The sequence below is a fragment of the Anopheles arabiensis genome, chromosome 2 (assembly GCF_016920715.1).
Source record: "Anopheles arabiensis isolate DONGOLA chromosome 2, AaraD3, whole genome shotgun sequence".
In the NCBI taxonomy this organism is placed as follows: domain Eukaryota; kingdom Metazoa; phylum Arthropoda; class Insecta; order Diptera; family Culicidae; genus Anopheles; species Anopheles arabiensis.
This window is the reverse complement of record NC_053517.1, coordinates 62,179,266-62,301,161: the sequence shown is the minus strand read 5'-3', so window position 1 is coordinate 62,301,161 and position 121,896 is coordinate 62,179,266. Positions and strand designations below refer to the sequence as shown.

Sequence of the window (121,896 nt, the reverse complement as noted above, 5' to 3'; positions counted from 1 at the left end):
TTACAGCAGTGTACGTGCTGAAATCAAAGGCGGAAGTTTTCGACGCTTTTCTTAAGTACACAGCGATGGCAACAGCTCACTTTGATCGTCGAATATCCCGAGTGAGATGCGATAATGGCCGTGAATATATCAACTCAAATTTTACTCATTTTTGTGAGGAAAAGGGCATTGTAATGGAACCAACCGTTCCATATACACCGCAGCAAAATAGAGTTGCTGAACGTATGAACAGGACGATTATGGAACGTGCACGAGCTATTTTGGACGATTCGAAATTCAAACGATCGATGTGGAATGAAGCGGTTTTGACGGCAGTACATCTGATCAATCCAAGTCCGTCCTCATCTTTAAGTATGAGCAAAACTCCATACGAATTGTGGTTCGGGCACAAGTCAAATGTGTCTCGTTTCAGAATATTCGGAAGCAAGGTATTTTGTCACATACCGAAAGAGAAGCGAACGAAGCTTGATGTCAAGAGTCAAGTAGGATTTCTTGTTGGCTACGGAATCAATGGCTATCGTGTGTGGGATCCTGTACATCGGAAGATTATCGTTGCTCGTGATGTTGTAGTCGAAGAATTAATGTCGAATCGTTGTTTGGAAGAATCCACTTTTGACCAAGAAAGGATGCTACCAGAACAGGTTAGTGAAACAAATCGTAATATTGAATTTACTGTTCGACATCTGGAAGATTTTGGCGATTATTTGAACACATCGACTGAGGGCATTAAAAACGTGAAAAATACAAATATTGAAACTACGAATGATCTATTGGAAACGGCTGATATTGTTGGAAATTCGGATGAAACATGTCATGAAAACTCGAATGATACGCCTGATGTTATTGACAACACAGAATATAACGAAGTAGCAGTTCGTCGTAGTGAAAGGCTTCGAAATCCACCTGTGCGCTTTAGTGATTATGAAGCTAATGTCGCATTTGCACTGCACGCGGACAATTACGTGGAAGATTTACCCGATACGATTGATGCACTTCGGAAGCGTGACGATTGGCCTGAATGGAAACAAGCGATTAATGAGGAGATGCAAGCGCTCGAGAAAAATGAAACATGGGATCTAGTAGAACTTCCTATTGGCGCGAGAGCAGTTCCTTGTAAATGGGTATTCAAAATCAAATACTCGGAGAATGGTACTGTGAACAGATACAAGGCGCGGCTCGTTGCTAAAGGATGTTCTCAACGTCAAGGATATGACTATCAAGAAACGTATGCTCCAGTAGTCCGAATAACAACAGTGAGGACCCTACTGGCAGTAGCAGTGCAGAAGAAGTTCTATCTTCATCAGATGGATGTGCGGACCGCCTTTCTGAACGGAAACCTTTCAGAAACAGTATACATGCTACAACCACCAGGATTTGAGAGGGGGAAGAAGGTATGTAAACTGAACAAATCCTTGTATGGTTTAAAACAGGCGCCGCGGAGCTGGAATGAAATGTTCCACAATTATATGTTGACACTGGAATTTGTACGGTCAGCATATGACAGTTGTTTGTACACTCGGAAATCTACGAAAGCTGAGATGTATCTAATCCTATACGTCGATGATATAGTTTTGGCATCAAACTCTTTGGAGGAAATTCGGTTGGTAAAGGAACAATTAAAAAGGAAATTCGAAATGGACGATATGCAAGAAATAAGCAACTTCCTTGGAATGAAAATTGATTACGACATGGCTCGAAGTTCGTTAAAAATTAATCAATCAAAGTACGTGAAGGACTTGTTAAAAAGATTTGGTATGGAAGATTGCAAACCATCGTTAGTACCCCTAGAAACCAATTTGAAGTTAACACGCAACCATAACATGGAGAGAACAACACAGCATCCGTACCGTGAACTTGTAGGATGTTTAACCTATTTGATGATTACGTCTCGTCCAGACATTAGTATTGCAGTTAATTATCTTAGTCGCTTTCAGAGTGGTGCAACAGATGAACATTGGACACATCTAAAACATGTACTAAGGTATTTACAAGGCACAAAGGATTATTTCCTAGAATATCGACATAATCAAGAGGAGCCAATTGTAGGATTTGCTGATGCAGATTGGGGTAGCGACATGGAAAGTCGTCATTCCACAAGTAGCTACATATTTCAAATTTTTGGAAACACTGTTCTATGAACCACAATAAAGCAAGAAACCATAGCATTGTCATCAACAGAAGCGGAATATGTTGCGTTAAGCCAATCATCCTGCGAAGCAATGTGGTTAAGAAATCTGTTTACCGAATTTGGTGTGCATTTGAATAGTCCGTTAATTATATACGAAGACAACCAGTCGTGTATGTATATTGCCGAAGAGCCTCGCGAACAAAAACGGATGAAACATTTAAACATCAGATACAACTTCATACGAGAATGTATCCAGAACGGAAGAATCCAACTGAAGCATATTCCAAGCGAAAACCAACTTGCGGATATGTTTACGAAAGGGCTTTCTTCAGCAGTTTTTACGAAACATCGATTTGCGATAGGTCTAAGAGGGGGTGTTGGAAAAACAAAGTAGACCATAGCATATACGACGGGTATAAAAGAAGCAGCTTGCTTCAGTTATGTAGTAGCTTAGTATAATAAACTGTAGAGACACATTCTAAACTCATTAAAAATAAATTTTGATTAATCAGTGAGAAAAGACAGCTATTTAATTTAACCCTTACACAGTCATCGCGGGCTGCATTAAAGGCTCTTGAGGGACGCAAGCGGCCCGCTGGCCGTAGTTTGAAGACCCCTGCTCTAGAAGCTCGCGCCCTCGATCACGCTTTGCAGGACGTTATGGGAAATCGCCAAACGTTCGGTGATAAGGTGGTGCTGTTATGTGGCTACTTCCGACAGTTACCAATGTCTAGGTTCTGCAGCAGTGTATCCGGCAGAACATGCTGTGGGGCAAATTTAGGGTATTGCGTTTGCAGGAAAAAAATTGCTGGTCTGGACTTTGCAAAAGTTATTCTGTTTGACGAAACGACCTACACCAGCAGAGATATATTCTACTATATTCTCGAGTAATGTCATCAAACAAGATTGTACCGAGAAATTAACAACTATTGAAAATTAACACATAACATAATACTTAGCATAGAGGCATCGTTTACTATTCAATTGGGATAAGAATAATATCCATGCGATTATATGATGAGGATGTCACTTATTTATGTATGATTGTGTACATTAAACAATAGAAGCATAATTGTAAGCACTAATTGTAGCTTCTGTTTAGTCGTGAAGACTCTGCCCTTATCCAGCATCATCCTAATCTTCACTTGTACTTATAGAATAACGCCATATGAACTAAACTTCTATGGCAGTCGTAAAATATAGTTCTGAGAGGATTTTTGCATTTTGCAATTACTATGCTGTTCGTTTTTGTTCTACAAAGACAATTTAATGTTAATTAGACACAGATTCACAATTCATCTATCCTTTGTATGTTTCATTGTTTCTATTTCATATATTGATGTTTTGTAAAAAATATTTATACTCTTATTTCTTGGTTGAAACTACAGATTCCGATTTACTAATGTTTATTGATTTTATAACATTATTTTATACATAAAATATTGATTTATGCCTTTTAGTGTACCTCCACCTAAAGCACGTGACTTACTACTTGTAAGATTAGTTATACGCAAATGCTGCCCATGTTTGCCACACAAATGGTTTAAAATGTTACAGTTATACGTCACATATCTCTTGCGTCTGATTAGTCCATATTACTTGCCTTCATTGAGATCATTCGTCATTGCATATAACATTATTTAAGATACATAAATTTTTCTACAAGTATACTAATGGTCAACTATACATAGTGATTTTTTGCAAGTGCTACATTAGTGAAATATTTTATACGATGTTATCTTTACATAAAATGTTTGTGTTTGTTTATTAGTTTCGGTTCAACATTAAATCCTCACACTACTGTGATTACAAACTAGAAGAATCAAACCAAATGCTTCATATCCGATGTACATTGAACACGGTATAACCAAACGTATATATTTCGTGTGAAAGTCATTTTTTGCCATTAATTGTAATCCATAATATGTATCAAACAAATAAAAATGAATCATAACATCATTCGCCTGCTTGAAGAATTAGCTACAACAAATGCAATGCAATATAATAAAATGAATAAATCATCAAACAAGAATAAGTAGATACATTTTTTCCAGGCTCAAAATCAAATCCACGTCTTACAAAATTTTAGAAGATTCCTGTTTCATTTACTTAAACTAATAAATACGTATCTGTTTTGCGCATTAATTTTCCTAGCCAAAGCTCATACAACGGGCATGAGTACAGATTTAATATACATGATGGAGTTTATGATTATTGCATATTTTGTTGTGTGTTACGTTTAGATTGTATTATCTTTAAAAAGTACTGTACAATGCTACACATGTCACATTCGATACATTTGGAATATACTGTGTTATTACTCGAATGGTATGCAATATTTTTGAAATGCTTCACCATATCGTGTATACCTTAACGGAAATGAAGGAAATATTGCAGTATTGTTCATTTTATTTAAAACAAAATACTTTATAAATCTTTTGTGTGTACTTCTCAATTTTACACGCATGCTTTGTTGATTGCGATTGCAAACAGAATATTGATTCTGTTATGCTGTAATTTCTATTTCTTTCGCATCTACCATTTTTTATCTTTGTTGTGATTTTTTCAAAACTAGCAAACATAAATTTTGTTATCGCGGAAATTATTATGAGCGGCTTATGGTCGATTAAGTAGGACTTAATACCTAAGAATATACAGTGTTGCTTTATTCGAAGTAAAATTAATAGTTCATTTTAGTATACATAATACATTTTGCTTTTTCATGATACCATTTACTATCATTCGAAATCATAGTCATATATCACGTCTCGGTTATGTAATCCGTGAGTAATCCGATATTGGTGAGGAGAAGAAACTATTAAAATCGTTCTTCAACGTATATTTTTGCATGCTACTGTAACATATTCTTGGCTTTATAATAACTTCTGATAATTAATGCATCTTTTATATTTTGATTTAGACAGTCATTGACATGTTGATAAACATCAAAACATTGTTACTATCACACATTATGTCTACTTTACCGTGAGTCAAATTGCAGTGTATAATACGTAACTGAACATATGAGGACATACTTACTATACTATACTTCTCTAATTAGCTATCAATTTTTTTTCTTTTACTTTTTACGATTGTTCGTGAATTTTCGACTATCATGTTTTCCTTTAGCATGTGCCAACATCGTTACGAGCTTCTTATGTGAATCGCCCATTATCCAACCATGCTGCTGCAATTGTTCGTTGCTGGTAGTAGATGTTTCTTCTACTATTTGCATAGGAATTTTCTGTACTAACAATGAGTTGTCATTTTCAACTTTTGTCAGTAGCTGCTTTTTGCAGCCTGTCTTGCTTGCTGACATTAATGTTAATGGCTTTGATCTTTCAACAGTGGCCAAAGAACGCATTTCTTTGCTTGGCGAGCTTACCTGCATTTTTTTCAATACAGTTTCATCATTTTGGGCGCTAGTAGCATCATCACTGGCATTACCTACATTCGATATTGATTTTGGGCTTTCACATTGTTTCTTTTACGACCACGTTTGTTCCCTAACGAAGAATTAATGGTCACAGATTTACAATGGCGGCGACGACCATATTTTTTTTTAATGTCGTCATATTCTTTCGCTCCACCAACAAGATTTTTTCCTTCTACATGTAACTCTTCGTCGCTGCTAGATGACCAATAGTACAACATATCTCCAGCATTTCGCTTACGGCGAGACGTCGTTAACAAAATGCCATTATCATCAGAATTCAACAACGTTGATTGAAGCTGTTCTATTTTCAAGTTAGCTTCAATATCATTTTCCAATAATTTACTTTTTACCTTTTTACACTTGATGCTCTGCTCATAGTCACTATCCGGGTCGTAAGCAATGTTTTTCATTTTTTTTTGAGTGGCTTTGCGTTGTTTTCCAGCTGACATCGAAGAAATTTTACTGATGCTCTCTTTTTTTGTAGTTTTTGGTTTTCTCTTACTCTTATTTACTTTCAGTGTTTTTGAAGCTAGTTTATTACCTTTGCTATCATTATTGTTATTGGTGTTATTATTGTTATTATTATTATTTACAGTGAGTGATTTGATGTTTGAATCGTGGAGAGCATCAGCTGTATAATACGATTCGTTTATCAGGTGGTTTAGCTCTTTTGAATTGTGATCTTTATCCTTCTCACCAGATGAAATTTGCGGTTCAGATTCTCTTGGATTATGATGCAATGATGAATTTAGTTTTTGCTTGAACTTGCTTGTTATCGTTTTTGAAGATATTACTACGCTGGATTCTAAAGTATGCTCTTCTAGAGATGTTAATTCTAAGGCTAATGAAACATCTTCTGTAGACACGTTTGGCGTTTGACAGTTATGGACACTGTTATCATTATTACATGTAAGTTGAAGTGGCTTATCATTCAACTCTATACTGTGAGTAGTGCCAATGGCTACAATGGGCTTTCGTTTGGTTATATTACAACTTTTACCCATTGTTTCTAATATGACACTTTCCATAACCTTCCGAATAGTGTCATCCGTAACCGCAGTGTCTAATTTGGAAGTTTTTTTTTCATTGAGGGATTGCATTCCCGTTTCAAACCACTATGCTTTTCGGAGATGTTTTCTGTATTTCGCAGCTGCCTTTCATTTTGACATATGTCCCTTATAAGTGATGACTGAGTAACGATGGCTTGTTCGGCTAACCGAGAAACAGGACCCTTTATCTTAGATGATATATGGTCATTTACTTCATTATCTTCAGTTATGTTGATTAATTTTATGATGTCATCAGTTTGAAAGTCTTCAAACTCCTCAGAATCCCACGTTTCCGTTAGATTTTTTTGATGAGCTGCTCTTTGGCGACGTAATCTATCTGGTCCGTATTTTTTCGATTCGTGCTTGTGTTGCACCACGCGATACTGCTGCCGTGTATTAACATCTTGTTTGGATACTTTGACCTCGATATTATTATCAGAAGTTTCAAATAATTCCGCACAAAACGAATCTTTGGGCAGATTATCATACTCGCTAGCGGATTCATTACTGTTATGTTCACATGATGGATCAGCTGCATTTTTTAATGTGTCAAATAGCTTATCAAAGTCTTTTGCTGGGGTCTTGACTGTTGATGACGATTTTGAACTGTTTGCTGCTGTTCCTGCATCCTTTGCCGGCTCGATTACAATATTTCCTGGAACGCTGGTTGATTTTTTTCTCACCCCTGAATCACTTACAAGCTTATCTTTTGCTCCACCCTTTTAAAGATACGACCCATAATAAGACTTTTTTCTGAACATCAGCAGTTGTTAATTTTTAGGCGTGGTTTGTTCACTACTGCTGATGCTACTGTTTTTATCGTCCTCTTCTTCTTCTTCTTCTTCTTCTTCTTCTTCTTCTTCTTCTTCTTCTTCTTCTTCTTCTTCTTTTTTCTTCTTCTTTTCTTCTTCTTCTTCTTCACTCATCGTATTTGTACCATAGACAAAATCATCACGATCAGAAAAACTCAAACTTGACATCTGACTATCTTCGTGATCTTCCAACGTTGGTGCTTGAATAGTAGATGAATTGTGCTTTAGGTTTAGCTTAGAGCCCTCTTCCTTTTTCATCAAATTTTGATTCTGTATGGATGTAATAATTTTCTTAGATGAGTAGGACGAAGGTGAAACGCCGTCACATGGAGAGTCTTGAAAAGCATACACATCTTCTTCATCATCGGCAACTGTGTTGAGAGGAGGATTATTTTTATACATTCTTCTTCGATATGGCCCTGTAGCCCATCTGGAGGAAGTTTTTTTTGCCGATTTTATAGTGTATTCCCGGTTCTTTAAAAGCCAGTCTTATTTAATTTCACAGATTTTGACATACTAATGCCTGTACGCCTTGCTGTGATTTTGTTAATTTTCATTTCAATATTGCGTTCGGTTTTAATCGGTTCTAATAATCTTGGAGATGATGCATGTACTTGATCGTTTGTCATTGAAACCGTTTCAATCAGGGGAAACCTAAGACGCGCTTCAGGGCATGCGTTTACATTATCTTTAACTGAAGTAGAGATGATTTCTTCGCTTTGTTCTACAATGCCAAATTCTTTGGGGATATCACCACACAACGCAACATCGGCTAGAGTATCCAAGCGTGACTCTTTGCCAATACTGATACAGTTGTTTGTTGCGTTAGCTGACATCACGGTTAAGCCCGACATTGGTATTGATACCTTGAAATTGTCATATCCTTTCAGTGCTCCTTTAGTTTTAATTTTTGCATTACTGCCATTGTTATTACTACCACCACTAGTACCACTAACCATCGAGGTATGCATCGAGATTTGTGCTGAATCATTTCCTAACTGGTTGGGTATAACATACGCATGTGTCATAAAATGTACGTTCCCATCTAACTCTCTTTGTTTCTTTTGATTAATTGGTTCTTCTTGAGTAAGAGTGACCTCATTGTGAGTAGTTTCAAATTCGTCCATCACACTACATTTAACGGTCGATAAACGCATCGGATTCTGCTCCATGGATGATGCTAAATTAGTAGAAAGAACAGGAGTTGATGTATTATTTACTTCATTTATGTGAATTATGCTTGACATATCCGAAAGATTCGCTTCATTTGATTTCAAGGACATGGTGGTTACACTTTTTAACTTATCATTTTCATTCGAATTAGACTCCTTTAGCATTGAACAACATTCGTAGAACAGTTTTTCTTCTTGACTGAGTTCTTTTACAGGTTTTTCAGTGTGATCTTTGATTTTCTCTATCAATGTTTTTGCTAATGAAGGCATTGTTGATAAAGTTGTGGGGGCAGCCGTCGGCACCGCAGGGATTTCCAATAGTTTTTCATTTAATTCAATTGTTTCTTTTGTAATAAGGTTTCCTTGGTTTGTTTTTGGGTCGTGCAGCAAATTATCGTTGGCCAGGTGCAAAGAATGATCTGGTCCCTGATTTTGTTGAGCCACTAGATATTCTTGTTCTGATAGCTTTGCGATGTGTGACAACGTCATGCGGTGTTTATTATATGCGTCTTGTTTTTTGAATACTTTTCGGCAAAGTTCACAATTGAAAGATTGATTTGGTTTGCTATTTTGCATTTGTGACTTTACTTGTTGGCGTTTAATCTTGCTAGTTGAATGTTTTTGTGACTTTCGCCGTTTGCTTCTTACACCACGATTGCCCAATCTTGATGTGTTAGTTACTGTGGGAATTTCAGTAGAAACACTCATGATGTCTTCATCAAAGGCTTCAGTATTCGTTGTACTTTCATCATCGGCTATCACTGACGTAGCACGTCCTGTAATACACAGCTGTATACTTTTTGAAGGTTTAGCAAACATATCAGTCGATGGATGTTGAACAGCATTACTACGAGCCGCAAAGCAAGCAAGAGACATGTTATCATCATCAGAGTAATCAGTTGAACCGCTTGATGAGTTTGTCGTGTTGATGATTGTATTTTCCACTATCTTCTTTATACCTTTTGGTGATTCGTCCTTATCATTGGAAAATGAAGATGATTTTGTTGGCTTCTGAGTTGATGGTACTGCTGAAGTATCATACAAAGACATTGTTTCGCTCTTTTGATTTTCGAATGCGTTAAAATTTGTCCTATCTATTGTCTTTTGGCATGATTCCTGGTTTGAAGAAATTATTGATGTATTGTTAGAGGGTACTGTTGAAGGATTTACTTTTCTAGGTTTCCGCCTAGAACTGTCTATTAACATAATTTCCTCCTGAATGTTAAAAAGTTTTGAAACAGTTTCTGCGATCTGACTATTTTTCGTTGTTCTTCGTTTTGGAGTGCTGGATTCAATACTGGGTGCGAACTGCAGTAAGGATTCAATTAGCGGTTCCGAGGTGCCATTTAACGGGAGCTGATTGCGACGCTTCCAATCTGTTGGTACTGGAGTTTTAGAGCGGCGGTTGCTGGATTTATTCGATGAAATATCTTTTTTCTTCAAAGTATTTTCCTCCCTGTGCAATGTCGATTTTCGAGGGTTCAGTTCCTCCGAGTTACCCAATCCATGTTCTTGGAATTCATTTGGTATCTGATAAATTGAAGCTCGACGTTTGTAAATACGTTTTACTTCATTTCCGATATCATGCAGGTGCTCGTCTTCCTTAGATGTTACTTCCACCGGAGGGCGACTATACTATACTTTTCTTGAGAACTTATCAAACTCATGGTTGATCGTACACATAAAGAAGCCCTCCGAGCACTGATTCTTCGCAAAGGAGCATTTTTTTCTATTACTTCAGCTACTGGAGTCTGCTTTTTGTCAATATCTTTTGGTATGACATCGACAGCACCATATTCGTCTGTTAATTTAACCATGTTTTCTTCTTGCTCCGTAATATTTTTTCCAGCAATTTTCACTTGTTTGGGTATGCTTAGTTTTGTTCCATCGGATTTAACCGGACAAAAATCTTCCTCGCGACGTTGCTGTAAAATCCGTCTACGAGGATCACGTGGTTTCATTGTTGCTTCAACGAAGCTCTGCACTAAATCTAGACCCAACTGGCCTTGGCTACGTGTACCTGGCCGAGATGTCAACATAATATCATCTTTAATAGACGAGTTGCTTGATTTTGTTTTGTTTTTCCACTCTTCTTTCTCAACGTACTGAGACAAGTCGCAGTCAACAAAAATCGATTTCCGACGAGACATAATTCTTTTTGGGTCATTTGCCATTACATTTGTAGTACTGGTATCTAAATTGTCTTTAAGAAGGCTGTTGTTGTCTCCAGCACGAGCTTTTCCAATTACTGAATCAATTGGTTTATGATATTTTGGTGTTGTTGTTTTACAACCTTGGATGTTGATTTTCTCTGTTTTTTTATTTTGTAAGCAAGCTGCGACCGTTTTCGTCGAATTACATGAATATTGTGTTTTTGACCGGGTTGTCTTACTACCTGCCAACTGTTCGGCCAATGTGTTTTTTTCGATGTTGAATTGTGCACAACGTTCATTTGTCGTATTTTTTTCGTTTGCTTTCGAGCTTAAGTTTGCCAAACACTTTATATCAGTAGAGGAATATTTTAAAGATTCATAATTGTTTGCGATTAAGTCTGGACTTCCTTCTTTTGTCTGGGTGCCTTTAACCTTACTGGATGAGGTTGTAATGCTGGTAGATATTTCATTCGTGGATTTATTATTCGCTTCTTTTACAGATAATTCTGATCTCGTTAGTTCTTTGTCTTTAGTCAGTCGTTTAGAAGAGCAAACTTTCTTTGGTGCAGTGCTTGATGAAGTTACTGTTTTCGATGAATCATGAATTAACAAGTCTGGCATTCGGGGGTTTGATTTACGCTTAGCTAATTGGGGGATTTGTTCAAGAGAAAATTTCACATCTGGCGTTTCGCAGGTTAAATCATGCAACAGCTTAAGATCATCCAATCTCGATTTATCAACTTCTTTAAAGCTTTCCAACAACTGGTCTGAGAGTATTGATGCTAGTTCATTTTTTCGACGTTTTCGTATAATTTTGGTCGGAGATGCTTTTACCTGGCTGACAAATGCATCAACAGAACTCTCTTCCTGCGTTTCTTTGACCCCGTCAATAGACCTAATGTTGCTAGCATCCTTTATCGATGGTGTAAGAACAGCTGGTTCTATCTCATTAGTCAATAATACGCATTGCTCTTTGTCAACAGTTGGTTGCGAATGTTTTAACGTACAGCCAGATTGTATCGACGAGTTCTGTTTTTCTTGTTCTATGTGGTTAGTTTGTTGATTGTAGTCTATGTGTGTGTTTTGGGGCATTTTAGTTATTTCTTTTCGTTCTTCCTGTACCATTGTTGGTGTAATAACTGTACTACTCTGCAGCTGATGATAAATCTCGATACTCTGATTCGCTATTGTTTTGCAATGTTTTACCGGTGCAATAACATTTGTTTTTGATAAAATATCGTTTTCGAGCGAGCATGCTTCTTTTATAGTTTGGTTCTCCTTTTTTTTGGGATTTGACCCGCTAGCAGAGTTGGAAGGATTGTTTAGATTAATCTGTGGAATTGTAGTACTTTCACCGATTGTAAGGTTAATTTGTTCATCTAAAATTTTCAAATTATTTGATTTTTCTATCACAGTACCAATTGGAGCATTTTGCATTTTAACTTCTTCCTGTTCATTTTCTTTTTCATTTACAAATCGTGTGTCTTTTTCATGCATCATTTTATCCAAAATTGACTGATTCCAAATTTGTTCCATCAGCGCTTTTCTTTGCAAATCAGCTACAGACGCTCTACGTTTCATTATGCGACCACCGCTTTTACTCATTCCAGACGAAGCATTTGATTTAATAGCCATATTTGATGATCTTGTTTCTTCAGTTCTCATACATAATGCAGTGTTTGTTTTGGACACTTGTTCAAACTGTTTTGACAAGCCATTTATGTTTGAATTTGTAGGCATTGGAAAAGAAATAAAATTCGAATTTTCCTCGACAGTTTTGTTGTAATCTTTTGTATGCATTGGAGAAGGTTGTAAGGATAACTGTTTCGTATTCACACACTGTGAATCTTTTTTCAACTCTAGTCCAGTTGATAATACTTCACTGTGTGTAGGTTGAAAAATTTTTTCCAACAAAGCTGTAGAGGATGCTGCCGTATCTGGTATTTTCAACGGCGGTATCACTGGAGGTTGAAGATGAGCTGGAAGTTTAATAGAAGCAAGTCGCTGCGCATTGAAAGGCTCTAACATTGATGTTGTCGTTACTGGCAATAAACCAGGCGTAACAAAGGATAACGACATAGACGATAACAAATTAGCGTTATTGGATATTGCTGATGAGGCTGCAGTAATTGAAGATGGATGTGAATGGATCAAATATTTAGTCATACCATCGCGTTTAGGTTCTACGGATGGTACAGGCAATGGTACAAACACGCTTTTACGACGAGCGCGCTTTGTCGGATGTGCTGCCTGACTAAGCGATGGCATAGGGACTTGCGGTATAATTAGTGTTGGAACAGGCTGAGTTATTTTTTCCACTGATCCAACCATATGCCCGATTCCGCTAATTGATGTTGTATGCAGCGGTGATAGTGCAATTGATGATGATTTACAAGGTGGATTTGGTGATTTGGTCGTCAAATTTATCAATGCTTTGCGTGAAGGCAAACAACCTGATGAAACCACTTGATTATGATCAGGACTCAAATCAACGGTTTGTTGCAGATTTGCAGTATCAGAAATTCGCTCATGATAAGGTGTATTCGATTCAGTAATAGTAACAGATATATGATTTTCTCCGCATCCTCCACCGGATATCGAATCTGAGGTGTTACAAGTCGGCACTAAATGGTCTTTAGTTAATTCAGACCGTCGTGGAATAATATTTGCAACAGTATATTTACCTGTCACTTTCAAGTGATTTGAATCAGATTTATATTGAACAAATGAACTACGGTTGGGCAAAGGCTTTGTAAAATGAGTGAGATTGCTGGAGGTGGTATTGAAATTTGAACCTTGCGTTACAGATTTCAAAGGTTCGATTGTTAAATCAGTAGCACTATTTTCCGACATCATCGGTTGAACCGGTACCGTACGTTGACGTGCTACAATTGTCACAGATGGAGCTTCCTTAGTGATGATTGGACGTGATTGTTTATATTCCACTCTCTCGATTATTAGCCCTGGTGGTAGTTTTAACGATGGTATATTACCACTACCTACATTAGATGGTATGGTATTGACGGTATCTAACATTGTAGGTGGCACCACCTTTAATTTACTCACATTTTGTGGATACATATTTGCCGTAATTTCAATCGAGCGATTTGTATTTTGGGAACACGATGCAATTACTTGTTTTAAATGATTACTTTGGAGTGCTGTCGAAGTAGAATTTGATGAAATCAAAGATTCATGTTCAGACTGCGGCACTGTCATATTCAAAATATTACTATAATCTTTTGTATGTGCCTTATTCACCTGTTCAACAAGACCGTATTTGGACAAATTTAAGGGTTCGTCAGATATGTGTTCTTCTGCTAAATTCAACACAGACTGTTCCAGTGACATCGCTGGGGGTAGCATATGCGATAGGGATCCCACATCATCATATTTTACATGGTTATGATGATTTTTTGAGTGTAATGAAATCATGGCTGGGATATTACTGTTAGACAACATTGGAGAATTATTGGTAATATCATTTGCAGCCACTGGAAGCGATGAGCATATTGAAGAATATTGTGTCTTTGTCTGGAAACTTTCAGTCCCCTTCGGTTTGTTTACGAATTCATCAGAAGCTATTGTAGAAGTATTTGATTTGATTGGTTGGACAAGATTTAAAAGAGAAAAAAGAATCCTTCAGTTTGTTTTGCGGTGTTTCAACGCTATTAATAACATCGTTTTCATTGTTGAAAAAATCGACTCCCTAACCGTTCTGAAAGTTTTCCCGTAAGCATCGCAATACAATCGTTTAATTTTTTCTTCTTGCTTTTGCATGCCAATGGTTGATTACCTAATTGTGTAGTCAATGGTTTGCTAGGTTCTAAAACTGTTGCAACTGAGGACAACGTCTCTGGGATTATGATTTGTGAAAAGGTATTGATGTCATTATTTTTAATGGGTGTGGATGGAGGATCTTTCAAGTGTTGGGGTTTAATCGGTTGAGTTGGCGTTACTTGCAATGGATTGCATGGAATATTCAAAGAGTTTTCATATTCAATCGTTTCAACAGTTGGAACTCGTTCGTTAATTTTAATAGACTGGTCTACTTTTTTGTCTATATCATTGTTCTGATTAGAGGATCTATTTTTTTCTATTGAAGCTTTTTTTGACATTGTTTCCATGTTATTAAAAATATTTTTTTCAGTACTATTTTTGCATACTTTTGCTTCTTTTCCTGGATCATCTAAAATTACAAATCCATTTTCATCCAATGCTTCGTCTTTACTTTTCAACGAATTTTCATTCAAAATGCTGTTTTTGTTAATCTCGTTATTCGTCCTGCCTAATCGCAAGGAATTCTCACGATTGCATATTGATATCGATACCGGTAGCAAACGTTTCCCAGTACTACGCAGTATTCGATGGTGGCCGTTGGAAGTGGTTAATCTAATAATTTGACGCTGGCTTTGCTTCCACAACATCATTCTATTCTTATTGATTAGCCCTACACGATTAACCTTTTCCATTTTTTTTCCTTTCAATTTAACTGAATTTTCTTCGCGATTTGAAAAATGTTTTGAATTTCTTTTATGATTCGCTACACCTAAAGTAGGTTGAAACATAGTATTATTTTTTTTGCGCATACTTTGTTGTGTTTGTTTAGTCGAGACATGAATTGTGTTGTTCATAGAAGGCAGTACAGCCGCACTTTGCTTAGATCTCAATTTTGTAGAGACTTTTTCCCGTTTTGATAAAGAAATTGAAGATGTTATTTTTTTAATGCCACCAATACTATTACCATTCGTGACTGCAACATTTTTCAATGCAGTAGATTGAACAGCTACATGCTCACCACAAACTTCTGATGGATGTTTTACTACAGCATCATTTTTCTCAAGTTTGCCTTGGCCTTTTACCTTTGGAGTTACTACCATTGCTTCAGAACAAAACTTTTTTGCTGGTGTCATAGATCGTTTGCTGATTTGTTTTGTTGTTTGCAAATTTATCTGTCGGGAAATCCGTTTTGCTGGAAGATTTGCAAGTAGCCTTTTCACTATGTCACCTGGAAGAATTGAAAAATATATCAGTTTTTTACAATAACACGTGATATTCTGAAAATCCTTGCATAACGTGCAATGGTAGCAAAAAAACAATATTTTTTAACTACTTACTATCGTTTTCTTTTCGTTTAGGTGACTTGTTATATTTTTGTGATCCATTCGATGTGGAAATTTCATTATCGATCACGGAACCAACACTGCTAATGCTACTGGTACTTGTATTGCTGTTCTTATAACTGCTACCGCTGATACTACAACTGCTACTAGAGCAGCTGTCTTTACTGCCGATGATGATAGTTCTAGATACTGCACCTACGCTCAAAATACTCTTTTCATCCACTAAAGAAGGTAGCGGAGCGACTACTGCTGATTCCTCTTTTCCCACAGCATTCTGATGATGTTGGGCTATTCGCGGCACTGTTAACATAGACGATGCACAATTTCCGCCGCTTCTATTGCCACCTCTTCTCCGTTTAGCACGACGATATTTCATCCGTTTTTTCGCTTGTAGCCAAACGTAATCATTGGAACAGTGGAGTATATGTGCATACAACACTATTTGATTCTGACATTCCTTTTGACATTTACTGCAAGTCGCTGAGCGAATACCGATTCCTTCATTTTCAAGAACATCATGATTTGCCAAATCGTTAAATTTTGTAAGCGTATTCGTACCGTTCGAACAATTATCCATCAGAGTGACCACTGAACTATTCGTTGAGTAACGATATGAAGAAGACGATGCGATTGTTGATGTGGAAAACGAGGTAGCTTCATTCGACGAGGAATCTTCGTTCTTAATTTCGGCAGGATTGTTTATTCTATACTCCCCTTTGTGTTGAGAATTCGAGCCGAACATAGAACTATTCAAAAATAATTCGCTATTGCTCAGTCGCACAAAGTATAAATGATGCATGGCCAGTGCCATAAAAGGAACGAAAAATGCTTGTACAATCTCTTTTCAATGAGTTCTCTTCCGACTATCTCATAAAAGGTGGAATGTACATGAGGATGTCGAAAAATACGATGCTCTTCTACTTGTTTAAGAGAATTAAACTTTGCACCACAACCATAACAAATGTAACATCTTGGTCGAGCCCATTCTCCACTTAACACGACACGTGTTTGTAGATCATTACTGTTAAGCTGCATGAGCTGCAGATTTTGCATAAAATCCAAACTTTTGGATTCTTCACTGGAGTTTTTCTTATCCGTCCAAGGTACAAGCGATGAACTTTCTTCTCGCGATACAGTGTCATTAGGAAGTTGATCGTCTACAAAACAAGTTTCTTCTGTCGTTTTGTCTTGATCTATTGGTTCAATTTTTATTATTCGCTGTTCATTCTGTTCTAAATCTATTTGCGGTAATAATCGTGCATCCAATAGGCAATCCAATTGTTCGACCATTGCTCTTTTTTCGTCCCGCAAAATAGCCCCAACATCCGCTACTGTTATCGAATGTCCTTCGTCAGATATCCCAAATTTTGTTTTCGATAATTGAAACTGATTTCGACTATCACTCGATCGTTGATGCTGAAATAGCTCATGTTTCGTACGCATGGTCAATTGAGTCCACATGTCAAGCTTTGAGAGATCGCGCAATCCTATTGTAGGCTGCTTGATTTTTTTTACGATTCGCCCGTTTTCATTGACGTAGGTGTATTTCTTAACAAAGTCCCATTTCCACTTCCAGGAATTCTTTGTGACTGGTTTCTTTGTTTTCACTGACGAAGCCGACGATAAAGATATTATGGATGAGTTAGTCGTCGTTTGTCTCGGTTCCGGACCATACTGTTCTGCCGTTAACAAAGTAGGAAACATGGCTGAGATAGCCGGTAGGTTTGTTGCCTCATGAATTTTACTATCGCTTGATACTGGACTCTTGACAACTGTTGATCTCACAGTTGGTATAACAGCAACTGGACTCGTCGGGCAAGGCGCATTGGGAGTTAGAGCTTCTAATTTACCATCTAAATGGCAACAAAGATTATTTTTCACATTTCGGGTAACATTATCGTAGAAATCTTCGTCAAAAACGCCACTATTGTTGACTTGCAATAAGTTGTTCCCGTTACACGAATTACTTCCTGTGCTTGCTGTAATGTTTCCCCAATCATTATTGCTCACAAAAACACTACTATTTGTACCACGGGTAAAAATTCCAACCGACACATCACTAGATGATCCGGTGTTTAAAACAACAATATTCGCGAGGGCTGCAACATCTGATCCCTTTGCTAATGTCTTATTCGTTTCCGTAGTTTCAGTCAGCGAAGGATCGCAAACTACGGAATTGGCGGTCAACGAGGAACGAATCGTTTTCAATTTTATTATTTTATTGTAGCAATTCTGGAACGACTGTCCTTCTTCATTTGCCGTTCCCAGACTCTTTTTTTTTGTTGCAAATTTTGCACATGCTGGAACTGTTGTAGAATGTATTGATTGTGTCGTAGATGTTGATGAAGTAGCAGATGATAAAAGTGTGACATTGGCAGACGATGAGGCTGCAGCCATAAGACGACGGCTTTGGCGTGGTAATCTATGCTGTGTGATACCCAATCGAGAAAGAAGCATGGGTTCAGAATTTCGTCTTAGTAAACGTTCCGACTTTTTGAAGGCCTTTGTCTTTGATTTGTTACTATCGGTAACCTTTTGTGGTGAAGAAGCCGTAGAATTACGTAGCGAAGATCGCAGACAAATGTTTTGAGCTGCTAATTCTGATTTAATGTTGCTGTTTGACAGGCTACTGGATACTGATTGACGAACCGAGTTAAACTCGACCTGATCATTAATTTCACTGTACACACCTGTTTTATGCATTTTAATGTTAAGAGCATTCGTGACAAGTTGTTGTGAATGTTGAGAAGTACTGTTTTGGGTATGACTGAAAGCTTTAAGAGCAGCTTTTGATTTTGGACGCCTAGTGGTGGAAGATGGATGGAAAGCATCCATGTGAGCGTCTCGTGCAGCATCATTCGGAAAACGCATAGTACAACGCTCACACGCAAAATAGCGGTCTGAATGAGCTGATATTAGATGTTTAAATAATGTTTGTAGATCGTCTGATATCAGGTTTAACGCCTTACTTTTATGGCAAAAATTGCAACAAGTCGAAACGTCTGATCCATTCGCTAATGTTGATAGTACACGGGCACTACTTCGTCGTTCTTTTGCTATTCGATGAATCCGGTCCGTGTGCTTGATCATCAGTTTATGGTTACTAAAACTTCGATCACAATACAAGCATAACACTTTGTACGCGATATTGTTCGTAGATGGCACATCCTTTACATTGTCCATACCTACTGCAAAGCTATTGATTTGATCCGGTTCTTCTGGAATCGAGTCTATATCTATCAAAGTAGTAGCCATATGATCAGATCTTTTTTCCATATTTTTTAACGATCCTATTATTGACTCTAATCGGTTCAACGGCAAGCGACAAATGATACTAGTATTAGAAGAGTCTTTTACTGCCGACATTCTTCTTTCACTGCTCTCAAAACCGTGCATATCCCGTCGATTGATCAAACGTGGGAGGTTGTAGCATCAACAATATCAGAACGATTTGTAGACAAAAGACGGTGCGAGGTCCTTCGTTCACTTTGGATATCTGGAACTTTCAGTGCATAACTTTTAGCTGGTGATGCTGGTCGTTTGCTGTTAGAAGTAGAAACATTTTCTCGTAGACTGCATAAGGACTGCACCTTGGTAATCTCTCGCAGATTGCTGTGTTCAGCCATTACATCCGACTGTCCGTGTTCATCATTGAGGAAGCGTATCATTTTTTCTGTAGAAAAAAACAGTACATAGTATATATAAATAAACACATAAATACATAAATACATAAATAAATAAATAAATAATAAATATATATATATATATATATATATATATATATATATATATATATATATATATATATATATATATATATATATATATATATATATATATATATATATATATATATATATATATATATATGTATATATATATATATATATATATATATATATATATATATATACATTTACATTTACATTTACATTTACATTTACATTATATATCTATAGATATAATTATATATTTAAATATATACAAGATGTAATCTTCATATATTACCGTCGTAAATTATTTCGACAGTTTCCAAAAAATTCCCGAATATTGAAAACTTAAACTATATTTAAAAGGTAATCATCTATTACAAAAAAAAGGTGTAGTTTTGGTCATAACTATCACTGGTATGCTGTTTGTTTAAATATATGTACGGTAATCTAATGACAGCCGTAACACTAGAAAACACACATATATCCGTTTGCTCGATCAACATCAATTTACGAGTGAAACAATTTGTTTTCACTGATCTTTAATTAAAAAAAACACACACACACTCACACGCACGCGCGCACATACACATATACACAGAAAGATATACCCTTTATCGCAATTTGTTCACTTCATTTCACAATCCTTATTTAGGAAGACTACCAAAATTCAACAGTGACAATTTACAACAAGAATGAATTCCAATAGCACAACCTATGCGGAATATGAAATAACATCCTTCAAATTACGCATATACATACATATTATCATGCATTATGAACTTATCGTCACTTACAACTTCACATGTAGGTAATGTTTGGTTTTACTTTTAAGCTATTTTCTGTACTGCCACAAACATTTCGTAGCAATATTTTTCCAAGTCCATTCACTGCCAATTCTTTTCGTATAACTTTGCTTTTACTCGAATGAATATTATGAAATTTTAAAGTTGATAAAACAAAAGCAATTATGGTGTGTTAGATTTGGTCAAACACGAAGATTACTTCCTTCCGTATTGGTTACGGTAGCAGCAAAGATAAAGTTTTTAATAGAGGTTACAACATGTTCTTCATCTTTAAATGAACTTCACTTTTTTCACAAATGTATCTAACAAAGTGTTAAGTGACTTTTCTTTAAAAGCAACAAAACACAATTTTTTCTCCAACTCTTGTCTATCTTCTTGTTTAATTATTTCACGATGAGCAAAGCAGGGGCCATCTTGGTTTTCTTTTGTAATACTCGACTGTGGTATGTGTACCAGTTTCGATGCAGAACACAGTGGTAACATAGGACATTTACTAGAACTTATATGACATAATTGTTAAACTTACCGTGCAAATAGACGTAGAGGAGAAATTCCCTCCGTAAAATTTTACAAAAGTAACTCAATTTTGCAAACAGAGCTATTCGCATCAGGCTGGAAATAGACGAACCGAGATCGTCGCGGTACCGCGAAATTCGCGCCTTGTTTATAACAGTTGTAGAACAGTAGCTGTCAAATCTTCCGCGCCTCCAATCGCGCCTGCTGTTTCGCAGAGATACCCAACTTCGGTATTGCTGAGATTTTCGCGGTAGCGCGAACCGATTATTTTTTTTCTGGCAGATTTGTGAAAACTCGTGTCGAGAAGCGAGTTTTGTGCATACACTATGTGAAATAAATAATTTGATTCGCAAATTGATAGAAAAATATTTCTTCTTGGCACATTCAATCGTCACCAGACCTCGGATGGTTCCATACACGAACCGCGATTATCTCGCCTATCTGTCAGATGTTATAACAGAATTTACAGCTCAAGTCATACGTGATTTTCGCGGTACCGCGATGATCTCGGTTCGTCTATTTCCTGCCTAAGGCTGGAACCATCCGAGGTCTGGTGACGATTGAATGTGCCAAGAAGAAATATTTTTCTATCAATTTGCGAATCAAATTATTTATTTCACATAGTGTATGCAAAATAAAATACAAAACTCGCTTCTCGACACGAGTTTTCATACAAATCCGCCAGAAAAAGTAAAAATAATCGGTTCGCGCTACCGCGAAAATCTCAGCAATACCGAGGTTGGGTATCTCTGCGAAACAGCAGGCGCGATTGGAGGCGCGGAAGATTTGACAGCTCTACTGTTATACAACTGTTATAAACAAGGCGCGAATTTCGCGGTACCGCGACGATCTCGGTTCGTCTATTTCCAGCCTAAGATTCCGGATGTTTCATGTTTTGACATTCATGTGTTTTTCAACTGAGAATCGCTCCAGTTAGCGAACTTTTTGTTCAAAAAAAACTCCACTGGTGCGGTCAAACGTCTGATGCCATGATGAACCCTGCTGCACAAGTTAGATAAGTTAATTGAAGGAGGAATATTGAGTGAAGTGATTGTGATTGTATAGTATATTGTGTGGCATTTTGTATAATTCCTGAATATTAAAGATTTAAAAATATACACATGTACACAAACAATACAAATCCTATTGTTTATTTAATCGATGACGCTTGCTTGAAAATAAAACACAAAGAAAAAAAAAACCCGAGCCCCCTGGCATAGGGAAGCTGCTTAGGCGTTATTTAGAAGGACAAGCTGAAAATTTGATGCTGTTTTTCTACTACAAAAGGTGATTTCAAGCAGCGATCTTTAGCTTGCCAAAATTGGCTGTTTAAGTAATTTTGGCTATTTGGGCCTATCTTTCAGCTAAATTACCGGTACAGTGGAGCGCCGTTTATCCGGGCTTCTCGGGACTTGACTTCACCCGGATAAGCGAATAACACGGATAATGGGTCGAATGATATATTTTATCACCAATTTCTGGTTATTTTTTGAATTTTTTTCATATTTTTTGATAAAAAATAACCCAGTTTTCATTAAATTCATGTTTTTCCACTGAGAATATTTGAAATATGCCATGACTTATAATGTTTTTTGTTAAGACGATGTGCTCTTATAACCGCTTTTTCAAATACCCTCCTCAGAACGCAATGTCACCTTTGTATTGAACTGTCATTTCTCAACAGCACGGATAAACGGAAAGCCGGATAAAAGGTACCCGGATAAACAGCGCTCCACTGTAATTAAATAGTACAGTAGAGCGTCGATTATCCGGACAGCTCGGGACCGGACAGTTGCCGGTTAATCGATTTGCACGGATAATGGTCCAAGAAATGTCAAACGCATATGAAACATATCAAATTCACTAGTTTTATTATTAATTCACCTAGAATCCATCGATTAATCGTTAGTATAATATTATTTTAATCAATGACTGTAGGTTTAACAACTGCTCATGAACAAAAATTAATTACGAAAATACCCCTGGACACTACCGAGCTGCACAAGAAACTGGTTACCCAATTGATTATCGCTGCAAACTTTCACTGTACGTACGATCAGCTGTCAGATTTATGCGCACGGTTCAGCCGCCCGTCGGTTAATCCGTCCCCGGATAATCGACGTTCTACTGTAATTTAATGGTAAATTAGCAGTCGTTAATTTACTCATTCAAGCAGTTTTGATAGATCCTATTCCTTCCGCTATTTTATTTTATTATTTTTTCGGCCGAATTGTTAGTTAATAACACGAAATGTATTACATTATAGTTTAATGGTCATATTTAATCATTTTCCTGAACTTATACAAACGATTACAGTCGATCGTCGACTAATCGTGCTCTTCGGGACTCTACCTCGCACGGATAGTTTAAAAACACGGATAATGAGTCAAAGTATTTATTTGATCACAAATTCCTGTTTTGTTTTAGAAATTTATTCTATGTTTTGGTAAAAGCTTGCCAGTTTTTTTAACTTTATGTTTTTTCCGATAATAATATTCGAAATGTGCCATGAATAATAACGCTTTTGGTTAAGAAAATGTGCTCTGAATTGTAATATCCTCTTCAGCACACAATGTCATTTTTGTATTGAATTGTCATTTTTCAACAGCACGGATAAACGGAAAACCGGATAAAAGGTACCCGGACTGTATCACTGCTTCTAGACGACCCAAAAAATCTTCCGCGACAATTTTTTGCGACACTTTCTATCTGTTAAACCGTTCTTCTTTTAGCACGAATGTATGGCTTACTTTGGTCGTAATGTCGCGAAACGCGACCGTTGCCTTTCTGTGAAAATTTCACAAACCCGCGACAATCACGGTTACCTCTGATTTTGTTCTAAAACTGAGATTTTGAACTGAGATAGAACTGAGAAAATTTGTTGCGGTACAAAAGATGGTCGTCTAGAAGCAGTGTAATAAACGGCGCTCCACTGTATTTGCTATGCTTTGTGTGCAACCAATGGTTAACGGTTTAAAAATAACCGTTCAAATAGACATACAGCGATAACGTCGCGCGCGACAAAAAGTAGCTAAAAATTTTACTCCACGTAAATCAAAGTAGCTCATTTGGCCCAGTCAACCTACATGCTTTTTGTTTAAAACATAAAAACATGACTTAAAATGTGTTCCAATCTATTTTTTGCATTTGCCATTAATTTGGCTTGTAAAAAAACTTGATAGTTCGATTATTTTGGATGAAACAGACATATCGTACGAGACGAGTTGCTCTGTTTGCAAAATTGAGCTACTTTTTGTCGCACGAGACGTTGTCGCCTAATGTCTATTGAACGGTGACGTACAGTCCCTCAACTATAGCGACCCCCCAAGGTCCTTTTCCACGACCTGCTATTTTTAAGCCACCTTGGTCGTATACTATAGTTGTCTGAACCTGCAATTGCTTAAGTCACTTATTGAAAAACAGGGCTGCCAAACACCATAAATTGTACAACAGCTACTCTGAGTAAGGGCGGTGGCATAGTTGAGGGACTTTACGTCATTTTAGAACCGTTAACCATTGGTTTCCGCACACAAAGCTTAGCAAATAGAACAGATTTCTTTGTTATTATGTGCATTTTTGTGTGTCTTTTGATTTTATCGAAAAAATGAGATATATTAACAAAAGATTTGATGATTTGTTTATGCAGGAAATTTAAAATCATGTGAGTAAGAGTTCTAATCTCAAGTGAATTGTCCATGCGGCTCGCAGATAATGAGGACTCAAGTGCCACAAATTCACTAAATTGAAGTTATGCATCGCTAGAACTAGAACGGCGATACAATTGTTTAAATACTAAACTCCAATGAAAACCACCAGCACTGAAGCAAGTGAGATTTGAGTAATGGTCGTTGGTGTTGATACCCACGTATCTGACCACACGACCATTTATATAGATTTTTGCTCGGAAAGTTAGAAGGCTATATAGGTCATATATATATATAGGTCATATAAGATGAAACTTGCCGAAACATATTGCAAGAAAAGGATAGCAATATAATAATCAGTTTTAATACGCCATCTATTGATCAAACCAATGAAGCTGTGGAGCTTTCATTTTTTTCTATGGATATTTAATTTTCCAGTCGATTAAGCTGGATCTGTGGCGCTTGGGTCGCTTATCCGGGCGATTTCAAGTCCCGAGAAGCCTGGATAAACGGCGCTCCTCTGTATTACATTTAAACTTTAATTTAAAGCATTTCGTGTTTTTTTTTAATTTTACGTTGGGCGCAGAAAATCGTAATAGGGTAACTGTACCAGTTTTCGGCAGTGTACCTATTTTCGGTAGGGTAGCTAAAAACGTGAAATTCTGCACAAATGTGGTAAAAAATTTCACAAAACACAATTTTGTAGTGAAAATGTAATTATTTGATATTCACATACGAAGTTTCACACCATTTCATTACGTATTTTTCAAAATATCAAATAAATTGTGCTTTTTTTTTCGGCAGCTTTGCTGTCAGCCAATGGTTCGGCAGGTTTTGTGATTAAGAGAATCAGAACAGTAAAACAATGAAAAAGTTGTGTATATTAAAGATTTTATGCTTATTTAATTTATTCTAACTTGTTCGGAATTTTAAAGTCACGATAAACAGGTTATTTTTCACTTTAAATGCTGCCGAAAATAGGTACACAGTAAATGTTCATTTTTGACAGCTCAATGTTGTGGGCTCCTGCCGAAACTCGGAACAATAACACACCTTGAATTTGGCTGAATATTTCTTTAAAAATTGATCAGAACACTACAATGCGTATATCGACACATAATATGACCTTTCTTGTACCAAACATCACCAATTTTACGACAAACGATGCACTAACTTAAGAGAAAAATAAATATTTGTAAGCCAGTTCGCACCGTACGCTATAACCATCAAACTGTCAATGGCTGCTCTGTTTAAACGTCGCATCAAAATGGCTGTCAAAACGGGCCAAAATAAGCAACATAAAATTAATAATTAAAGTGCTTTTTAACATCAGTATCAGGAAAGTAAGAGTGTAAAATTGCTGTAAACATTTTTTTTGTTCATATTTACATAGATAATAACATTTTCTGACCCGTATTCGCGCTGCCAAAAATAGGAACACAACCTGCCGAAAATAGGAACAAACTGCCGAAAATAGGAGCAAAAGCAATGTTTGCATTTTTACGAATATTCATGAAAAAGGGCTTTGAACCGGCAAATAAAAAATAGTGTAACATATTATGATAGTTTATCAACCAGAATAACATCACTTTCATGAAAAATAATAAAAAATGTTTATTTGTGAGCAGTTTTTGTGAAACTGCTGCACTAGCGTGCCGAAAACTGGTTACCCTACTCTTAAATTACCAATAATGTAGCGAAAGGGTAGGGATTATTTTAGTCCGATTTGTCTGGCTGGGGATCTCTGAGACGATCTCGTAGACTGCTTGAATTTGGTTGTGGGAATTGAGCATAGACATGACCCTATCAAGATCAGCGGCACAGTGTGTATCATGAAACGTCCTAGTGTTGACCATATGTGTTCTCTGTGTGTTTCAATGACATATATTGTCTGAAACTTTTTCAAAATGGCTGCCAGTGTTGAAAAAAATTGATGGCGTCTATGTTGGCAAGTCCGCTGTGAGTAAAATTGGAACAATGATAATATGTGAAAATATCATTTGAAACATCCGTGAATGACCATATTTGTACGAATTAATGTTAAATGTGTAATTTAGCGATATTGAGCTATTAGAGGATCAAGCCTCTATATCGGTTCTCAGTTCGATAAAAGTTCACGGAGTTTTTGTGTTAGTGAAGCGTATGCTTGTTGGCCTCAAAAGAGGTGGGGAGTTTTAGGTAAAATGTGATTTTAAACTGGGCACTTACGTGTTCGCCAAATTCAATATTATTAAGTGCAGTTATTCCGTGTTACTTTATTTTTTATATGGGTTTAGTGAAGTTAATATCAGTGCAACTTAAAAAGGAAACATTCCATATTATTGATGTAAAGAATTACAGAGGATGAACGGTAATAGTTGTGCTTTGTATTCCGCGTATATTTCGTAAGAATGCTTCGATCTGGTTTCGCATGTAAGAATCAACTTCTCTTGTTTTTAATTAGTTCAGTAGCATGACGAATAAAATACTCTACCGATTCCAATTTTTTTATAGAACAACGTACTTTCCGACTCGTCCGTATCTATCAACTTTTTGAAGTCGGAATTGTACATTGCACTCATCATGTATCGGGTAGTTATTATGCTTTGTTATTATATCCTGTTGAGTTTTATTCCATATATCAATTAAGTATAAAATTTATTTATTCGTAATTGTTTTGTTATTGTGAATGGTCAATCAGGCTAAAGTAGCTAAATTGAGCCATACATGTTCTGGAGTTGGTTCAAACTTTATGTTGAGGACATTTGTTCACATCGTTCCGCTGAGAGCGTTAGCAATATTAAACCGGTGTACGTATCAACATTAGAGACGCGTATGATATTCGATTTTCGCTTCTTGCCTGTACCACCGCCCGGATGAGTGATTGCTAGGGTATCGTTCAAGAACAGTATTTTTTTATTCCTATTCATGCTGTGAAGTGAGAGAAATATCATAATGAACCTACACAGACAAAATCAAACGTGCACGCCACGATGAGAAAACAATATCCGCGCTGCATTCGTCTCGTCAATCATGCCGCGTTTCAGTCATTTGGTAATGATGTGCGTGAAAATACTGTTGAGTGAGCGGTGGGTGCGCCTGTGTTCATGTGTTTCTATGGATGGCCTAATGTTACTGCGTGCCTGTGTCATAGTGTGCGTGTCAAAATTGTTTGAATTGTACCGGCGCTTGCTTTGCTCGATTGAAAATGCGTTGCGCCCCTTTTATAAAACTAGGTAATATCCACCAGAGCAAAAATAGGCACACCGTTTATAGGGTAAAAAGGTTATTTTACGATTGGATAGATATAAATGAATGTGTATGTTATCAGTGAATCAAATGACAAAGTATTGTTCAAAGGCGAATGAAGCAAATTGGCACGGAGTCTCAGTACAAATAATTAAAAAAAAAAACTATTTATTCGTGCTCTTACGTTTGAGCTCTTTCTGCAAATTCCATGCGATAGGTAAATTTATAATAATTTTTTAATATAAAAATTGTGTTACGTTGGTTTTCTGTTAACCCCTAGAAAAATAAATATATGCTCTCTGATATTTTTTCGGAATGTCTTTCCGTGATCTTAAAACCATCGTGCCTCTAAACAAACAGTATGTCTCGCTTATTCGTGCTGAATCGATATTACTGCCCATGTGGCTCACTTCTTCTCGTAGCTCTCCAATGTGGCTCTCTCTGTCCATGTCTCGATAATTCCTTTCCGATGTATCTTTGTGTCTCTCTTATTTCTCATCATACTCTCCCATTTTATTTGTGATGCTACTTTTTCTATTTTACAGGTGTTTCCCGATATACGCGATTTCGCTATACAGGCGGTCCCCGAGATACACGGTTAATGGGGACCGAAAACGGTCACGAAAAATACCACGTATCTCGATTTTCCGCCTAAGTCTAATTTCACGCTTCACGTTTTCCGCCAAAATATTATTTATTTTCGTGCAATTTTGCTTAGCGTGATAAGGTTTAGCAATTATTAGATATAATTCTGACTGTATGTAACAATTTTAAACGTTCTTAAAACATATGCAGTTCCACCAGAGGGGAAATAATTTGACATTTGATGATAGATGTGTCAAGACAGTACAATTTGCTCAAATACTATCAGAATTCAATAGTTGAACGCTTTTTAGTTGGCATGTTTTTTAGTTGAACGCTCGATAGTTGGCTGACAGTTCAATTAAAAGCATGCGTTTGTATGGAAAACCCGGTTTTTGAAAAATTCACAAAAACCTCATGGCTTGTCGAGAAAAATTTCAGAAAAGTTTGTACGGAAAAACGTGGAAAATAAAAAGCACATATTCAATAGTTGACAGGGAATCGAAGTTTAACCAGTGAGTTCAGACTGTAACTATCAAAGGGGCCCTTCAGGATTCTAGTAAGCTTTTTTACAGTTTTTTCCTATAGAGCGTTTCTACATACACCGAGACTGCAGCTGAGAGATGGCTGTGAGAGAATTGACAACCGGTTTCTCACGCTGGTGTGTGTAGAAGCTCTGAAAAGCGCCGAGATGAGACTTTTAAAATGATGTTGAAAAAATCCATTTTAATCGCTAAAATGAAGTCAAAAAAGTTTCTTTTACTTTTTAATAATATATCTACGATTATTAGACAGCAAAAATGCAAACTGTAATTGATCGATCGCTATAAACTGCCAATTCAATTTTTTCTCAGCCCATCGTTCTTTGCATGCCTAGGAGAATTCTCTCACCGAAAATGCTGTCAGTCGCTGTCAAAGCATGCTGTCAGTTATCTTCTCAGCTGCATTCTCGGTGTATGTAGAAACGCTCATAGAGGTAAAAGAAAGGCTCAGCCCTCTACGTTACACAGGAGAAGCGTTACATGCCTTTTAAAATTCCCATGCAGCATTTTTATAGAGATTTTGTCATCCACGCGACCGACCAGGGGACATTATCTGAATAAAAAATATTTTAAACTGCGTTGAAAAACAAGTTAATTGCTTTAAGATGAATCGATTTCTACGAGATTTCATTTTTAAATAATAAGAGTTTTAATATTTTCCATTGCTGCACTATAATTTATGAAAAATAGTCTGAAAGTAGGAAGTTCATAAACATCCCAAAAGCTTTCAATTTTAGTAACATTTCCTATGATTAGAAAGTATAAAATATTAAAAATATTAATAAATTAATAATGTATATGAACTATAATTATCACCTATTCAATCTATGTTTCCGGCTATTTTGAATAAACTTTACTTTAGGTGCGAGGGCTCTTTTTTAAATTGAGGTTAATGAAGGTAGTAAATACTTGTATGTATTTCATTATCCTGCTTTATCAATAGCTGGGAAAATAAATAAATAATCATTTTTATAAGTAACCATTCTTTATGTGTAAGATTGTTATAATTATATTACGTGAATTTGATCTACAACTCTGATTGCTGTTAAAAATGATAGCCTAATAGTAATAATATAATTTATTTATACTCATGAATTATCAATGAGTGTTATCTTTATTAGCAATTGCTGTTCTTTTTTATGTTTATTCAAAAATTGTTGCTTTTCTAATTATCATGTAAATATAAGCAATAATGATCTATTATGATAATCTATTATGATAAACATGATAATCTATTAATTTGCTCCTCCACGGCGGTTAAAACAGGCGTTCAAAAATGTTGCTTGGGTTTGTGATAAACAGGCGCTACGCGTAACGCTAGCGTAACGTAGAGGGCTGAGCCTTACTTTTACCAAAAGCCATTACAGATTACTTTTCCAAGCCCCAAACAGTGGGAGCTCAAAATAAAAATAATTAAAAATGTAGGCTGTCAAGTTATATGTCCATGGGGTGCGACGTGGGTTGACGAATACACAAAACACTCTAAAAATCTTCATTCTGAAGCAATAGCAATTAAAATCTTCTAAATACATACACCTTGGGACAAGCCAACCTGTATACTATACCTACTGTGATAGCTGCTCGAAAACTCCTATACAATGCAAACAGCTGAGAGGCTGAAAACGGAAAGGGGCCCAAATTAAGAAATACTCGGGTAACTAGGTAACTACCTGTACAAAGGTAACTACCTGTACGCGATGTTGTTAATTTGACAGCTATTCGAACAAACTGTACTGATTCTACATAGCGCGTGGCCACGGAGCTGACAAAATGTTGAAAAATTTTCAACTTTTTCAAAATTGCTTGTCAACTGCAAAAAAAGAGCTTTTCTCGTGGCCGCACCAAAAACATACACAAGAACGACAAAAAGCTCCAACATCTGAAAATCATCGATATTTTGTTTAAGAAGCACGAAATAGGTAAATAAATCAATTAGAATCATGCATTTTAGCACTATTATCGTAGCAATGGGTCACAACTGCGCCAAATAGCTGTTTGTTTACGCTTTTTCGCAAACGTCAAATTTTGTCACTTTTTGTCAACTTTTGTAAACTTCATTTCTTGGCTGTTCCAGGTTACAAAATTTTGACAAAAGCTCAAAAAAGTGACAAAAGCTCACATTTTGAAAAATTTGTCAGCATTTTGTCACTTCCATGGCCTTTCGCCTACACATCAAATGTTGAATGCAAAATAAATTCCCTTTTGGTCGAATTTTAAAACCATTTTAAAAGGTATAAAATTATAATGTTCAGTTGAAATCAGATCAAATAAAGAATTAAGGGTCTAGAACACACCACTTCAAGCAGAATTGAACGAAAATTAGCAATAATTTGAATGAAAATTTCGGAATTCGACTTACGTAAATATTTGAGATGCGCTATTGCCTCTGGTCGGCATGAATAGCGTATATCGGGGAATACCTGTATTTTTGTTGTATACATGCAACCGGGGAAAGACCCGACAAAACCAGCAAGCTACAGACCCATCAGTTTGCTAGCGGCTTTAGGCAAACTTTTCGAGAAACTCATTCATTGGCGATTGAGAGAGATAATTGATGAACTGCGTATCCTTCCTCCCGAACAGTTCGGTTTTCGACCGGGTCACTCGACTATACACCAACTAGTTCGATTGCGCAACACTATCGAGCACAACAAACAACATGCAAGGTCCACAGCTGTCATTATGCTAGACTTTGAAAAAGCTTTTGACAACGTGTGGCATGATGGGCTGCTCTCAAAAATGATCAACAAGGGAATTCCAACCATCATCATTAAAGTGATTCGGAGTTATCTTTGCCAGAGATCCTTTCGAGTCTCGTTAGGTAAACAGTTCTCTGGAAACACCATCATTCCGGCTGGAGTTCCACAAGGAAGTATTCTGGCCCCCACACTCTTCATGATATACCTATCAGACATACCACCTCTTCCTCATTATTGTGAACTATTTCTCTTCGCCGACGATACGGCCATAGCAGTTAAGGGAAGAACTGTAAACGAACTCAAAAACAGGGCCCAGAAATGTGTTAATATTATAACCAAATACATCCAGGAGTGGAAACTGAAACTTAATGAAGACAAAACACAAGCAATAATATTTCCCTATAGAATGAAAACAGCACTTCTTAGACCGACAGGTAACAATATTAAAATAGGCAACTCTACCATCGAATGGTCTAACACAATTAAATATCTAGGAATAATATTCGATCAAAAACTACTCTTTCGAGATCATATAAACAACCTTATAACTAAATGTATAATATTTACCAAAAAATTATACCCACTCATTAATAGAAGATCTAAGCTTTCCCAGATTAACAAACTAGCGATCTATAAAAACATAATATTACCTGCCATAACATACGCAATTACTATTTGGAATGACTGCGCAAATTCCCATCGTAAGCGTCTACAAGCAAGTCTCAACAAAAAGTTAAGGATGGTACTCAACGAACCCTACAGCATTCGATCAATTGAATTATATAACAAAGGAAATACGCTAAGCCTAGATGAAATAGCTTATCACAATACGATACATATTCGAACCACTAGCCAAGCATAGCATTTTGATATGTTTAGAAACCTCTTTGATTAACATGAATTTAAATCTTGTACTGGCGAGGTGGAAGGTGTTCAAGACCGTTATTGCTGCAGATCTTAAGGCGTTTTGGTATTGTGGGGAAAGAGCTCAATTGGTTCGAAAATTATTTAAAAGACAGAACTCAGAGAACAGTTTTTGGAAACTCTATATCAGAGCCTATAGAAAATACCCTTGGAGTTCCGCAAGGAAGTGTTCTTGGACCATTTTTGTTTATAATGTATATCAATGACATGAAACAGGTTTTGAAGTCTTGTGAGATCAATCTTTTTGCCGATGATACTGTTTTGTTTATCTCGCACAAAGACATCAAGAAGCAGAGTCTCTGATTAATTTCGATTTAAAAGCTCTGGATGGTTGGCTTAGGTACAAAAAGCTAGCATTAAACGTTAAGAAGAGTAGTTACATGGTAATGACTGCTGGTGTATTAGACAGTCCCCCATCCATCGTGATAAATAAGGAACAAATCGAAAGAGTCCGTCAGGTTAAATATCTGGGGGTTATTTTAGACGACAAATTGAAGTTCAACACTCACATAGACTGGGTCATCGCTAAAGTGGCATCAAAGTGTGGGGTTATTAGTAGGCTGGCAAAAGATCTCGATTTTTTGGGATAGTTAACCTCTATAAGTCACTGATTTCACCACATTTTGATTTTTGCTCGTCGATTCTGTTTCTTGGCAATAAGGGACAAATTAAAAGGCTTCAGAGATTGCAAAATCGTATTATGCGGTTAGCTTTAGGGTGTGGCCGACGTACGTCGTCTTTTGTTATGCTAGATATTCTTCAGTGGATGTCTGTAGAGCAGAGGATTGTGTATCAAACCATGACCTTTATATTTAAACTTTTGGGGGGCCTTTTGCCAGGGTATTTAGGGGAACGCATTGTTCGAGGATCTGATGTTCATCGGCACTGTACACGCAGAGCAAATGAGCCGAGGGTTCCGAACTTAATTTCACATGGTGCCAGAAACTCTTTGTTTTTCAAGGGGATTCAATTATACAACAGATTACCCGGAGAAATCAAGAATGCGAGTAACTTGCCAGACTTCAAACGTAGGTGTGCGGCATATGTTAAACAAACTGTGTAATGTCATATTTGTGTAGAAGTCCTATGTCACTATGTTATGTACATCTGCACTTGTCATCATGAGCTTAATGATGACGATAAGATTTTTCTTTATATATGAAATCAAATTAGAAAAAATATATAAGAAAGAGACAACATAAGTTTGAGACACGTGCGCGTACAAGTGGACAATCGGATCTAGTTTGGGAGAGCTTGCTGTCTGCATGTCTGGGAGGTCACAGCGAGATTCACTCATTGATGATTGTAAGTGGCCAATTCCAGATACATTAGGTTCTCCTGCATCGGAAGGTAGTGCCCTGGTGCCATCGTTGGTACCAGCGGAACTGGCCATATGCATGTTGCAGTGTGTCCTGATAATTTCCAATACATTAGGTTCTGCTGCTTCGGAAGGTAGTGCCCTGGAGCCGGTGTGGCACCAGTGGAACTGGCCATATGCATGTCGCAGTTATGTCCTGATGTGTTCGATGGAGTTGACCCGTTTTTTCTTGATGAAACTACGTCGGTCGTCTTGGGTGTGTGTATGACTTGGTGATTTCTTTTGAATGACGTCCGATGCCACCACTTGCTCGTAAATTTTTATTTTATTCAAAAACTACCTAAGAGTAATATTATCGTAAAGATACTTCTGTCCTTCTCAAACCTGTGTTGGGGTAAGAGGTGGGACTTATCATCATCATGAATTTCCCTACATTAAAAATAGACTTGAATTAGATATTACTTTTAAGATTTAGATTTAGAGCAGATTAGATAAAATTAGATTTATATAAAATGATACCATTACAAACACCCTCATATACAAAACTATACAACTGCCTAGGCATCAACTTAAACTGCGCTGAAAAACTAACACGTTGTATCTCGCATAAACCCTCACAAAATGCAAATGAAAAATGTGAAATAAAATTACAATGAACTGAAAACTGAACTGTTGTATACATGCATACACAGCAAATTTTCTCATCCTGCTTCAGTAAAGCTTTTTTACTGAAACGGTTCAGTAATAGAATATTTTACTGATTTCCAGCATGAATGTCATGTTTTTTTACTGACTTTCAGCAAAATAATTTACTGAATTCATTGCAGTAATACGCATTTTACTGCAAATCAGTAAAATAGGTGTCAAATTAGTCGTTTCACTGGATATCAGTCAAACAAATTACTGAAAATGCAGCAATTCATTCTGTCAAATCGACCTGTCAGTCAGAACATCAAAACAAAACAATGCGGTACCTACTTGCTCGTGATGTGCAAAAAGTTGATTTTGTAGGCGCTTACAGGCACCCTGGTGAAATTTCAGGTGATATTTCGGCTTACGGGATTAATTTAAAAGAATTGGCAGCCGTGTTGGTGTGTAAAATGTTTGCTACAATCCACTGAGCTTGCTGAAATTGCGTGGTGTCTGTACCGAAACACAACACGAAACATGTATTAATATGAACTGAGCGACTGGCAATATCTGCGCATCAATAAAAACTCAATTTAAAAGAAGTATTTCGTCATTTTTTAATCGCTACCAACTACTGAAAAATCAGTAATATGAGAATGGCTTTACTGGGATTTCAGTAAACGAGCTGTGATTTTGGTGAGCACCGGACATTACTGAATGATTCAGTAAACATTCTTTTTACTGAAAGGATTACTGAAACTTCAGTTAAAAAAAAATTTATTAAAATATTACTGAAGTACAGTAAAAAAAAAAAATTCTGTGTACCATTTCGATTTGCATACGATTTCGATTTTAAATAAAATATACGATTTCATAGATTCCGACTCCTCAATTGCGGTTATAAACTTTATATTCATAGATATTCGACATGCGACTATTTCGACTTACGCTTTGCTTTGGGACATTTTTTCGGTCCCAAATACAGTCTTATCTCGGGGGACACCTGTTAAGTCTTTTTCCGAGTTGCGCGACACTCGAGTTACGCAGAAATAAAAATTCGCGTTTCAGTTCAGACAGTTCAGATGTCAAATCAGTACAATTTTTTCTATCAATTGTCAAATGAAAAATAATTTTCATTTTTTTCAAAAGTTTTCAATCATAGTTTTTAAAAACAAAAATATCCCATTTTTCAACACCAATTTCTTCAAATATGTAATAAATTGTAAACTAAATTTAATAAAAAATAATTATTAATCAAGTATATTTGGGCTGTAAAACGTGATATTCGACATACGCGAAAATTCGAGTTACGCCAATGTCTCCGGAACGCATTATTCGCGTAACTCGGGGAAAGACTGTATCGTCAACGTTTTCACGTATCCTTCCGCAGTCTTGCGATTGACTCCCAAGGTCTTTGAAACAGAACAGGTCGATGCGTTTAGAGTAAATTGACAGAAAGCCATTGGAAAATTTTGAAAGTTAAACTGAACATTGTTTATTGTTCAGCATTTTGCACTTATTTCCTTTTAGAATATTATAAGAACTATAATCCAATTAGAATATTACATGGCTGATCTCTTTTATCATTCGTCGCCGGGTTATAAGCAAAGGATGGTGTGCATATTGTACCAGTGTGTGCCGATTGGATGTATCATTTTACTCTCAGTGTTTGATAGAAAGTAAATAGGACTTCTTTTACCCAGTACTGAACCTGTACTGTGCTGTTTTATGCCTGTTAAACTTTTCGTTCTTCCAGCAGTACCGTTGCAAACGGTAGTGATTCGTGGTCACGGAATGGCAAACAATGAAAAAGGTTATCAATGTTTCTGAATACAGATTACACTGCAATTACTTCTCCTTTATTCTTCCGAAGTGATTGACCCCAAGAAATTTAACCAATATAATAGTAAATTCGTCCACTTTTTCGCGTTAATTATTAGCCGTTTGTCACCAACACTTTTTCATGAAACTGTCAAAAGCGAGCTGAACATGGCAACCTAGCAACGGGTTTTGCATCGACCTGTTCTCCTTAATAGATCTTGATTGACTCCCGTCGATTTATCAAAGTGCCCCGTTCTTGAATTCTATCCGCAGGACTCCACACAGCATAACACGGAGCGCAACATAACAATTGACAGCTATCAAACGCTTCACAAAACGCTTGGAGAAGGAGGTAAAGCGTTTCATTAACTGTCGGTCATCGCAGTAGGCTGGTAGTTTTTCTACGAGCAAAGAGCGGCCTACTAAGGATATTCAAAATATGATACCAGCAATAAATCGTTTTCTGAAGCGTTTGGCAGCTGTCAGTTGTTATGTTGCGCTCCGTGTTATGCTGTGTGGAGTCCTGCGGTATCGGAAAACCAAAGTAAGTTGACATATCAGGTGGGATCCAAAATAGGAAGAAAACAAGGTTTGACAGTTGAATCCATAACAAACTGAGTGCTTTGATAATTGTACCATAAACTTTTTTCTAAGTCTATCCCAAGTTTTCACAATTTTACACGATATTTGAGAACAATCGGAGGTCTTATGAACGAAACAAAAAGATGTATCAAGGGCACCCTGATAAGTTCCTTACTTTAAGTATGATACCGTATTTGGTTCGATTGGTACACTGCTCCTTGCTTGCTGACAGAACGGATTCAATAATTCTTTCCTATATATCAGATTTTGCTGGGAAAATGTGTTGTTTTAATCCAGTAATCTTCAGATCATCATTTTATTCCAAGAACTGGCCGTCACGTAAGTATTTTGGCTTCTTTCTTCGAGCTACGCCTGAGTAAAACCACATACCATTTCTGCGAGGTACTGTTTAAACTTCAAGACATACTAGATTTTGTTATGGAACAAACTGTTTAATTTTGTTTCGATGTATTCGTGAGGAAGAACACCATAAGCCCACCTGATACAGTCTGAACTCACTGGTTGCATTTCGATTCCCTGCTAACTATTGAATACGTGCTATTTAGTTGGCACGTTTCTCCATACAAAAAATGTCTGAAATTTTTCTCGGCAGGCCATGAGATTTTTGTGAATTTTTCAAAAACCGGGTTTACCATACAAACGCATGCTTTTTAATTGAACTGTCAGCCAAATATCGAGCATTCAACTAAAAAGCGTTCAACTATTCAATTCTGACTGTATATGCACTCACTTTGGTCCATATTCAGCTTGTCCCCAAGAAACGTTTGTTTGATGTGGTGGGATGCAATTACTAGATGTATAATTTGTCGTGATTCTGACTCAATAATACAATGTTGTACCTTTTTTAAATAGTTTTTAAAAGTCCATCAAAGGGGCCCTTTCCGTTTGAAATTTGTAGGCTGAAATTTCAGCCTGTCAGCTGTTTGCATTGTATAGCAGTTTTCGAGCAGCTATCTAATTGAGTATAATATACAGGTGGTCTTATCGCAAGGTGTATGAATTTAGAAGGCTGATTTTTATCGCTTCTGCTTCTGAATGAAGATTGTAAGAGTGTTTTGAGTATTCGTCAAGCCTGCAGAAAGCTCGTTGGAGCAAAAGTTTTCACTCGTTCTGTCAAAAAGTGATGTTCAAAATTGGTTATGAAAAAATGCTATGAGACCACCTGGACTACATACACTTTGATTCCAGATTCCACCACCTGATCTCTTTAATGCACCATGGGATAAATGTAAACAAACCTGTGTTTTCGAGCAGGTACTCGAATCTAATTCTAGCTTTGTGGCTAGAATAATCTAGTCTGAAAATTGCAGGCTAGTTTTTGTGTGGTTTTGTATGGATTGTTTACATGATTTCAGCCTCCAACTGTCAAACTTCATACAAAAAAACCAAAGTGGGTTCATTATACAGGTGGGCTTATCCCGAACAATTTGACAGCCGTGCTGTAGAAAAATGAAAACGAAATGACAGGAGGGGATTCGATCATTTGTTGATGTATGCGTGTGAATTCCAATGGCTGTTTTGGTTGATGTGTCGTAGTGTAGGTGAAAAACTACGTATCACAATCGAATCCCTTCCTGTCATTCGTTCGTCCAATATGGCCTTCCCGCCAAACCTATAAGCCCACCTAGTCCCTATACCCACTTTGCAAAAAAACTAACTAGAATCGTGAAGGCCCCCAAAAGTGGATTTTTAACAATTGATGTGTCAAATCGGTACAATTTACTGCGTATCTCAGCATCCGCGTATAATACGGACGTCACACGAGGCGTAAACTCAAAAAGTTTACGCTTGATTTGTATGGGAGAGCGTAAACTTCCTGTCAAAAGATTTCAGGGTTGTATGGCTGAAATCCAGTTTACGCCAAAGTTTACGCTTCGTGTGACGTCCGTATAAGAGGTATCGCATATCTCAAGGACCTGTAAGGCCGAAAATACACGGACCGGAATTTCGCGGCCGCGGAATTCCGCCAGTTAAACCCATATACAAAGTGTCAACGGCAACTTTCCCGAACTGTCATATCCGTACATTTTTCAGCAAGCGGAATTCCGCGGCCGCGAAATTCCGGTCCGTGTATTTTCGGCCTAACAAGTTTTTTTTTCATTTTCTACGTCCTACTTTGGAGTTATGTGCAGTTTAAGTTACAATTCTTTTTTCTTCTTCAAGATGTTCGACTAGCTGTTTAACGAACTAGTGATAAAAAGATACAAATCAGTTTAAAGATAAAATAATTGTGAGAATTTGAATCGTGCAGAGAATCAATGCTACATGCTGTTATTAAAACCAATAGTACTCCAATAGCCGTTTAGACGTGTGCCGTTTACCGTTTGGTTGTGCTGTGTTGTAAAGGTACGGAGCAGGCTGGCGTACCGCACACGGTGCGGTTGCGCACTTCTAGGATCTAACATTCTTCCTTAGTAGTTGCAATTTTGGAATATGATAGGTAAGCTATAATTCTACTAGTTGTTAATTTACTGTTTAAATTGTCCATAGCGAATATTTATTTCATTTTTATTAATCGCGTTTCATCAGTTTTGGCTTAAGTGTTTAATTAAACCTTATATGTTATTGCTATTGTTATCTGTTTCGAAAAAAATACAATAACAGACTACAATATTCTCTGGACTCACTGATAACTGGATGTGAGGATTAACTGTCGATGATAGCACTCGACAAAAAAGCGCATGAATGAAATATTTTATTAAATGTAATCATTTGGAGAATTTCGAATTAAAAATTATTCGTTCTCTGTTAGGCCTTAAACCATCATAATGCTGCGGGCACAAGAAATAGTACTATTTGCATTTAAAGTGAGTGACTAAGTTGTTTTCAAATGCTTTTAAAATGTTTTGGTAGGAAATAGACATCATACAAATCGATTAATTTCTCATTCAATTTGTCCGAGTAATAATTTTGAAACTTTGGCTATTTGGTTTGGTAATAAATGTTCCCGCAACATTTTCGGTTGCGATAATACAAATGATAATTAAATTTAAACGATATCAAATTAAAGGGGACGAATGCAGTTTTGAATCAAAGCTTAAAGTTTTGTTATTTACTCTTTTTTCAATATATTCTTTAAAATATATCTTTCTCTGCAATTTCTTTTTTTTTATTCCATTTACATAAGGTTTAAGTCGACGTGGAGTTAGTGCAGGACCGTCACTGAGTTTACCGTCTACACTGGAGGACTCTACAAACAATTGGAAAGGAACACCTTCGGGTCCAACCGACCCTTCGCAGCAAGGTGCGGGTCCTGGAGGAACTGGAGTCGGCCCTGGAGTTGCTGGTAATGGTGGTCCAGGTGGCCCCAGTGGTCCAGGGGGTCCAAGGACCCGGTGTGAACAGTTTTGGTGGTCCTGGTGGAGCTAACAATTTTGGAGGTCCTGTGTTTCCAGCAGCCGGTCAAGGTTCTCCAGCCGGAGGATCTGCTTCGAATAGTTATCAAAATTTACCACCAGGCACTGGTTCAAATACGCCACAGTATACAGCATCCCCCGCACCTTCAGGGTCGTCTACACCAGGACCTGGTCCTCCACAGAATGTTGGTTCCGGGTTTCCTCCCCCAAATACTGGTGGGCCATCGGGGCCAGGAGGACCATACAACGGCCCTGTTGGAGGTGGCCCTGTAGCAGTAGGTCCATTTAGTTCTCCATCTGCTAATGGGCCTCAATTTGGACGGCCAGGAAGTTCCGGATCTGCCTTCGGAAGCGGGCCACATTTTACATCGCCTAGTGGGCCAGGAAATTTTGGTGGTCCTCAATTTGGCATACCTCCAGGTTCTCCTTTTGGCCATGGTCCAAATGGTTCGAATATGGGTGGTCCGATGGGACAAGGACATTTGATGGGAGGTCCACAACCTGTTGATCGATTGGATCAAAGGTAAGAATTAGAATATACATTTCTATTATTTTGTTACATAAGCTATGTATTGTACTTTCTTATGTGTCATTATATAAAATAATTCACAGTCAATTGAACGTTCCCAGAAGGCATGCGTATTTCGGTCAACCAGATTATAGAATCTATGAACTCAACAAACGATTACAGCAAAGAACTGAAGTATGAGCCAATACTAAAATAATAATATAACTGTAAAATCATGCATCTTTTTAATTTTATTTTTTTTTCAGGAAAGTGATAATTGTTGGTGGGATTCGTTTGCGAATGAGTTTTTCGAAGATGACGCCACATTGACTTTAACATTTTGCTTGGAAGATGGACCAAAAAGATACAGTGAGGACAAATTAAACGAATCATTCACAAATATTGCACTGTAGATCTGATTATATCTATTATGTTACGTTACAGCTATAGGACGCACATTAATCCCAAGATATTTTCGAAGTATCTTCGAAGGCGGCGTAACTGAGTTGTACTTTAATTTGCGACATTCAAAAGAATCGTTTCATAATACTTCGATTACTCTGGATTGTGATCAATGCACTATGGAAACACTCCACGGAAAACCTATGTACACTAAGGTGAGATTATGATAACAGTTGGAATGTATGTGAAGAATATTAAATTAAAAGTTATTCCGCGTCAGTGTCCAATGTGAACAACATTATTCACTGCTCGCGAGATGATTTTCAACAGCCCTTAAATGTGATTTTCGTAAACACTAGTAACGCACTGTCGTGCAAAACCATAATCTAGACTTTGATGTACTGAAAATAAAATATGAAACAGCTGTTGAAAAAAATCCCTGAACCGGTTAATAATGGGATTTACTTCGGAAAGCGGAATGAATTTCTTATAACGCGTTTTTCGTAAATTTTCATTGTTAAACTGGCTTATAGGGTTTCCCGCTTTATCTCAAGACTTGGGGACATTTTTCCGAATCGTTCTTAAACAATGACAAGCTTGTGGCATATTTTTCGAAAAGAATGTTCCACTCCCAGGACATGCGGTCTAACAAATTTGTTTAGACGTATACCTCATTTGAACATAAGTCTACTGGAACACCTAATTATTCTTTTCGTGTTGTTATCTGTTGTAAAGTTACTATTGTTATGTTAGGCGTAGAGGTGGGCTTTTCGATTATTTTAAGCGAACGTGAATGAACCAAGTCGTTCATCACAATGAACGTCAATATGATTTCGATTCTTTCGTTCATTTACAAATCGCAATAGCTGTACATCGGTACGATATTCGAAAATCGGTAGAACTACAGAATAATCGGTAGGTCTGGTCACCTGAACAGTAAGCCAATATTGACAATCTATTAAATGATGCTAGAACGCATTGTGCAGTTTAAAATCTACCGTTTCTTGTTTTGCATATAAACTTGCAGATGTTGGTTTTTCTATAGATGTTTTCCAAAACGATAATGTACGCATTTTTTATTATTTCAATTTATCAAAAGAATCATAGCGTCATAGCAAAAGAATCATTCTATTCTTGTGAACTGGTCATTCATTTTTTACGAGAACTGAATGAAACGTACGGTTCTGATTCATTGAGCACACCTCTAGTTCGGAGCAAAGAGAAAAAACGCGTCTTAGTCGTTTGGATAACGGAAGAGTCGAATATTCCTAAATCGACAATATAATTCTATTTCCATTTGCTATAAAATTCGTTCCACGTTTTTATCATTAAGTCTAGTTTTCATGCTGATCAGCTTGCGTTGGTCCATAACAACACTCTCCCTCAACGCAATTTTCCTTATTCATTAATTATATTATTTCATAGTGAAACATTTAATCCTATCAAGCTTCTGTTTTCTAATTCTAGCCAATGGTTTTGTTTATAGATCCGCGATCATTTCCTCTGTTGAACAATAGACGCAATTCATTTGACCTTTCTTAATTTCATCCTTTGTGAAATGATAGCTCGTTGTAAGATGCATAGTTCTATTACTCAACCTTTTGCCTAAAATTTTCAAACAGCTCTTGTTGTCATCGTGAATATTAACTTGCTGTTTCTCAAGAAGTCAATTTAACCACCATGCTTCTGAGTCACAATAGCCCATCCCACTATCGCATCCCTTTTTGCTCAATCGTGAAGGATAGTCTATGGTTCCTTTTAAATATATTACAACTCTCTTTCACTCACACCAATCGCGTTGTGTAGGGGTGGAGGTGCTTCCGTTCACTTTGAGTAGTTATGAACAATTAAACTTAATCTAATCGAACAGAATGAAGTGTATGCTCGTTCGTTCAAACTCAAATTTGCTGACACGGCGATATACAATTTCGGTCGCATGTTGGGTTGGCAGGTGCGTTCTTTGCTGCGTTAGGTAAATTCATCTGCACCACCAGACGGTTGGTCAGCATTTCCTCGATCGTCCGATGTTGTGGTTGTGATGTGCTGGGCAATTGACCCGGTGGCTGATATATGTATATATATATATATATATATATCGTGAATATATATATATATATATATATATATATATATATATATATATATATATATATATATATATATATATATATATATATATATATATATATATATATATATATATATATATATATATATATATACTAATGAGTCGTGGAGATTGGATTTAGGTGTTTATTCGCCAACGGATGGAATAAAAAAAAAGTAGGCAAGGTTTATACAGTGCGTGTATAATATTATACTGGTATAGACCAGTTTAAGTTATACCACTCATAACTTCTTCGGGGGGGTGAAACTCGGGCGTCCTCGTCCGATTGACATTATTAAAAAATTCAAACACGGTAAAATTTATGTTACTTAAAACTATCTTGAAGCTTAACTAAGTAATAGACCTATCTTTAGCATTTAGAAGCATTCATATGATATTTAGAGTTCAAAATCATTAGCTAACAAAAACTAAACAAGGGAAAATTCAAAATTAGACATGAACTACTATGCTGTACTATTTTAAGAAAAAATAACTGTTTAAAGCCAAAACAAATCATTCTACTCACTATCATGTGACTTATTTCAACCTTTTGAGTTTGCGCTTATGTCTTTTAACACCTCTGATATTTTCGAAAGTTTCTGTCAGCAACATTTTTCTCTACCACTTTTGATGCTCTTGGTTGCATCTTCGTTCTTATATTTGGTTTGATATACAGCACTTGATTTTCTTCAAGAGAAGGAGGGTTACATTTTACATTATTTCGTTTGGTTTGCTGCTTGGCTGCTTTTAACATATTTGTTTGTGCCGCAGAGAATAATGTTTCCCCATTCCTTAATATCTCTTGCAAATTACGGCTATCTGAATTGTTAAATAGCAATTCATTTGGTGTATATCCTGTCGCTGAATGTACAGTATTATTATAAAGAGTAACAGCAATTCTTACTAGTGTCCTTGTGTCTGCTCTCTCATACTTATACTTGTTTGTATTGAGTATCTCAGTTAATGTGCAATGTGTCTTTTCGATTTGTCCGTTTGATTCGGAACATGAGGCATATTTACAGGGTTTTCCATTCCAATTAACAACTGTCCACAGTCTACTAGCAATCCTCGATTTGATAAACACAATTGTCTACCACTTACAAACAAGTCAAGCCGTTTTTGGTACACTGTCCATTTCAATTTCACAATTGTCGTCTTCGAAAACACACGTCAGATGTGGCACGGGTTGTTTTGGTTTTGGCTGGAACGTGTATCACTTGTCTGTAAGAATTGAACCATGCTATAAACAGATCTTGATTGAATATGAGAATATGGGAAAGTTGAGCAATATGGACATGCTAAGCAGTTTTATCATTTGGTTTTAGTTATTCTTGGAGCGTTACAGTTTTTAAGTTATTTTGGGACGCTGTAATATTTTTTTTACATTTACTACCAGTAAAAGCACCGCTTTATGTACAAATTTCTGCATTGTATTGAAAAATTTAAGTATAGATAAAACTGCCTAACATGTCCATGTTGCTCAGCTTTCCCAACTTCAAGTGATACACGTTCCAGCCAAAACCAAAACAACCCGTGCCACATCTGACGTGTGTTTTCGAAGACGACAATTGTGAAATTGAAATGGACAGTGTACCAAAAACGGCTTGACTTGTTTGTAAGTGGTAGACAATCGTGTTTTTCAAATCAAGGATTGCTAGCAGACTGTGGACAGATGTTAATTGGAATGGAAAACCCTGTAAGCGAAACTCCTAATGACGATAGGTAATTTTTTAGTTGAATGGACATAAAAGTGGTCTCATGATCTGTTATGATTTCCTTGGGTAAATCAAATGACGAGAAATACTTTGTAATTTTCCTTTGAACTTGTACAACGTTTTTGTTTTTTAAGTTTAACATTTGTAAATGTTTTGTAAATGAATCGATTATGGAAAGCAAGCTACACTTATTAATTATATAAATATCCATATGAATGCGGTCCAATGGCTTTTCCGTAATTGGTCTTGGTGAAATTTTAATGTTATAGGGTTTCCTGTCATATTTATGGCAACTACAAATTTCACAGCTATTAATGTAATTTCTAATCATTTTAAGCATGCAAGAAAAAAAATATGATCTTCGTAATTGGTGTTCTACTTCACTTATACCTCTATGTGCCCTATCATGCTCAGATGTTACGAGAAATTGTTGCCTGTCTGGATCTAGAACATCTTCTACAATGTTAGTTGTAATTACAAAATGACCTTTACTAAACTGATAATTACTCAAAGTCTCTTGTAAAGTGTGCATAATTTCATGCAGTTATGAATTGGCTAATACTATCTGAGTCAAAATTGTTTCGTGTTATTTCTGTTCTGCGAAAATTATTGAACGGTAATATTTGAATTATTGAGTTTGTGGAACCCATTTTAAATACGAGTTGGTTTCTGAAGAAATTTGCAGGTCTCGTCGTGTAATGAATATAATAATCGTTCGATTTATCTGCCGAATGAATTGTTGTTCCATTACTTGAACAATCACTTGTGTCATTGTTATGCGTTATACTTGTATCCGGATCTGAAATAGAAGAAATATTAATATCTGGTAATGTGTCAGGCCTCCTGCTTAAAGCATACATTGGTCTTTTCCTTCTTTGTATTTCACTTCGTACTCAAAGTTCTCCAATTCTAATCGCCAATTGAGTATTTTTGAATTCTTAAATGAAGTTTTTATAAAAGTAAGCGGCTTATGATCAGTAATCAAGGTAAATTTTTGCCCGTACAAGTAGGGTTTAAACTTTTTTACCGCCCAGATGATTGCCAATGCCTCTTTTTCAGTAGCAGGATAATTCATCTCTGTTTTATTCAGAGTCCTACTTGCAAACGCTATCGGCCTTTCAAAACTATCCTGAATTTGAGATAGAACCGCTCCTAAAGCATGATTACTAGCATCTGTTGTCAAAATAAAGGGCAGCTCAAAAATAGGGTACGCTAGTACTTGATCTGAAGCAATAATTTGTTTCAGTTCTGTGAAGGATTTTCTAAATTCGATATCTTCATTTGAGAAAATAGCTCCTTGTTTTAAATATTTCGAAATAGGCCTTGTTATTTTGGCATAATCCCTCACAAATCTACGGTAATAGCCTGCAAGCCCAAGAAACTGTTTGATTTCTTTCGGATTAGATGGCAGCTTCCATTCAAGAATTTTTTAAATTTTGTCGGGATTGGGTTTTATACCATGTTGTGTTATTAGATGACCTAGAAACTCAGTTTCTTTCTTTAGAAATTCACACTTGTCGATTTGGATTTTTAAATTAAATAAGGATAATCTTTCCAAAACCTTGTTTAAGTTCTCTAAATGTGATTCTAAATTACATCCAATAACGACAATGTCGTCTAGGTAGACAAAGCAAATCGAACCAATGTATCCAGTTAACACATGATTCATAGCACGCTGGGAAGTTGCTGGGGCATTTTTTAACCCAAACGGCATTCTCGTAAATTCGAAATGTCCCTGGGATGTGGAGAAGGCCGTTTTTTCACGGTGGGAAGGTTCCATTTCTATCTGATGAAAGCCAGATTTGAGGTCCAGGGTTGAAAAGTAAGTAGATTTTCCCAAACTATCCAAAATTTCCTCTATTTGAGGAATAGGGAATTTGTCATTGATAGTTTTTTCGTTAAGTTTACGAAAATCTATCACAACCCTTACTTTCCTAACGAGAGATGAGTCCGATTTTTTTGGGACTACCCAAATAGGAGATGAATAAGGACTGTTAGAAGGAACAATTATACCATTATCGAGCAATTCTTTAATTTGTTCCTCGACATCTTTTTATAATGGTTAGGAAAACGGTATGTTTTTGTATAAGTTGGCTCGTTATCCGTTGTTATTTTTTTTATGTTTGACTGCATTAGTAGATGAAAGTGTCTCATGACGCTTTAGCAGTACTTTTTGATTTCCTCAAATAATATTTAGTAAAGCATCTTTTTCATATGGAGTTAAATGGTGGGTACGAATTAATGAAAACCAAATAATGAAAATAAAAACCCCTTTGTGTATCAAACAATAAGATTCAAAGTGCATCAAATTTGCTTGATATTTGATACTAAAACAATGTGTGTATTGCAGATATGGTATTAAATGATAGTTCAATGTAATCTCACTGGTATAATCTTTTTGAGATATGTTGTTTATTAGTAAGCACCTGAATAATTAGGTAATCATCCTAACAACAAGATAGATTTGACGGAAAGAAACATCGGCATGTTCTTCATAAAGTTATTGACTATTACTCTTGCATTGAAGTACATTTAGGCCCGGGTCTATGAAAATGTTGCCGGAACATCTGTTGCCAAATCGTATGGTCGAACTGTCAAACTCATGTTGCGGCAATATTTTTGTTACAAGAGAAACAAATCGATTTGTTTCATGTTTATCTGTGACATTTTTGGACTTATTTGCACATCAAAACGGAAAAAATAATTGCAACTTAATTTTAAAATGTTTTTGTGAGTGAATTTGTGCACAGTTTTCGAAATAAATAGGAAAATCCAGAAATGTTGCCATTGAACAAATGTTGCCGCAACATATTCATAGACCCTGCCTTAGTTTCACAAAGTTTTCTGGCCAATATTTGTATGTATATGCCTGTTCTGCGTTTTTAAATAAATACATAAATTAATAAATAAATAATAATTAAATAAAATTATAATTAATTAGTTAATTAGTCAATTAATTAATTAATTCAATAATTCAATAATAAAATAACTAAATAAATAAATAATAAAATAATTACATAATTACATAAATAAATAAATAAATAAATAAATGTATGGTTGATATATGGTTGGTATATGGTAGAATAAATACAAGCGCCATATCCTACAAACACTTGCAAAGCTCAACTCCTTTTTGAATCGATTTATACTGATTTCCTACTGGTAGCAAATAATAAGATAAGATAAAACTAATAATATTAATTTGAATGGATATATTAGTTTTTACTTTTTTATTCTCAGAAATAAAAATGTCGGTAATAGCATGGATTTTATTGCTTACAGGGTTTCACATTTTATCTCAAGACCGCGGGACCCCTTCCCGAATCTGTCTTAGCCAAAGCCAAGATTAGTCTATTAGAAACACTCAATTATCCTTTTCGTTTTATTACCAAAAAAAGACAACATAATAAAATGAGTGAATGCATATTTGTTTAATTAAAATATTTACAAGTGTTAAGAAAGTAGTTTGAACTGTTTAAATAATCTTTTCTGGTAAAAACACGAAAAAATAATTCACTATTTTCAGTACACTGATGTACACAAAGGTTATCCGTGTAAAAAAATATTCGACCGCATGTCCTCGGCGCGGACCAGTGTGTTTCGAGAAATGTGCCACAGATTCAGCATTGTATCCGATGAATTCAGGTATCATCAACGTTTTCAAGCATCATACCGCAGTCTTGGCTTTGGCTAAGACAAATTCGGGAAGGGGTCCCGCGGTCTTGAGATAAAGTGTGAAAACCTGTAAAATACTTAAATGGCAACAGCCTAAGTATGGTAATATCCCGATTTTTGAACATTTAGAACAGATCGAGTATTTCTGACTGTGATTTATATGTTTACCCGTAAATGAGCTTTCGATGAACTAATTTGTATGAGTGACTTTTTGTCTTTTTCTTATAAATGTCTTTTTCATTCATAGAAGTTTTAATATTTGTTTTAAATATATGTTTTATATGTTGCAATAAAACATTTATCTTATGTCAAATTTTTGCTATTTTTATTCCGCACCTGCTTTGGATAATATTCCAGCATAATTGAAAAATACCCTATGATATGATATTATTCGAAAATGATTTTTTCATAAATGAACAGGATTTTTTTGCTGTTTGAAACGATTTATTAGTAATGAAATTACATTTGAGTATTATGTCGCAACGCACATTGTGATAAAAACCTAGCCTAAAAGAGCACACTACTGTGCACTTCACACAACTCGCTCGTTCGTGTTAAAATAGCACACTGCGTACTTCGCTCTATTGTGCAAATTTCGCACACTGCTCACCCCGATCAATTGTGCGCATATCGCACACCTCTCACCACGCTCAATCGAGCGCGTATCACGCACCGCTCACCGCGCTTTTGAGCGCGTATCGCACACCGAGCGCATATCGCACACCGCTCAATTGAGCGCATATCCCTCACCGTGCTCATCACTATGGAGCTATAAGATTTTTCGCACGGAACGAATTGTACGCGCTCATTAAGATGGGCGGAGCGATCAAGGAAGCTGTTTTGCTCACTACATAACACTACTTCCAATCCCATAACCATGGACGCGTAATATTTAGGTAATCCCATCAGCAGGATTGACGAAACCCAAGTATCACTCACTCACTCACTTTGAAACTTATTTCTTTAAGTTTGTGGCACGTAGACATTATTGCATAAACATATGTTTCCTTTGAGAAAAAAATATCTAACTTGATCGAAACAAGCTTTTGTAATACGCCCAAACACACCTTCATCATTGAACGCAGCTTAAAGTTTTGTTCAAGCTTCCTTTGCTGTAATTAGGCGCGATAGTGGACAATGACCGCATGTCCATGTCTTTGTCTACCGCTTTATCGTCTCTAGCCGTTACAGTATCCCAGCACTGTTCTCTACATATTATCTTCTTCATCGCGAAGGCCCATGAAACGTAATTCTCCCGTCCTTTGAACGTTTCGAACCCTACGTTCATTCCGAGGTTGTTGCTCCAGACCGCGTGGCCGCTTAGTGCTGCTGCTCTTGCGCTGCTCGGTCCTGCGGAATTCGCTTCCTCCGTGTGCATATCTCTCGTACACAAAGTTTCACTGTTTGTTCGGGTGATGTGGAGTGTGGCACTTTATCTTCCATTCGATACTAGCACTTATTTTTGGATTGGGTCTGGGCCCATAACCTGTTGTAAAGTTACTATGGTTATGTTCGGAGCAAAGAGAAAAAACACGTCTTAGTCGTTTGGATGCAGTAACGGAAGAGAGTTTTTTCTTTACAGGGTTTACCTAGCCAATCCGGGATCCGTCAAAGCGTTATAGGTCGCCGTAAATACTTTTTCGGGCGACGTAACACCTCAATTGGGCACTGTCATTTCTATTCGGGCCTTGTGAAGAATGAATCGGGCATAGTGCACAATGAATCGCAGCATAGTGCGCATGAATTCTGCGTTCTGTGTTTCTATCATTAAGTCTAGTTCTGATGTTGATCAGCTTGCGGTAGTTCATAACAACATTATCAAATACTTTGTTTCACACTTTATCTCAAGATCTTGGGACACTGTCCCGAATCGTTCTTAAACATTGACTACGGCTTGATGAAAACGTTGATGATACCTGAATTCAATTTGAATCTGCGGTGCACTTATAAAAAAACTGTTCCACGCCCAGGATATGCGGTCTAACTGATGTTAACACCTATAACTCTGAAATAGTTGCTGCATTTACACTAATTTAAAGAATAATGCGTCCAAACTGTCTTTCTCTAGCACGATGTAAACAAAATGACGAATGACAGATCGATTTCAAAATCTCGGCAAATCCAATACTTAAACCGATATCTCTTTATATAACTTTTTTTTTATTTAATGCTTTAAATATAGCTTGATCAGCTATATCAATATCTCAGAGTGAGAAAAATTGACGAAGGCCACGGGCTCGCCTCTGAGAACAAGTTTTGAGTGCTTGAAGAAAATGAAATGAGTGCTTGAGAACGTTTTATCAACTTGAGAAAGCCCCATGGCCCCGCGGCCTTAAACGGCAATTGTGAAACGGCAACTGAGATATCAATAAAGTTTGGAAAAGCGGAGTGGTCTCAGCATTAGTTTTAATCGAGCTCGTGAAATATTTTTAAGTGTGTAGCAGCACGCAATTTAACCGTAGCGACACGGGTTCGATCATAGTGGCATGCGATTCTATGCAAACGGAACGAGACTCGAACGTAGCTGGAAACTGGTGTATATATTACACGAGGTGAAATATACATGACTTTTTCAAACTTTTACAGATAATCGTTACATACATATTTATAAAGATTCCCCAACTACCCATTATGTATATCGTGTAAACGACTTTTGGAGTAAAATTAATACATTATCCATCATTGTTTTAACTTAAAAAAATCAGAAAAAATGCTGTACTGCAGTAAAAAAAGTTTTGTGATTTCGTCATATGAAACTCACCCAACTCTCGGCTTCATTAGATCCAGAAAAGCGCGCAAGAAACACTCGTCAATATACCGCATTTTTGTGCATCACATAATACGACATCACATACGAGTTTCTCGCAATAGATTATTATCAAACGATTTTTACTATTGAAATTCTTGTATGTCTGAGTATGCAACAATCAAAATAAGGCGTCATCCATCAATTATGTAACGCTGATAGAGGGGGGAGGGGGAAAGAGGCACCAGGCGAATCAATGTGCGATATATCTCACATCTCGTGCGGGCTCGAAGTCTTCTTGATCTCAGCTGTCGGTGAAGCCCATAGTATGCACGATTCCCCTGTACAACGCGTGTCCAGATTTCGCAGCTGATATCGTTGTCCGAAGTAACGATCGTCCCGAGATAACAAAACTCCTTTACTACCTCGAGATTGTCGCCGTCAACTAATACACTGCTTCCTAGATGGTCTGAGTCTTCGGCAAGCAGGTACTTCGTCTTCGTCGCATTGATTCTCAATCCATTTCTTGCTGCTTCGCATTTGTGTCGGGTTGTCACACCGATGATGTCGATGTCATCATCATTGGCAAAGCCAATAAATTTGAGAGCCCGGTAGAGAATCGTGCCACGAATGTCGTTGTCTAGCCCCGCGCTTCGAATGACACCTTCCAGGGCGATGTTGAAGAGCAGACAGGATGAGGCATGTGACATGTGAGATCCGAACGTTTCCGACGTCAAGTTCGATACGCTCGCCTTCTATGATCTATGGTGTCTATCTATGGCCGCCTTGAAGTCGATGAACTGGTGGTACGTTGGGATTTGGCGCTCTCGGCACTTCTGGAGGATCTGCCTCAGAGTGAAAATTTGGTCGGTGGTAGAAAATTTGCCTCTAACAAACCCAGCTTGGTAGCTGCCGACAAAATTTGTAGCAAGGTGCGCAAGTCTGTAGAACAGGATCTAGGACAGGCAGCATTAAAGACCGTGATGGCTCGAAAATTCGAGCAATCCTGCTAATCGCCCTTTTTGTAGATTGAGTGATTAACACCCAGCTTCAACTCCTCCGATAGTTGCTCCTGCTCCCAGACTTTCACGATCAGCTGATGCATTTCGACGGTAAGCCTCTCCGGCCCCATCGTAAATAATTCGTCCGCCCCACCGCTGCCAGCAGATTTTTGCTCTTTAGCTGCTTGATGGCGCTGGCAATCTCATCCAGAGATGGCGGGGGCACCTCGTCGTCTGCGCCGATGCCGTCGCTGTTGTTACTGCTGTGCTGATTTTCTGGTGGTTGCCTTGTTCTGCCACTTGCGTCAGCCTCTCCTGCCTCTGATCCATTCAGGAGTCCTTCTAAGTAACACTTCAACCATTCGTCAGCAGATTTCCTTGCGCATCCCGGTACATTGCGGTCTTAGGAGCAAATCCGCTCCGTGCCTCCTTCAATCTCCTGTAAAACAAGCGGGTGTCCCCCAACTGGACTAGTTGCTCCAGGAGCTGTTTATCTGACTCTTCAAAACGGCACTGTTTGGCCTGGAAGAGCAGGGATTGCTGTGTCCTCAGTCGTCAGTTCTCCACCTTCTGACAGGTTTCATGCCGTAGCATGCGGGCGCGCGCTGCATTCTTCTCGGATAGTGCTCATCTCGTTTCTCTCTTCGTGGTAAGTGGCCGATCTTGTGTTCGACTGCAGTGCTGATGGCTCGTTCCACCTTACGCCAGTGGTCTGCAAGGGGCATCACGGCGATGTTGTTCTCGACCGGGAGCACTTCGCATACCCTTCCGCCACATCAGCACACTTCAACCGGTCCAGGTTGAGCCTTGGTGGGCTTACTCCGTTGGTTGTTAACCACGGAGAGTTTCTGGCGCAGCTTTATCATGACCAAGAAATTGTGCGAGTCGACGTTTGCCCCTCTATACGTTTTAACGTCGACAATATCCGAGAAGTGTCTTCCGTCAATCAGAACGAGGTCGATTTGGGACTTTGAATCACGCCTCGGGTGTCTCCTGGTGTAGCTATGGCGGTGTGCATGCTGGAAGAAGGTGCTGCGGATGCTCATGTGCTTGGAGGAGGCAAAGTATATCAGCCTGAGGCCGTTTTTCAATCCGCATAACCGACCCTCTGTGTTTAAAAGCGTTATATTGTTCGTTAGTAAGACTGTGTTGTTGTTTGGTGTCCCACCTCATTTACATCGATTGACCGCATAGAAAGAGTGCAGAGATCATTTACTCGGTATATTGTCAGCAAAATGCCCGGCTTCACGTCAGATACCCTACCGGACTATGAGCAAAGATGCCAGCTGTTGGGTCTGGACTCATTGGAGAAACGCCGTCACATTTCCCAATTAATGTTTGTTGCCTCGCTCATATCTAATGCTATCATTCTTTCATCCCTGCAATTCTATGTTCCAATTCGTTCCTTACGCCTTCGTGCTCCTTTATTTGTTCCAAATCGACGCACTTCAGTTGGTTTAAATGACCCTTTATTACGTGCTGTGAGATTGTTTAATTCCTGCGCACACCTGTTTGACCATCACCTCTCCTTACCATCCTCCCGATCCATCCTCCGAGCAAATATTTAATAAGTTTAGTTAATAGGTATGTTGTTAAGAATTCAATTCAGACAGCAGTTATGTAAATACATAAAAAAAATAAAAAAGTCTTTTAAAGAGAACAGGTCGAAGCGTTTCGGGTAAATTGACAGAAAGCCATGGGAAAATTTTGACAGTTAAAGTGAACATTTCTTATGAGAGTTTTGTTCAGCATTCATTTTGCATTTTGCATTCATTTCTTTTTAGAATATTATAAGAATTAGAATCCAACTAGAATTTTACATGACTGATACCATCCAAAGATCTCATTTATCATTTGTTCCCGGCAAAGGACGGTATGCATATTGTACCAGTGTGTGCCGATTGGTTGTTTCGTTTAACTCTCAGTGTTTGATTGAAAATAAATCGGACTTCTTTTACCCAGTTAGAACATGTACTGTGCTGTTTTATGCCTGTTAAACTTTTCGTTCTTCCAGCATGACCGTTGCAAACGGTAGTGATTCGTGGTCACGGAATGGCAAACAATGAAAAAGGTTATCAATGTTTCTGAATACAGATTACACTGCAATTACTTCTCCTTTATTCTTCCGAAGTGATTGACCCCAAGAAATTTAACCAATATAATGTTCCTAATAGTAAATTCGTCCACTTTTCCGCGTTAACTATTAGCCGTTTGTCACCAACACTTTTTCATGAAACTGTCAAAAGCGAGCTGAAAATGGCAACCTAGCAACGGGCTTTGCATCGACCTGTTCTCCTTAATAGATCTTGCTCTAGATTGTGCTCTTCCCTTTTTCTATTCGTTGCAAGGGTAGACTTCTTTCTCTATTTCTTGGAATTGGAATTCTTGGGCGCACTGTAATTGAAATGATCCTAGTAACCATGTTCAGAAAACCATAATGTTCTCTTTAACGAAATATAAAAGGTAGTTAGATAAGAAATACAGTGAACCCTCTCTTCTTTGACACCTCTCCAATTTGAAAAACCACTCTTATTTGAAAATTTTCCACAATCCCTTGATTTCCAGTACATTTTTGTCCCTCTAATTTGGAAAACCTCTGAAATCTGTATCCCTCTTATTTGTGTATGACTAGTTAATTTGGCCCGGTTGCAGGTTTCGCAACAGAACTTAAGACGTGTATACTGACTGCAGGCCATATTTAAATGTTTTCATGCAAACATGTAGATAAGAATTCCTGCTCTCTTTTGATGTCTTTTTTACTGATACTTTTTATGACCGTTTTATTTCGGTTTCGGACACTCCTGAGGCAGGCCAAGACCGCAAAGCGGTTGTAGCGCCGGATAAGTAAGTAAATTTTATGACCGTTCTGCTATCTTGGTACAGGTTTCCATCCAATCCTTATCCAGGTTTATAGCCCTTCCATAGTTTTGTCTTATTTACTTATTTAAATGTTTTATTTACAAATGTTAGTGTTTCCATTACATTAGCAATCGTGGTCCACTTTTCTTTTCATTATGTTTGACAGTTGTCAACTCGTACGACTTAACAACATGCCCATCGTGGGTTCAAGTTCCAATATGACTGACTATTATCCTGCTATAGGTTATCAAAAAGTCACTAAAAACCAAGCCCCGATGTGGCGCAGGCAGGTCTTGGCCGACAACGGTTGTTGTGGTAATTTAGTTATGCTGAACTTATGGAATAGCTTCTATTAAATGTCATGACATGTTCATATGACATATGGGTCATCCATCCACAGGGCTCACTGTCACGGCTTATTATTGACCCGTGCCCTATGTTCTGCAAGACTATTTGTGTACCAAGCAGCCATGGATATCCAGGAGTGCTAAATGTAAATAAAATCAATTAAACTAACTTCATTCAACTTTGTTGCATCATCAGCTCATATAAAAAAACCCATGGCCCAGGAATGTCCTTATTCCGTGTATATTATTATTGTATATTATTCCGTGGGAAATATAAACCCGTTATAAGCATGTTTTAAAGTTGTTCACTTAGTCCTAGTTATGCAGCTACGATGGTTTCACTATTTTGCATGGTACCACGCATTTTGGGTTAATGTACAATGGAAAATTGTAATTGTTAAACGTTCATAGCGTACGATTTGGCAATCCTTTCAAGCAAGCATTTGACTGCATTTGGATGATGGTACAGGAAGCAAGTACATGATAGTTCGAAGCAAGTATTTTTATTTAAACGTTTTGAACTACACAAAAAACACTACTACGCATGATAAAACAGATGGAGCGAGGTAGAATCTCCACCACAGAATTATTTAGAATCACTGGGAATAGTTTGATAATTTTTGATACACTTTCAACACGTGTGTAGAAGAAAACAATGATGTCTTTTGATCTGAATATGAATATATCAATGATTCAATCACTCTACCATTGCTTGTTGCCTCGGAGAATGGAAACACCGCAAAGAAATAAAAATCATCCAAGCATCCATAGTTGGTTAGCAAAACCGTTCTATAGTGAGTAACTTTTTCGTGGAAGGAAGATCCTATAGTGAGCAATCGTTTTACCTATGAGCGTAACGTGAGCGTAACGTGAGCGTCACCTCTTACTTCGTTTTGTATAGGAGATGTTGCCATGGTTATTGAAAGATGTATGCTCAAATTGGCAATCGTGTTCGCAGTTTCCTATAGCAACATTTAAGGATGCATAGGGGAAGGTAGCTAAAGACGGACACTGCGGGTAAGATGGACACTTCTCATAAATGCATCAAAATGGTAATTTTGGAAAAATCAAAAATGCAGCATCCTAACTTAAATTTAAACAACACATTTGAGAACATTGTTGGCATAATATATGCAAAATTGGTTAAATCCACGAACGAATAAAATTTTCAATCATGTGCACCCTTGTGGATCTAATTAGACTACTACGGATTTTAAACTCTACAACTTGTATTGTTTATATTTCCGGAAGTTTTATTTAATGAATGAGTTGTCGTGATCATTAATGAAAAAAACTGGCGAAAGAACGAGAATGAAAGCAATACAAATTATTGTTTTCTGGTGGTTTAAACATCCTGACACCAAAGCGGGAAAGACGGACACTTTGTTGTAGGGAAAGATGGACACCGAATTTATTGATTTATTTTACTTATTTCAATTGATGATTAATCGTTTTCTTCAAATACCTTAAATAAGGGTATTCCAAAGCTGTAAACCAATCAGCAACAAGAGAAAGCATGGAAATATGCGAGAAACGGCACATCAGTCAAAGTGGCAGCCTTTCGTTATGCTATTCCTTGCTCGATGCCGATGAGACGCTTCACGAAACCCAATATCTTATACGACTTGGCCAACTTTAAGCAATAAAAAGATGAGGCATTGATACGTCATCATTCAGGAACAGATGAGAAATTCAATGGGATTACAAATATCAAATGTTAAATTTAGACATGGTGGATAATGGCTATTAACTATTAACAAGACCCTCAAAAATACTGGGGTCGTGGACTTTTCGCGGAGTAATTTCCTAAAAGGAAGTTCTAGATTGTTCTGTAAGCTGGAGCAACGTCAGCTGTAAGTGCGCGATATTTCAATAATGCTTTAGATGCTGCATTCCACGATATATTAGAAGAGGTGCTTACAATTCCTAAAATCACAGCTGAATGAATCGTCGTTGCAATAGGCGCACTTATATAGCGCCTACCACAACTATATGGACAGTCGTTTTCCGAGTCCCACTGCAGCAACTGGCGCTGCTTCGCAAACGTGGTGGACTTAACCTTCACCTTCCTGCCATCATGGCCAAGGCGCTGTTGACGAACCGGTATGTTGCGGAACAGGGGTGTCTAGGAGTCGGAGGTCAGCACATTTCTTGTGCTGGGAATCCTCCGAACATCGCCGCTGTTTCGTTAACGTACCCGTGTCTGCGTATCGTCATACAGCAACTTGGCTATCAACCACCATCAGACACTATGCGTGCGAACAGACGGCGTCCACGGGCCTGCCCACGCCCGAATGCAGAGCCGATGGCATACGATTCTATCTTCACCATTAACATGAGAGGGACAGAGCTTATACCCCGAACGTACCCTAAAGGTATGCATGCTTCACTCATCAGGATCTAAAGGCAAGGACAAGGCAAAAGAGACAAAGAAAAAATTCCTCACGGCTACACATGTCCTTTTGATGCGTTGTCTATGCGTCTCGCTCGGTATCACAGCGGCATACGGCAGGTAAGCAGTACAAATGCTGCTACCTGATACGCACACATGTTTATCGAACACAACTACAGTAGGTGACCGCTAACTGGATGTGTTTTACTGGAGTTTTTTTAAGTGGAAGTTCGTTAACTGGAGTGATTCTCAGTTAAAAATCACATAAAGGTCAAAATAACATCCGGTTTCTTACGAAGGGAAATTCATAGCAAATGTGCATTTTTCTCACAAATTTAAACTCTCAGTTAGCGGTCATCTACTGTATTCGGTTCGGCTCGGTAAACTTCACGAGGACGCCGGAACAAAAGGGCGCAGACTTTTTCATGATTTTGTATGACTTCGGCTGTTTTTGGACCTCGCGTGTAGGCGCAGACTATCACGACACGCTGGATTCGCCAAACACTGACGGAAGTGCTACTTGAGCCGAAGGTAGCCTTGGAAAATCCGTCAGTGAATTGGCGGCTACTCTGGCGCAATATTCATCGTTCCTGTTTACCGTCCCTTCAACGCAGCACGCTCTTCTTGCTGATAAACGGCAAGATCAGCCATGGAGAGCTGCTGCATCGAATGAACCGCCTCCCATCTCCGTCATGTTCGTTTTGTCCTGCAATAGACACCCTGGTACTCAAATTCGCTGGCTGCAGAAGAGTTGCTGATGCTTGGCAGATTCTGCACCAGCGAGTTAGCGTTGTAATTTCAGGGTGTCCGTCTTCGTCAACGTTATTGTTCGGTTTGTTGCGTTTGCCTGTACTAAATGGCATTAGTGCAGGCAAACGCAGCCATATCCTAAGTTTGTTTGCGAACTATGTCATCCACATCATTGGAAACAATGATGCTGTGATTGACATAGAAGATCTGTGTTGTTCAAAGTAAATATTAATGTTAAATAGAACCTAAGCACGTTTTTAATAAAACATTTTATAAAAAGAAATCAGAGATAGATAAAAACAGTGAATGTATCAGTTGTGCAGAATACTATTTCACATCTTCGTATATTTTTTTCAAATTTTTTAACGCGTTTTTACATGACTTATGACGAAAAAACAAATTTATGGTCGCACCATAACTATAAAGACATTTTGAAAAACAGGTTTTATGTGCTAACTAACGCATTTAAAAATCGTTCAAAAATATAAATAACATATTCTAGAAAGTTTTTATAAAAATACATTTTTGAACGATTTTTAAAAAGTGTTTTTAAAACTTTAAGGTTTTATAAGTTTTGTAAGAGTAATTATTAAAATATATTTTTAAATACCAACAAATTTAACAAAATTGTTAAATTTAAGTTTTTTGTCACCTGTAATGATTGTTTTGAAAATGAAAACCAAAGTATGTAAAAAGATTTTCAAAAATTATTTTGAAATTGCCATGAGAACCTTATCAATTTTGTGAACAACGGTTCAAAACTGTTTCGATCAAACAAAAGCGACACAAAAAACTCAACAACGAATTTTTACATACACAGTTAAGGAATGTAATCCTACACAGAAAACTTTTTTTACTGAACTTCAGTAATATTTTACTGAATTTTTTTTTTAACTGAAGTTTCAGTAATCCTTTCAGTAAAAAGAATGTTTACTGAATCATTCAGTAATGTCCGGTGCTCACCAAAATGACAGCTCGTTCACTGAAATCCCAGTAAAGCCATTCTCATATTACTGATTTTTCAGTAGTTGGTAGCGATTAAAAAATGACGAAATACTTCTTTTAAATTGAGTTTTTATTGATGCGCAGATATTGCCAGTCGCTCAGTTCATATTAATACATGTTTCGTGTTGTTTTATACAGTTTTTATACTGTATTTCACCGCCACAAGTGTAGATGGTTCAGTAAGCGCTCACAGACACCACGCAATTTCAGCAAGCTCAGTGGATTGTAGCCGAAATATCACCTGAAATTTCACCAGGGTGCCTGTAAGCGCCTACAAAATCAACTTTTTGCACATCACGAGCAAGTAGGTACCGCATTGTTTTGTTTTGATGTTTTGACTGACAGGTCGATTTGACAGAATGAATTGCTGCATTTTCAGTAATTTGTTTTACTGATATCCATTGAAACGACTAATTTGACACTTATTTTACTGATTTGCAGTAAAATGCGTATTACTGCAATGAATTCAGTAAATTATTTTGCTGAAAGTCAGTGAAAAACATGACATTCATGCTGGAAATCAGTAAAATATTCTATTACTGAACCGTTTCAGTAAAAAACTTTACTGAAGCAGAATGAGAAATTTGCTGTGTGGTCTGAAATATTTTTCCTCCCACCACCCTCTTCACCATTGATGTTCTCTTAGACCAGGGGCCTCCAAACTTTTCAGCTCGCGGGCCGCATTGCTTCAAAAATAACTATGTTGAGGGCCATTTGACGCTACCTTTAACTGATGAGTGAACGTTTAAATCTCGTTTTTATAACAAAATACTAGCTATACTTGTACAGCTTCGTGTTACTAAAGCTTGATTTTTGTCTAAGAAAAGTAAAAACTACAATTTTATTTGAAAAAGTCAAAATAACGTAATATTTACTTTAACTCTGGCAAAGTCATCGTGGGCCGCATTATAAGCTCTGGAGGGCCGCATGCGGCCCGCGGGCCGTAGTTTGGAGACCCCTGTCTTAGACCACTAGAAAGGCGCCCGTAAATGTTTTGGAGGAAGTGCAGACGAACACGATATTCAATTGCAATGGGCCTAGAGTATTACTCTTTGCACATATAATTACCGGCATTACAAATACTTATAGTTACTATAGTTGTAACTAGTATTCTGCACAACTCATACTCTTCTTCTCCGGCGCTACAACCGCTTTGCGGTCTTGGCCTGCCTCAGGAGTGTCCGAAACCGCTCACGGTCTCGCGCCTTCATCTTCCAGTCCGTTATCCCGGCCTTAATGGCGAACGCCTCCACGCCATCTTGCCACCTCAATTTGGGCCTACCACGCCTCCTCTGTCCTTGTGGACGGCCTAAAAAGACTTTACAACTCATACATTCACTATTTTTATCTCTGTTGGATTTTCCACAAATCGCGAAAAACGACTGTCCATATGCTGTGGTAGGCGCTGTATATCCCTAGATTTTTACCATTTCCCTTAACGTGTCCGTCTTTACCTACCTTCCCCTACTAAATGTTAGTCTGTTTCTTGTTTGTACGGACCTTTCATTCACTTTCAATCGCTGTAATTTAAACACCCCTCTTTCGACAGTCCCATCGTCTCTCAAATAAGAGAGATTTGACTGTACTAACAACATTAAATGAAAACACTTAAAACACGTTTTCCATGTTGCAACACCAAAATAAAATTTCCTTTACAACGTGTTTAAATTTTTTTTTATTTTATTCTTTTTTTACCACTGAGGCGAGATTTTCAATAATTTTGCATGCAATTTCAAGATTTGCGTCCAAGCGGATTTCACACATTCAGTCAAATTACATGATTTTGCGTTAGAACTCAAGACCGCGGGATACTTTAATGAATTAACGTGAGTCAATCGTAGGACTGCGGAGCGATACGTGAAAAGGTAGACGATATCGGGATTTGCGGATTTGCATCGCAAGACTGTGGCACACTTTTTCGGGTACATTATCGTACACCAAGGACATACAGCTTCGAATTTTAAATTTTTATTAGTGATGCACCCTCTTAAAATATGACTATTCATAAAATGCACTAATAAGATTTTATTTTACAATGATTTATTTCCCAGGTACTCACTGAAGGAAGACTTATTCTGGAATTTACGTTTGATGATTTGATGCGGATAAAATCTTGGCACATGGCTGTTCGAACCCATCGAGAATTGATACCCCGATCAGTAATTGCTCTCCACAGTCCTCAACCAGATCCTGCAATGCTTGAACAGATGTCGAAGAACATTACTAGACAAGGAATCACCAATTCAACATTAAATTATCTGCGCGTGAGTGGTGATGTTTACATGAACTCCTATATGCCACTTGATTCAATTCGGATCCTGCTTACCTTTACTTTAGGAATACCTATATTTCTTTTAGTTGCATTTTTGCTATAAGGATGTTGTCAGGTTGAAGCTAAAGCCAATAATTGGTTGAATTTACATTCATTACTAACATAAGTGAATTAAGTGCCGATAAGCGCACTCTGCCGATCTGGTGGTACAGTCGTCAACTTGCACGACAACATGCCCGTCATGAGTTCAAGCCCCGAATAGTGCTCCCATACGTAGGACTGACTATCCTGCTATGGTAACAATAAGTCACTGAAAGCCAAGCTCACTTCACTAGTGGGTACAGGCAGGCCTTGACCGACAACGGTTGTTGTGCTAATGAAGAAGAAGAAGAAGCGCACTTTACATTCATTACTAAATTTATGATTACAATTCAAGAAGTGGTAAACACAAATAACAAATTATATTGCTGATTACCATGCGTTTAGGCGGTATGCTAAATTGCATCGAGCACTGCAGCATGAAGCCAAAATCGATGGAATGCGATGCTATTCGACGTACAGTCGAATACAATTATAATCTGTTTCACGGTGAATATTTTCACGAAGTGTAAAAAAATGGCATTTCATCGAATGTCATCGCACCGTACAGGATGATGTGCAAGCACACAAGTAAAGGTCACTTGAGACTTCGCGTGAAAGTGAATATGAAATTTTGGATTTTTGGATACATTTCATTGAATATTTATCAAAATATAGATTATAGTACACCAAAAGAAAGGATATTCAATACCTCAACTATTGAGACTATTATACATGCTAAAATAATTAACTAAATGCATTTCCTCATTATTCCCCGAATACCATTATTTTCCTTTCTGTTGGTGTACGATAAGCTATATTCTGATAAAAATTAGTTGAAATATACCAGAAAAACCCAAAATTCACGTTCAATTTCACTGGGGCTCTACGAATTAAGCCCGCGTTAAAGTGCTTCATCAAATTCCGCCATGTTGGTTTCGACTATTTCTTCACGCTTCATGACACGAAATTGTAAGGAAACTGCCAGACACACCGAAAAAAAGCGTGACGAAAAAAATTACAGATGAAATGTAACGCATTGTACGCTCTTTTTTCGATCGACCGATTTCCGGTCCGACAGGTCCACGCGTTGGCGAGCGAAAACCTAACGAAATTGCTGTAAGCATGCTTCTGCATTGCCAAATATCAATTTAACACAAATTAAATCTAAGTATTCCTATTATTCTCTTCAAAATTGAGGTAAACAAAACCCACTTTTTGTTTGTTTACAATAACAAGCGTTACTTTTCAGTTGTCGTTGCGGTGGTTTTTAGGTGTGTCTTGCAGCGGTATAATTGTATTTCTAAATGCACAGTTAAAGAAAACAATTTCTTTCCTTGTACAAATTGTTTAATTCGTAAAAATACAAAGAATTGAGTCTCATGAAATAATAATTGTGGTAATTGATTGTGCAACATCAATATTCTTATGTGACACATATAACTTTATCTTCAGTGTTAATGTTTACGCTTTTGACTTATCAGAAGCAAATTATTTTTAAACTTATTTTATTCTGTACAATTTACGTTTTTCTTTTTCACCCTATTTCATTGATGCTATGAACAACAACTTTGGTGATAACCATTACGATTCGTCAGTTGTGTGTGATACTGGAACCAATGCAGGAGTTGATGTCTAGACATAAAGCATATGCACTAAGCCCCCGGGATTGCCTGAAAACGACATTGTTCCAAAAATGGCAACGGATGGTCGCACCGCCGGGTAAGAAAGGAGGTACTTCTTTATCCATAGTCTGTGTCCATTATAATGCCAATAATAATAAAAAAGTCCATTATAATGTGACAAGGTTCGAACATTCTACTTTTATATGTAGGCAACCTATCTTATAAGTATCTCAAAATAAATAAACCAGGCAACCTATCTTATAAGTATCTCAAAATAAATAAACCATTAATATAGAACAAATAGCTCATTTCAGTGAAATCTCTCTAAGGCTGGAAATAGACGAACCAAAATTTTCGCGATGCTGTGAAAATTGCGTATGGCTGGTACTGTCAATTTTTTTAAAAACTTTGACAGACAGGCGAGATAATCGCGGTTCGTTTACGGGCTCTTCCGAGGTGTGTTGACGATTGAATGTGCCAAGATGAAATAAAAATACAACACACGTATCTCGACACGAGTTTTGAAACAAATCCTCCAGAAAAAGTAAAAATAATCGGTTCGCGCTACTGCGAAAATCTCAACAATATCGAAGTTTGGATATCTCTGCGAAACAGCCGGCGCAATTAAAGACGCGCAAGATTTGACAGCCCAGCTGTTCTACAACTGTTATGAAAAAGGCGCGAATTTCGCAGTACCACGAAGATATCGGTTCGTGTATTTCCACCCTAAGACGAATCTTCAAGGGACCGTCAGTTTAGAGAGATATTCATCTTACTGTAATGCCACACGAGGTGAAATATACAGTGAAATAAGCTATCTGACAGGTGAAATATCTGACAGCTAATGCTAAAGGGTTGGGGGATATATATCATCCGCTTTCGATAATCAATCAAAAACAGTATCTACTGAAGCGGAACCAAAGTGTATGTAGACCAGATGTTTCATAGCATGTTTTTATTACCAAATTTGAACGTCTCTTTTTTACAGCACGGGTAAACATTTTTATGCTAACAAGCTTTCTGGCGATTTGACGAATTCACAAACACTTTTGAAATCTTGGTTCCATGCTCTAAAAGTTCTTCAAAACACATAAAATTGTAAACTAAACCAAACTGAACAAATTTTAATCCATTTTTATTCACGCAACTAATATCTTCAATGAGGAGATCAATGTCTATTACGTGTGTTGTGCTCTGCTAAGAAAAGTGATCGGTTCATATGGAAATTTGTTTAACCCGTTCTTCCAAGGGAGGATTTTTTTTATATACAAATTAGTAGTCAATTTATATGGGACGAGACCACCAGGTATATATAATAAATAGTTCATTTCGCTGTATATTTCACCCCGTGTGGTCGTACGGTTAGCTAAAACTAATGAAAGTGTTGAAGCTATGAAACTATCAATGAAAGCTTCTTTTGACCAATATTTTTGTGAAATGTCATTTAAAAAATCTACTTAGAGAATTGATGTTGCCAAATCGCATATGCAGCCTAGAGAATATTCTTAGGGTCACATCATATTCATAGAAGAATTAATTAGCATTAGGTTCGGGGCTGTGAAGATGTTGCTTCAACATTTGTTCATTTCGGAATTTTTCTGTTTATTTCAAAAAATGTGCACGCATTTGCTCACAAACACATTTTTAAATTAACTTGAAATTATTTTCTATACGTTTTGATATGGAAACAACTCCGAAAATGTTCCCACAACCTTCGTCCAGACGATTTTGCAATAAATGTTCCCGCAACATTTTCATAGATATGGGCCTTAATAATGCTATTCAAAATATTATTTTTATTAACAATGCTGAGCACACTGAGCTACACTGAGGAAGCATGTAATTCAACTTTCATGTTATACCGATACGTAATAAAACGAGAGCGCGATCCAATCACATGGCAGGTACCATACCATGTGGGTCGAATCTCCCATTACTGGACATACTGATTATTTTAGTATGGATGTATCAATTGGTCGCAGATATTACAAAATTAAATTGGAACTGTAAATCATAAATTATATAAATTTGTTTAACCCTAACTCTAATGTTTTTAGAAAACTTTACCGCTGGCCTCAGTGACTTATTTTTTTAATTTCAAACATTGGAAAATACATTAACTTTTCCACTAGCGTTGCGTAGTTTATTGATGGTCTTCTATGGACCAGCCGCGCTTGTGCTAATACTGGTACATTTAATATTTGGTAGGTTTTTATTAAAAACATTCTAATTTAATATTTCTTCACGTTCAATTTAGATGCTCAACGTCCAGCAAATAAGAGACGAAAACGTAAAGGTTCTAGCTCTGGTGCTGGAGCTGGGAACACCGGGCCCCAAGTTCCCAGCAAGAAGCGATCACCGGGCCCAAATTTTTCTCTGGCGTCTCAGGTAGTGAGTTGATTTTCTGGATTTTTTTCATTGTGATTTGCCAGAAGATAGAATTTTATAAGTTTAATAAGGTAATATAATTCTAATGCACATGATTATTTTTATTTCATTTTCTATGTTTCTGCCTTACGTCATGTGTGCGATCGCATCGCATCGGATTGTGCAAAGGATGTCATGGTGGTGGGTGAACCATCTCTTATGGGAGGTGAGTTTGGGGATGAAGATGAACGATTGATCACTAGGCTTGAAAACACGCAATACGACGCTTCGAACAATCTTGAGCACGATGGTCATAATGCATTTAGCGGCGGCAGCGGAGGTGGAGGCGGCCACAATGATGGAGGTCCAATGAGCGGAGGACCTACTTCATGGCAGGTGGATCGAGGAGGCGGCGGAAGTACAGTAAACAACGCCGGTTCAGGTGGTCCGGAGGGCGGTAAAAAGAGTCCTTCCGTTTCTCAGTGACAAATGTAAAATCCAATGCACTCAACTCTACAAATTTTCGTGGCGTACAGCGGCGATTGATTTTGCATGTGCATTGGTTCATCACTGCAGCAATTCTCAAACTTTGCAAGAGTAAGTAAATAAGTAGGAAAATGAATATCTGCTGCTTCTCAATAGAGTTCAGGAAATCAACAAAAATTCTATATTTCCTCAACGAGAGTAAATCTAGGAAAGGGAACAAGAGCATGAGCTAATGGCTTACTAACTGGAGGTACACAATTACTGACGAATGAAATTTTGATGTCAACGATGATTTTTTTTTCAACAAGTATGTTATTAGTCGCGGTCAGCTTCGCAGTTTTTGTTTGTTATGCCTCATTAATTATCTACATTAATTTAATGCAACATAATTTGGATTTTATCACTCGACACGTTTTCTTCTGGACATGCAGCTATGGTGCAATAGAATTATTTGCTCTCTTTCTAAGAGTGAAAAAAATTAGGCTTCAAATTGTTCAGGAAAGTTGGAGAGATTGTGAAAGCTTCTGCCGCGTTACCAAACTTTTACTTTAATATATTCTTTTTTCGCAGTACAGCTCGACAAATTTAGCAAATCGTGTATGGTCGATTGCGTCTACATATTATCGTGTATTATCACTGAATTAATGATGTGTGATGCAAAGAAAGGAAAATAAATCAGGAATTGCCGTCTTAATTGTTTTATAATAGCCTATTATTAATTACGATACATAAAGAACACAGACGAACTCAGATAGGTTATTGATCATTACTGTGAAGAACATTTGAGGGTGTTCAACAGAAAAAAAGATAGATAGCGTATAGGTGCAGCTATCTAAACTCTACCGAAATGTTTTACTTCTAGTGCAAGTAAATCTCTCTAGCACAAGAAACAATGGTGGGTCACTACCCTACTCTAAGAGAGATAAAGTTAGAAAAGTATATACATAATGTGAATAAAAAACTGCTAATTGTGTAATTTCAACTAATAATAATTTAATTGATAATGGATAGAATAAGTAACGTTCTTACAAAAAAGGATGTTTGAATAGAAATATCTTATTTGTGCATTCTGTCTCACTCTATCTGCATCTTTTTTGAGCTTCTAGTATATTCATAACTGTCGATTTGTCTTCTTTAATTTTAGTTTTTTTTTAAATACAGTATCATAGTTGTGCATAAACAGAACCATATTAATTTGTGCTCATGTACGCATACCGCTGGGATACGAATAACAAGCAAATAATTAAATTTGTGTCTACTGTAACCATTTGTTATTCATATAAAAACTGATATTTTTGCAATCAATTTGGTACGCCTCATTTTCCTTAAATTAAATGATTTATAGAAATTGGCTATACTATTTTATACAATTTGGTTAACTTAAAAACACGTGGGTCGTCATATGCACATTTGATGCACTATACACAATTGATGCTGTGGAAAAATATTAGACCCAGACATTTGAAACTATTTGTATAAATAAAAATCTGCTTAGGGGTAAAGTGTACGCTCGGAAATTAGCACTTGATTGAAAGCAGATTATGGAATGTTGTATTGATGTGTTATTTTACATCATTTTTTGAGCGTTTTATTAGTTGATTATTATATTTCATACATACGCACGTTTTACATTAAATGCCAATATTATAAAAATAGAGAGGGATTTATCATTGTACCATATTTCACCACTTTTGATCGAAGCTGTGTTTCATCTCACCAATTTAGTTGTCAAAAGAGCGAATTAAAAAGTTGCGGACTATCGAGCGTGCGCTTAGTTTCAAAACCTTTGTCACACACAAATGAACTACTATAACGCATCTCACATGCAGTTGTCTTATTGAGTAGATTGTAAATAGTTTTTAAATGCATTAAATGAAAAAAAATGGAATTAAAGATATCTGATCCGATAATGGCTGGAAAACTGTCGCTAATTTATTTCCATACTCTAACATAGCTGGAGACATCACTCTAATGGCATGTATAATAAGCAAAAGGGAGGTGTATATACGTGAAGAAATATCCCATGAGGTAACGAGCTAGATCCAAACAATTCATCTTTTTTTTTATATTGCCATGGTATTTTACCTGGAATTAGATTTCATACTGAAACATGCAACGATCAATCTCAAATTGGAAATTTTCTTGTAAAATTGATTGAATAACCTTGTCCATTATGAAATCATCTAAGGGAAATCTATTCTTATTCTGAGTAATCAAAGGATCTAATGATCGAAAATCAATCGTTGAAAATAGATGGTGCGAATAAATAAAAAAATGTGTTAAGTAACATAACTCAAGATGCTTTGGAACTATTAATGAATTTTACGATTGAGAACTCAAGGTACAACATACAAGTATGCTAAATTGTGTACTAAATGTACCAAGCATACTTCTACTACATGCAGATTACAATGATTGGTTTTGGTTTTAGCTCAAATTTATTTCTGAATAAGTTGAGAGATTAAATTTTATAATCAAAAGCTAGGTTATTACATTTCCCAACAAGTGAATACAATTTCCAGCCATATTTTACTCTTTTTACATACTATATCATAATCCCTTCCTTTCCCACAGACGTTAACGTGAAATGATCGAGAATGTCAATGAAAGTTATATTCAGAGTTAAATTTGGTAAGAAACAATATGATTCTTTGGGAAATCCAATTATCTATCGGTTGGAAGATAAAACTTAATCTTTCAAGAAGTTATTGCAAATACAAGGCCGGTACAACTCAATACCGCGGGAGTTAGTCAATGCCATGACTAAAGCACTCTTTCTCGACTTGTGGAATCGCCAATGTTTTAGGCCCTAAGACGTTTAGGGTATCGCAGTCAAATCCGCAGTCTCGAGTATTGACTCACGAGGCGGTTAATGTGCTGAAAAAATGCCCGTCGTTCTTGTGTTGAATAGTTAAACCGTGTATATCAAGGACAGTGTAGGAATGAGGTCAAATATTAGACGAAATCGGATTGGCCATCTTGGATGCCATTTGCCAGCAGAATGCCCTTGAAAATTCATGATTCGCTCAAACATTTACTGTTACTACAGGCAAACATACTCGTCCTGTAAAATGTATGAACCAATTAACATTTTTCTTGCAATAACCAGGCCGATTTATCTTTTTAATCACAAATAAAATTAGAATAGGAAAGGGCTCTTAGATGTCAAACTGCCTGTAACGAACTTTTGGCTACTAGTCAATCGTTCTACAATACGGAACCTCGTTCCTACACAGTCCTTGCATGTATATAGAAAACCTAAAACTTAATTTGACATGTCACGCTACCACTATTAGCACCTGTAGACAGATTATTCTAATGCACATAAGATTTTCTTTGGTAAGCCTGAATAAACATTGTTATGTGCTAAAAGGGGAAAGTAAAGGCCTTATTAGACGGAGGAAAATACTGTCATTCGATTTTGGAATCTATCCTTCAAACAGGGTTTGACAGATAGATGACAGTCGGAAAATCGGAATACGGCATGCTCAAATCCGATTTGCTCCAGAGTAGATTTTTACTGTAAAGGCCTTATTAGACGGATGAAAATAAGTTAATCTTTATCTAGGCCGGTTGGCCATAAAAAAGATTTTTATTTTACACTAACAGGATTACTCCTGACTAAAGCTAAACTATGAACTACATCTTGCTGATGCTAGACTTCGACTTCGACTGACTAAACCTAACGAGCTAATGTTCTAACGAAGCCGCTGGTTGCTGGCTGCATTGGTCCGTTCTCACGATCGGTCTGCGTGTCGCATTACTTGCGCATGTCGCCGTTGTCCGCTCGTGGCCGGTGTAGCGTTACATCTTCGTCTGCTCGTAGCCGGTGTGGAATGCCAGCTTGCAGTCTGGTTTCTAGCGGGTCGGTCTAACTCCTCCCTTCTTAGATGACTTTGCCCTCAAAGTCTGCCGAGAGCATGGAATGTTGTGGGTTTTTTCACGAAGGTTTCTATGTGGTGGACATCCTGTCGGTTGGTGTTGTTCGTTGGAATGTTGAGGCTTATTTTCGTTCTTCTTATACTGGTAATGAAATATAAAATTGCTATTGTTATCAGAACAATTGTCGTTAGCCCAATTGACCCAAAGATATGAAGTTTCCATGTGAGGGAATTATTAACCAGGCTGATGGTATGTAGTTTCTCTCTGTGCTGCAATGTTATGTTTCGAAGATGTTCAATTGAAGGTTCGTCTCTGATGCCGTCTTCTTTAGCGATGAGGCCAAGAGTTGATATATATGGTTTACCGGTTATCGAAACTTCTGTGCTGGGAAAGAGTTCTCCGTTAATAAAGATATTGCAGTTGTGAAATTGTATGAGATATGATCCATTAAGAATGTGGTTTATATTGCTGCAGTTGGATGAAATTTCGGCAGTGGCATCATTCAATAGAATATTCGCATTGTTAATGTGTTTAACTAATCCCGTTGAATACACCTTTTCGTACATACATTCTGTATGCTCCCCTTGTACGAGTTGTCGTATGCAGCGTGAAGGCTCTTCCAGATCTTTACTTTCGCAAAGCTGGTGGCTGCTCTGATCGATACAGGGCTGCGGTAATTCGAACATATGGGTTAGATTCCGGATTATGTAGTTATGCTTGATTAAGATTCTCTTATCATTTTGTATGATAGAGTCGATATAGTTGTACTCATAAGTTTCATAGGATAGACGTGGAAACTTTAGCATAAATATCACGTGTGTTGAATTCATGGTAACTTGTGCTGTGGCTTGTGTTAACATTTCTTCAACTGATGTATAGTAAATGCCATTTTGTGCCAGAAATTCTGCAACGGTGTTTAAGTCTTCTATTGATAGTAGCTCGCTATTCGGTATCCCATGCTTAGCGGCTAGTATGGCTTCTTGGAGTGTTTTTATATGGGCTTGTAATGCGTCTAGGTTTGCTATCTTAATGATCTGTTGTATCTCAGTTTGATGTTCCCTTTGGATCCTATTCTGAAGGTCGATAACATGATTAGCAATATTGGTTGTTTCTTGGAATCTTCTGCTGAGACCATTATTGATTAATAGCTGCTCGTTGTTTTGTAGGATGAGCGAATTCAGGGTGGTGTTGATTATCGTTAGATCTTCTGCGTCGGGACTGCCAGCTATCCACTTCCAGGCGGTACCTATACTGTTCCATCTTTTCGTTCGAAGTCTACGTGGCCTAATCTTAGAAATTGTGGCGTTAAGTTTTTCGAGCTTCAAATTAATTAAACTTTGCAATGGGGATTTTCCTGTACTGTTTGTGCTATTTTCAAAAACTCTAGAAATTATCTCTTCTAGCTCGGTAAGATCAATTGGATGAATCGTCCTCAAGTATCCGATCCTAATTTTTGCTTGTCCTAACGGAACAATAGCCAATGGGTTGTTTGTTATGTCGAAAATGTTTATGCTAGCTTGTAGAACACCATATAGGGTGAAAAACGCGATTCTGTAATAGAAAATTAATTAAATCATAATTATATCATTAATTTTTTCTTAAATTTATTTTGTGGATTTTTCGATTGTTCGAATCTATTATATACGTTGGATGATTTTCCTTAACTACCACTGTCTTATAACGACTGTCACGCTTATTCATAGTTTTATTTTTTCATACGCAAATTGATTCGGTTCGTAATCTTGGTACTTATCATCTTTAATCTTTTCATTTTTTTCTTCAAATATTTTTATAATTTTACTCTCAATTTTTTCTTTTAATTTTGATCTATCTCTAAATGAAAGTTCTTCTGATTGCTCTCCAATATATACTTTTCTGGGAGTCTCTTTTGTAAAAGAATGAATAGTATTATTATACTTATACACGGCTTGTTGTATTAAGGTAATTAAGCTCATGTCTGGATTCAAACCTTTTGTACATCTTGCGATTTCTCTGATCGTGGAGTGACAACGTTCCACTTGTCCATTTGACTCTGATCTATTCACTGGTGTCTTAAAAATTGATACACCTAAATTTAGTATGGACTGCTCTATGACGTTCGATACAAATGTACATTCGTTATCAAATATAATTTGTCTAGGCAAATTCAAATCGTATAATAATTGTAGCAGTACTTCCTTAACGTCTGCTATGGATTTTGATTTAATTGGTTTTAATTTCAAATATTTCGAAAATTTGTCCATTGACGAGATGAATAAAAATTTGCATTATACGCAAATATATCAACATGAACAATTTCTCCTGGATATTTTGGGATTGGTGTTTTAACTGGTATGTATTCAGGGGGTCTTCTTTCGTATTTTTCTACTTTGCAAGTTTCGCAGTTTTTAACATATTGTTCTATCTTGTTTCTCATGGAAGGGAAATAAAATTTTTTTATAGCTTGTAATGAATTTTCCTTAGCGTTTCTATGAGCAAAGTTATGTATTTTACGAATTTCTTCTATCTGTTGTTCTTGATCACAAATGTCTTGAACTTGAGTTTGTGAAAATCTTGCTTTCATGGTTGATATATTGAATAGATTTTTAAAGGTTTCTTGAATGATCCCCATGGTTGGCTCATCAGTGAATATGCCATTTATTATACCAGGTATCATGAATCTCTTAAGTTTGTCTTTTATAAAATCGATTGAAAATTGTGGTTCTATGAAAGTGTGCCTTTTAAACTTAGGAAAGGGGTTTACAAACTCGTAGGAACTAATAGTACCTTTTTGAAAAATTAATTGGTTTCGGAAAACATTAATTGGAGCTTCGGTAGAAGGGATAAAAGAAAGATCATCTTCTTCGGCAGAGTGTTGTGTAGGAGTTAGTGAGTTAATTTGTATGCGTGAAAGAGCATCAGCTACCACGTTGGTTTTTCCAGGTTTGTAACTTAGCTCATAGTTATGTTCCTCTATGAATGCTTTCCATCGCTTTAATTTTGCATTGTTATTTTTTGGTGACATTGCATATGTTAAAGGTTGGTGATCTGTTAATATTATTATTTTTGCACCGTAAATGTAATTACGTAGAGAATGTAAAGCCCAAACTATAGCAAGCATTTCTTTTTCGTTTGTAGCATAATTCTCTTCTGTTTTTGATAGTGTTCTAGATATGAATGTTATTGGTTTTTCAACACCATTAACGTTCTGGGAAAGAACAGCTCCGACTGCTTTGTCAGAAGCGTCGGTAGTTAAAATAAAATCATGATCAAAATCGGGGTATGCTAAAACATCATCGGATGATAAAACTTCCTTAAGAGTTTTGAAAGCGCGTTTGGCATCATCATCTAATTTTATCGGAAAATTTTTAGATTGATTTTTTGTAATTTTGCAGTGGCCTTGGCCATCCTCCCCTCTTAAAAGTTTTGTTAAAGGTTTTGCTAAAGCTGCATAATTTTTAACAAATCTTCTGTAATATCCAGACAGTCCTAAAAATGATCTTAGTTCTCGAATAGTTTGAGGTTCGGGGTATTTTAAGATACTTTCTATCTTTTTCTCATTTGGTTTCAAGCCATATTCTGAAACAATGAATCCTAAGAATTCAACTTCTGTTCTTAAAAACTCTGATTTGTCTGGCTGTATTTTAAAATTGGCTTCTCGTAATGTATTCAAAACAATTTCCAAGTTTTTCAGATGTTCGTCGAATGTTTTTCCAAAGACTATTATATCGTCTATGTATACGTGACAAATTTTTCCAATATGTTCTCTAAGAACATCGTCCATGACTCTCTGAAAAATCGAAGGTGCATTTTTCAGACCGAAAGGTAATCTTAAAAATTCGTATTTTCCATTATTGATGGAAAAGGCGGTTTTTTCGATATCTTTTCTGCTAAACGAATCTGGTGAAATCCCGATGCTAGATCGAGTGTTGTAAAATATTTATTATTTCCTAGATTGGCAAGTACTGTTGAAGTATCGGGAATGGGATATCTATCGCTTTTAGTTTTCAGGTTTATTTTTCTGTAATCGATCACAAGTCGATATTTTTTTTCGTTAGATGCGTCAACCTTTTTTGGGAACTATCCACACAGGTGAATTATATGGTGACCTAGATGGTCGAATTATACCATTATTTAATAATTTTTTTATCTGTGTTTCCACTTCCTGTTTGAGGGACAAAGGGTATGGGTATGACTTACAGTAAATTGGTTCCGTATCATTCGTGGCTATGGTTGCTTCTACCTTTGTTGTAAAGGGCAACTTTTTGTCGGGTGGCTGGAATAAATCTTGAAACTTGTTAAGAAATAAATGTAATTTCTCTTTTTCTTGGTGGTTAAGATGTGTGTCTCTTATTTCAATTCTGTTAACTTCATTAATAAATTCATGCTTCACCCTTCTTACGGGGCTGGTTGCTTCACCTCCTCTGACGGGGTTGGTTTTCTGTTGCTCGGGCCTCCGGTGAATTTTTCCTTCTCGGTGTGTCGGCGTTGTCCCTTTCCTCCGGCAACGAGTTATTGGCTGCTACCGGCTACTTAGGTGCTCATACACACGGCTGCAATCTGCGATCGGGAGATGTTCTAAGCACGGTGTGATTACGCTCTTTCGCGATCACTACTCGTCACTTGATTTTCACTTCACTAGAGGTCCCTATTCGGGCGCCAGTTAATCTTTATCTAGGCCGGTTGGCCATAAAAAAGATTTTTATTTTACACTAACAGGATTACTCCTGACTAAAGCTAAACTATGAACTACATCTTGCTGATGCTAGACTTCGACTTCGACTGACTAAACCTAACGAGCTAATGTTCTAACGAAGCCGCTGGTTGCTGGCTGCATTGGTCCGTTCTCACGATCGGTCTGCGTGTCGCATTACTTGCGCATGTCGCCGTTGTCCGCTCGTGGCCGGTGTAGCGTTACATCTTCGTCTGCTCGTAGCCGGTGTGGAATGCCAGCTTGCAGTCTGGTTTCTAGCGGGTCGGTCTAACTAATATTGTCATTTCTCGATTTGCATTTATCTGTCAAACCTAGGCTTTGGCACAAAAATGCCTCTCGTACATGTAAGCCCTAAAAAACACGGACTGGAATTTCGCGGCCGCGGAATTCCGCCTGCTGTCAAACCCATATAGTAAGTGCCAACAGCAACTTTCCCGAACTGTTATATCCATACATTTTTCAGCAAGCGGAATTCCGCGGCCGCGAAATTCCGGTCCGTGTATTTTCGGCTTAATAAGGCAAGAGTACTGTTCTGTCTTGTAAAACTTCGAGGCTTCGACCTTTTTTGGCTCGATCAGACGATTGATCGAGTCCGTTGCCAACGTGCTGGCAGTACCACCTTTTAAAGACGAGGAAAAAAGAACTTCCGACACTGACACACCGATCCTTTCTCTTTTAGTTCTAAATAGCAAGTGTTTATTCAGACTCAAAAAGAATTCTTATATACTATTCTTCTATTGTGGGAAGGTTATTTTATCTTCCTTTTACGCATATGTTCGTGTCGCTAGCCTTTTCCCTTTTCGCCACGCCTACGCATTCTTCTGAGAGGTTTTCTGGTTCTGTTTTATGTGAAGCGTTATCCTGAAGGAAATGTGATCCCTTTTTCGTATTGCTTTCTCTGGCGAGAACAAATTGTTGCATTGATTGTAGGCGTTGTGGTTTTCCCTTTTGGCGTGACTGTACCTAACAATTGAATTCTGTGGTGCATGTTCCGGATGTATCGCATCATTTGCAAATACTAGAACTTATTGCCTTACGAATTCTTTATCTGGTTAATGTTATTAACGCATCTGCGTTTGAGTGATTTTTAGGTTTAACAATTTTACGGTCGTGAGAAAAATGGATGTAGAATTTTCCTACGCTTCTCGGAGTTGGTCTAGATTGACACACGTGCATGCTGTAATCTTAAGTTAACCGTTATAGGTTCGAAATGAATTGAAGTTTTTGACTGCTAAAAAATGCAAGTCAAAAACGAACCAGATGGCCCTACTTGAAGGGGTTAGGATAACATTATGTTTGTCTCCTTGATGGTACGTCTGTTCTCGAGTACGTTTAAACTATCATATTTTAGTCTGTTTTATGGTTAGAAAGAAATATAAAAAATGTTAAATATTTGTCGATTTAAAGAGGATTCTTACGCACGTGTTGTCTGGTTGAAGGTTTTAGCAAAAGAGAACAAGGTTTAATCAATATCTGACGTTCTTGCTTATTCGACGTCCCGCTTAGCCTTTGTCGTCGATTACATATGTGCGGATCGACTTCTTGCGCGTTGCACTTATTCAATACTCCTCCTCAACGCGCGTTTGTTAATGAATTAGCTCCTCCTAAATATATCCAGCTAATCCTATCATTGCAACTAACTTTTGCAATCTTATCCTCGGCAAGGGTTTTGTAAGGAGATCTGCTATCATATTTTCCGAAGCACAATATACACAATTAATCTTTCTTTCCTTGATCTGATTCTTGGTGAAGTAATATCTCGTAGCGATGTGCTTCGTTCTGTTGCTTAACTTTTCTCCGTCTAACAATTTCAGGCAGCTCTGATTATCTTCATATAATTACAAGTTGAAATTTAAGGACTTTATTTATCGAGCACAAGATATCAAAAGAGGACCTTTCTAGAGTTGCAAGGTCGCACGTAACCTTCTAACGTCTTGTTAACCGTCTTAGATGCTTACGTCTGTTGATCCCGTATCGTTGTGACACGTTTATACGTCAGGCTTGACGTGCATACATAACGTAATTATATATTAAAATTGAGCTCTTTAAGAAGTAATTTAAGCCAAATCGCTTCCTGAATTGCCTCCGATAATGCTAAAAACTCAGCTTCTGTGGTAGAAAGTGACACGCAACTTTGTTTCCTACATGCCCAGCTAACTGTTCCACCATTCACTTTAAATACGTATCCGCTGTTGGATTTCCTATCCTGTTTGTTTTCTGCCCAGTCTGAATCGCAGTATCCTATAATTCCATTTTTTGTGCCTTCTTTGCTCAACCGCAAACGAAAATCGATTGTACCCTTTAAGTATCGTTCCACCCGTTTAACCTCTTTTAAATCACTTTGAGTGGGCCTAATCGTTTTCTGACTCAAAATTGAAACTGCTGCTGCGATATCGGGCCTCGTATTTATCGCTATGTAAAGTAGCTTACCGATCATCTTCTGGTAGTCATAGTTACTTGCTAGCGTTACTTCTTCTTCTTCACGCTTAACGTAACCGGGGTCGAGAGGGATATTGGATATCTTCGCGTCGACTAAGCCACAAGTTTCGATCACATCGGTTATGTATTTCCTCTGGCTCAGGAAATAATCGCCTCGTTTGTCCTTTTCTATCTCAATTCCTAAAAAGAAACAAACATCACCGATAACATTTACCTCGAATGACTTCTGCAGTCCCGCGAGTAACGACGATATCATTCCGGGATCTTCTCCCGTCACGATCAAGTCATCAACGTAAACGAGAACGTAACACCAGCTTCCTCGATGCCGCCTTCGATACAAGCAATTGTCCGCCAAACAACTGTTGAAGACTTGACGTCTCAACTCCTCATCCAGTCTCTGATTCCATGACCTTGCCGCCTGCTTCAGTCCGTAAAGTCCCTTGTTTAATTTACAGACCTTTCCATCAGCATTCAGACCACATGAAACCCGCATATAAATCTCTTCTTCCAGCTTTTCATACAGCGGTTTTGATATCATACTGCTTCACCGCCAAGTTCTTCTGATCTGCTACTGACATCAGACTACGAAAGGTCGTTTGCCTAACTACCGGCGCAAACACTTCATCGTAATCCTTCTCATACTGCTGGCTAAACCCTTGAGCAAATAATCGGGCTTTGTATCGGTACAACTTTCCATCTGCGTCGGTTTTGCGCTTATAAACCCATTTGCACCCAATCGCTTTACGTCCTCGAGGCAAATCTACTAGCGTCCATGTGTCATTAGCTTCGATTGACTCGAGCTCTTCAGCCATAGCTTGCTTCCACTGATCCGCATCCCAGGAAGCCATTGCCTCTGCATAATTCTTCGGTTCCTCACTGCACAACTCTTGTTGAAAAGCAGCAACCCCTTCCGGTTCACCTTCTGTACTTTCATAATCATCACTGCTTTCGTCAGACGACACTGAACCAGGTGTGATTGTATGGCCAATCACGAAATCGTTGAACCTTTCTGGGACCTTATGCTGACGTTTACTGCGTCTCAACACCTGAGGCTCTACTTCACTTATGCTGGTAGATGGAGTATTCGTGTTGATATGTGATGGTATATCTCCCGCCGTGCTGTCGCTTATATGCTCCAAATCATTTTCATCATTGTGGATGCTTCCCTGTACTTCACTTAAATCAAGCAACACTGTGCTATCTAGCTCGGGAATCTGCGCATTTGTATCACCACCTTCATTGATGAAAATGACATCGCGACTTTTCATCATGCACCTTGCAGCAGGATCGTACAACCTATACCCCTTGGCGTCCTCTTCAAATCCAACGAGCACACACTCTTTTGATTTAGGATCCCATTTCTGTCGCTTCACCTTGGGAATCTGTACCATCGTTTTCGTACCAAACACCCGGACATGTGCAATATCCGGTTTCTTCTGGTGACAAATCATGGCTATTGGTCAGCGATCTATTTATCAAATATACAGCTGTCTGCACAGCTTCTGCCCAGAATGTTTTCGGCAACTTCGCTTCGTACAGCATACAACGCGCCTTTGCCACAATTGTTCGGTTTGCACGTTCTGCCATGCCATTCTGTTCCGGCGTGTACTCATTTGTTGTCTGATGCCGTATGCCATGCTTCTGTAAATATTTTTGAATTATTGCATTGATGTATTCATTGCCATTGTCCGTTCGAAGCACTTTCATTCTTCTCTCACTCTGACGTTCTGCCTTCACATGGAAATCTTTGAAGCATTCTAGCACTTCATCAGCTGACTTGCTTTTCAAAAAGTACACCCACACTCGTCGCGACATATCATCAATAAAAGTTATATAATAACGATTACCTCCCAATGATGACACTTCCATGGGTCCAGGCAACCGCGTCTGCTTTCCCATCGGACAAATCCGACAATCACCAGTCGAATCTTTTCCGTTCATTCGCATAACATTCACGACACCATTGGCCATCTTTTTCAGGTTGCTTGCATTCATATGGCCCAACAGCTTATGCAATATTTCCATCGAATGATCGGAGCATGCCAGTACCTTATTTCGTTCACACGATTTCCGTTCGATTATCTTGAACAAATCGTTCTCCATCACACCAGTCGCAATAACAATGCCATCACTATTCATTATTCGGCATCCTTCGTTATCAAACACGACTGTATTCCCCTTTTGCACTATTCGTGACACCGACAGCAAATTCATCGAAAGATTGGGAATATAGTGAACATCGTGAACCGGTAGAATACCCCCTTGTCTACTCTTAGCCGGATAAAGTTTTGCAGTGCCACATGCTTTGACCTGCATGGTCCTATTATTCGCAGCCAGGACCGTTCCGCTTCTATCTTTCACGGCTTCCAAGAGTTTGAGGTTACGTGTCATATGCATCGTGGCACCAGAATCCACATACCAATCGCTCTCTGCACCTTCACCAACACTTAACAGAACCGCTCCAAACGCATTCGATCTTGCATTAGATTGATCATCGCATTGTCTAGCGATGTGGCCAAATTTATGACATTTCCAACATTTAGGGCCTTTCCCAAGCGCCACAGATTCAGCTTAAACGACTGAAAAATTGAATATCCATAGAAAAAAATGAAAGCTCCACAGCTTCATTGGTTTGATCAATAGATGGCGTATTACATCATCATTATATTGCTATCCTTTTCTTGCAATGTGTTTCGACAAATTTCATCTTATCATGACCTATATAGCCTTCTAGCTTTCTGAGCAAAAATCTATATGAATGGTCGTGTGGTCAGATACGTGGGTATCAACACCCAGAGTGACCAGAAATACCGATTTATCTGTATTCCTACCGATTTTTGATTAGCCTACCGATTCACAGATAAATCCCCTAAAACTACCGATTTTTCATTTTTCCTACCGAAAATCACAGATTTTGTCGAAATTTGGTGTGGGAGACCTTAACTTTGACCTTTTCCTTTTCATTTTCTACATGTCCGCCAACTGACAACCATAGACCTTTGTTCTCCGTCTGTCAGCCCATGTTATATTGTTCAGCTGCCCCAACACGGCAACACATATGCATACGTTATGTCAAATTTCGTATCGAAAAGCAAATTTCCTTGTGTCAATCTAATACAAGAGACATATTTAATCCATATTCAATGTCGTGTGAATGCATCTTTATCGCATGCATGGAGTTTTACGCGGCAATGAACCTGTAAGATAGAATGAGGGTAGCTGAATGTTTTCGTTTATCAGTTACGCGTAACTCTGCACGTTTTATTCTAGAATTCGTCTTGTTCAGTTCCCTGTGTGAGTCTGAATAAGTTTATTTGAGTGCAAACTAATAATTTTCCTTATTCTGCCCATATCGTCGTGTGTTTGATGTCCAAAGAAGCCGCGAAAATGAATCGGATTATGTTGAATTTTTTGAAAAAAGGTAGCTTCTTGCAATTATAATTGATATAAGCAAATATAAAACAAAAACCGCGCTCCTTATTTCTATTCAACCTCATATTATATCCATTCCAGGATCCGATGGTGAAGGACCAACGAGTTCAAAAACATTGCCTTCCATATCTAAAGCTAAGACCGTAGAAATATCAGAACGTAAGTGCATTTATATCGAACCTAGTAAATAATTTGTATGAAATGTTTACTAACTAATCAGGTGCTATATCCGCTTCACCGTCCTAGCTTGTCCTCAAGACCTGAAATAACTTTACGGGGTATTTTGTGGCCAATGGCATGAGCTAAATACTACCAGCACTTCGGATTCTGATTTGTATGATTTAGGAACCGAGATCTTCTTATTTATCGATTTTACAGTCCTCCTATGTTCTTCCTATATTTTTCCACACGGCTGAACGTGGATTAAGCTCTCATGTCCTATTAGGTTTCGCAACTAAGGAAGTTTCGTCAGTTTTGGACAGGGTTCATGTATCATTAGTAGTTGCCCCTCCTGCCTTTTCTCTATTCAGGATTCCTTCGAAATAGCACTTCCACCTTTCGATCACCTACCACATCCAATATCCTGTAAAAAAGGCAGGTGCCCCGGACTGGGATAACTGCTCCGGCACCTGTTCGTTAGACTCTTCAAAACTGCGCTGCTTGGCCTGCAGGAGCAGGGTTTGCTGTTTCCTTAGTCGTCTGTAGATCTCCACGTTTCAGGCGCAAGTTGCATGCTGCATTCTTCTCGGATAGTGCTCGTCTGCACTCTTTGTCGAACCATTCCTTTTTCTCTCTACGTTTACGTTTTTTACTACATTTCACCATACGCCAGCGGTCTGCAATGGGCATCGCGGCGATGTTTTAGTTGGCTGGGAGCGCTTCCCCGAGTGCTGTCGCGTACCCCTCCGCCACATCTGCACACTTCAACCGGTGCACGTTGAGTCTTGGGGTAGGCTGGCTCCGTTGGTTATTAACCACGGTGGGTTTCTGGCGCAGCTTCAACATGACCATGGCTGTACGGCGAATCGAGCATCCTGACGGTAACGAAGACCGTCAGGATACAATGGCTGGGGCATGTTATGAGGATGTCGGACTCATGTCTTATCAAGAAGGAGTTCAACAGCTCGGCAGGAAGCGCAGGACACACAGCACATCAGGTGAAGCAAGATCTGTAGGAGATCAGGTGTCTTCATCGATGGGAGGCTCTGCTTGGAAGTCTGTATCATACGCCCTATGCTTTCTCAAAACTCTTTGATTTAAGTTATATGTTTTACATTAACCAACATTTTTCGATCCCTCTCAACAATAATATCTGATGTTCTGTTGCTCTGCAATGTTACTTGAATATAATGTATGGCTACATGTATGGTAACATTGTGGTATATTGTGGTATATTGTGGTAATTATCACGGAAGTAAGTGAGATTTATCATGCGCCATGCCCATAGCATTTGTTCTCGTCCTAATCCCAGTTAATTTATTCTGCTCCCACATCTAATTTTGTTCTGCTTTTCAGATGAAGACAATATTTCTTCGAACGACGATGCGAACGAATCAGTTGTTAATGTTTCAGATGAGGAGATGGATTGTTCTGATGACACAGGTTTGTCTTAACTTGTTATTATCATTTAAAATGCTCAACAGTTCTACGTGCGTTTAAATTAAATGATTATCGAAACAATAAAAATTACTTTTATACGTTGAGTTTAAAACTATGAAAAACATATCATATATGGTTCACGCTAAATTTGAAAGAATGGATGGTTAAACACTTTTAAAATTTTTATTGTGTTATTAAGTAGATTAAGACAACTGATTAGTTAGCTTGCTCAAATTACGATTCGATGCAACCGAATGCTTCTGGAAGTTCAGATATTAAATAGGGATACATTACATATTTATAAACGCTTTAAGATATATTTTAACTTTTGGATCATATTTCTCACCAAATTGTGATATTTTTGTTTTAAGAGTATTAGGCCGAAAATACACGGACCTCAACTTCGCGGCTGCGGAAATTCGCATACTGAAAAATGTATGAATATGTCAGTTTTGAAAAGATTCTGTTGACAGTTTGTGTATGGGTTTGACAGCACGCGTCCGCGAAATTCCGGTCCGTGTATTTTCGGCCTTAAGAGAGAGGTCTTGCAACCGAAATTCATAAGTAAAAAGAGCATTCGAATCTAAATGTATTATTAACACTATTATTAGGTTTTTAGGATATTTGTCAAAGTATGTTTTCTAAAAAACATAGGGTCTTAACAATTTGATTCCATCCCATTATTCCTATCGTTCCATGTCTTAAGTTTCTATTATTCTAGGAACCGGATTGCTGGTTCGGATATGACTGGGTGTCAACTGTAACACTGCTTCTAGACGACCCAAAAAATCCAACAATTTTTGGTGATTCTTTCTATGTGTCAAACCATCCTTGTTTTAGCATCAATGTATGGCCTACTTCGATTGTAATGTCGCGGGCGTTGCATTTCTGTGAAAAACTTACCAACCCACGACAATCACGGTTGCCTTTGAATTTGTTGTAAAACTTTTACGTTTTTTAGAACAATGCGGTCGCAGAAAATTTGTTGCGGTATAGAAGTTGGTTGTCTAGAAGCAGTGTAAAACGAATATTCTCTAAGCAGCATGTGCAATTTGGCAGCATAGTTTATTTGAGGTTTGCTTTAGATCCTGAAAGTGAACGTGAAATTTTGTTTTTTGCTATATTTTATTGAATATTTATCAAAATATAGCTTATTGTACACCAAAAGAAAGGATATTCAATTTCCCTAGTATTCAGTATGTAAAACATATTGAAATAATGAATCAAATACATTTTCTTATGATTCTCCGCTGACCACCGCAAACAAAGCGGGGAATCGCAAGGAAATGTATTTAATTCCATTATTTCAATATGTTATACAGAAGGAATAAAATTCGGACTGTAAATGACGGTCAAAATCGATCTCTCGCAAGTGGTCAATTAGGTAAAGTTACTCATACAATGTAGTACTATTCTTCTTCTTCTTTTGGCACAACTACCGCTGCCGGTCAAGGCCTGCCTGTACCCACTAGTGAAGTGGGCTTGGCTTTCAGTGACTTTTTGTTACCATATCAGGAAAGTCAGTCCTACGTATGGGGACACACGGTCTTTTCAGGACTTGAACCCATGACGGGCATGTTGTTAAGTCGTTCGAGTTGACAACTGTACCACCAGACCGGCCCTGTAGGGTTATTTTTTTATTCAGGAGGAACGGTCCGAGAAGGCCGTATTGCTATACATAGTACTATATTAGAATAGTGCCAAAATATTAGCAGATCTACTTATATAATAACCATTAAGTATCAATAACATATTTATTATTTTGCATTCTGATCTTTACTTCGTTAGATTCTAAAAATAAAAAGACAAACGCAAAAAAGAAATGGATCCAAAAATACACAAGTCATTGGGAGCAAAAATTACCATGGGTAACAAAAAGTAAGAAAGGAAAGACGTTTGCATATTGCAAAATATGTGACCTGGATGTGAGAAGCACCGGTGGATTAGCCGACTTAAAAAACATGGAAAATCCACAAAACATATTAATAATAGTGGAAAATTAAAACTACCAGGTAGTGTGTCTGTGTTGAAAGCATTGACCACTCAAAAGGATAATACTATAAATGCAGAATTGCAGATTTCAGCTTGGGGTGCGGAACACAATGTCTCTGCTAGAGATTTAGAAAGTTTTGTTGATCTTTCTAAACGCATTTTTAAAGACTCCGATATTGCTCAAAGTTTAAAATTAGGTAGAACAAAAATTCAAGCTATTCAAACCAATGTTATCGGTAAAGCTGGACTCGAGGAGCTTCTACATATTGTAAAAACTAACTGTTTCAGTTTACTAGTAGATGAGTCAACAGACCTTTCGGGAGTGAAATCCTTGGCCATGATCTTAAGAGCGAGCATGTGGCAGAGCGATCAACTTATTGTACACGACTTTTTCTATCATATCGAAACGGTAGTGGATGCGAGCGCGGTTAACTTATATGAGATGATCAAAAATAAGTTCGAGTTGGATGGTGTTCCATACAAATCTAAATTGATCGGATTCGGTTCCGATGGTGCAAATGTAATGATGGGCGCATATCACTCAGTGGCTAGCATGATTAAGCAAGATTGCCCGAATGTCTTCATTATAAAATGCATATGCCATTCCTTAGCTCTTTGCTCTTCATATGCTTGCAAACATATCCCATGCACGGTTGAGCAGCTATGTCGAGATGTGTATAATTTTCTAAGCTCTGGAGGACAGCGTGGGAGTTATTTTAAGGAACTACAAACAATCGTCGCACTGAAGCCTCTTAAAATGCTGCATCCCTCTGCCACACGATGGTTATCGTTGGAATCAGTAGTAATACGCATGTTGGAGAGGTATGATGTACTTTTGATGTACTTCAATTTTGTTGATGTTCGCGCCGACAAATCAACAAAAGAAAAAATGAACGCGATCCGGATAGGTCTGGAAGATCCAACAGTCAAGTTATATCTAACCTTCTTGAAGTATATTCTACCAATAATCAACCAGATAAATAGACTCTTTCAATCAGAATCACCTGAACTCTGCCGGCTCCACGGCGACATTACAAGATTATATCGAACAATTCTGGACAACTTTTTAACTGCTCAATATATGGACGGTCTTAAAGATGTAAGCAAAGTTGTGTTCTGCCAGCAAAATTACAAACCAATAGATAAGTTGTACATCGGCACAGAAAGTATGCAGCTAATGGAACAACTCCTACACAACCACATCATAAGTCAACAAACAGCAAGGGAGGTCACAACAAATATGATAAATTTTTATGTAACATTATGTAACCAAATCACAAGCCGTATCGATTTAAGTGATCCTATTCTTATTCATTTTGCGATATTGGATCCAAATCATGTAGCAAACAGGAAATTTGAGGCAATCTACCCATTGCTAAAAATGTTCCCTAACTTGATATCAGAAGCAGAGCTACAAGTCGCCGATATGGAGTATCGGGAAACAAGGAACATAGGGTTAAAGGATTTCCAACCAGAGGAGTTGACTTCTAGTGTAGCTTTTTGGAATAAATGCTTAATCGTACGGCGCTCTGATGGAAATTTTGCATTTCCTGTACTGCGAAGAGTCGTACCTGCTTTGTTATCTCTTCCACATTCTTCGGCTTGCGTGGAAAGACTTTTTTCCCAGTATAATCTTAACAAAAACAAACTAAGGAATCGTTTGTCACCCGAGGTATTGGAAGGATTATTGGCTTCCAAAGAGTATGTAAAGTTACATAAAACATCAAATGGAGACATCGAAATCACCAGCGACATGAAGAAGAAGTTAAACAGTAACATGTATAACATGAAAAATTGGTAAGATGTTTAAAAGAATATATATTATGGATTGTCATTCCATTAACTAAACTGAGCTCTCTTAAAAAAATTGCAGAAATCCGCGAGCAAAATTAGCCAAAATGCTAATCCTTAGAGTTTGAAAAGTAAGTTTTGTTGCTGTTCTGATTTTGATAGACGAAAGCAAAGAGAAAAACTAAATCAGAAAGTTAGATAATTGAGAAAAACAATTCTAATCTATTCCACAGGTCTCAAACAGGTCATAAACGTTTCTGCTATTAATCTGGGAAACTGAGAACTATGGTTTACATTCAAGCTATGTAATAAATGAATTCAAATAAATGAATTTTATGAAGAGAAACGAGTAAGCAAAAAATGTGTTCAATGATGCGAAACCATACAACAGTACAGAGGATATGAGAAAGCTCTCCTCCAAGCGAGGAAGCTCAACTGGTTGGCTATCCCACAAACAGATGGCGCCACCAGCTTTTTCGCTATTTTTAGATTGCATGAGTCGTTTGCCGTCTGCTAAACGAAGTCTTTCTATATTCCGTTTAGGTAGAGAACTTGAGTCGTTTAGAAGCCGTTTAGTGGTCGTTTAGTGGATTTGTGGCACTTGGGTAGTGCAGTACGTAGCCGCTTGTGAGGCAAAGACACCGCCTCAAGCAAAACCAACACCGTGGCCGAAACCTTCTGGTCCATGGCAAAGGTTACACGGGGACTATGCGGGGCCAATTTTAGGCGGCTACTTTCTTGTGGTTGTGGATGCCTTCTCAAAGTGGCCAGAGAATGTGAAAACCTCCGCAACAACTTCACGGGCCACGGTAGCGATATTACTTGGATTATTCGCACGCTTTGGCATGCCCCTGAGTATTGTCAGTGACAACGGGCCACAATTTACGAGCCAGGAATTCAAAATCTTTTGCGAGTGCCATGGGATCCGACAAGTAACTACGGCGCCATTTCACCCGCAATCCAACGGACAGGCGGAGCGTTTCGTCGACATATTGAAGCGGGCTCTAAAGAAAATACAAACGGGAGGCACATCTATGGATGAAGCGTTAAACACATTCTTGCAGGCGTATCGCACCACGCCAAACCCAGCGCTTGAGGGGAATACAACATCGGCGGAAATCATCGTTAAGTACCCCGTAAGGACTCACTTGGAGCTATTACGTCGGCCTCCTGTTGTCGAAGAGGAAACAGAAATCACCACTGCAATCCAGCCAGAAGATGTTGTTGCAACCAAGGAGTAATACGAAATACATGGAAATGGATTTCTGCTGAGGTGCTACGAAGGCTGGGAACGGTGATGTATGAGTTAACCAGCCGAGACGGTCGAATTATGCGGAGACATATAGATCAGATCAGGAAACGATCAGTTAAAGAACCTCATCAGTTGGTACAGGATAGTGAGACGCCCACACAACTACCCATCGACATTCTGTTGGGTGAATGGAGTTTACCGGTACCGAATGAGCCTTTGCCGCTAAGCAGTATAACGGAGGAATTGCGCACGGTTCCTTCACCCCGGCCATTCTCCCCGGCACAGGTTGCACCTTCGGAAAGCAATCATCGTAAGATACGCTCACCTCGCCGTTCGTCTAGGAATAGAAAACTTCCGCGAAGGTTCGATGCGTTCATACTTTAAAGGGGGAGATGTTATGGCCCAACCTGCCTAACGGCTAAGGGCACTGTTCAACTACAGCCAGGACGAAAGCGTTCGCGCCGATGTGAGCTGCTGTGTTGCAGCCCATGCAACTTGTGCGTTGCCGATCCTGTTGTGCTGCCGAGGCGGAATGTTACGTGGCCGTGATATGAGGCAGGGCTCGAGCCGGGGCGGTATTGCTCGTCGCCGAAGGATCCTTGCCGTGCTGCTGCTGCAGCTGGGCGGAATGCGTCCTCGCCCGATGAAACTGGGGGCTGCAGCATGGGTGGTATAACCCCATCCGATGTTCCAGCAGCAAGGCGGAAAGCTGCCTCGCCTGTGGTGCTGCTGGCGTTGCTGGGGCTGCAGCCCGACGACCTTCCTCTGTCGCCGAGAGTGTGCGTTCGGCTGCCCATGTGGTCGCCAATGATAGGACGGCAGCCGGGGGCCTCGGTGTTGGCGGCGGTCGCGACCGAAACCGTTCGCGTTGTCCCGCTAGCATGGGGACCGGTGCCAACGCGATGGCCGCTGCGATGATACAGCAAAAGCGAGATGGGCCAGATCGCGATGGCGTCCGCGGAGTTCTTGTTGGGATCCCCCCTTACGCAAGAGGATCCCATCATCGTCGCCACTGTTATGTTTTGAACTTTTGCGTTTAAATACTTTATTATACACGCAACATACAAAATAAATAAGATACACACAATACACAATCACAATAAAACGTATACTGTACGGGGGCCGCGCACCAGCCGCACCGAGCCCTGCCCCTGCCTGCTCGATCGGCTCGATAACACACTCTCATTGTGCGCTCGGCACACACTAAGCCTTGCGCTGCTTAGTGTGTGCGACAGTGTGCGTGACACACTGTCGTCCTCCTGGACGTTGACCGGTGGCAGCGCAACTGCCACGACAAGTCCAGGGGTCGGCACGGCTGCCCACAACATCCATTATTGTAGATTTAAGATAAGAATATAGATTATATTAGATTAGATTAGATTATAGCATATTATAGCATGTATCTGTACGGAGAGAAATGAGAAATAAAACCCGGCACTTCTCGTTGAGCCTTGCAAGTGAATGGATGGTGTGGTTATAACAGTTGGCGACGAGGCGGGCGATACATTAAAAAACGAATCGATAATGGCTACATTTAATATCGAGCCGTTTGTGCACGAGAAGTCAACTTGGCAAATATGGGTGAAGCGGTTTGCTGGTGCTGCTAAAGTGTTCAAAGTGGATCAAGCGGACATGCAGCAGACGCTCCTGCATTACATGGGTAGTGAGACTTACAACGTGCTGTGTGACTTACTCTCGTCGGACGAATCGGAGGCGAAAACGTACGACCAGATCGTCAGCGCGTTAGACGATCATTTCGACCCCAAACCATTGGAAATGGTAGAGCTGTGAAAGTTCCGACAAGGCACACAAAAGGAAGCAGAAAGCATCACCGAGTTCGTGGCGGCGTTACAACGTGAAGCGAAAAACTGTGCGTTTGGTGATTATTTACAGAAAGGGCTGCGAAACCAGTTTGTGTTCGGTTACGTGACAAAATGATACGCGCGAGGTTAATAGGCGAAAAAGACTTAACGTTCGAGAAAGCAAAGCAAATCGCATTCTCGATGGAAACAGTCAACGACGGTGTCGAAATTTTAGCCCAACGGGCTCAGTCAGTTAACTTTATGGATCGATATCCAGCGCCAAGAATCAAGCGGTACTGTTTCCGATGCGGCAGTTCATCCCACATAGTGAATAAATGCGAACACAAAATGAAAGTGTGTGCGTTATGTAAGAAGGTCGATCATTTACAACGCGTGTGTTTCAAAATGGGGTAAGCACATGGGATGAACAATAAGAAACGAGTGAGTAGGACAGCAAATCTCGTGGACCAATGCTAGGATAGTGACAGTCAGGATAAAGAAGAGGATCAAATTCATAAAATAGATATTTTCCAAGTAGATAATGTGAAAGACAGCAAAAAAAATTTTGTGAACGTACAAATTGGTAAATCACCAATTAAGTTCGAGGTAGACAGTGGTTCACCAGTTACTCTTATTAACGAACACGACAAAGAGAAATATCTTTAAAATATCCCATATAACCAAGATACCGAAAACGCCACCAATTTCTTGTACTAAAAATCCAGTTCCATCAAACAAAGCTAAAAAACTATCAGTTTGGTGGGTTAAGCAACATGGCCACAGAAGCAGCCACCTCAATGTTGTTGAAGTCAGTTTTTTATGCACGGGCAATTTATTTGCTCAACATGTTTCACCTGTGTTAAAATGTGATTTAATTAAGCATAGGAAGCAAGTAAACGTGTGTGTTTAAGTTGGTTTGTTGTAAAACATTCATGTGTAATATGTGAATATGTGTGTTTGTTTACTTGCAATCGAACTCTTCCATTTCGCTGGTCAGTGCATAGTTTATAGACTAATAATATTGCGGAACTTTAAGTGCAGTGATGTAAGTGAATGAATGTAATCAATCGAAGAGTTAAAATCCTGTTCAGCATATTGACCTTAGCCAACCCTTGACCAAACTTTTCCTCAAAGCATTTTTGGAAAAGGTGGGTTAAGGGTGGGCAGGATAAATACATCGGATCGGAACTGGCAGCTCCGATTGTTCTAAAATTTGGTGGGTTAACGACTGAATCGACCACCACAAACCCACGTGGGTTTGAAGTGGTTTTACAGTGGGTTAAGGACGATTTGGTTATTTGGGATCTCTGCGAAACAGCAGGCGCGATTGGAGGCGCGGAAGATTTGACAGCTACTGTTCTACAACTGTTATAAACAAGGCGCTAATTTCGCGGTACCGCGACGATCTCGGTTCGTCTATTTCCAGCCTAAGGCCGAAAATACACGGACCGGAATTTCGCGGCCGCTCACTCCTAGCTGTCCTGTAGTCCGCCGATGCGAAGCTCCTTTCCTCCAGATCCATCATTCTCTGCACGCGATCTCTCGCTGCTTCGCAGTCCTTGCGAAGTTGCGCCAACTCCGGTGTCCACCAATACATATCGGCATGCGGGTCTCGGTGGAGTTTAGATGCGCGCTGCATTGTTTGATCGCACGCTTTCAGCATGATTGCGACCATGGTCTTATGCGTAACCGCACGCTGCTCGAATCGTAGTGAGCGAAGTGTCTCTATGAACGCTTCAGCGGAAAATTGTGTTGTTTTCCACCTCCTGCCGGCGTGCTGTAGGCGATTTCAAGATGGTGGAATATCATTGCTCTGTTGTGAAGGCTGATGGTTTGGTGGCAATCCTGTTTGCTGTGGCTGTGTTCGCTGTCCGGATGATGCTAATGCTGTTAGCCTAACATAGGACACATATCGGTGGTCTGATGCCGTTTATAGAGGGCTCACTGACCATGTATCATCGTGGGTGATGAACGAGCTCGCGAAGGTGATGTCGATGGCACTTGATTTGATCTCATCAATCCCGAAATGTAGGGGTGACACCGCGATTTAGCACATGGAGACCCAACTCCTCTCTCATTGGATCTAGTGCTTCCCCACTCCTCGTGCCATGCGTTGAAATCGCCAGCGATTATGACTTTTGCGTGGGAACAGGCTTCAAGCTCCACAGCTTCCAGGTAGCACTCATTCTCATTGACGTTGAGGCGAGGAGGAGCGTAGCAGCTGATGAAAGTAATGCCTCGAACCTTCGCTGCTAGCAGGCCCGAAACATCACTAGTCCATACCCGTTGTATCGGATATTGGCCAGTGGCAACTATTGCTACGCTTTTCAGCGGGTCAAAAACCCACCTTCCGTTGTTCTCTGGGGGCCTGTATAGTTCAGAAAGCACGACGACATCAATGCGTTCTTCACCGGCGGTCTGGAGCACCAGATTTTGAGCATCACGGCCGCCACCTAGATTCGCCTGCAAAACTCGTATTACAGGAACATCTCAATGTTGAACGGACGCATGAGCTGTGGCCGACGCGATGTTCACCACCGCATACGGCACATTTAATATCGGCCTTGCAGGATTTAGCCTTATGGCCCTCGGTCCCGCATCTTATGCACGTGTTTTGTCGGTCGACTGTTGAACGGCAATCGCGAGAAATGTGTTCCAATTCTAGACACCGATAGCAGCGTAGCCGTTCTACGGGAGTGGGTGGTGCACGTTTGATGTTGCTGATGCACCCACCCAGCTTTACCTTTTTACCGTCGATGGTTATAATCTTTTTGGCCGGAAGGCGTACCCGTGCCCGTTGAGTTCCGTCCGAAAGCCGCCACATGTTGATAGTAACCACTCCAGCGTTACCCTCTAGCTCTCCGTCCAGTGCGGAAATCACTTCCGCTTCCTCTACAAGCGGGTCAATATGGCTTACGATGACCTCGCCCATCTCCGTTACCAAACGGGCCACTCCCAAAGAACCGATAATTTCTCGTACCTCGGCAAGCACCAATGCAGAATCCGCAGATTTGCTGATCTTTATTCTCAGCAGTTCAGCCCGAGTGCGGTTTCCAATACCGATGTGATCTTCGAGTGCCTTGTGCAACGGATCTTCGCGGATCACTCGCCGGATCAGACGATACACGCTCTCCCAAGTTTGACTTTCTTGGGGGGTTACCTCAATGAGATCAACCTTAGGCCGACGCTGCGTCCGCTTCTGCTGCTGCTGCTGGTGCTGCTGCAGCTGCTGTCCCTGTGACTGCTGTTGCTGCCGCTGCCGCTGCCGCTACTGCTGCTGCTGTTGTTGTTGCTGCTGCTGCTGCTGGTGTGCGCGTGGCTTACCGGTGCTCTGCCCGCGGTATTTACGACGAACAACCTCGGAGAAACTGTCCTGATCATCATCCTCGTCAGAGTCGATTAGTTACATCACATTGGAGCTACGCGTTGAAGTGGACGACGTGGAAAAACCGGGCTCCTGCTGCTGTCGTGTCCCTTGTTGCTGATCCCGATGCTGCTGCTTTTGTCCCTGCTTCTTGCCAATGGCTTGAGACAAGAGCGCATTCAACGACTCGCACTCGCGTTGATGGTCAGCCCTAAGTTTCTCTTCCCAACGTTCGGCTTCTTGTTGCCACCTCGCGAGCAAGAGACGCGTCTCCGCCATCTCCTGATGTAGACGCGCGCTCTCCGCCTGTGATACAGCAAGCATAGCCTTCATCTCTTTCAAAGCTTCACGGAGTTCAAGCAAATCCGGGGAAGTAGCTGACTTCGTAGTGCCAGCCATGCTAGGACGCTAGGATGCTAGGTCGTCTTCCACACGGTGTTGCTGGTTGTCTTTGCCATGGTTGCAGTACATGCACTGGTTTGGCGGCCGTCTGAAGAGAGGTCACTGGATCGAGTGCTTCTCCCAAAAGCAGCCATTTTGCCTTACCTGGTTTTCTTATGAACCGCAGAAATGTCTGGCTACCACCGGCGCCACTTGAGAGACCTTCATTCGACGGTCACCAACTCTAAGCGCTACCGATTTACACAGCTCCCCAACTGCCGATTCAAAAATTCCCCACACCTTCTGGATCCTCGATCTGATCGTATAAACCGAGTTGGATCTTTCAATCCCGCGGTTTGTTTTGATTTCCTCCCAGTTGTGTGCCGTGTGTGTATGTGTGAATGTTATTGAATTTGCGCAATAATATTCACCAAATTGTATTGAGCTATTGCATTGCTCTCACATAAACTTCACCTTTTTCTAATTCAGAACACCATTAACTATCGACTTTGACAATTCAAACGCAAAACTGGGTCGATATTCGCAACTTTTCATCCACTACAGTACGGAGTCAAGCAAATACACACCGGCCGCACCTCTGACACCCAACCTCTCTGAGGCTATGTTGGCTATGGTGTTGTATTTGTCGCCTCAATAATGATAACAAGCACAACTTCAAAAGATTTGATTTTGTAGATTTAAACATGTAAAAACTGTTTTTATTTTGATAACATATTTTGTAAGAAATTTAAGGGTTTTCCTGAACAGCAAAACAAAAGATGGAACTTATTTACATTTCACGAAACGTGAGCTAAAACATTGACCATTCCCTAAGCGCGGGTGTTGTGGTCCATATTGCTCCAGTGTTTTAACGTTTCACAGTTTGTGTACATATGCTCATTTTGTCCCAGGGCTATGTTCATTTTACTCCGCATGTCAAAATAGCTTCTCGTAAAACATCAACTTTTATTTTACACTGTTTTCATGATTTTAAGTTGTTTTCATTCTATTTGGCAATTTTAATACAAAGATAAAGGGTGGAGGCATACAATAATGAAATAAAAATTATGTTTTGTGGCATTTTCCCATCTTGCCCCTCTTTCCCATACATTGCACACGTTCACTGAAAAATTGCCCAAGCCTAGTGTGTACAGTTTGTTCCCGAGTTACGCGGTTTCTGCGTTCCCGTCGAATCCGCGTAGCTCGAATATTCGCGTAAATCGAATTTCACATTTTTTGAATGAAATACTGTTGATTACTCGGAGTTTGTGATTTAATTTAGTACTTTTATACACTTTATCATTTATTTGATATTTTTCGAGCAGAAAATTCTAATATTAGGGTCCTTTCCGTTTTAAGTTGATAGGCTGAAATTTCAGCCCATCAGCTGTTTGCATTGTATAGCAGTTTTCGAGCAGCTATCTAAGTCGGTATAATATACAGGTGGGCTTATCCCAAGGTGTACGTATTCAGAACGCAAATTTTTATCGCTTCTGTTTCTGAACGAAGATTTTAAGAGTGTTATGAGTATTTGTCAAGCCTCCAGAAAGCATGTTTGTACAAAAGTTTTCACCCATCCTGTCAATAAGTGATATTAAAATTTGGTTTAAAAAAACATACTATGAGACCACCTGGACTACATACACTTTGATTCTAGATTCCACTACGTGATCTGTTTAATTTAAAGTGTACTCGAATCTAATTCTAGCTTTGAGGCTAGAATAATCTAGACTGAAAATTGCAGACTAGTGTGGTTTTGTATGGAGTGTTTAGCGGAATTTGGGGCAAGTGTGCCACCTTAAGCATTTCAAGTTATAACTCACTAAAAAGTGTTATTCAAAAGCCGATTTCAATCTCATAACCATTTTACATCTATTTCCTCACTTATAAATGAATTTCGCTTGAAAAAAGTGCAAACAACATAGTTTTTGAAGCGTTTTAAAAAGGGTCCAAAAAGACGTTGTTTTTTGGGCTGTGGGGCAAGAGTGCCACTCGTATATGGCAAAACGGCCACCTGGTTAAAATAACCGTATTTCTTAGATAATTGGAAATAATTACGTTTGTACCACTAGTGTATGTATTCCTACATGTCTTGAGTCATCAATGAACCCCTTTTCATCACAAACTGTATCGCAATATGGGTTGTTGCTGGTCTGTTTTTCCGGAGTAGAATCCGCTCGTAAAAGCGGACCATACCACTGAACGCTACAACAATGTTTACATTTTTGACAGCTCGCGCCTATGAAAGACGGTGGCACACTTGCCCCAAATAGAGATGGCTCTTTTGCCCCAAAAGTTGTTACTTTTTTTAAATTGAATATTTCATTGACAAAAAGAAAGTTTTGTTCAACTAACCCCACAAAAAATTTCACGTTTTCTCAGCTATACGGTGGTGTAAATATTTTCTCGGTTGATTGTTCGCATGATTTTTGAGAGCTTATTTGGTTGGATGAAAAAATTATAGTATTCTGCACAATTTTGAAGCTCAATATAAATCAGTTCAAAACAATGCGAAATATCGATTGGTCAATATGAAATTCGGCTCAGTATACCTTGTCATTGGAAAGCAACCAACTGTATACACAATTGATCATTAAACTAAAGTTTTTAAGGAAAAATGCTTGGTGGCACTCTTGCCCCGTATGGCAAACTTGCCCCAAATTCCCCTACATGATTTCAGCCTCCAACTGTCAAACTCCACACAAAAAACTAACTAGAATCGTGAAAGGCCCCATATCTGGCTTTTAAGGGGTTTCAATTAGTTATCACCGCGAGGCCTCATCGAGGTTCTACTGTGCTCCATCGCATGCGACCCAAGTGCCACAAATCCACTAAACGACCACTAAACGGCTTCTAAACGACTCAAGTTCTCTACCTAAACGGAATATAGAAAGACTTCGTTTAGCAGACGGCAAACGACTCATGCAATCTAAAAATAGCGAAAAAGCTGGTGGCACCATCTGTTTGTGGGATAGCCAACCAGTTGAGCTTCCTCGCTTGGAGGAGAGCTTTCTCATATCCTCTGTACTGTTGTATGGTTTCGCATTGAAGTTATGCATCGCTAGAACTAGAACGGCGATACGATTGTTTAAATACTAAACTCCAACAGAAACCACCAGCACTGAAGCAAGTGAGATTTGAGTAATGGTCGTTGGTGTTGACACCCACGTATCTGACCACACGACCATTCATATAGATTTTTGCTCAGAAAGCTAGAAAGCTATATAGGTCATGATAAGATGAAACTTGTCGAAACACACTGCAAGAAAAGGATAACAATATAATGATGATGTAATACGCCATCTATTGATCAAACCAATGAAGCTGTGGAGCTTTCATTTTTTCTATGGATATTCAATTTTTCAGTCGTTTAAGCTGAATCTGTGGCGCTTGGGGATTTTTTCGCACGTGCTGTCAAACGCTTTTTCGTATCATATTGCGATTATTTGGATGATTTTAATAATATAACGATTATGAAAAATTAAGTTGAGATTGTTCCTACAAAACACCACACATTTAGTTTGACAGATAAAATCGGATGCGGCGTCCGACGAAATCAAAAAATTTGATTCCGTCGTACGACGAAATCGCACGTCCCACGTTATCTGTCAAATCTCATATAAAATTTTGACAGGCCTTCCGATAAAATTGCATCCGATGGAGCACAGACACGGGCCTTAGCCATGTGTTTATAGGAGGAGGATTCAGGATCCATTCTCCTTTTCTGTGTTCTCTTCTTTGGTTTACAGGTTAGGGTTGTTTTCTTGTGACTTTTGATTTTTCCGTTATATATATATATATATATATATATATATATATATATATATATATATATATATATATATATATATATATATATATATATATATCTATATCTATATATCTATATCTATATATATATATATATAATTATGTTTATGATAACCCGGAGTAAGTTTTAAAAAATATTACTGGGGATCTTTATTTGCGAACTGCTAAACTAAGACTGAAGCTAACTTCTGGATTCGGTGGTATTTAGCTAGGCTGGTGTTTTCGGTGCTGCCAGATTTGCCGGTCACGTTGTCGTCCACGTTTATGATGATCATGTTGCCTCGGTCCGTCTGAGCATACGACACCACACCTGGTCGTGGGAACCTGCTTCCAGTGGAGTTCCCGTTGGAACCTGACTCCGCGCGTGGAGTAACATCGATGGCTCGCTTGCGACCGTTTTCTTACTCAGCACCTGTATCATAGCGCGTAGCGCATGTGTACATAACTCCTCCCTCCTTAAACGTCGAGCGTCCTCGATCGACTTACCGACGTTTGCAGTGGGATGATGTTGTGAATAGCTTCGGTAGACATTTTCTTCTCTGCATGTTTGGTTTTGTGTTTGTAGATGCAAAATGCAGTTATAAGAAAGCCTGTTAGAACAACAATTAATATCCCTCCTGCAATTGTATGCGTGCGTAAGCGGAGTGTTATTGTATGGAGTTGATGTATGTTACTAATATGCATTGTGTGCAGATCTTGTATACTTGGCTTGTTAAGAGTTATTTCTGTTTTGCTGCCAGTTAAGGGTAGGAAGTAGTCTTCTTGGTCTAACACATCAATATGCGCAGTAAATGTGCTATTTAAGATTTTTACGGTGCAATTGCCGGTTTCAATTAGTGTGGGTACTGCTATTATTTGGCTGTTTGAACATGAATCAATGACTGGCACTCCAAGGGTGGTATCGATTAGAATGACTCCTGGTTTCATTTCTCGTATTATCGTATGCTCGGAGCTCGTGGTGGTGGTACATTTAGATGGATGATTTCTGATGATATTTGAGATAAACTTGTCGTTTAGCGGTTGTGGGTTGTTGCAAATCGTGCACTCCTCGTTAACATTGAAAATGGTGTTTTTATGCTTGGTTACAAATTTTACATCCGTCTATTCTTCTATGTCTTCTACAGTTGTACAATATTATCAATGTTCAGGATGAGATTTACTTGTTCTATTTCAGTTTTTACGATTATTCATTTGATCTGATCTGATCTTTTATCTGATTATTCATTTAATTTTCGATTTTTTTTTTTTTTTTTTTTTTTTAGAGTTTGTGTAATTTTGTTCACTGATTTTTCTATTTCGGAATGAATTCTAACTTGAGCGTTAATGTTGGATATGGTTTTGTTTTCTGAATGTTCTAAATTCTGAATGTTCTAAGTGTTTTCTGATCTGCGGTTTCCTGCATTTATTATGCCTCTCTTTTGTTTTCTAGGTCTTATATTTCCTCATTTTTTTTTATAAGCTGATAGGATTTTATAGTCTAAGGTGTCCTTAAGATGGTTGGTTAGGCTTATATTATTGGCTAAATTCTGAATATAGTTAAGGTTAGTCTCTATAAATTGTTACTGTTATAAGTTTTGAATTTGTTAAAACTATTATGAGGAAATGAATCATTCCAAATTTCATTTTTAGTTTTTTATAGTATTCAGCTGTGATTTCCGTAAGGATGAGAAAGAATTTAAATAGTATGTTAGGTTTTTCGTTTCCTTTTCAATTTTGATTTATGAATTTTTCTTCCATTTCGGTCTAAAATATTTGTAACTAGGTTATCGAAAACTTTCGTTTCACGATACCTTTCTTCGTGTTTTAAATTATTTCTTTTCCTTTCGAAGATCGTGTCATTGTCTTTGAATAGTTCTGGTTCTTCTCGTGTTTTGTTTAATTTTTCTATGTATTTGGATTTTTTTCTTTTTGTTTTGTGGCATACACTCTATAAAGTTCCTCTTTTGTTTAATTCTTTCTTGAAGGTCCTCAGGGATAGGATCTTCGTTTTTGAAGCCGAAAAATAGTTCTTTAGGGGATATGTTTGTTTGAGAGTGTATAGAATCATTGTAAATTGAGACTGCCAAATTAATTTTTGAAGTAGTTGATAAATTTTTGTAGAATCTCGTAGTGAGATTATGTTGTGCAATTCTCTTATTGTTCTATGGACAATTTCAATTGTTCCATTTGAAGAGGATTGACCAACACTTGTATAATGAGATTCTATATTATTTTCTTCAAGAAATTGTTTGATTGTGGTGGATTTAAACGAACATTCTTGGTCCATCACAAGCAAACAAGGTCTTCCAACGTTAGCGAAGAATTGAGTTAGTGCTTTTAGTATATGTATAGCGTTTCTTGATTGTAAAGGAATCGCCATGGTTAGTCTTGAGAACTTATCGCAAAGGGTTAGAAAATGTTTATCACTAATTATAAAGATGTCCATATGAACGATTTCCAAAGGTTTTTAGGAGTGGCAGTAATTTGATATTTTTGTTTATATGGGCGTCTTTCATATTTAGCTTTTTGACATATTTTGCAAATGTTAATAAATTTAGTAATTTTAGTTTTCATGTTTGGAAAATAATATTTTCTAGCAATATGTAGTTTGGTCTCAATAATTCCTCTATGGTTTGCATTATGTTGTCGTTCAATAATCAAATCTTGGTCAATTTCATCAGTTACATCTTCTAAAATTGTTTTTGTCCAAAATAGTTTGATCGATTTTGCGCGAGAGAAATAGTTTTTGTAGATAATTTGTAAGTTTTGTAAGATTTTTTCGCTGCAACAAATGCCAGTAACACATTTGGGAGATGCATATTCTTTGATTATGTTGATCAACATAGCTGGTCCAAAAGAGGCGTTTTTATTGTTATTCTATGATAATTTCCGAAAAGTGTAATTGCTTCTCGAGAATCATTATTATTTTCTTCTAGTATTATTTGATTTCTAAATTCATTTAGTGGTTTTTCAGTTGCTGGGATGAATTCGTCATCATTAGTATCTGCTGAGTGTTGCGTCATAGTGTCAGTATTGTTAGAGGCAGTATTTGCATTTAATTCGGATGTTAAAGCAGGGTTTTCCGTTATGCGGGATAGTGCATCTGCATTTCCATTAAGAGTACCTTTTTATACTTAATTTCAAATTCGAATTCTTCCAAGGCCAGTTTCCAATGAAGAAGTCTTCTATTTAAATCATTTTTCTGTCTTAGCCAAACAAGAGGTTTGTGGTCAGTTCTTATTTCAAAAACTGTTCCGAAAATGTACGGTCGGAAATGCTTGGTTGCCCAAACAATGGCGAGTAGCTCTTTTCGGTAGCTGAATAGTTGCACTCTGTTTCGTTAAGCGTTCTAGAAGCGTAAGCGATTGGGTGTTCCTTACCATCTTCGAATTTTTGTGAAAGTACAGCGCCAAGGGCGAAGTCACTTGCGTCTGTTTCTAAAATGAATTTTCTGCTAAAATCAGGATATTTTAAAATTGGATCAGTAGTGAGCATTTGTTTACAATCATTGAAACAATTTATAAATTCGTCATTATGTGTTATTTTAGAACCTTTCTTAAGACATTTTGTGAGAGGTTTGGTCAGTTTTGAAAAATCTTTTATGAATTTTCTGTAATAACCAAGGATTCCTAAGAAGCCTTTAATGTGGGTTGTTGTTTTTGGTATGGGCCAATGCAATATTTTTTCTATTTTGTTTGGATTGGGTTTGATGCCATCTTGAGTTACGATGTGTCCTAAGAATTCACACTCTTTTCTTAAAAATTCACATTTGTCTAATTGAACCTTTAAATTTGATTCAATTAATTTTTTCAACACTTTATTCAAATTGTCCAAATGTTGTTGGAGTGATTTACCAAAAATAATAATATCATCTAGATATACGAGACAGTTTCTTCCTACAAGGTCACCTAAAATATTATTCATGGCTCGTTGAAAAGTAGCAGGTGCGTTTTTCAAGCCAAAGGGCATTCGTATAAACTCGAAGTGTCCTTTTTCTGTGCTAAAAGCTGTTTTTGGTCTATCCTTTTTATCAACTTCAATTTGATGAAAGCCGGATTTTAAATCAAGTGTAGTGAAGTACATGCTTCTACCTAACTTGTCCAAAATTTCTTCTATATTGGGAATAGGGTATCGATCATCGATCGTTTTTTCATTCAATTTTCTATAGTCAACCACGATGCGCCATTTCTCCTTTCCACTTGCATCTGATTTTTTAGGGACTATCCAGATTGGGGATGTCCATGGGGATATAGAATGTTGGATAATACCGTCAGCAATCATTTCTTCGATTTGCCTATTCACTTCTGCTTTATGAATATTGGGGTATCTATAAGTTTTTGTGTGAATGGGTATATCGTCTTTAGTTTTTATTCGATGTCTAATAGCGGTGGTGCATGAAAGTTTTTCTTTTTCTTGATGGATGATGCCTAGATTTTGTTTAAGAATTTCGAAAAGTTTATGTTTTTCTTCTTTGTTTAAATGATCGGTGCGAATTAAATTTTCGAGATTTGCTATGTAATTTTGTGGATGATTATTATATGGGTGTGTGCTCATGTGATTTATTTCGATCATTTTGTCTAATTCATATGTTTTTGCTGGTTTAGTCCAATGAAATGTTAATGTGTCGCCGTAATTCCTGGCAAGAACTTTAGCATATCCTTGTTTTGCTTTATAAACGCCTGAAGGAATTATTGCATCTTTTATTTGAATGTCTTTTGGAAGAAAAATGTTTCCTTTTGTTTGAGAAACAGGAAGCTTTATAATTTGAGAATTATTAGCATTTAATGTAATTGAAGGGGGTTCTAATGTTCTTATTTCTAAGTCGATTGTACGATCGGGTAGAATAAGTTTATGATTTTTTGTATCAATTAGTGTTTCCATATCGGAGAGTGATTCATATCCGAGTATTCCGTCAAAATAATTGTGACATTTGAAAAGGTAAAATTTTAATTTTTTATCTAGAATAGTTATGAATGTGCATTCTTGTGATTTGAACTTGCCATTTTTATTTTTTTATGGTGATTGTTTCGCATTTTACTCTTTGAGTTAGTGGAACTAATTCTGGATTTAAAAGTTTTTGTTCGCTCCGCTGTCTACTAAAAGTTTGATGTTTGAGCCATTTAATTTTGTTGTGTAAAAGGGTAGTCCGTTAATTGCGTTTAACTCGGTGGGTTTAAGTTTGCAGTAATTTGAAAATTTACATCTTCTTCATTATCGGTTTCTTCGTCTGAATCGGATTCTTCTGATATTGTTTTTCCGTCATCTTCTTCGGCTGTATGCGAGAAAATTTTGTTTCTCATATTGGACCGTAAGGATTGATCGACATCCATGGGAACAATTTTTGTACGATCTGAAGATGGTTTCATGTTATTGAATGGTCTATTTTCAAGGTGTTTAGGTTGTGAAAATTTATTATCCCTTTTACATTTTTGTCGACACTAGGATGTTTTTCGAACCCATTATTGGTGTTTGATTTAGTTCTTTCGGCGTTTTGGAATCTGCATAGAAAGGCGTAAGCTGATTCCAAGTCTTCTGGTTGTGCGGTTTGTGCATATCCAAAATATGTTTTGCTCAGACCATTTATGAACGCAGCGAGGCATTCTTGTTCTAAAAACAGGTTAATTGCCTCCCAATGTGAAGCGTATACCGTATTCTGTCTTGCTACTGATTTCATATTGATCAAAATTTCTTTTGTTTTTCTATAGTGAAGGCTCAAAGATTCGTTTTGTTTTAGGTTCCACAGTTGTGTTTGATACGTTGCGATGTTGTTTCGATCGCCATAAACGTTCTGCAAAATATCTGCGACTTCATCAAAAGTAGTAGGGTTTCCGTTCACACAAATAGTATCACGTGCTTTGCCCTCTATCTTATTAATTACGGTCTGTTCGTAGACACTAAATATTTCTGGTGCCACATTGTTTTTGAAGAGGTCTAGTGTTTTTTTAACTGTTGTTAACCAACCGATTAACTGTTTTTTGTTTCCGTCGAATCCGGGAATGACCCTAATTGGATCCGGGATACGAAAATAGTCAGCACTGCGACTCGAGGTCGTTGGCTGTTGTTGTTGTTGGAAGCGTTGTAAACTATCATTTTCCGCTTGGAGTGTGTTAACGCGTTCCTCTAACGAGCGCATAGATTCAATCAATGCGTGTATATTTTGTTCCATTTTCACTGGAATTTTCTTGTCCCTAGTGAATTTCAAAGAACGAACTTTTGGGAAAGGGGTATATTTTGGCATTCAATTATAAAAATTGTTTGTTGCCTACCGCCTTTTTATTATAAGAGTGGGGAACTTATGCTTTAGGATGTAACTCACCTTTTTTATCCACGTGTCGGGAAATTAGGGTTTTCCGTTACCTGTCCTTTGCTTTGTCCTTCCTTTTCTTCTTTGGTCGCTCGTTGTCCACGGGTTGGGTCAGCGATTGTCCTTCCTTTTCTTCCTTGGTCGCTCGTTGTCCACGGGTTGGGTCAGCGATTGTCCTGCGTTGATTAGTTTACCCAGTAACGCTGGCTGGGGAGTCTTGCCGCTAGCTTTTGTTCGAATGTTCTCTTCCAATTCTAAATAGTTGAAACCAACCGTTCGTGCACTTGTTCTTACACTTTATGAAATAATGAAATTCACGCGATCGTCACGAGTCAACCACGGATCGGGCGATGGAGCAAAGTCCGGGCGATACACAGATTTATTTCCGTTATTTCACTGCACTATACTTGAACACTTGTCACTGAACGTGAATTGGGCCTAGCCGACTGCGCCAATTATGTTTATGATAACCCGGAGTAAGTTTTAAAAAATATTACTGGGGATCTTTATTTGCGAACTGCTAAACTAAGACTGAAGCTAAATTCTGGATTCGGTGGTATTTAGCTAGGCTGGTGTTTTCGGTGCTGCCAGATTTGCCGGTCACGTTGTCGTCCACGTTTATGATGATCATGTTGCCTCGGTCCGTCTGAGCATACGACACCACACCTGGTCGTGGGAACCTGCTTCCAGTGGAGTTCCCGTTGGAACCTGACTCCGCGCGTGGAGTAACATCGATGGCTCGCTTGCGACCGTTTTCTTACTCAGCACCTGTATCATAGCGCGTAGCGCATGTGTACATAACTATATATATCTATATATATATATATATATTTGTATTTTTTATTCCTTGAATCGGTTTGGTTTATGTATAAGTTTTATTTGTTTGTTTGTTTATTCATGTATTCATTTTAATTGTTTTGTCGAGTTTTTTTATTGATTGAGTTTATTTTAAATATTTAGAAAAGTATTTAAATTTATTTTCTTTTATTAATATTTAAAAGTGTTTCGTTTGTGGTAATAATAATAATTTCATGTAAATTTTTTTGTGCCTGGTTATTTTTTTAATATGATGTATAAGTGGGTTGTTATGCCGTTTGGTTTGTTTTACATATATTTACATTTACATATTACATTTACATATTACATTTACATATTACATTTACATATTACATTTACATATTACATTTACATATTAAATTTACATATTACATTTACATATTACATTTACATATTACATTTACATATTACATTTACATATTACATTTACATATTACATTTACATATTACATTTACATATTACATTTACATATTACATTTACATATTACATTTACATATTACATTTACATATTACATTTACATATTACATTTACACATTACATTTACATATTACATATATTACATATATTTATGATCAAATCTTCCAGCTGGAAGATCAAATTGTGTTAATAGTGGGTGCATGTGCTTATTGATTTTAGCCCTCTGGCAATTTTCGCAAGCAATAAATATCTATATATACAGGTGTCCCCCGAGATACGACTGTATTTGGGACCGAAAAAATGTCCCAAAGGAGGGCGTAAGTCGAAATAGTCGTATGTCGAATATATGTGATAATAAAGTTTATAACCGAAATTGAAGAGTCGGAATCGATGAAATCGTGTATTTTATTTAAAATAATCTACGATAATGTATCAATTTTCCTCCAAAAGCCGTTTACACGATATAGATATTCAAGACCAGTGAGTTGTGGAATCTTTGGTAATGTGTATGTAACGGTTATCAGCACAGAAATTCAAAAAATACATTAATTTCTTGTCAATGACAACTTTAAACTGTCAAAATCAAAATCGTCGTATCTGCGAATCGTCGTAACTCGAGGGGGTCGTAACTCGGGGGACGCCTGTATATAGATCTCGTGTCACGGTGTTTGTTGCGAGCAACCTCCGAAACGGCTGAATCATTTTCAACGAAACTTCGCACACACCTTATGGTGGTATGAGAATAGATTTTAAGACTTAAAAATCTTTTAGATGTTACACTAAACTTAATTTAATAATGATTTTCTAACTCCCATACAAAGAGCAGGATTGTTGTTGTTACAGCACTTTGACACTTGGTGTATGGTGCCTGTCGGTTTACACTCGATGATCGGATCCTGAGGGGATACGGGCACAATATACAGTAGAACGTTTATTATCCGGGGGCGGATTAACCGGCGGGCGGCTTAACCGTGCGCATAAATGTGACAGATGTTCAAACGTACAGCGAACATTTGCAGCGATAGTCAAGTGGGCAATCAGATTTTTGTGCAGCTCTGAGGTGTCTAAGGGTATTTTCGAAATTCATTTTTGTTCATGAACAGTTGTTAAACCTATAGTTATTGATTTAAACAATATTTTACTAACGATTTATCGATTGATTCAAGTTGAATTAATTATAAAACAAATAAAAAAAACTAGTAATAAAATAATTGTTATATGAAAATGACATTTCTTGGACCATTATCCGTGCAAATCGATTAACCGGCAACCGTCTAACTCCCATACCATGAGCAGGATTGTTGTTGTGTTGTATACGGCACTTTGACACTTGGTGTGAGGTGCCTGGCGGTTTCGCGATATAGAGTCAAAAGCTGCTTTAAAGTCGGTATATATAGTATCCACTTGAGAGCCACGCTCCATGTTGTTAAAGATCGAGGATACAAGGCACATTAGGTTAGTAGAGGTTGAACGTTTTGGCATGAATCCGTGTTGATATTCTGAAATTACACTTGTAACACACGAACGAATAGACGAATGAACAATTGACTCAAACACTTTGCAAGACGAACACAATATGGACACACCCCTATAGTTAGCACATGAAAAACGGTCGCCCTTTTTGTGGATTGGAATGAGCCAGGCTTTTTTCCACAGTGACGGAAAATAGCCATCCTGTATTGATCTATTGTATAATCGGCAAAGTAGAGGAGCGAAAAATGTAGAACATTTCTTTAATAATGCTGATGGTATCCCATCAGGACCGGGGGAAAAAGATAGTTTGAGTTTGGATAGGGCAACCAACACAGAATCAACATGAATTGAGACATTATTACACGAAATCACATTCGACGGTGTATGAACAAGACAATCAGAAACATTAACTGGACTGCTGCTGGGGTCAACGAAAACACTAGAAAAATGTTTGGCAAAAAGTTTACTCGAGTCTTCGGGAGAAGAAGCGGATTCATTATTAAGGGATAGGTTGGAAGGGATGCCATTCTGTTTCTGACGCGATTTACAGAAACGCCAGAAAGACCGCGGGTTCGATCTAAATTGGACTTGCAGCCGTGCTACAAATGATGAGTAACACCATCGATTGTAGGAGCGGTATGCATTTGTAGCGTAATTATGGATACGTAAGGTGTAATTATTGCGGTTATTGAGAAAAATTCGGCGGGAACGACGTGCCTCGGCTCTCAGCGATCTGAGCGTCCTATTCGACCACAGGGGGTAAGGTGGGGGTTTGAGACGAGGACAACATATAGGGAATGTGGAAGTAATAACAGTATTGAAGACAGTAACTGCATCGTCCATGCTGCCCGCATCTTCGATGAAAGACCAGTCGACATTTGATAATGTCTCGATGAAGTGGGCGTGGTTCATTCTTTTAAAATTGAATCTGCATGCCGGTGTGGATCGATGGGAATGGTGTTGCGGCGGCGTGATGGTTGAACTTGAAGAGACAGGAACGGATAATTCAAGTGCCGGGTGGTGTCGATCCAATGGGAGTAAAGGTGCAACGGAAGGGCTTATGCAGGAAACAATATCGGTAGTTGCAGCATTGGCGAAAACTAAATCAAGTTGACGACCCAATCCGTTTTTTACATCGGATAGTTGATGAAGCCCATTGAACACCATACCGTCTATGAGAGCGACATTACTCGACGATGAACAGCAAGGATATAGGTGTCTCGATGAAGGGTGGGGGAATTCCCAAGCGAGTGACGGCGTGTTGAAATCACCGAATAATATTAGTAAGTCGGTAGCGCGCATTCTTTCGCAAATCGCGCTAATATCGTCATGCATAGCGTCGAATACTGTTGATGATGAGCTTCGGTCCGGAGGAATGTATATAACACCGACATACAGTGAACGGTGGCTGAGTCTGATGCATACCCAAAGCGATTCGAGCGAAGCGTTGGTGTGAGTGAGTACCGAACACGATAGATTAGCCGAACATGCTATTAAAACGCCTCCTCCGCGAGAGTGAGAACTATTCTCTGGGTTACGATCACAGCGAAAAATCTGATAGGAGTCGTCGGTGATGAGCGATGATGGTATTGAGTCGTCTAACCATGTCTCGGTGAGCACCCATACATCGAAATCAGAGTTAGATACGGTGAGCCGGAGATCGTTTAATTTTGTGCGTAAACCTCGGACGTTTTGATAATAGAAAAACAGATCGGTTTTGGTTGTTGAATGGGAAGCTGAATCTGCTGTGGTGTTTAAATTGGTGTGCTGCAGCTGTGGTGCTGCTCTGGTGTTTACATTTGTTCTGGTGCTATTGTTTGCGTATTGTGTGATTGTGCTATTGTGGATGGTGCTATTGTTTGTGTCAACGGATGGTGTATTGTTGTGTTCAAAGGTTGGAGAGGTGCAGGCTCCTGGATCGTTGAAGGTGGGTCTCGAGGTGCTGGTCGCCAAAAATTTGGGGCTGTAGTGTTGCGTTGGTCGATGAATTCACGGTAGATGATTCCTTTGTGCCATGTAGATGCGGACAGAGCCTTGCCCTTAAGGTCAAGCGACATCCCGACTTTAAATGAGATGAAAGTCAATGTGCTTGCCTCTCTGCCGTTTGGTAACAGCTTATAGATGATGACGTCGTCAGTGTCCAGTTGAGTAGTTACCATTTCACGCATTTCCTCGTCAGTAACCGATGGGGCTATACGCGTAATGTATAGCCAGAATCTGGGACCGTTTGGGACGTTCCATGGAACGGTCAACACAACACGAGACGAAGGTGTAACGGGGGCTATACCAGTGTTTAAAACAGCAGCAGGGTTCGCATCAGGTGGCGTGAAGTCTACAAGCCTACGTTTAGGCGCGTTGCGTTGGGGTGCGTTACGGGAGGCCCAGTCGACATCGCCTGGGCGCGAGCTTAGTGGTGTGGTGGTAGTGGTGATATTTTCAGTGCTCGGAATATTCAGAGTAGTGTTGGTTGCATACGTGTTTTGCGTTTTCATAGATGTGTGAGTATCGAACATGGATAATACATCCTTGCGAATGGTATCCAAAGCGGCAGAAACACGAAAGTCAAATTCACTTAGCAGTTCCGATTTTAGGTCCATGAGTGTAATTGACAACTCTTCCAAGAAGGCACCTTTCCCACGGCGGCGAGCATCCATGCAACTAGGACACAACCAGAGCGAATGGGAATCAACCCGCTTCAACTCCAGTACTGCAGCTTCACTAATATCCAGGCACGTAAGATGGTATGAAGACTTACAGTAACCATCACACTTATATGCATCGATATCGTTTACAGGAGCAGAGCAGGATGGACACACTTCCGACATAGTTGGTAACACACTAATACAGGCTCACTCGATCCGACGATAAGCAGCAACAAAAATCGCAAGCAGTGGCGAATTTTTGAACGGATGCAAACACAAAATACACAGGACACCGATTGTTATGAGATGCTGCCAATGGTCGTAGAGCACTACGGTCCATTCACCAACTGAAGTGCAAAATACTTTGGCTGAGCACAACGTAGAAGCAATCGTAAACAGACAAACAAACGGAGCACGATCGAAGCACAAGCACAAGCGCAAGCACCACTGCACCCTTATATATATATATATATATATATACATATATATATATATATATATATATATATATATACATATAATATATATAATATATAATGCACATGTTACAAAGGCAAATGTTTTCTGCTTCTGATTGTAAAATGCTTCTGATAAATAAATAAATATGCTTCTGATAGGTCTGGTAGTAATAGTAAATCTGATTGTAAACATAACCCCCGGGGGGAAATGGGGGTATATTGGGTTGACAACACCAAATGGAAGAGGTCCCTCAATCGACGGGATCATCAACGGGGCCTCCAAATGGCCGAGGCAATGGAGATTGTTCTTCGTATTATGGCTGTGTATGGATGTATGTAGCTGCAGCTGTAACGGTTTTTGGTCTTGTTGTATTCGCAAAAATTGAAATAGTCGATAAAAACCATGTATAATTGAACATGGTCCATAGGTTCCTTGAGTATTTTTATACCCTTCCCCCCTTCCTTCTAACTGAAACCTTTCCCATTTTGCCTTTTCTTAGGTCCACAAACTTGCTGTGGTCAATTAGGGCCAAGAATGAAAATTTTAGTTTTTGTATTAAAAAATACACACACTCCACTATCTCAGGCCAGGAATGTGAATACCATTTTTCGCGTGAAACATCTGTGTGCTTTCGGCACACAATCGCAAAGCGGTAGCGGGGCCCCGTATACAAGAACAGGACGGTTCATCCCAGCCAAAAGTGCACTCAATGACATCGATTTAACTATTTCTCGAATGAAACCTCAACCCACTGATGCACCGTTGAGAAAACGACCTTCCTAGGTTTTTTAAAGCGACGCGAACTTGGTGTCAATTTTTCCGGTGTATTGAAATTTTGTTTAAAGGCCTTTAAATTTGTGTCTGTGTGCTTGTGGCTGTTGTAACGGGTTTTCTTTGTTATTGACGGGGCCTCCTCACCGACGGGGCCCCTTTCCGACGGGGCCCCTTCATCGAAGAGTCCACATAATCGTTGGGCTCCCGTAAATCACCTTTGAGTTTGGTGAGTTGAGTTGAGATCATGTCTTCACACTAAAAGTTGTATGTAAAAAGTGATAAAACATCATTTTAATATTAACATGGCCCAGATCCCCTTTGAACATTTGAATACCACCCCTTCCCGATTTCCCCTATTTGTCAGTTGACCACAAAAGTGTAGTAGGGCCCCGCGTGAAAATTTAAGGTTTTGCGTTAAAAGCAGGCACGCTCCACGATCTCAGGCTTGAGATGTGAATACCATTTTTTGCGTGAAAACAACTGTCTGTTTTCGGCACACATCTGTAAAACAAGTACAGGGGCCTCAAGAGACAAGCACAGACACGTTTCATCCAAGCCAAATTGAAAAGCGCACACATCGATATCGATGGAATCGTTTCTCGAATGAAACTTCTACCCACTGGAGCACGTATATATATATATATATATATAATGGACGAGCCGTCGTCCAAGAACGCAAACGTATCAACTTTGCGGCCATTGCCATGAAGTGTAACCGGGACATAACCGGGACATAGACGTAATATATATATATATATATATATATATATATATATATATATATATATATATATATATATATAATGGACGAGCCGTCGTCCAAGAACGCAAACGTATCAACTTTGCGGCCATTGCCATGAAGTGTAACCGGGACATAACGGAAGAGTGGCGGCTTCGCTAACGCGGTTTGGTGGTGGTTGCTCATATGGTGTCCGCCGGTTCCGACTGATAGCGCTTCGGCTGTGGTTCTCCGACCATCATGAAGCAATCTGTTGTGCAGGAAAACGCAACCATTTGTGCCACACTTCTTTCACAACGATTAAAGTGTCGTTCAAGACATTTGCGACAAAGATGTTTCTCTCGCACTGTTCGCCAACGGGCGTCTATGTCCATGGCAAGAAAATCAGGGCAGCTTTCTACGTTGGCGCATTGTTGTTGGCATACTGGGCAACGTGGTGTGGTTCTGCTAGAACTCGATGCAGTGTGTCGCGCTGGAGCGGCAGTGAGATGCGCATTCACGTGTCGATGTTGCCTGTTCGCTGTGGCATTCGATGCAGTTCTTGTATCATACGGACTTTCTGGAACGTGTACCGAGGAAACAGTCACCAAACTGGCTGCTTGGACCAAATGATTCAACCAATCATTGAAGCTCGACAACGTTACACGTCCCAAGTTCATTTGATGACATCCCCAATTGAGCTTTAGCGACGAAGGCAAGCGCTCCGTCAGCTCGTACAAAGCCACGTTAAAAATGTATTCGTCGAGACCAGGTACTGTGATTGTCGCACAAAGATTCTGGACTGCGATCCCAAAGTCTATCAGCGTATCGAGACGATCCTGTTTAGTCGCGGGCATGGCGCGCACCTTATTTACTAGCGAGTGAACAATAATCTCAGGACGACCGTAGAGCATTTTTAATGTGCTGATAACGTTTGGTACATTGGATGGATGCATCAAGAGGCAACGTACTGACTCTAACGCCTTTCCCTTCAGAGCCTTTTGAAGTCGGTCTAGGTTGTCCACATCGTTTTAGACGTACTCCTCCGTGGTATATTCAAAGGAGGAAAGAAACATCGGCCACTCTTCGGGGTTGCCGGCAAACGTCGGCAGGTCCCGTAACCGTACTCCACCATGTCTAACCGTGTATTGCATCTGCGAAGGATCAAAGGCTGAGAAAACATTCGCCTGAAATCTTTCCGGAACGATACTCACGCGTGGTTGCTGAGAAGACGTTCCCTGATGACCAGTTGCGCTTGTTTGCTGACGCGTTGTTCCCTGATGTCCGGTTGCCTGGAACGATTGCATCAACTCGTTCCGTTCCCTGAGCTGCTTGATCTCCAGGTCTTCTAAAGCTCGCTGTAGGTCACGATCTCGATCAGGCTGCGTGGCTGGAGGCTGGCTGGGCCCAGCGTTCTGGTCTGCGTCTCTACGCCGAGTCGCAGAAGTGCTAGCTCGCGCGTTGTAACGCAGAAAATCCGGGAAAGCAATGCTCGATCGAGACGGTGCGCTCGCAGGTTCACGGTCCGTGTCGCCGCGGTCAGGTGTACCTTGCGTTAATCTTCGTGGTACGGGCACGGCCGAAGGAAGGAGCACATCTTCGGCGGTTCCCTGGCTGACTGGGGAGACCGTGCCTCCACATTGCGCGTTCAGCGACACTCCAAGGCCACTCGGATACACTCGGGCTTAACTGAGCGATTTGCGCGGTTAGCCGGATGAAGCTTTCGTTAGCCTCCCTGGCTTGCTGGACCAAATCCTGTATCGAAACAGTGTCTTCCTCTAAATCGTGCACCGGAGAAAGTTGTCGTTCTTGCGGTTCATGTTCACTCAACTAAGCTTCACATGGGCTTTCACAAATTAAGAAGTGATTTTTTTTAAATGTTCTAGAAGCAAGGTTCTTTCTTCAACTGAAACTTAAAACGTGATCTTTTAACTCGTCGTTTACTGCACTACTTTATTGCTCAAAATCTCACAACGTAGCAAAGTAAATTTTCGCGGCGGATCGGTTAAAAAATTTCACGTACGCTTTCCTATGCTTTCTTACTTGATCTCATGGCGCTCATGCGATGGCCGTTTTTAAATTCGCGCGGCGATGTTTTTTTTCTGCTCCCTCTGATAACGGCAAATCGGCGACGTTTCGGTTCGGCTGTCAACGGCATAACAATAAACACAAATTGTAAACAACAATTTGTCACTTTTCGCCGACCTCGTTGTTTTATACAACACACCCAAACAAAAATTTAAAGGCCCCGAAACACAATATCAATACACCGGCTCGTAGCCAGTAAAATTAGCAGGAATAATTGACTAACACCAAGCAAGCAACGGTGCTCCAGTGGGTAGAAGTTTCATTCGAGAAACGATTCCATCGATATCGATGTGTGCGCTTTTCAATTTGGCTTGGATGAAACGTGTCTGTGCTTGTCTCTTGAGGCCCCTGTACTTGTTTTACAGATGTGTGCCGAAAACAGACAGTTGTTTTCACGCAAAAAATGGTATTCACATCTCAAGCCTGAGATCGTGGAGCGTGCCTGCTTTTAACGCAAAACCTTAAATTTTCACGCGGGGCCCTACTACACTTTTGTGGTCAACTGACAAATAGGGGAAATCGGGAAGGGGTGGTATTCAAATGTTCAAAGGGGATCTGGGCCATGTTAATATTAAAATGATGTTTTATCACTTTTTACATACAACTTTTAGTGTGAAGACATGATCTCAACTCAACTCACCAAACTCAAAGGTGATTTACGGGAGCCCAACGATTATGTGGACTCTTCGATGAAGGGGCCCCGTCGGAAAGGGGCCCCGTCGGTGAGGAGGCCCCGTCAATAACAAAGAAAACCCGTTACAACAGCCACAAGCACACAGACACAAATTTAAAGGCCTTTAAACAAAATTTCAATACACCGGAAAAATTGACACCAAGTTTGCGTCGCTTTAAAAAGCCTAGGAAGGTCGTTTTCTCAACGATGCATCAGTGGGTTGAGGTTTCATTCGAGAAATAGTTAAATCGATGTCATTGAGTGCACTTTTGGCTGGGATGAACCGTCCTGTTCTTGTATACGGGGCCCCGCTACCGCTTTGCGATTGTGTGCCGAAAGCACACAGATGTTTCACGCGAAAAATGGTATTCACATTCCTGGCCTGAGATAGTGGAGTGTGTGTATTTTTTAATACAAAAACTAAAATTTTCATTCTTGGCCCTAATTGACCACAGCAAGTTTGTGGACCTAAGAAAAGGCAAAATGGGAAAGGTTTCAGTTAGAAGGAAGGGGGAAGGGTATAAAAATACTCAAGGAACCTATGGACCATGTTCAATTATACATGGTTTTTATCGACTATTTCAATTTTTGCGAATACAACAAGACCAAAAACCGTTACAGCTGCAGCTACATACATCCATACACAGCCATAATACGAAGAACAATCTCCATTGCCTCGGCCATTTGGAGGCCCCGTTGATGATCCCGTCGATTGAGGGACCCCTTCCATTTGGTGTTGTCAACCCAATATACCCCCATTTCCCCCCGGGGGTTATGTTTACAATCAGATTTACTATTACTACCAGACCTATCAGAAGCATATTTATTTATTTATCAGAAGCATTTTACAATCAGAAGCAGAAAACATTTGCCTTTTTAACATGTGCATTAATTTTACCTTAGTTGGAAGCGCAGAACGCGGCGATACATGCCCAAAGCTCAAAACAATAGGCCTGAGGGCTTGGTACTTGTTTCGACGCAGCGTATCGCAACGCATTGCGTGACGCACGCTGGTATCTGTTCACTGCGTTCTGCATGGATATGTCAACACATTTTACTAAGAAAAACATCAACAAACAGCAATAATGCTTCTTATTTATAGGTTCTGATGTGATTATAATGTTAAATCACAACTGTAAAATCATTTCCAGTTCTGCTCAAAACAGTGCAAAGCATGTTTTCGCTTTTTTATTGCATATTGCATACTGACCCACACACACCTGTTTTGCAGCAATTACGAAATTCCTTTCTCGACATTTATTTTGTTTTGTTAATAAAATTATTTAGTTGTCCAATTAAACACAAAACTGCGCTCGAAACAATTTAACGTGGAAAAATATCGATTTTCACCCGATATGGTTAAACCATTTTGACAGACGCATCACGACGTGCGTCGAAATAGAAAATTTTCTACTTTGACGCTGCGTCGTGCGTCGTTAACGCATGCGTCTGTCAAATCCCATACATTTTGGCAAAATCGCAACGCATTGCGTCGGAACAAGTACCGCTCTCTGATTATTAAACACAAACGGAAATGACACAAGACAAGTGCGTCAAGACAAACGGAAAATAGATATGCATTTTGTAACCGTTCTTGTGATACACAAGTTTCGTTAAATTTTTTCTTTCGTTAAAGCTGTGTCAAAGCCTTTGTCGATGTGTCAAAATGTTCAAAATCAAAATAAAAAAACGTAGACAAGTTTATTTAAGACACGATCGTTTATCAAGCTAACAATCCTTGTTTAAAACTTCGAAATGATTTTCTCCCACTTCGTTAGTGACGATAGTAGCAGTGAAGAAGAAACAACGGTAGATCTGGTAAAACAGCGCCGACTGCTTCGAAGTGTTTTCGACCCGTTACAGCTTTCTAACCAAGCGTGAGTTAAGCATGCGGATCATTTGTGCAAACCGTGTTATACATGTTTCATTTCGTTTTTGTTAATTTCAGATTTAAGAAAAAAATTCTTGTGCCGAAGGAAATTTTCCTTGACATTCTGGCGGAGATTGAGCCCTCCGAGCCTTTGTTATTCCTAAAAGTGTATGCATTATTAGATGTGATAATTACATGTGACTATACTGTTGGTTGTTGAAGCAGTCACTCACTGAAGAAGTTGCTGGAATCCTTTGCTGTTGAACGCAAACCGGGTGCGTGAGCCCTTCATCTTTCGACTACCATCGAACAACAACAGAGGAAGGAAATAACAGCAGCTTCTTAACCCAAAACAACAGCACGTTACCAGTATCTCCAACATATTGCCATTTGTATGGATATGGCAGTACACATATTTTTGTTTAAAATGTAAAAATTTGATAATTTCTGAAATAAAATACTTATATTTTGTCGTGAAAGCAACAGTAACAACTCTGTTGTTGTGTTGTGTCGGTCAAACAATCTGAGATTGGCGCTTTTCCGTGACAAAAAGCTGACGGAAAGCAGTTTGACAATTTTGAATTTCCGTTTGTGTTTCATAATACAGTGGAGCGCCGTTTATACGGGTACCTTTTATCCGGCTTTCCATTTATCCGTGCTGTTGAGAAATGACAGTTCAATACAAAAGTGACATTGCGTTATAAGGAGGATATTTGAAAAAGCGGTTATAAAAGCACATTGTCACAGCGGTTACAAAAGCACAAAACATGAAGTTAGTAAAAACTTACATATCTTGGCAGTGTGCTTGTAAGTTAGTGTTTCGTCAAATTTTATTTTTCCAACACACAACACAAACGGATGTCATAATACAAATCTTCCGATTTTGACAACTTGTCTTTACAATTTGTGTTTAATAATCGGGCCTAATATCATTTCATCATCGTTGGCCCAAAGCGTTGGATCAAATGCATTGAACGCTACGCACGAGTTGGGTAAAGCTAAAATTCGTTACACGATATGCCTCACGCAAACTAAATGCACATACGACATTAAAAGGCTCCGCTCTTTTTATCTGTTAAGGTTTCATTCAAGAATCGATTCCGATGTCGATGTGTGCGCTCTTTAATTTGGCCTGTGTCTATGTTATCACGCAAAAACTAAGAACTCGTGCCCCGGCTAACCTTTGGGGCCCCAGTCAAAATTGTTGACTGGACGAAGTGATGGTGGAAGGGCAAACTGTTGAAGGGTTTGGGTCAAATTTGAAAGGGTCGACGGAAAGGAAATATCGATATAAATTATCGCGTAAAATTTGAACTAATTAAGCTGTCTGCAGCGGTCGGCAAAGTCCGGCCCGCCACAATATGCAGTCAGGCCCGAGAAAATATTTGTGCGATTTTGAAAGATAGGAAGATCCTATTCATTAAAAATTAACTGAACATATTTTAATATGACAGTTCATATCGTTGAACTCTTCCAAATTTCATCACCATAACATGGATTGTCGGACCAATCAATATGGTCAAATTTGAGGAGAAATTAGAAAATTTAAACGAATAATTCCATAAAAAACCTGACTGTGGATTTTACGAGAACAATGGTTACACACTATTGTTTTTTAAGGATGCAACGATTTTCTAGGAGCTTTTTTTAAGAAATGCGCTATCAATTTGTCTGACCTGGCCTTACTTGTCCGTGGCCTCATTATAGTACTGAACGATTGTACGTTTGTCTCGATAATTTTTCAGCTGTTAAGGTTTTTGTACCATCTTCAGAATATCATGAAAACAATTTGTAACATGGAAGGAAGGGTACATTGAGAAGCAATATTGCGATTTTGCTTAATTGTTTGGAACTTTTTATGACTTTTGCACACTATGCTGCTGACTCTTAATTGAAGAATCTTTACAATCAATTTTAGTAATTGTAAAACTTGCTTGGATGATATATTAATTTAAGAAAACCAACAATATAACCAATCGCATTGTTAAAACCAGTTATTTTGTGCATTAACTGTAATAATATAATAATGTATGTGTAAAAAATGCATTCTCCTGGCCCTCAACGCTCGATCATTTAGAAAGCAGCTGATCTAAAGCAGTGGTCTCCAACCTATGGTCCGCGGATCACTTGAGACAAACATACTGCAATACAGGGTATTTCCAGTTACTTACGAATGAAAATTTTGTTTTTCCCGCGTGCAAGAAGTTATCGCTCTGACCGATTGAAAATGAAGTGGTCGTAATTCGAAGCAAGACGGTACTTCAGTATTCAGTGTAAAGATAAACACCAACGTAAAAGCAAAATATTGTTTTCATGTTATGCTCACGATGACGATTTTAAATCAAATCGTCCGTATTATGAAACACGAGCTAGGAAAGAAAATATCGTTTAGAACCATCGTTCTTGTCAATAAAAGACAAACGTAACTAGCTTAGCGAAAACGATAACTTTCCGACCTTTAACTTCTTTTGAGTATAGATAAAACCAACTCCGATCATGGCAGGTCAGATTTGTTCGGATTGTCAGGATAGGACTAAGCCCATCCATCATCTATCGACTTCTCATTTAAGGAGTTTACTTATGTCCTCCTACCCAAGGTAAGCCCTCTAACCTCCAATGTCCTAAAGAATCGCCTAGACCAGGGGTCTCCAAACTACGGCCCGCGGGCCGCATGCGGCCCTCAAGAGCTTAAAATGCGGCCCCGATGACTTTGCCAGATTTAGAATATTAGGTTATTTTGACTTTTTCAAAAGAAATTGTATTTTTTTTTCATTTCTTAGACAAAAATTAAGCTTTAGTAACACTAATCTGTTCAAGTATCGTTAGTATTTTGTTATAAAAATGAGATTTAAACGTTCACTCATCAATTATAGGTAACATTAAATGGCCCTTAACATAGTGATTTTTGAAGCAATGCGGCCCGTGGGCTGAAAAGTTTGGAGGCCCCTGGCCTAGACGATCAAGTGTCGAAAGTCCGCTTCGAAACAGTATCCACGGTACCCAAAAATTTAAACATACCACAAAGCTTTTCTGATAATACTGATTGTTTAGTCATTGATATCGATTAAAAATTGGCGAAAAAAAAGGAATTGAAATTGGTGTTTTTTATTGATGCGCGGATGGCAATCCATTCTGCTCATGTTCATCTCTGTTTCAAAAAAGTTTTATACAAATGTGAACTGTATTTTGTCGAAACAAGTTTATTGATTTGGTATGCACTCACGGTTACTACGAAATTTCAACAAGAACAGCAAAATGATGTGAAGATTTTTCTGAACCAAAACGTTAATCCCGCAAGCCGAATACGCACCAAAAATTGTATCGGGGTGTCTGTAAGAGGTTACCAAATCAAGTTTTTGTTTAGGGCGGTGGCAACGCTCATCGGATGCGATTTTATCGGACGAGATTTATAAGGAATTTGACAGATAACGTCGGACGTGCGATTTCGTCGTCCGACGTTATCTGTCAAATCCCATATAAAAATTTGACAGGCCGTCCGATAAAATCGCATGCGAAAAAGCGTTGCCACCGCCCTTATCACGAGCAAGCGGGCATCGCATTATGTTTAAGGCTCAGACATGTCGTTTTGACAGAATAAATAGTTGCATTTTCAGTAATTAGTTTTACTGATATTTAGTGAAACGACAAAACCATGTATTACTCAATAGCTTTCAGTAAAAAATGTAACTGCAGCAAACTTAGAAAATTTGCAGTGTATGATTTGTACACCATTTCAGGTTTTATTCTACTTCGATACATGTCAGCGAAACACTGACCTACCGCGATCGATGATCAGTTGTGCCGTTTGTACGATCATCACATTACATGGCGACCAGCGCTATCTTCCGAACCCATTACAAAACATTAATTTAGGCGTTGCAAATCCAGATGGCGAAAACTGTACACCATTTTTACAGGGTTTTTCACCTGTGAGAAATATATTGGCACACGATATGGAGAATACCAATAACAAGGCCGAACAAGGGGATCATTGTGTCATACTCAAGGTGTTGGTCTTCAAAAGAGTATGAACATATGAACAGAAAGTCTTTAAATTGAGTGCCAAAGGCTTTCTAACGAGTGAAACCCCTGAATCCCTTTGCTGTATATCATCACAGACACATATTTCAATCAGTGAATACAATCGTCATCATTTATATTTGAGAATCATGTGAAAAGGTTTATTGGTATTGGTATTGGTAAAAGGTATTGGTTTTAATAATAAAAAGTTTAAAATGACCTACACAAAATAAAAAAAAATAAACCAAGTTGTCGCCGACAGCAATGAATTAGGTGGGATTCTAAAAATAGTAATGAACTAACTAATGAACTAATCAGGATTAGGACTAGAACTAAGATGAATTCGGAAGTAGGATGAACAATAGCATAGGATGAGATAGGGAGGCCACGCCCACTTTGTAGATTAGAACACCTAGTGCGATTAGCAGATTAAGTAGTGTTAGTAGTTAGGATTAAAGTGCGTGGGCATAGATTTAAGGCACATTAAAATAAGGGTGGGGGTATTCATCATAAGGACATAGGGCATAAGGAAACTAGGATAAGGAAAATTAGGATTACGTTCGCTAGAGTAAGATAGCGGCGTAGAACGGCTACGCCGAAGCAAATGAATAAAATCAGTTCCGTTCTTCCTGATCACAGTCTAGAGAACAGTCTAGTGTTCACTTACTCCGCTTGCATACGGGGTTGCGATTCCGTCAAACCTATTATTAGGAGAATTGTCCGGTAAAAGATACAAGTAATTCAAAATAAATTGGTATCATCAATTTTCCAAGTGTTCATAGCACCCTACATACTGGGTTTCCCACGATTTATTGTTCAGTTCTCATAATTTGTTGGGCTTATCTCACGATTTATTCATCGTATCCCATAGATTATTGATTCGTTCCCATAATGTATTGGTATCGTCCTGTTGGATAGCAATACAATTGAACTAAAAAAATCTGGGAAACGGCCAAAAAATCGTGGGAACGCCCCAAAAAAGCATGGTAACCAACCACAAATTGATGGGAACCAACCAATAAATCGTGAAACCCTGTAAGACAATTCGTTATTCGAAAAGTAAAATTAAATAATGATTTAAGCAACTACTTTGTCTCGGTCGGCAGTTTTAAACAAAACAATAGCCGGCATCGCGAATAAATGAACACATTTTAACAGTCGTTTAAAGTTTGATTTTGGTTTAACCGAGTTCATTTGTTGTTCATTCCTGTTAAAATAAACGAACGTCAAAACAGTTACCCAAGCGAAATTTTTCGGGGATAATGAACATAAACTCATGCCATCTCTTTCTATTCATCAGCTATACTCTCTCACTCGCATCGATGAACTTTTAGACATCTCTTTGTTCATTGTGCTATATTTGAAGGGTTTAAAACTGATAGATAACGATGCATGTTCATTAACTAGTAATGGTCAAATGGTAATGGTGTAATGTTTGCACCATGGTCGACATGAGTTCAATTCCATTTTTGTTGTTTTCATTGATGATTTAAAGTTTTTATTTTTTTTAAAACATGCAGCTCCAGTAACTTCAGACTCCTTTACTAATTGTTAGAAATGAGTGTTTAATAGTCAATCTATTATTTTTATTGTTTCATTTATTTCTTTTAATTCATTTAGTATCAGTACCCATTCATACAACAAAACAAGCAAATAGCACGATCATGAATAATAATATGGTGGCGCAACTGGCAAAGTGATTCGAAGTAGAATCAGCAATGTGGTTGGTAGCATCAAGGATGAAGCATGAGCATGAATTGGAATATGAGGGAAGGGAATGAATCCGAATGTTCATTTCTATTTTTAGCTCTTTTTTGCATGGGTTCATCATTCACGTGTGTTCACTATTCCCGAAAATGATCTGTATTTCGCTGGTCTTTTCGGGGATAATTCGTTAACGAACTATCCCCGAAAAGACCAGCGAAAACCAGCGTGGTCGGGAGTTTGGGTATAACGACTGCTCGATATCGCATATACAGTGTCGGACAAATCGATAGGACCACTTATTAATTTATTATTCACTTATCATATTTCATGTTTTAAAGTGAATCAATCTTTACCAAACTTTCATGAAAGCTTTATTAGAATGTTTACTTTAAGAATGTTTTTAAAGTTTGGTGAAAAGTTAAGAAACAAAAAAGTTATGATAAGAAATGTAAAAATAACCCAAAAACCATGCGCCAAAATAATAGGACCAGTTCAGAAAATTTTAAAATAATTATCGTTTATTATTGTTAAAACACAGTTTTTGATGTTATTGAGTTGTCGGATAACTTAACTTAAATTAGTGAACTAATGCGTATTCATTTTTTTTTTTGTAGAAACGCTTAGCGCAGTGGCAATTCGCTGTGTCTTTAATTAACATGCTCTAATTTACTAATGCAAGAATATTACGGCACTCGCTTAAGGGTTTTGAGCTCCCTTTGCACTGAGAGACGAAATAGTGGTGAGTACCTTCGTCTACGGGTATAAAAGCGCGTCACAGCGCTGGATCGCTTACACTGTGTTCTAAGCCGTTGCCTAGAACACTTCACACGATCCATTAGCTCGTGTATTTTTGGGTACACTACTTCAAGCGCTTGATTGAAGGAATTCCAACGATGGGCCGTAGTGCA

General features: G+C 38.5%; 7 protein-coding genes across 9 annotated transcripts; 3 read left to right on the top strand and 4 right to left on the bottom strand.

The window, feature by feature from the left end:
• Positions 1 to 3,064: 3,064 nt before the first annotated feature.
• On the bottom strand, positions 3,065 to 6,692 carry LOC120897909 (putative uncharacterized protein DDB_G0282499). Its single transcript, XM_040303103.1, has one exon. It carries the CDS (start codon positions 6,662 to 6,664, stop codon positions 5,576 to 5,578), a length of 1,089 nt encoding a protein of 362 aa, XP_040159037.1. The 5' UTR covers positions 6,665 to 6,692; the 3' UTR covers positions 3,065 to 5,575.
• A 70-nt stretch (positions 6,693 to 6,762) lies between these two features.
• Positions 6,763 to 7,898, bottom strand: LOC120897910 (histone H3.v1-like). Its single transcript, XM_040303105.1, is given in 2 exon segments — positions 6,763 to 7,386; positions 7,388 to 7,898. Coding segments are annotated over 2 exon segments (519 nt in total). The 5' UTR covers positions 7,828 to 7,898; the 3' UTR covers positions 6,763 to 7,307.
• On the bottom strand, positions 7,505 to 10,414 carry LOC120893291. The gene is made up of 2 exons (XM_040295099.1): positions 10,334 to 10,414; positions 7,505 to 10,232 (listed from the first exon to the last, which is right to left on the bottom strand). The coding sequence occupies exons 1-2, from the start codon at positions 10,412 to 10,414 to the stop codon at positions 7,902 to 7,904; spliced, it is 2,412 nt and encodes an 803-aa protein (XP_040151033.1). The 3' UTR covers positions 7,505 to 7,901.
• A 6,115-nt stretch (positions 10,415 to 16,529) lies between these two features.
• Positions 16,530 to 20,834, bottom strand: LOC120897908. Its single transcript, XM_040303102.1, has 2 exons — positions 20,381 to 20,834; positions 16,530 to 19,546 (listed from the first exon to the last, which is right to left on the bottom strand). The coding sequence occupies exon 2, from the start codon at positions 19,267 to 19,269 to the stop codon at positions 16,645 to 16,647; it is 2,625 nt and encodes an 874-aa protein (XP_040159036.1). The 5' UTR covers positions 19,270 to 19,546; positions 20,381 to 20,834; the 3' UTR covers positions 16,530 to 16,644.
• Positions 20,835 to 26,405: 5,571 nt separating this feature from the next.
• LOC120908659 (LIM domain-binding protein 2) lies at positions 26,406 to 68,879 on the top strand. Its single transcript, XM_040319881.1, is given in 11 exon segments — positions 26,406 to 26,727; positions 39,060 to 39,336; positions 40,024 to 40,223; positions 40,225 to 40,775; positions 40,865 to 40,955; positions 41,027 to 41,129; positions 41,205 to 41,377; positions 61,811 to 62,023; positions 63,708 to 63,843; positions 65,992 to 66,122; positions 66,291 to 68,879. Coding segments are annotated over 10 exon segments (1,902 nt in total). The 5' UTR covers positions 26,406 to 26,727; positions 39,060 to 39,329; the 3' UTR covers positions 66,588 to 68,879.
• An 11,890-nt stretch (positions 68,880 to 80,769) lies between these two features.
• On the top strand, positions 80,770 to 82,740 carry LOC120894538. 3 transcript variants are annotated; one of them, XM_040297187.1, is made up of 4 exons: positions 80,770 to 80,800; positions 80,872 to 81,022; positions 81,115 to 81,192; positions 82,549 to 82,738. In XM_040297187.1, exons 2-4 carry the CDS (start codon positions 80,968 to 80,970, stop codon positions 82,644 to 82,646), a joined length of 231 nt encoding a protein of 76 aa, XP_040153121.1. In that variant the 5' UTR covers positions 80,770 to 80,800; positions 80,872 to 80,967; the 3' UTR covers positions 82,647 to 82,738. The 3 variants fall into 3 exon arrangements, with proteins under 3 accessions (XP_040153121.1, XP_040153122.1, XP_040153120.1); XM_040297188.1 differs by having other exon boundaries at positions 80,786 to 80,893; positions 80,978 to 81,022; positions 82,549 to 82,740; XM_040297186.1 differs by having other exon boundaries at positions 80,786 to 80,895; positions 80,981 to 81,022; positions 82,549 to 82,740.
• Positions 82,741 to 84,608: 1,868 nt separating this feature from the next.
• On the top strand, positions 84,609 to 86,716 carry LOC120894915. Its single transcript, XM_040297803.1, has 2 exons — positions 84,609 to 86,546; positions 86,649 to 86,716. Exon 1 carries the CDS (start codon positions 84,962 to 84,964, stop codon positions 86,423 to 86,425), a length of 1,464 nt encoding a protein of 487 aa, XP_040153737.1. The 5' UTR covers positions 84,609 to 84,961; the 3' UTR covers positions 86,426 to 86,546; positions 86,649 to 86,716.
• Positions 86,717 to 121,896: the final 35,180 nt, after the last annotated feature.

Coding starts and splice junctions, on each gene's coding strand:
- LOC120897908 (XM_040303102.1), bottom strand. CDS start 19,269: ATGCACGGTTTTGAGAGCAGTGAAAGAAGAATGTCGGCAGTAAAAGAC.
- LOC120893291 (XM_040295099.1), bottom strand. CDS start 10,414: ATGGTTAAATTAACAGACGAATATGGTGCTGTCGATGTCATACCAAAA. Junction 10,233..10,333: donor AGCAGACTCCAGTAGCTGAA/GTAATAGAAAAA, acceptor AGAAAAGTATAG/TATAGTCGCCCTCCGGTGGA.
- LOC120894538 (XM_040297186.1), top strand. CDS start 80,811: ATGAGGGTAGCTGAATGTTTTCGTTTATCAGTTACGCGTAACTCTGCA. Junction 81,023..81,114: donor GTTGAATTTTTTGAAAAAAG/GTAGCTTCTTGC, acceptor TATCCATTCCAG/GATCCGATGGTGAAGGACCA. Junction 81,193..82,548: donor GACCGTAGAAATATCAGAAC/GTAAGTGCATTT, acceptor TCTGCTTTTCAG/ATGAAGACAATATTTCTTCG.
- LOC120894915 (XM_040297803.1), top strand. CDS start 84,962: ATGATCTTAAGAGCGAGCATGTGGCAGAGCGATCAACTTATTGTACAC.
- LOC120897909 (XM_040303103.1), bottom strand. CDS start 6,664: ATGCAATCCCTCAATGAAAAAAAAACTTCCAAATTAGACACTGCGGTT.